The sequence below is a fragment of the Motacilla alba genome, chromosome 9 (genome assembly GCF_015832195.1).
Source record: "Motacilla alba alba isolate MOTALB_02 chromosome 9, Motacilla_alba_V1.0_pri, whole genome shotgun sequence".
Taxonomy (NCBI): domain Eukaryota; kingdom Metazoa; phylum Chordata; class Aves; order Passeriformes; family Motacillidae; genus Motacilla; species Motacilla alba.
The window spans coordinates 7865108-8009286 of NC_052024.1; the positions used below are offsets into that span (position 1 = coordinate 7865108).

A 144179-nucleotide genomic window follows, 5' to 3' on the forward strand; every position below is an offset into this window, starting at 1 on the left:
ATTTTTGCATTTTAAAAAACTTGCCACAACAGGTAGGCTCACAGAAGAACATTTCCTGCCAGTGAAGTCAAGCAAGTAAAGAAATATTTTTCAGTAATTTCAGAGAAGACAAGCCAGTCCTAAGACCCTGATGTTACAAAAGTTTAAGCCTCTAACTCCATGAAGGGTTGAAATTTGAGTGAGGATCCTAAAAAACATAGAGGCACCCAATGGAAAGGGTTCACAGATCTAAAGAGAGATGGTTCTGATGAGAGAAACCAGTCAGGTTCTTTTACTACCAATATTGTCTTGTCATGTGTAAATAGCATTTATTGATCTTGGTGCAAACCTGGTTGGAAGTCCCTTGGAGGAGCTGGAAAGAAGTTCATCGACTTGATTTCTTTGTATCCTGATTGAAAGAATACAACTCCTGCAAACTGCATATTTTTAAAAAGTTATAAAACCTGATTACAAGTGTTTGTCCCGTTCTGTTAAAATGAGCAGCAGCATAAAATGCTCAATCTAACAACCAAAAATAAAATTAAAAAAAAAAACAAAACCCACAAAACCTCTTTAGTTCCTGAAGGCCATTTTGCAAAGTAGCACACAAAAATATAAAGATTTATTTGGAGTAGAGAAAATGAACTTTTAAATTACAATTGGAACAGTGTTGTCTGGGCCAATGGCATGAGCCTGGCCACCTACCTACAGATCAAGGAAGGAAAAGGTGTTTTAAAGGCCCCCATGACAGGGAATTTCTATTACATCAAGATTAAGATCAATCTCTTTCATATTGTATCCATTAGTCTGTTCAAATTGTCCATAGCAGCAAAAAGATTAGCTTCAAGAAAGCATTACTTGTTTGAAAGTGTTAACACAATTAGTCAAACGCTTTCATTTCAAGCCCCGTAAGTGTTTATCTGAATCTAAACACATCCCTGAGACGAGGCAGCTCCAATGGCGTGCAGTGCCATGTGAAAGCCAGGTGAAGCAGGGAGGACACCAAGCTCCTTTATCTCACTATCAGTGTGTGCTTCAGCTGTATCCCGCCACAGCCTTGCCCACCTGTACCAACACTTCTGTGAGTGATTCCTAAAAGTCCTCCTGGGCTGTGGCTTCCTCTTCCTTTTAAATGCAGATGTGATCTAATGGAAGGGCTGCCCATTTCTGAACCAAACTCAGGGAACATATTACTTGCCTGTTCAGTGATTTGAATGCTTTTATTCTTTTCCTTAACAACCTTTATTTTGTTGTGTGTATTTATTTTTTTTTAATTTAAACAACATGGGCTTTTTCCACACTCTTTTGAAAGAGGAAGGGGGAAAAGAGCTAATTATATCTGAACTGAAGTGTAACCATGGCCCTATTAAATAGGTAGCAGTTATGGGCTATTGATTGTAGTTCACAGGAAAAGCTTGTCATGTAGTGTCAAGAGGTTAATGTAATTACAAGAGTGGGCAGCAGGATCAGCTGTGTCCTCCAATAGGCGAATAACTAAAAGCTGCTTTAGAGACACATAATATTGTCAAAGCATAAATAATTCATCCCAGCATTCGAGAAGAAATTACTGCTCTGTTCCAGCATATTATTCAGCCATTAAAATCCTGCCCTTGTAAAGTCTTTTGATGTAGTCATATTTTCAGTTCTAAGAGCAGTTTTGGAGCATTCAGCTTTTATTAAGCTTTATATTGTGCAGTTTTCAAAGTAGTAAAAAGGATATGAAATAGACTTACAATTTGTTTAATAACTGCATTGCGATTCAGATAAGAGGGAGAGAGCTGTGTGGATTTATGGAGTGCCTGTGCAGCACGAAGAGGAAGCTGTGGTGTGGTGTGATGGAATTTTTAACTCCCCTAAGCTGTACAGAATTAAAGGGCTTCAGCTATTTACCAACACTGATAGCTGCAGCAGTGTCCAGAGCTTGGTGACCCATTTCTCCAGAGCCAGCTCAGTAGCAGCCACGAGAAGGATCCGTGAGCCACGTTATTCTTGACTCCAGCTCTTTGCTTGTCCTTGGCAAAGTCATGGCCATTTGATGGTGAGTGGCTTCCAGTTTACATCTGCATTCTGAACTTTTTGCTGGATTGAAGCTGCCCAGGTTGAAGCTCCCACTGTCAGGGCTGTGGTGCTGATCCATGCTGAATTACTATCCTAAGTAATGGCTTCTCCACCAGGCTCCAGGCAGTGCCCCAGCACAGGGGTAGCTGGTGGAACAACAGAACACACAGAGGAAGGGCAGGGTGTCACAAGGGCCTCTGCTCTCCTCTCCTGTCCTCATACAAAAGTTCATCTGATGCCTAGACAGTTCTGGTATGCAGGCAAACCCCACAAAGTGCCCTTCACTAATAACTCCCAAATGAAATTCCTAGATGCAATTTGCAAGTAAAACACCTTTGGGGTATCAGCCCATCTATTCACAAACCCAGGCTTGCTGTGACCATGCGTGCAAAGGCGAAAAACAAAAACAAAAACAAACAAAAAAAAAAGTAGAATCTGACTATATAATTCTGATCTCTCTGATTATTTTTTATTTTCTCTTCCTATTCTTCCCCTGCCCACAAAGGTGTCTAGAGCTGGAAAGCTCCAGCTGGAGACAGGAGCCTTACCCTCGCCTCTGCTAACAGCACTCCTGCAGGTGCTGCCAAATGCTGCCCACATCAGGAACTCTACAGTGAGCTCTCAGGTAATGATGGCTGTGCACCACTGCTCACTCCTCATCAAGCACAACAGCAGCCTGTATTTGGTACACAATTACAGAAAACAATCATGGGATGAAATATTGCAGCTCTCAGACACTACAGGCATCGGCAGCAACCTGACCAAGAAAGGAATTGAAAATCTAGCTACAAAGTCACTACAGGAACAAAAGGGAAATAAAACAGAAACTAAAGGTAATGCTGAGAAGATCACAACTGTGTGGAGTAAAAGCTGAGAAACAATTTCAGGGGAATGGTTCACCAGAAAAGGGGGAAGTTCAAAGAAAACACCAAGAGGACAAAAAACAATCTCTTATCTTTTGCTGTAAGAAAGCCCTTAAAACACTACTATTCTGGCATAGCAGTTACTACTCTGGCTTCTTTTCAACACATATAAACCAAGTGAATTCCTGCCAAAAACTTGTATCGTAATTTTAAATCTACTTTTGACCAGAACATCCCCAAACAGTAGATATTTTGTCAATGCCACCTTAAGGGACCACATTTCTACGACAAAGGGGAGTTTGCTTTTTATCCAGTCATTTCTTTTCAACAACACAAAAAGAAACAAATTTCCAGGAAAAAAGACTCAGAGCAAGCAAGTCAGTCCTCCCCAGGAATATCGCCATCTGTGAGCCATGTATAAAGTGCTTTTCTGTGCCTGTTTCCCATGCAGTCGTGTGCGGATGTGTGCCGGGCTCTGAGGGGAGTTTGTCTTGGCTTTGTGTGGATCTCTATGGTGTTGACAGTGGGATTTTGATGTTCCTTGCACAGTTTCAGCCAGAGCCTGAGGAACAGAGCCAAGTTTAATCCTAGGGGAAGTTGAATTTAGTATCTTAAATTCCTCGTACATGAGTAAGATAATTAGGAATGTGTCAATATTCTGCATACGCAGGTTGCAACTCCTCGTAGTTAATGAGGAGGCTAAGCTTGAAACTGCCAAACCAAGTCTAAATAACAACCTAAAAGCAGCTTTCTGATGGTTCAATAGTCACAAGGCATGGGAAAAAAAACCCACAAAATATGCAAAATAGGAGCTTTATGCTGTTTTTCTGTCTCTTAGGGTTTGTGTGGCCTCTGGCACCTCTGACATCTCAGCAGTGATGCTTAGGGACAGCCAAAGGCCAATCCCACCTTGACTCCATTTTGTCCAGCCAAGGACTGTACTTTTTGTTATTAAATCTCATCATTCCCCATCACCTGGCCTGGTTTACACTTTACAGCAGCGTTCATATTCCTTGAATTTACCCTCTGATAAGCCAGGATAACAACTGCTTCCCATGCACACCACGTAGTGCAAATGAGATCTGTGCTGCTGTGTCTGTGAGCAGCAGCTCAGCTGTCTGCCATGGCCCTGTGCAAACACAGCATTCATTGCTGGAGGTTGGACACAGACCCAAACTCTTCTTAGGAAACCAGCCAAGAGCTGAAGTTTTCACCTGGCTTGGATTTGAACATTTTGCAGTTCAGCAGTTTTGAATAGTAGCTGTGAAAAAGCATCAACTACTAAGATGAGACAAAGGCTTGTTTGGAAGGTTTTTTGCAGTTTTTGCAGAGAGCTAGTTCCACATTTCCAGTTCCTGAAGCACTCTGACCCCCACTCCTCCCCCAGGGAAGAGCTGGCTGAGCCCAGTTCTTTTGCTGTGAAGAGATTCACTGGGTAACTGAATAAAATAACACACAGGTTACAATCTTTCTTCTTTTGAAGACAATGATAAAACTCCCAGTGGGGCTGGGATTTAACTTGAGGATTACAACTGCTGTGAATCAATCCTCTACCAACTTTAGAGGAGTTGGACCAATTAACACCAGCCAAGGGCTCAGTCCTTTCATTCTACTCATATCCATTATTGTTTTCCCCAGCCAGACTCTGTCGTTCTTTTTCATCACAATTTCCCCTCTATCTCCCACCTTTTCTCGTTTCCCAGTTGTGACATTTGACTTGCAGAGCCCTCTCAACCCTTAAAAATATTTGTTCTCTAAAAAGCAACAGAAAGAAAAATGTTTGGATTTTTGCTTTGTCAGGAATCTGCTTTACTTGTGTCCAATTAAAACAAATATAAAAAAAGAATCTCCTCATCTTCAGTGAGGAAGGAGCTGGGGCTTTTAAAATATACAAATCAAGTGAAATAACAGCACAGGCTGCCAGCCCCAGATCAGATGTGCATGGAGAGACATATGCAATGCATTACAAACATGCACTCCTCAGGCCATATCCAGAGATGTCTTGGGTCCATTGTCTGTGTTCTGAACTCCTGAACACACAACAGACTTTATGTTCTTAGATTATCTTTTCTCTTGGCACTTGGTAAACATAGTTATATGATTTTAATTCGTCAAAGAAAAGTGAATACTGTTCATTTGTGCCTCCATTTTTCATTGTGACAGCTCTAAAAATGAGCAAATTCTCCACTTTGAAAAAGTTTGTAATATGTTTTTTTTTTCCATGTTTTTGGGTTAGAAGTTTTTCTTCTGCCTTTTTTCTCCTCCTCTTTCTTGGCCTCCCTTTTGTTTCTCAGCCTGGCTGCAGCTCTGTCCCAGCTGCCTCCTCATTTCAGACCAGCTTTTCACAGCCTGGAGACCAGACTGAAGCAGAGACAACCTCCTCACTCATCAGGGCTGCTCAGATTTATACCTGCTTACAATGCTGGGACCGAACTAAAGTGCTGTAAGACAAACTGCACTAACTCTGTGCTATTTCATGCCAGGAAAACTCCAGCTGACTTCTTAAGTCTTCTTTAATGCTGCTTTGCACTCCTAAAAATCCAGGCCTTAGAATATAAATAGGGTTTTTCAGTTTTGCTTGTTTTTCTTTTAAATTACAGTTTCTCACTGAGAAAGTTTGATTGATTCAGGCAACATGAAGAAAAAAATTCTACACAAGCCAGTTGATCAGTCACACTCTGAATTTCAAATAGCAATGAATCAAAGAGGACAGTTCATGAGCTGAATGCTTGGCTGTGCTCTTCAGCAAATCCATTAAAACAATACCATTTAGTTCACAAAATGATACATAAACAGCAAGAGCACACCATCGATATCAGATATCATCTGCAAAGGAGCACACAGCTGAAAGGCAGCTGCTTTAGCTGCACTGCACTTGAACCAAAGCCCCAGGACACAGCACTGGGTCCAAAGAGGAGGGAAAAAGCTGGAAAATGAAACAAATGAAGCAAGGCAGCTCCAATCCCACCAGTCTGACATTGGCCTTGGTAAACACTGCACTGCAAGTCATTGCATCTACAGCATGAATGCAGCTCCTGCAGTTACCTATGGGAGAGGTGCGGGGGATTTTCTGCACAGATTCAGACTTTACAATGAGCACAATTTGTTCACAACCAAGACCTTCAGTTGCTCAATTTAAGATTCCATATGCTGTTCTGCTGGTAATGAGATATTAAAGATTATGAGATAAACCAACATGGCATTGTGATTCGAAAAGGCAAGCTTATAAGCCCATGGAAATCCCTTTTTTAATACAAGCAGAGAGGGCTTAGCATTAGTACAAGTTTGTTCAACAATCAATAAAATTAGACCCAATAAGGAAAAAGATGAATGAACAAAAAGATTTCCATTCCAGCAAGAAAATAAGAGTTAGAATTACAAAAATCATCTGGCGGCTTTTCTTGTGCTGGGGAGCTGTTTGGTTATGTGAGCACTTGGAAGTGCCTGGGCAGCCCTCCGTGTGTTGACAATACCACATAATGCTCCTGAGCCACACATGGGGGGCACATTCCTCCTCAGGACATGAACCACACACAGCAGAACGTGCCAGGGTTTGACAAATGCTTTGTTAGAGAGCAAAGGGAGGAAGCATTCCGGTGCCCAGCAGCACGTTGTCCTTATTTCCTCAGCAATTTAAGGAGAGCTGCTTTCCTTTTTTCCCTGAAAGGTGTCTGTATCTGCAGTAGGTGCTGCAGTGATGCCCTCTGCACATGCCATTGTGACAAGCACAAACCTCTCCAGTCCTGAGACTGCTGTGGTGGGGCCAGCCAGGAACTCACAGTGAAAAGGGAAACTCCTCACCAGCAGAGATTCAGGAGTGAGGGATGAAGGAGGTTTAATGATGGAAAAGAAAAACAAAGAAAGAAACAGACATAAATGGGAGCTGAAGAACAGGAGGTATGATTAATTTGGGATGAAGGAAGTAAGGAAGCAATCAGCAAACCAATGAACCGGGACTTGATCAGACAAAGCTTGCCTTGAGCTTGTCTGCATGGAGGGGCTGGAGACCCAAGCACTGGAGCAGAAACTCAGCATTGGCACTGCTGGTAACAGTGTGGGGAGTAATTAACAGTTAATGCAATGAAAACATGCAGGTTTCTGGAGAGAGGAGAATGTCAGGTAAAACCTGCCAAGTGCATCTCCTGACTCTGCTGCCAGCCCAGCCCAGGCCCTGGCTTTGTCTGTTGCTCTATCTGGTGTCTTTGATCAAGGCAACACAAACCAGAGCTCAGGCCCAGAACTGGCTGCGTGTGCTTTCAGAACATAAACAGATCCTGCTCGGCTTTTCTTCCTCCACTGTGAGAAACAAAAGCTTATTTCAGCTGGCGCAGGGTTTGACAACAATTAACTTTGCAAGGAGGGAATGGAGACCGTGTAATTTTTCAACAAACTGCAAAACTCTAAGCCAAGAAAAAATTTGCCCCCACTTTCATTTAAAACACACTCACAAACTCTGCATAATTTCACAGGTGTTTCTGATTGAAGCCACACTTGTTTGTTGCTTGCTGCTTTCCTCAAGCAAATGCCAAACTAAAGGTTTGCTGTGATACAAAACATACCTACCACAAAAGCACCAGGAACTGCTGCTCCCCAACATCTGAGCCCAGGAACATCATCCCTTGGGATGTCCCAGGACACACAGGGCTCAGGTGCATCCCTGGCTGAGCCTGGGAGCACAGGGAGGCCAGCAGGGACTTGAGTCAGTTCAGCTATTTAATTCACATGGAAACCACATTTGCATGCCCTGATACCATAACAACTCCCAGACCTGCCACCCGGCCCAAAGAGGGGAAAATAACCTTTTATCCTCAGTCAACTGCTCCTTGTGAGTTCTTTCTCCCCTTCCAAGCAGCTGCTGGCTGGGGAACCAAGAGCAGGGGAGCAGTGTAATTGTGGCTTGCAATTAAAAGATACCCAGCAGCTGTGATACACCTTGGATGATTTCCACAGCTGGCAAAGGCTAGATAGATTGACCACTGCAGATTTTATACACCTTGAAAAGGGCATGTTGAAGAAAACCTGTTGTATTATCCACAGATGGAAGCAAAAATGATGCAGCTGAAAGTCAGGGTAGCAAAAAGATGCAATGTCAGGAGTGTATTTGTCTTTTTCCTTAGCCAAACTACCCCTATCACAAGTAAAAAGTGGCCCCAGAGAAAGAATTTTGCCAGCTGAATTTCTTTCATTTTAATACATCAACAGTCCCACCCCAACTCTCAAGCCAAGCTCAGGAACATATTGATGTGACTTGATTGTTTTATGACAACAAGATATTATTTTTATTAAAATAAAAAATAAAAATTGAAAATATTATTAAAAATTTCATTATTAAAATTTTTATTATAATAATGTTTATTAAAATAAAAAATTTCTTCCTGCTATGAGTAAAATGAGGCTGACCCAGGAATAAGTCTGTGCTTTCCAGGGAAGGTGATTGCTCCCAGGGACCCATTGTTAGACTCTAGGCTAGAATTCCCAGGTTCAGAAGCATTTTTTAAAAAGATCTCAATCAACCCACAAGAGCCTTGGTCCCAACCCAACAGCAGACAGGTCTGAGAGCTGAGGGTGATGACTGAGCCCTGTTCAATGAGGGCTGGTACCTTTATTTGGGTCTGAGTCACCTTCTGACAGGCTGCTCTGTATCATACCAAAGGCATCACTGTGTGTTAGGCACATTCATTGCCAGCTGGAGTTGTCTTACCGTGTTGAAAATAAAAGAATAATGACATTCATGATTTGCCCTAAACACATTGCAGGGAAAGTCATACTTCAGGACTTGACAGGCTCCTTTTCAGCTGTGTGAGTAAAAGTAGCTGACAGTAAGGTAAAACACCAGGAAAAATCTGACGCTGATGTTACAAAGCCTGCCTGAATTGTGTCCTAAGGGCAGCCCTGGGACAGATAAGCCCATGCACAGTGAGTTCAGGCCACAGCCTCCAGAGCTTTGTGCCCACCTGGCATATCAGTGCAGAGTCCAGCGTGTCCTCAGCAGGGCAGTTCTGCCACAGGGACACAGAGGAGCTGAGGAACAGTGCTCAGAGCTGCACCTCCACAGCCAGCACAAAGCTCTTCTCGTGCACATGTGTGTGTAAAAGGCAATTTCACTTACACACAGACAGATGCAGGTAGATTTTGTGCTATGTTGGGGTGAAAGGAGCCTCTGCTTGAAAACTCCATTGCTAGATGCTACAAGGCATCTACTAGGAGCTTTTAATTGAGAAAAACTCCTCAAACCTTTTTCAAAGGATCCATAAACCTATGTCTTCCACCATTTAACTTGTTACTAAGCAAGAGGAAAAACCCACCCATTATTCCAGCAGAGCTCTTGCACACCCATCTGCATATTTGGCTTATAACACACAGTACTGTTGAAGACAAACACAGGTTTAACACATCACCTACAAGTTATTCCAAGAACTGAAACACTTGTGTGGATTTCCTTGGGTTTCAGAATAGCTCCTTCATAGAACTACCACAGTCAATCAATTAAGAAAGCTAAAAGTAATCAGTCACCCACCGTTGATTGGATTTAGTACTTGGTGAATGCTTTTTTGTTCTTGGATCAACTACCCCCACTTTCAAAGCTGATTAAAAGTTGTTCATGATCTCTTCCACCTGTTCAGGGTGATAAACTGGCTCCAAAACTAATAATTTCCAAAACTCTGCCTAAGTCAAAAGTGGCTCCTAGCAGGGTGCAGCCTGGTCTGAAGACAAAAACAGGTGAAATGTGAAGCAGCAGTGGAAGAAAAGCTTACAGACATCACTTTTTGAACCCACACTAAAGGGAGCAGTGTCTCTGGGCACAGGAAAGGTGGAGTTGCTGCCTGCAAATGCTCAGCAGCTGCCACTGCTTGGGCTCTCCTGCCTGCCTTCCCCAGAACCACCCTGCAGGTACACGGTGTGGGACAGTGTCAGTGTGGGTGAATCTCCAGCACTTGAACCAGCCCTGCCCTGCTGGCGCTGCTGAGAACACAACAGGCAGCTCATTCAGGGCTGCCAGTCCTGGCTCTGCCATTCCCAGGGCACATGGATGCCCTGCCTCTTGAGCAGCCACAGTGGAACACTGGGAGAGCCTGCAAAAATGACAAAAATGGTCTCTGAGGATGTCGTGCTGCAATCTGAACCACTTGGGCAAATAAAACCCCTCTGCCACCAAACCTGGAAACAGAAGCTGACAAAGCCAGGAGTTGCAGGACTCCACGGAAACCCTCCTGCCTGTTGTTGGATACCATTATTTTGTATTGTTCAACAAGTACTTCAAATATTTGTATGAGTAATGGCCACATAAAAAAATCAACAGACAAAAAGACCTGCCTAAATGTGCTATCACTGCTTGAGTCACTGCCAAACCACACTTGAAAATATATTTTCTGGTGAAATATACAAACAGAATTACCCAAGCTTCATGTAGCATGTAGATAAGGACTAGATCTTTAAGATGATGCAAGTCAGGGCACTCCCAGTGAAATCAGTTCATACCACCTGCAGGCTCAGATCAACTCATTTATCCCTATTTCCTTAATTGCCAGTGTCACCTTTCCTAGGCCATTCATTTATGCTGCCTCAATCAACCCAGCAGCCTCTTTCATTGTGGAAGAATATCAACATTCAATTGGAACCCTTTTTTAATGAAGCATTTTTTTTTCAAACAGAGTTTTAATAATTTTCCAAAAAAAGGTAGAAGTAAATGATATTTTATACTTGTCACCCATTGTGAATCTGCTGGCTGGGTAAGGTCTCAGACACAGCCTAGTGTGCTCAGCAGATGAACCAGGCACTCCCTGCTGTGCTCAATTCTTACACGTTGAGTTTGCAGGTGACTCCACTGGCACATGGCATTGAGAGGGCACAGCCTCCACAGCATTCTGAAAACTTGAGGCCACAATCCTGAAAGGGCTTTTGGATTTAAACCTGCTGAAAACTGGCACCTCCAATGCCCACTCTCCTCCTGCTCTCTGCATTTCCAGAGCATGAAAGATTAGTCCAGCCTCAGCAACTCTGATGATGCTCCTGAGTGCATGGTCTCATCCCAGCCCCCCAGTGAGCTCAGAGCCATCTCCTGGGGTCCCTGTGGCACCGGGGACCTGCTCAGGCCCCATCAGACTTCAGTGCCTGGGGGAGGAGGCAGGACACTGTTTCACCATCCCAGTGACATTGTCACGGTGAGGAAGGGCTGACACAGAGCAGGGAGGCAGGAAGGAAGAGGCAGCTCTCTCCAAGGCTGGCTCAGGGCACGGATTGCAGCAGGTTCCAGGGCATGAGAGGCACCAGGGCAGCACAGCAGGTCCCCAAACAGCTCTCCAGCCCCTCTAAATGCACTGGCTTCTTGCTGCGATGGTTGGCTTCTGAAAAGTCCCTCCCCAAGGTGATTAGAGTGGAGTTTAGGTAATTTCATCAGCAGGATGCTTCGTGCAAGGCTGAAAACTGAAGTGAGAGATCATTACCTGAGCTGCTGCACCCCTTTGCCAAGCAGCATCATTAAAAATTGGCAGTAGGCACCCACGGCACCTATAAATGCTTATTGACCCTGGGGGAGGCTGGTTACTTCGTCAGAAACGGGAGGGGAGCTGGGTTCCTCATGGTGGCTTTGTTCTGCTGACCAGAGGGGCTTTTTAATTTTAAAAATGGTCTTGAAAAAATGAATCTCTCAAAATGCCTCAGCCCATTTAATTAATTATAAGATTTTATAGAAGATAGTAATGAGTAAGTTCAAGAGAACTATAAAAACAAGGATTTATATCATCTTTTCTTGGTCTGGTTCAAGGCTAGTAATCCACAGCAGATTACTGGGATACAATTGACCCAAACATATATAAATACATGTATATGTATGAAAGTAAGTTAACGTAACATATTCCTGTGGCTACTCTCTCCATCCACCCATGGAGAATACATTTTACTAAACTGATTGGAATGAAAAGCTTTAGGTTTTAGTTTTACTTTCTAAAGTCTACATATTCATATAACTTTCTCAGAGGCTCCTATAAACAAAGAATTATGTTCAGGGCCACAGCCAGAAATAAGTTATGTCAGGGGTCTGTAACCCATTCAATAGAGGATCAGTCAATGGCCCAAGGGTACTTCCCTGCAAGGGAAAGGGTAAAATAACTGAGGTCAAGGCCTCAAAACCAGCTCCAGTTTTAATCATGTTGCTGATTTAGAGCATAACAAGCCTTTTTTTTTTTTGCTTTGCAATTGTCAAAAAACATTTTGTTTTTCCTGACATGTCTACAGGGGCCCCCACATCTGTTTTTTGCACTACTCCATGCTCAGCTCAAGGACAGGGATATTCGCCATGAATGAAATGCAAATATATAGGCTTTATGTGGAAATAGACTCACTTGCCTCATGATGCTGTATAAATATGAGGAAAAAATGAGTGGCAGGGAGAGAAAAAATGTCTTTTTGGCAAGGAAATCTTTCAGTAAAATCCATATACTTGGAAGTAAATTAAAGCATTGGGGTAAAAAGTTTCTAGAGGATGATTTCTTGGATTTGGGAGCTAAAAGGGGAAAAGAGCAGAGAATCAGCAGAAGGAGGGGAAGGACCCAAGTGTTCAGCCCTCAATGGACATTTTGAAACAATTGTTTCTTAAAAAAGATGTAAAGGTTCTTCCATTTCACAACGAAACTAAACAATTTGTACAATATCTTTGTGTGTGTGAAATGGAATCTGTTTCTCCAGCCATGACACACTTCCCTTAGTACCCAGCTGCTGAATCCAGGCACCTCAGAGACACCCAGCTGGCTGCCTTCCTCACCCAGCTACTGAGGGTGAACTTGCCTTTAAATCACAACCACCCAGTGCTAGCAGCAGGGCTTTTGGGCACCAGCACTGCACAATACTGTTCTGCTGATGTCACTGGTTCATTTGGTTCAGAATCTTCTTCAAATAGCTCAAAATCTTAAGGAAAATTCTACAAGAGCCACTGTTGTTTCTTTGCCTCCCATGAATGGTGTACATGTGTAATTTGGGTAGTTAAAGGCCTGTGCATCCCAAACTGAGCAGCAGCCCTGCTGTGGAGGTGGTGGCTGAGGCCACTGTACCCACAGCCCACGTGCCATCACGCAGCAGCATCCTTCACACAACATCCATGCTCTCAGTTCCTGGCTTGGAGCCTCCTCAGGGAAACTGCCCCTCTCCATTTTCTGCTGCTGCTGACACCCTTCCATGAGTGTCCAACACGAGCCCACTGCGCAGGCAAAGGCAGCCCCTGAGCACAGCAATGTGGCAGAAGCTCAGCAGCAGGGCCGTGGCTGCACAGGAGAGGTGACAGCCTGGCCCAAAGGACTCAGGGATAACTGCAGGGGCTCTGCCAAGGACATCTGACCTAAGGCAAGGTCCAGCTGGGCAGCAGGGGAGGCACACCATCCCTAGCCAGTCCCAGTCATGGATAGGAAAAATTATGGCCCTGTAGGTTTTTCTCAGGCACAGTGGCCATGGATAGCAGCTGGTCCCCAAGGAAGGATCACTGATATCTTTACCAAGCAGCCTGGCTGCAGTGCCCGTCCCACATCACAAACACCACAGCTCAGGACAGCAGCAAGGAAATCTGAAATCTCCTGAACAGAATAAATCCCTCTGGGGCAAACACCAGGATTGCTACTCTGAATTCTCCATCTGTATCTGTTGTGCATAAACTCTAAATTCAAAGCAACATGCAATAATTAGAAATGCTCCATTTCAGGTTTGTACAGCAACTACTTTATTATTTTCAAATGCAAATGTTTGCATTGTTTGCTATTTTACAATTTTACAAACTAGGTATAAAAGACCATAAATAAATGACATAAGTTATGTGTACCTAAAATTCACAGAGGGAGAAAAAAATTACAAATTAAAACAAAATAGAAAAATCTATATATCTAACCCAGAGATCGTTCAAATGCACGAACCAAGAAATGCTGTTAGATTTTTTCAGTATGAACTAAATTATAATATGCCTCATACATTCTAATTTACACAGTCCTTGCATATTCCAACATACTTGCAGTGATACAAAAAAATAAATGCACTCTCTTTTTATTTGTCTGATTAGTATTTCAGATTTTTCTTTTCTGGTTATGAAAATGTCACATAAAAGAAAAATACTGCTTTTTAAGTCCTGTTTACTGGTTACTTACCAGCTTTTTTTTCTTTTTTTGTATTTTATACATATATATTTTTAATACATAAGATCCATCACAAAATTAGCACAGCAAGAAACCCGGACAAACATCAACCATTGGTGTGTGAGCAGGACAATTGAGCACACTCGTCGTGGGGGACAAGCCAAGGGGTGGCCCGTCCCCGAGGGCAGCAGTGTCTGGAGCAGCCTGTGGTGGCCCAGCCCGTGGCCACCTCTGGCAGGCACAGCTGGCACGTCCTGGTGCCCTGCCATGCCCAGCTGCCCTCGCTTCCCTGCCAGCCCTGCTGCTCCTCCTCCTTCAGAGCAGGTGGAAGTACCACAGAGGGTCAGCGAGGAGGGGAAAGAGGGAACGGGAGCAGCCTCGGGACCCCAGGTCACAGCTCTGGGCGGGGCTGTGTGTCCACACTGCCCCACATGTGCCTGAGAGCCCCTGGCCCACCTGCCTGTCCCCTGCCCGGTGCTCGTGGCCCTGTGTCCCCCGGGTGCAGGCACTCAGCTCCACTGCAGCTGCCCCACGCCACACCAGGGTGAATTCTCCAAGCGCAGCAAGCTCTCCTAGGTACTGTCAGCAAGCTGCAGCACTGCTCCCTGGGCCACGGAGTGTCTTCTGCTCTTCAACTGCCCTTCAGCTGCACAAGGAACGGGACACACTGCACAACTCTTGCTAACTGTTAACTTTACAGGTCTTGTTGCATTTTTGTTCCTTATCTGTGCTGGGAACCAGGGAAGTGTTCTGATTATTACGTTGCACACAGAGCAAGGTGCTTCTGTGAATGGAAGAACTGCATATATTTGTTAGCATTCAACAAGTCTTTAAAATCCTATTTTTGCAGATAAAAAAGGCTATGTAAGAATTCAGTTCAGGATTACCAGTGGATGGAGATGCAGGTGCTGCCTCCACCACCTTGCCACTGAGAAACTGGTCGTTCTTGGTCATGAGCAGGGCACTAGTACGAATAAACAACACTTAACAAGAACCTTTAGCACCCTTTAGATCCTGCATCCATTACTCCAAAACTAACTTGAAATTGCCCCTGTTTCAGGCTGCTGAACTACTCAACAACGTTAGTGTGGCAGCTAAAAAATACACTTACAGATACGGAAATTTCATCACTTTCTTAATGTGTGTGTTCTTGCTATCATTTCTGACATGAGCTATCAGCTTGGTCTCACAGGACAGAGGTGTTTGGGGCACATTCACAGGCAGTTCTACACACGAGGTGACTTGCACGCCGACACACGCACACAAGCACACGTACGCACCTTTCGGAGGAGATAATAATCCATTATCCATTCAAGGAAAAAAAAATATATTTATATCACTGCAATGGCACCTTTAGTGTAAAATGTCACTTCAGCAATGTACACAGGCAGCTCACAGGAACTGGGTTCTTTGCTGTGGCACCTGGCCTGGTGTCCATGGTGAGATGTGTAGTGCTCTGTCACCTTCATTTGTCCGGGATGCAACGGTGACAGCCAGGGGGATGAGGAGAGACAACAACAAAATATATAAATAAAACCAAAGGTAAGCAGAGAAAGCAGAAGAGGAGGAAAAACAAAATCCAGAAGTCTGCAGGGCTTTGACACAGTACATTCCTCAAGTGACAACTGGGTGCTGAGTCTTAACGAGTTAGTTATCGCTCAGTGGAGAAAAACAACGGAGTGGGTGGCCCAGGAAAAAAAAAAAAGAGAAAGTAAAAGTCACACTCTCTTCAGGGACTGATGACTGTTCAGCATGTGTTTTCCAGAATCAGTGCTACGGAAGACGCAACTGTGGGTCCAGAAGGCTTCATGTCTGGTCTGTGTTCCTCCATGGTCAATGTGATCAACAGGACGGGCTACGAGGCTGTGGAAGCAAAATCCATTTCCCTGCACGAAAAGAGAACCCAAATTAAATGTATTAAACCACACGCTCCAAGATAGACACCCAGACCTGCCCAAATGGCAATGCTCAAAGGCTGGGAACCCTTTGTCTTCCCTGTCCTTCTTCCTTCCCTCACACTATTCCAAAGTCTTGCTTCCATGGCATCCCTTACATACAGATAGGTAATCAACCAATCTATCTTTCTATCTATACTTACATGGGCCACTATTTTTTTTTCCCTCCATCTGCTCTGTTCAAGCTAAAATCACATTCCAGTGGATGCCCCTCCTTGGCCATATTTTATCTCACAGGAAACACAACCACCAGTGGCAGTGCTGAAAACCCAGCATCTGAGCTGCCTTCACAGTTTTCATTCTATAGGGACACAGTTTTCCATTTTGTGTGGAAAATATTGCACTGTTTTGAATTACCACTACTAGACTCCAAGATAGCAATTTAACAAACTGGCCAGAAAATTGGGTGTATTTTGGTTTTAGATAAAGATGATCTCAACAGAACGCAACAGATTTACAGCAAGGAAACTTCAAGAATCTCTGCACTCGAGAGGGAGAAGAATTTTTCCTGCTGAAAGTACAAATGTCAGGTCTTTAAGATGAGTAACTTCTTCTTATGTTGCCTGGCAAAGTGACATTAAAACATGCTGGTTTAAATATATTTTTTAAAGAAAACTTAAATTTCTTGAAATGGAAAAGCTTTTATAAGTAATACTGCAGAACAGTTTACACTGAGCTGTCATGACTTGACAGGATCCAAATTTAGCATCTCATATTCAGAACAAGTTGTTCTCTGAGAGAGTTGGGAGTGAGGGAGAGTTAGTGATTAAAATCAGCAAGTTATTGTTAAAAGTGACAAAAAAAGTGATGTGAGTGACAATACAGTATGTGTGATTTGTCCAACTGAGTGAACTGTTTTGGACTTAGGATAAACTCAATTATTAAGAAAGTTTGACCTATAAAGCCACTAAATCATTTCTGAATTTGCTGTCAGGTGTGGAACAGGACCAAAATATTATAGACTAAAGAACCAGTCTTAGTGCCATTAAACGATAAATCTCACCTTTCTGACATTGTGCCTGGCACAGCTGAAATGCAATGTCAGTTCTAAAGGACATGTCATGAAAATCCTGCTCCTGCTCAGCACAGAATAAGTGGCCCGTCTTTTTTCTAAGGTCATCTCATCACTTTGGTCCTCAGAAGGACTTTAAAAGAATCTAACTTACATACTCTGTTCAAAAAGAGTAATAAAAGCTTCATGACAAATAAATTCAAGCTTCAGTGTGTTCAGAGCTTTGCTGGATAAAGCTTTATCCTGTGTGACCTGCTGAGGACAACCACATTGCCACGGCAGTCTCCTCCACCTAGCAAGCCAGGGCATGCTTTCAGTCACTCAACTCCCACTATTCCCTGGAGCAGGCAGAGGGCAGCTTTTCCATGCTCCCTCTTGTTGGCCATACCTGCAGAGGGTGTCAGGCCCCAGCTGTGCAGTCTGCAGCTGGCACTCACACACCCACAGCTGCCCTGAAAATCCCAGATACCCACCCTACAGGGCTGGCTTTCAAAGAGGATTTTGCTTCCCACAACTGATCCAACAGGATCACGGCGCACGAGCTGTTACCCTGCCTGACACCCAAACTGCACAAAACCTGCCAGGCTGCATGCTCTATCCCATTTTTTTCTGCTCCCTTTCCCATAAAACCACTGACGCCACAACTGAAACACATCTTCCTAAAACCCAAATACTGCTTTTACTGCTGTTCATGAGAATGCAGGAAAAGTCTTTGGTTCTTGTCAGTGCATTTATGAGTATTTGTACTCTACACTGCGGCATCCATTCATGTTGAGTTTTTCCAACCACAGCATAAGGGCATCCCGACTGCTCTCAGTGTGAATTGAGGTCAAGCTTTCAGCACTGAGCTGAGCCCCAAGACACTCCTACACCTTGTCTGCACACCCTACCAGGCAACAGCTTGAGAGCAATTTGCGATAGTGCAATTTTCACTGCCATCAAATAGAGCAAACAATGGGAAAGGCTCAGCAATTAGTCTGGGAAACCAGCACAGATTCTAGCACAGATTCTTACAAACCAGTTAGAAACCCCAAATAACACGTACCACATCAGTTTTTATTTTCCCCCAACAGTGATGAAAACCTAGCACAGCTTACAAAATAAAGCACCATGAATATGTTGGACACAGTACTTCCACTGACCTTCCATGAGGCAAAGGGAGTAAGTTTCTTGAAAGAGAAAAGAAGTCTGAAAGCTCCACAGCCACGATTGTCACAGCTGACTACTGGCAAGATGGTCACAAAAGTCTTTCAATGGCAGGCTTCAGCATGGCACAACAGCCAAGAACCTCCCCAGAAGTCCAGTTTGGCCCAGTAATCCACAAGGCGGGTCACTTCACGTCTCAAGCCCATAAATGGGTAGATCACTAATTGGCAGGCACTGATTAGCCACATGATATTCTCACTGAGGTTTCTGCACGGTGTTAGTGATGCATCAAGTCTGCAAAGAATATCCTAGGGCAGATTCTTCATTCCAGTGAAAGATACACAACGGTGGTTTCACCCACAAATAAAACACTATGGTTGTAATCCTACAGGTCACAGGGAGAAGGAAAGTAATGCTGTTGTTTTTTAAGCACAGTACCTGGCAGCAAACACAGCATCAAAAGTTGAATGTGACTTTATATTTATATAGATACATGTATTTTACATATCATTGATCAACAGAGAAGTATGTTCCAAGAAACCATTTGTTCCAGGTCTGGTTTCAAACGACGGCTTGTCATTTCTGGAGGCCTCCCTCCCAACACACACGCTCGGCTTCCGCAATCTGTACATCAAGCAATGCTGCAGATCTTGATTTCGACGGGCGAGGAGACGAAGTAAAAAAAGTGCAGTTCTTCAATTAAAGTGCATGGATGAGGTAAACTAATTTCAAGAGTTTTGAGTTTATTCAGTGCTGGCTCAGACGGGAACCATCCTGCCGTGCATCTGTTGCATTTGGGTGCGCATCGCTTGGACGCTGCTCAGGATCTTGTTCTGGTGCGCCAGGGCCGTGATCCCGATCCTGGCCAGGTCCCTGTGGAAGGCAAGAAAACAACGAGGGGCTGAGAATGGTGGATCAGATACTGGTGCAAAGAAAAATATTAAGAGTCAACCGCAAGCAGCATTAGCAAAAGCAGATGTACAGAAATGTTTAATTAAATAAGTGGAGGCATTGTGGAGGCATTTTAAAGTTATCCTCCATCCAAATGAAAGGCATTCCATTCCTTTAATGAGTGTAATGATATGCAGCACAAAGCAAGAGAGGCTGATTAAATCCAGATTTACCAGTTTTTTTGTTATATCGCTGAGTACTTACTCCTGGTTCATATGCACCACAGCCTCTAGGGTGGTATAGCCAGCAGCTGTGAAGTTATCCTTGTATCGCTCCATTTTCATGGCTTGGAGCCAGTCACTGACAGAAACAACCGCCGAGAACTCAGGGGAGCTGGGATCCAGCAGGGCTGTGCTGGGTCTGGATGCCAAACAGTGAAAGGACAGAGAAATGGTGTCAGCTGGATCACGAACCACAAACCCAAGTTTGGTCTCTGCAACAATTAACCTCAATGAAGAGGGCAAGAGGCAAGAGGCTGTGCCCAAAGAAACTGGTGGCTCTGCACATCAGCTAAGATCAAAACTGAACAAGATGCAAAGGAATGGGCCAATTTTTGCTAAGAATGAGTTTCACCTGAGGTTTCTATTTTTGGTTTGAGATCTAATTTGAACCACAACACAGCTAATGATTTCCATCTCAGATATAACCAAGTTCACAGAAAAGGCTTTTACTCCCCAAAACAAAGAAGATGGCAGTGCTGGAAGGCATTTGGCCTGCTGGGTCTGTATCTCATGGGCAGCAATGGCAGACGTTGCCAACCCTGCATGTGTCAGACTCCAGCTCAGCGGCTATAGAAACACTGCTGAAGTATGTGCAAAGAACTGGGAGCTCACACCCTGCCAGACTGGTTTGGAGGGTAAAGCTCTGGGCAGGTTCAGATAACTCCTGTTTCTAGCCAGGTCTGCTCAGTGCATTGAATCAAACTCAGGACAGCAGGGAGTTAATCCCCTCTTTAATCAATCCATTCCTGACCGAGTGTGTGCCAGGAGTGGTGGGAATCACACCAGCTTTGATCTTCGTTTGCACTGTGGAATGTGCTTCTCATTTTGCCTTGCACAGTTTTGCCAATAATTATTTTTACAACATTTTCTTCTCTTATACATAAAATAGTAAATGCAATATTAATATCATACGTCACAGTTTCATTAACACACTATAAATTACTGTTATCTATCTAATCAAAACAATTATCATTTGGCAATTTATTTGAAAATGCACATCATCAAAGACTAGGTGTGCAACAGGATGGTTTGGTCTTGCCTGAGGCATTGAGTACAGGCTGGCAATACTTGGTTCAACTCTTTTACTGCATTATCTAACACAAGACCAATGATGATAACCTATTTATATATAATTATGCTTTATGTATAAAGTCATATATTAATAATGTTATGTGCATATTTGAAATTCCTGTTCTAAAGATAAAAAAAAATTTACAAACAGCCATGAATGTGAAATGACCTTCAATAGGTTGTTAACTTACACACACAGAGAATGACCTTGAACAGGTTATTAACTATTGGAAAACCTATCTATTTTCAAAGAGCACCTGTAAATTGAAAAGAAAGCAAAATGGAGGAGTTCATACTGTGATTCTTCAACCAAATTATCACAGCAGATCATACTGTGATTCTCACCACGTAAATTATTTAAGCCTCGAGGGAGGATACATTTTTGCCAGGCTCCCAGTGCAATTAGGGCAATCAGGAAGAGGTGGTGATAGTGGCCTCACAGGGTTAATGATCCCTCTTCTGGTGGCATACATTGTAAGCAAGATTCACAAAGGGACATACAAGCTTTAAAAAGGATGTTGTTCTGTTGGAGGCTGAGACAGACTCTCTCTTACTCCCCCCCTGATTCAAGAAACTTAATTTTGCCTTGTCTAATGCATTTTTTGACCTTTTCTCCTACTAAAAAAACATTTTCCTATTACCTTCCTTGTTTCTTTTAAACTTTTCCCATATTTGCTGTAAGCAAATCTACCTGACAAAGCAGAGACATTTGGAAAAAATGGACCAAAGCTGGGAGAGATCAGTAAAGCTCCTACTGCCTCAGCAGTGTTTCACCAGCTTACACAAACTGCTGATCCGTCCCAGCAAAGCTATTTTGGTTTTACCCTACAACTCTGGGAGTTTTCCTTCCTGCTGCACTTCTCTTGCACGTACTAGGTACACCGTGCTTAGCAAACAAAACAAATGTAAGGCGGGATCGGTGGAGACATGAAACTGGCTTTCCACAAAATTAAATTCAAATTCACATAAAAATTAATCCACACCTTCCCAATGCCCGCGAGGCGTTGGCTGTAATGCTGTAACGCTCATTTGCAAATCCTACACAAATCTTAGGGTTTATAAAACTTGATGATGTGCTTTTCCTGCAGAAAACCACATCACTCCTGTTAGCTGCACTGATTGAGGTGACCCTACCCACTCGAGCCCTTTCACCGGGGGGAGAAGGGGAAAGAAGCAGCAAACTTTGCTTTCCAACAGAGCTTGCCTGCGTCAGGACGTGCTTAAGGCTGTGCTGGAAACTCGCTCAGCGTTGGTGTGATCCAGCAGCAGCTCTGCTCACTCCCCTTTCCTGCTGGCAGGGCTGGAGTGCCTGGGTGCCCCGGGGGCCACACGGAGCCAGCAGAGCCCTGCGCTCACCCACGCAGAGCAGTGGCTGCTGTGCAGGCTGGCCCTGGGAGCTGTGTGCCACCTGCACTCCGTGCCACCTGCACTCCGTGCCACCTACACTCTGCCTGTCTCCTCCCCTGCGCTCCCTGGTCCGTCACAGAGAAGGGCTGACCTGGAGCTCTCACTGCCTGTCCTCTTCAGGCTGTTGGGGTTGCGGATGAGCTTGTCCAGCATGTTGACGATCTGCCCAAACTTGGGCCGGTCGCTGCGCTCCTTCTGCCAGCAGTCCAGCATCAGCTGGTGCAGGGCGATGGGGCAGTCCATGGGCGGGGGCAGCCGGTACCCTTCCTCGATGGCTTTGATCACCTGCAAACGGCACAATTGGAGAACATCACACCGTGCTCGGCCCACCAGCTGAGTACCGTTTATCCTAGGGCCATCCGGACTACGGTGACAAACCCCCAGTTAAGTGATACAACATGGAAAATTGCGCTCGGACTCAGACAGCTGGTGGTCTCAGAACTGTCATTTCTCCTCAGCAACTCAAAACTGAAAGTGTACCCAGAGCAGACATCAGATACAGCAGGGCAATTTGTCACAAAAAAGCACATGGGATACAGGGATGACAGAAGAGCCCTGGTTAGAAATAAGCAACTAGCCTCGTTGGACAGAGGGCTGGAGAAGCAACAGCTCTACAGCAAGTCTTTATTATCAGTCAGTTTTGGATGCAGTATGTTGAGACAGTATTTTTCCCATCATTTTTAAGGTACAGCAGATCACTCTCTCCCCCTGTCCTCCCAGGCTAGCTCATCTCTGTCAGTAAGAGAGGCCTTGCAGAGAACCTGTTCCCTCACTGCTGTATCCTCTGAGCCAAGAAATGCAGAAATGGGAACCCTTTTGTGCAGCTTTACAGAAGTCCAACACATCTTAAGTATGTATTTCATATTTAACAGAACAGATTTCAGAAGACTGAAATCACTTCAAACCCTCTAAAAAGCACTCCAGAGCCTCTAATGGCTTCTTAGCTCTCTCAGGAGAATGAAACACAACCAGAACTCAATTCTGACATGGCAGGGACATGACCCAGGAGCCTTCAGATCTGAATTAATCAATATGACACTGCTGGCAGGACTCACCATGAGACTAGAGACCAGGAGTGCTCAGAGTTGCACTAAATTCTCTCCTTCTGGACTTGTCCAATTAGTGGCTAAAATCCACCGGGAGGACAAGGTGGGGGATATGCTTGCATTATTAGCAGCTATTCAGTGACCACAAATAAAGTGGCTCTCACTCCTCCAGAAACTATGAAGATCCTTTTGAATTCTCTTGATTCAACAGATACTGAGTATAATTTGAAATCCACTCCTGCTTTGTTGCAAGAGGACCTGCACTTGCCATCATTAAGGAAGAAAAAAGGCATGTCTATGCTATGGGCTGTAAAGAGTCTGCACAGACAGTAATATTGGCTTTCCCTGTCTTGTTCAAGCCAGATTTTTGACATGGTCTAGCAGTGCACAGTCGCAGTGAACACCAGCCTAACATAAACAGCTCTAATAAAAGCAGCTGTTTGTTGCAGTGAGCTCCACTGTGCTGTGCAGACAAGCCTGATATAACCGAGACGCATCTGGTGTTTTATTTTCTTGCTAAGTCTTGATGACTTCCTGTTAGCAAAAGGAAGGCAAGATTGGGTGCCAGAAGAGACATTTCACATCAGAAGGAAATTAAAATTATATCCCCCATTTAGGTTAAATGCCATCCACATCTAGACACTCTTTGAAAACGTTCAGCTCTACAGAGAAAGCAGATGACTTGTAAAATGCCTTAACCACTCCCATGGCTGTATATTCAGATTACCATTTTCTTCTTCCCTTACTTGCTTGTAAATCCCCTGGGAAAAGAATTACGGATAATCTAGGCCTCATTTTCAGTGGGATTTTTTTTTTCATTTAATAAAAATTCTATTAGCAAAAGCTCTTATTAGCATTATTATTAAATACTCTTCTGGAACAGCAGCCATTGTGCACAGTCCCTCTTGGAACACTCTGAAGTAGTCCAGATGGTACAGTTAAACAGGACATGCATAATTTAAGAATGGTCATTTACAAAAGCTGCTTTTTAATGCCCTCAGGGGGCAGCTATGCCATTGTCACAAGGATGCTCTGACTGATAATCAGAATTAGATTTCCTATGTGTTGATTTAGATATCCTACAAGAAATAAAATCACCTGGAAGAGTTATAAGCATAGTGGAGCTTCAAGAATTAACTACCAGTAGGAAGCCAAATCAAATTCAAGTGTTTTTCTCTTAAAGACATTCAGTAAACTCAAGATATAATATGAAAATTCAAATCTTTCTTCTCTTGACAGTTTTATGATTTGACAGTTTAAATACATTAGCTGCCCTTTCCTCCATTTTTCTTTAATTGCCTTTTTTTTTTTACATTTAAAAGACCAAACCAAATAAACCCCATGCACAAGGTATAGACCCTAACTTGAGAATCCCCTACCCTATTCCATGGGCTTAGACAAAGCTTGAAATACTCAAGGAACTTTAGTTCCAGAGAGGTTCCCTTAGAAAACAGGAGTCTGCCACCCATGACATCCTTTTAAAAGCCTGGAATAAACATCTTATAGCTACACAGCAATTGCCACAGAAACACATCAGCAGACATCTAAGGATAAAGATGAGAGCATGGGGAGGGGAAAGGCAGGGGAAGCTCAGAAGGACACTCACATCTTGGTTGGACATGTCCCAGTAGGGTCTTTCCCCGTAGGACATCACCTCCCACATGACGATGCCGTAGCTCCAGACGTCGCTGGCCGAGGTGAACTTGCGGTAGGCGATGGCCTCGGGAGCCGTCCACCTGATGGGGATCTTGCCCCCCTGCCACCAGGGAAAGGAACCACAGGCTGGTGAGTCAATGCAGTGGTGTGTGTGGCTGACACTGCTCTATGTATTCAAAGTACAAAATGGTTTTTTGTGTACAGCTCCAGAACTCTTCTGAGAAACACAGCCACTTTCTCTCCCGCTCGCCATAAAGCTGTCAGATCCAACCAGGAGGCAATGCTGCCCATCTGCTTGCTTCAGGCACGAGGAGGGGAACCAGTAAATTGTTAAATGTATTTTTATCAGCCCTCCAAGAGATCTCTGCTTAGGGCTATGCTGAAGCCTGAGAACAAGCCAGGGGTTTTACAAAGTATACATTAGAGATTTAGTTGACAAAACAAATAAGTACATGCTGTTAATTACTATTTCCTTGCTTGCCTGTCTGACCTGTTTGGCCTGTTTCAGAAAAATGGGATTATAAACATTTTGCTTTTCAAAAAGGTAAAATAAAGAGAGGATAAACTGGGAAGATTTACGAATACAGTGGTGTTTCCCATGGGCAATATCCCAACTCCTACCAGAGATATGAGAAGGCAAGCAAGCCTCTGGGCTCTCCCAGACCCTGGAGGACGATTTCAACACCAAACCAGGGTACAAGGCTGCTTTTGATACCTGTTGGAGAAATCTGCCTCTTCTTACAATACTTTTTTTTAAACAAATAAAAACACTTGGCCATCTGATTTGGGCCACTGAGGTCCTACACTGTTTAAAAAGGAATTCACTCCATCCTGTTTATCTGATTTTGCCTTAGCTGAGTGATCCCAGGCCAGAGATTTCTCCTTTTGTTTATGCTAATATGCAAGGTGTTTTTAATTGAGCTTTTGGTTTCCTGCAGTTCCATCTGGGGAATGACTTAAGCTGAACAAAGGTTTTCAGATTTTTTTTTCATTTGCTTTTATGCTTCTTTGATTAAGTTTATTTTGGTAGTTTTTTTCCAAGCCATCTCCTAGATAGCTTTTATCCATAACTGAGTGCAGTGTGTGCATACTTAACAGTATATTGTTCTACTATATCTCTCAAGTGTTTAATATGGACTGGTTCCAAAGCCAAGGGAAATCAAAAGGGGTCCTTCCCCCGGCTGCTTCAGCCTTTGCATCAGGCCCTTTGTGAATCAGGTTGTGGCAATATGTGCCTTGGTGACTACAAGATGCTCTCACTTTAATGAGTTACTAACAGGAGCAGAACACATCATTTCTTTAAAAAATGCTGCTTTAAAAAATTGCATTCTATTGCAGCCTCTCTGGTTATGCAAAAGCTTTATTCCTCCTTTCAGACACAGATGCACTGAGATTGTTTATACATGGTTGTCACTCTAAAAATTGTCAATAAGCTCTTTATATTTAGCTGCTTGAGCACAGTGGAATTAATCCAAATATCCCTGATCCTTCATTACTGATAGCAAATGAAGACAATGACTGTTAAGCAAATGTCATTGACTCTCTCTAGTTTACTCCTGAGAGCCAACAATACCGTATCTTCACTTGCTAAATTCAAAGAGAAGCTTTTCAATCATTTCTGTCTTGCCCTTGTGTGCTTATCTAAAGTGTGATTTCCCTGAATACAGCTTTTCAGACCTCTGCTTCTGCTTCTTCCACTTGCCACCCTTATGAGTGAGAGATACCAAGGCTGGCCAGCATTTAATACTATAGGAGTCTATCCTTCCCTGTAATGAGCTGTGAATCCATTAAAAGATGAGTGTTGGGATTAAACAGCAAGATCTGAGTGCTGCAACAAACTCAGCACTAGGGAGAACAGATGGAGAATGGCAGATATTTAAAAACGAAGAAAAGAAGCAATTAAAAAAAGAGACTTTATAAACCGACATTTTTCTCTTTAGGTGCATGTTGATATCAGAGGTATTGGTAAAAAGGCTGGTAATGGCTGGGATGTTGTTTTGTGGCCAGAATACTGGCCCTACTCCTTGTGCAGCATATTAAAATGGCTATAGCAAAATTACTTAAAATTACCATCCCATCAGTGGGATGCTGAAATATAGATAAAATGGGAAAGAAACAAAAAATGGGAACGCAGGCCAAACATTTTTCCCAGCACAAAAAATTTAGGTCAAATTTATGGCTGGCTTTGTGATGGGCAAAAGTGGATGCATCTTTCTAATTTTTCTTGTGGTGTGTCTTGTGTCTACACCTTCTGTATCAAACATGAGTATGAGCAGCCATGTGGAAACCCTGTTTGTAGGTATCAGAAGGAGCAGGAGTCCAGACTTTAATTTCTGGCATCAGATTCCTGTCACGTGCTCTATCATGATGAGGGAACGAGGAATACATGGGTCACATCCTCAGAAAAGAAATATTGCTGTGGCCACTGCTGTAGCAGCAACAGCACATCAATTTATAGGAGCTGTGGAGCCTGGGCCAATGTTTACTTTTAGGTTGTGATTTAGGTTTCCACTTGTGACTGAGACTATTTTAAAACAAACCACTGACACCTCCCACACAGTCAGACAAAACCAACATGCAGGCACGACAACGTGGCCATTTTCCCTCCCTCCTTACCCGTGTGGTGTAAGCTGCCTCAGGGTCATCCTCCAGGACCCGGGACATGCCGAAGTCAGACACTTTGCAGACCAGGTTGCTGTTGACCAGAATGTTGCGAGCAGCGAGATCCCGGTGCACGTAGCTCATGTCAGACAGGTACTTCATCCCTGAGCCAATGCCACGGAGCATCCCCACCAACTGGATCACTGTGAATCTGCCATCATTCTTCTGCATATGGGGAAAGGAGCAAAATCACGGAGCATTAAGCTAAAAGCTACATTATAGCCACTGCTGAAATTGGCAAAGAGCAGGGCTGCGGATTCCCATCTTCTCTCCAATAAAATGCAATGTTATTTCCTTGCTCTCCTCACCAGTGTCTATAATTCACCAGTAAAGCAAAAACCCAGAGGTTCTGTCACAGCTCTCAGTGATGCAGTATCCTGTTTGCAATGAATCTGATTTTAATGAGTCTACAGCACTGCAATGCTTTCAAAAAAGGAGCAAGCCAGAAATGTTCACATTGAACATGGATTATTTAAGATCCTGCTATTTGAAAAATTAATTTATTTTATATTCTTCCACTTTATATTTATTCTGGTTTTCAATAGAAGCAACACCAGAAAATAGAATTTCCCAAGTACAAACATAATTTCTTTAAAACTGTGCAAGTTTCAGTATCTTCCAAAGAGAAAAAAGAAAAAAAAAAGAAAAAATAAAAGGAAAAGGAAAAAATGAAAAGGAAAAGGAAAAATGAAAAGGAAAAGGAAAAAATGAAAATGAAAAGGAAAAGTTTCCCAGTATAAAATCTCCTTAGCTTTTGAAGAAATCACCTACCCTGAGGAAGGCATCCAAGGAGCCATTCTCCATGTACTCAGTTATGATCATTACTGGTTTACCTAGAGTGTGCAGAAAGAAAAACACAATTCCTTGATGAACACCAATGTTAATGGGATAAAAATGGCTTGCACATGATTTTACTGCCAAGACACCTGGCTTACACAATCTAATTTAATTTGAAACGCACCAAGCTTATGCCTCAGCTGTGGGGAGCAAGAGATGAAATATTACAGGACAGAAACATTTAATGGGCCCATTTGGAAGGTTAACCCCTTGGTTGACTCATTGACAAGGTCTTTAACTAAAGTGGCTCCTGTTCTCTAAGGAATATGTGAATTGATAATTGAGAACTAAGAAACAAAGATCTGTCCAAACCTGACAAAAATCTTTAGTATTATATATTGTTCACAGAGCAGAAAATGGAATTTGTGAATGCTTTGGTCTGTCTGTCTTTTTTGAAAAATCAATGTTTTAGGCAAGCTGGAAGCTGCCAGGAGCTACAAGGTATTCCAAGACAACTGGATTCAAGAATGAAAAATGCAGGCTGCTCCTTTCAACCTTCTCTGTTCCAAATTTGTATTCTGTGTTTCTCTTGTTATTTATAAATGAGCCAAAGCCATTTGCCTCCAGAAGTCAGCCAGGGGCAAAAAGATTCAGAGCCCTGTGTCACACAGGGGGAACAGAGTTCAGCAGCACCCAGCTCCTCATGCTGCAACGGGGGCCAAGCTGGGCAACTGGAGGAGAAATGCAATGTTACTGACAGGGGGATGCTCTCTAGGCACTCCCCTGCCTAAAACAACAGCAAATACACAAATAATGCCTGATGCCTTCAAGAGTTTTATAAAGATCATACAGTGCTGAAACTGAGAACACTTAGGTGCATGCAAGGAACACTATTTCATGGAGTTAAATCTCATAGCATATTTGACATTCAGGTATTTGTAGAAATAGGTCTGATAAGTTCTCAAAAGAGCAGTGGCAGAAGTCCAGAAGTAACTCATCAAAGGTTGAATGGCAAAAGCCCAGTCCCAAGATGAGCACGTTAAGATGAGCACCTGACAGTCAGTGCTGTCTGGCATGGCAAACCTTCCTCTCTCTTACGCTTTACCTACAGGAACTATAGTTTTCTTCCTAATAAAAGATGGTGTCCCAGACAAACTCAGCTTTTACTTCTTGGAGCAGGTCTGAATAAGGGACATATAAGGGAAAGAAGGCTTCAAAGACCAGGTCACCCAGACTGTAGATAGCCCAGCTGCATCTTGGCATGAGAGGTATCAGAACTAAATTTTTCCTTACTTCTGTCACCAGCAAGGATTTGCTCCAGAACAGCCATCTCTAAAAATCACCCTACCATGAAATGTTGCAGCATTTAACGTTCCCCTAATAGTTTCTACCTCAGTGCATCTTTCACCAAGATTCTTTTCTCTTCATTTGTCAGGGATTTCTGGTTCTGAAGTAACCTTTTTTTTAATTAGAAAACCATATGCTATAGGGACTGACTGTAGGAACATTTTACCACATTTCACTTAGGCCAACATCTATGTGCGATACATAACTTGTCTCACTCATCATTACTTATTTCACCTTTCTGGTCCCAGCCTATCCTTTACAGGCCTTTTACTACTCCTGCTTTTACTTCCCTTCCCTGCTGGTATCCAAATTATTACTGGTTTGGTCCCAAGCAAGCTAACATGCCTGGGAAATGCCACTACTGAATGTTGCAGAGAAGCAATGGTATTGCACAAAGCAAACTGCTCTGGATGAAGGGCTGAGTGACCTTGGCTGAGCACATCCTTAAGTAAAAGGATGTGATTAAACATCATCCTCCCTCTAATTCACCTTTGAAAGCATTCTTTGGTAGAAAGAGGAAAAACTTCAACCAAATCTGCATATGGCACAGTTTCATTTATGCTTTGCAACTGCAACAGCCACCCTTCCACTGAACAAATACAGCTAAATGAGTATTAATTAACCTTCTCCAATCAAAAGATACTATGTCAACGTAGAAGGGAAAAAAGGAAGACTCTTTCAGTGCATTAACATGTAATTTCATTACTCAAACACTTCTTTAGCAGGGGAGGGGGGATTGAGAGAGGAGGGAGAAGTTACCATCAGCGAGTCAATTATTAAAGTACTTGACTAGCAGCCAATAATTTATTCATGGTTTTTTGCTGCCTCTCTCAACCCCCATCTATACCACTATTTATCTCACATTTTAATTTTCAGTTTATTAAATGCATCCATTTATCACAGCATTCAGAAAACCTATGGAGAAATGGAGATAAATGTGTTCTTAAGTGGCCCTGTTTCCCCAGGAGTGCAGCTGGCAGTAACAGAGCCGTGTTGCTGCTGGAGCATCACTTACTGGGAGCCAGGAATGGGGCACTGCCAGGTCACACTGCCACCTCCTCGGTGAAAATTCCCAATCATTTTAATTCACTGACAACTGCATTATGCAAATGCCTACGGCCATTTATAAGTGCTGGAGCTGTAGCAGCTCAGGGGCTTCCAGCCTCAGTGGGATTGCAACACAAAGATTCCTCTGTTGTCTTTCTTTTACTGAGGTGCTAAAAGAATCACTGTCTGAGACAAACACCATGGCCTGATCACAGCCCTCCTCCCCTTTGTTATAACAATCACAGAGAGACACTCAGACCTTCCATATTTAAACAGAGTACTGTATTTCAATTTTAGTTTTGAGGGAGGCTCTCCCATTAAAGCATGGCCAAAATTAGTCCAAACTGCTCTTTGCCTTTAAAAGCAAACTGCCACACACTGCATGAGCCATTTTCAACTGTTGAGAGCAGGCAGACCAGGAGACAGCAACACAAATGAGCAGGGCTAAGATTTCCAGAAACAAAAGTGGCAGAGTAAGTATCAGCTCTCACTGACATTCAAGAGGAACAGAGTTTTACAGTGGAACTGATGGTGTTGATAACCTTTCATGAGAGGTACTTTGTTCTTCTAGTGATATTTTACTTTTTAACTTTTCATCCATCTCAAATTTTAACTGCTCCCACTATTAATACTCTGCATTCATGTTCCTCATGCTGCAGAATGTGAGCTTCACAAAGTCCACTCTGACAGCAGGTCACAAGATCACTGCCTGCTTTCCATGCTACCCTGAGCATGAGCCCCAACACCCAAATAGTCTTTTAGGATTAGCAATCAGAGCCAGGCTTTGCCACCATGCTACCCAGGGCAGCTGGGCAGAGACAACACCTACACCATGGCAATGGCACCTTGTCAGCTCAGATCCAAGCACTGGTGTCCCACAGGTGCATTTTCAGCTCTAGCCTAGACAGCACCCAGCAAACACTGTCACTCTCTAAAGCACAGTCAGACTTAAAAAACCCCGAACAAAGCAAACAAAAATATCATCCAGGTAAATTCTGCAGAGTGAAATTAGCACACCTGTAAATCAGAGAAAACAAATAAGCAAGTTTCACACTAAAATAGCCTGCTCCATTTCAAAGGCTTGCTCCTTACATCTGTGCTTTGTACTTCAAACATATGACTGTGTAGTTTTGTTTTGGTATTTTTCCCCCATCATTTTGAATTCTTCGCTCACCATCTGCTTTTGCCTATCCTGTAACAATCATCTCAGTCTAGCAAAGATGTGAAAGATGCCTGCTTGGCATAGCAAGAAGGGATAAAAAAAAAGCCAACCCCTGCAGTATTAATTCCCTCTACAAAATCTTGTACGAGCTGCCTACAGATAGAATATCAGTTGAAACCGTAAACCCATTTATAGCTGACAACAAGATTAATGACTTGTCCTGCACTGATTTCCTCCTATTAGCTATCAGTGGATCTGTTCCATCTGTCATTTTACAGGAAAGAGGGTAAGAAGGAGAAGAAAAAAGAAAAAAAAAGCCAGCACACACCACACAGACTTAATTTCTCAGTGACTTCTAAATTGGACTTGTCATGAAAATGACCTACTTACATTTAGTAACTACACCTTCCAAGTGGATGATATTGGGGTGGTCAAATTGTCCCATGATACTGGCCTCACTCAGGAAGTCTCTCCTTTGTTTATCAGTGTAACCAGCTTTTAGAGTCTTGATAGCAACACAGATCTCTCTTTTTCCTGGCACTTTGAGACGTCCACTGCACACTTCACCAAACTCCCCTTAAAGAAAAAGGCACAAGAATCCATGGTCACGAGCCTGAAGCATGCACTTGTGTTGTCAAACTGTTATGTCAGTACATTTGGGAGAACTGTCATACAAAAATCATAGGATCACACATTCCCTAAAAGCAAATTTAAAAGTGTATTTACGGGGAAAAAAAAAAGCAAAAGTTCTGGCACTTACCCACACCAATAACTTTTTCAATCTTTATGCAGGAGGCATCAATTTCTTTGGCAAATTCCCTCACAGCTTGGTTTGGATCCTCATATGTAAAAGGATCCACATATGTTCTAACACCTGCAAGGCAGAAATGTTTTATTTGAAGTCACTGATCTACATGCTGCTGAACACAGAACATATGAGACTGAAGCCTTAATGATATACAACAGCAAAGAGAGTGTACAATAAAAATGTACTGTAAGCCAGGAATGACTGATAAGGAAGGAAGGACTCGAGTATTTTTCCCCCCCAGTACAATATTTTTAAGTGTAAACATTTCGTATTTCCCATTATTGATGTAAAGAATCAGGCTTTTGCAATTAATGAGCTTTACAAATCTCTGCCATCACTAGCATAACCTGTCAGGGACCTGTGAGACTAAAACACATCCCTTTTTCCTACAGGAGCCAGGAAATTCTGAGCTCAGGCCCTGGGTTTGGTACATGGAAGTAACAATAGGATTCAGTGCTGGAAAAAAGGCAGCAAGGTTCACATTCCCTTTCCTGCAGGATTGCCTCTGGCCCATTCAGAAACTGCTTTAGCAGAGTGCTGTGGGAAAAAACCTTGCCTAGAAATCAAGTGGCTAAGAACAGGTATCTTTCAATGGCAAGGAACAATGCAAAAATTTGATGAACCCTTCTCCTCTCTGTACCCTCAAAACTTTTTTCCCAGACACTTCTGCTTTCCCTGATACTGGAGTAAATAAATTTCAAAGCAGGATATTTGCAAGAGGGGAAAACAGAAACCCATTCTCCTCAAGAGGAATGCAATCCCTTATTTCCTGACCACCAGAACATGAGCCATGTTTTACAGCCCAAACAAAAACCCCCAAACCCCAGGGCCTTTTACCTTGGTTCAAGTGTTTCTCCTCATCTGCCTCTTGCTTTGCCTTGCTGTACTTACTGCGCCTGTCAGAACAAAACACAGCAAGTGAGTGCAAAAGAAGGATCTCACTCTCCAACAAGCTCAGTTGTCCTGACCTGCAGAGACTTGAGCTGCTGGCACCTGCCAGAGCCATGACACAGCACACAACCAGGGCAGGAGGATCCTCACACTCCCCTGCGTGTTACTGGCATCAACAGAACATCAAAGGAAGCACAAATCTGTTTGTATCTCAGCATTTAAAGAAAGAAAAAGAAGTTTGTGCTTCAGCTACTTTTTCTTCAGACTTACTTTTGCAATTGAGGGCCCAAATTGCTTTTTATCCCTATCACACAGGGATTGAAATGCTACAACGGAGGTGTTTTGGTAGATTGACTTTCAAACATCATTAGGCAAATGCCAACATCAATACACTTATTTAACTGCAAATTTTAAACTGGAAACAAGTCTCTTAACACAGAAATCAGGATCTCAGCAGAAAAAAAGGAAGAACCACCAACCCTGACCATCAAATATTAAGATCCCAAGGATTTTGCTTATTCTTTTAATCACTGCTTAATTGAAGGGGCTGAAGAACTCCTGATGGCAGAACTCCTCTACTAACTCTCTGAGCTGGAGGCAGTAACACAGCAGAGTATATTAATTCTACAGATTACCACTTCTATACCTACACCTGTGGTACTGTAATCTAGTTATGTATTTAATTAGTTCAGCTTTCAGCTCCAATGGACAAGGAGCACTACAAGAAGCTAATACAAGAAGTTAGTCCATTAGGGAGGATATTTAGGAGTCTGCTCAGCCAAATGTGTAGGAATTTGAAGTTGCCCAGCATCCAGTGGTATGCAGACGCAGAGAAATGATTTGGGCTTTTACCCACCCATCCTTGAGTGTTCAGAACCAAGCACAAAGCAAACAGTGCTGAAGAGAAGAGTTTACTGTTGCTTACTCTCAGTTTGCCAGCTCCCAGGAAATCCAAACTTCCCAGTCAGACCCAGGAGAGCTGACTGGCAAGAGGCTGGGGTGGAGAGAAGAGGGAAGGAAGAAGGAGAAACCAAGCCTGGAGAACAGGAGGGGAGAATGGCACTGTCAGCAACATCCAGCTGCTGCCTGGAGTGGGGCAGGGGACAACCAGGCCTGCCAGGGACACCAGGGTGACACTGGGTTAATTAATAGGCTGAAAATGGTGAATAAGAGAAGAGGAAAATGGGACCAGGTTCAACAAAGACCTATAAGATATGAGTCAAAAGGGGTCAAAAAACTCACAGGTAACAGAAGAAAAGACACAACTGAGAGCCTCACTTGCAGCAAATCTGCCTGAGTCTTACCATACCTCTCCTGTCAGCAAAACCCCTCTGCCCCTTAGCAAAAAGCATCTCACTTCCCACTCTGCACCTGCCCTGTGGGGAATGGCAGCTTCCCACTGCTGTCAGCTGGGAGCCCATTCCCAGCCTTTCCCTGTGCTGGGTCATACAACACACTATGCCAAGGATAAAAAAATACAAATTAACCAGTAAACAGAAGGAAAAAAGGCCTGTCTGACATGTGAAGACAACCTGATCTTCGAACCAAGCATCACAGGTCCCAGCATTGACAGGACTTGTGTTCAGACAGAAAAAGCAGATTCACATCCAACCACAAACCAGTGGGAGCTGCTTCTCTTGAAACACAAATGGCTCCAATCATAAGAGCATTATTAAAACCCACACTGGATCCAAACATCTACTTAAACAGTTCATTTGCCCCAGAACTTACAGCACTGGTATAACAGAGCTGAGTGAAATAATGGGATTATGTTCTGCTCCCAGCTACTGAACTGAGTAAGAAGGAAGAGGCAGCACAAATCTCACCCAAGGCCACAAAAGACCAGGCCAGCTAAGGGGACCACAGAGATGGTTTCAGGTATTGTACAACTTCTCTCAGAAGAAAGGAAAAAAAGGGAAAAAGAAGATTCTGCATTTTAATCAGGATGCTTCAAATTAATTTTATTAATGTTCAGGCACAGATGGGAAATACAAAATGCAAACAGACTTTGCATGAAAGCATTTTAAGTATGAAAAAAATTCTCTTTATCTTATTTTTAAAAAGTACAAGCACCCTCACAACAGATTAAAAAATAACCTTCCCCCACCAAAACTCAAAGACTGCAAAAAGCAAAGGGAAACAAAGGGATTACTGTTCTAGCAATGTAATTGTAGCTTATTAAGTTTAAATAATACCTTCTAAACTAACTACCTACTTCCACCTCTCACAGTGTCACCTGTTGACCTCTCCTGCCTGGCTTTGGGCAGGACACTGCAGTGTGCCATTGTCCTGGAGAGCAGCCCAGGAGCCCCACGCCTCTGGGGCAGCTCACCTGAGTGGCAGAAGGGAGCCTTTGTCACAGATCTGAATGCCCTAATTACGGGGATTTGGGCAGCGGTGATTAAGTAGCCGGCATTCAGGAAAAGAACACAGGAGCTTTTTCGGGAACTGCAGGGGTCAGAGACAGGCAGAGCTACAGGTGGGGCTGGTGATGAAGAGGAGTTAACAGCGGGGGGAATTAGCAGGCACTGAGGTGAAACAGCAGGACCTGGTTGCCACGACCCTGCTCCCACCTCCTCCTTCCCACACAAAGAGGGGATGGAGGGGCTCAGGCACCAGGCTGGCAGAGCACCTGCTCCAACACCACCGGGAAAAGGTGGGCAAATGTGTCAGCAGAGCAAAGATAAATCAATCTATCAGCTGGAAGAATTTCAGAGAGAAACTTTCAGATGACCAGAGGATTGGTCAGACCATCTTACTACAAGAAGGTGTCTCTCTCTCTGTTTTACACTTCCCCAAGTCCTTTACAACTCATTTTGAGATGCTGCAATTTCCCTCAGCATTCCTTCAGAGCAGGGTTGAGGACCACCCATGCCATGTCCTGCCCACTGCTCCATGGCTGTCCCCATCCAAACCTCGGGAAGTTTAAAGGAACATTAGGCAGATTGGTTCTCGCATAGCAGGACAGAGCCAAACAGCTTGAGCTGCCTGAAGGCAAAGTCCTTGGACTAATTCTGCTGTAAAGATGAATTTTGGGATTTGAATAATGTCTTGAAAAAAGCATGAGGCTAAATCATCAGTAATAACCCAGGGCTCAAAAGTGGGCAGCCACAGCATATGCCCTGTTCCCACATTGGCTCGTGGATGCAGAGAGGCCGTGTCTGCAGGCCAAAGCACAGGCTTGATTGTACAAATATGACTTTTAGGTCATGGTTAGATTACAAAACCTTCTCATGGGGACTCCCTGGACAGAAAAGCTTTTTCTCATCTGAAGTAATTTTGGAACAAAGTATAATTATTTTGCTATTAACTTCTGCTGGCGTAGGAGCATGGTGAAATATCCCCAAAGTCCACACCTCTAAATGACATTGTGATAGTGGTTAAAATCGTCAGAGTGACAGTGAATGTTAAAGTAGATTCTGTTTATTGAGAGCTACTTCCAGCTATGGAGAGCTGTGTATTAAGGGCTATTAATTAGCAAGGCACCGTGCATTAGTATGCACAGAGTAGTTTCACTGTCCTAGTATTTCACTCATCTTGCTCTGTCTTTCCCCTTCCATGGCACTTCTGAGAGAGACCAGGGCAGAGCCACGGGACATCCCCGAGCCCGTGGCCACCAGGATGTTTCATCTCCATTGCCACCAGTGCCTGGAGCAGGCTGCTGTCCCTGCTGCCCAGCTGCTCTGCAGTGCCTGTGTGTGACTGCACGCTCTGGGCAGAGATAAGTGAGCAGACAGCCCTGGGCAGACCTGTCTGAGCCCAGCAGGTCTGTCAGTACCTGGCTCCAGGCAGCCTCTCCTCTGACAGCTTTATGGCCGATCCTAACGAGAATCAATGCAAGGGCAAGGGGTTGACAGTTCATTTTCTAAAGAGTGATCCATTGAGGGCCAATCACCAAGCAGTGTTTATCAGCCTTGGGAAGAGACATTTTTTTATAGGGGGAGAAGGGGAAGGAATCATCTCAAAGCAGCTCGACAGGCTCAATTCTCCAAGGTGGCGACTCATAATTAGAAATCCAATGTATCCTGCTATCAATCCTACCTTAAATAATAAAGTGATCAATAAAAGCGAGAGGAGATTAAGTCATCAAGCTCAGTGATGCTATTTTCTGTTGCAATGGCTTTTAATAAACCTGTCTCTCCACACCACATTTTCATATGTTCTGCTCTTCTTTCCTCTTGCCAGCATGGATGCTTTGAGTTGAACACCCACAGAAAACGATCACAATGCATGTCTGCTTTCCAGATATTACAATCACAGTCACTTAACTGCTCCCCAGGCCAATTTAAAGAGAGCAAATGAAGAGGAGTTTGAGTGCATTTACAGCTGATGCCATTAAACTGACCAACAGAGATTGACAAAATGTGCATCACTCAGATCCCAGGCTCCAGATGCAGCAATGATACAAGCAGTTTTATCTCAAAATTACACTGAAGCAAGATCATGCTGATCTTTTTAAATGAGACTGAACACAAAGATGAAGACAGAAACACTCACACTGTGTTTCTGCTACACTGTCCTCCCACTCACAGGATTGTTCCTGATGCCTGGGTTGAATTTGGGAGAAGATTATGGTGCTGCATTGATGAAATACACATCGATCCAGTTCTGCTGTGTTACTGCATCTGACGCTGAATGACTGTGGCTTCCATTTTACAGCCATATCCCCTCACACAGGAAGAACTAGTACAGACTCACAGACTAACACAAAAATCACCAGCATAGCAGTCTGATGGCTTAGTTAACAAAACTGCCGTTGTTTATTCCCTGTCTGTCAGGAGTCAGTCCAAGAAAATCTACTGTACCCATACCCATTAAACTTAATTTCAAATTACACTAACCACAAATCTCTAGCTGGCTTGCTTCTCAATGCCAGTTATTGGAATCAGCTTTGCATTTGAAGGGCAAATAGAGCTGGAACTATTGCCATTACATCACATGCTGCTTGGTACTAATGTCGAGAAGATCAAAGCTACACGGGAGAAGGCTTGTAATGCAAATGTACTGTTTATGATGCTAATCAAAGAATTTAGCTTTGTTTGGAGGAGACAAAAAGCTCCCTGATGAAAGAGAGAGAGGGAGAGAGAAGCTTAAGTTCTTACCTCCTGCTGATGACAAAGGCTGCAACGAGAATGACCACAAGAACAACACTGCCAGCCACTGAAACAAGAAGCACTGTGGGATTGGTACCATCGCCAATGATGGGAGAAGGAACTGAAAACAGAAAAGGGAGCATTTGTGTCAGACAACCTCAAAAAATCAACCTAGGTAGCACTCAGTGAGCTTTCTGGCTTATGAAGGCAGTTTAGAGTAGCACTCCCATCTACTTTTAGGTCTTTATTATATAGTCATTTGACACAATTTTTGCAACTGCTAATGAGCTGAAGACATGAAGTTTGATAATGATTTGGGGAACTTCAGTTCACCAGGAACAAGGACTCCCTCTCTTTCTCCCCTCCAGTGCTGCTCAGAGGGTATAATGACTAATTTTTTTTGCTTTCTAATTGTTTTCCACACTTCTTTCCTCCTTTTTCTTCTTTCAGGGGGCCTGATGATCACTCCACAACTAACAGTAGGAAAGTAAGTAATTTTAAAATGTCTACTCTCCTCCTGATGGATTGTTTTCAGTTGTTAACATCCTGAATGATATTGCCACTAACTGGCATGACCTTAACTTGATTTAAGGAGACCTCTATGTCCAAAATAAAATAGGTTTGGTCACAGTGCCTTTCTGCCACTGAAAACCAAACATTTTGGGGGCTAAATCTTCATGTTTCCTTGAGCAAAGTGAAAAGCCTTACTGACAACACAGTTTGAACATTCTTGTCTTTATATAACTGTCTAAAGAAAAGTGCAAGTATGGGAGCTGATGTCGGACACCTAACTGATCTGTGTCAATGGCTTGTAAAGGGGAGTAACAGGGTTCTATTCTCTTTGAAATAAGATATTCCAGATACATGCAAATGTCTACTTTTCAGAAAACAATATCTCTGAAGCATCAATGGCTTCCAAGTGTTTATGAGGTGCCTGTTTCCTTATGCCACAGTGAAGTACTGTCATTGCTAGAATCTACAATATAGTGTGGTATTCACATCCTCTGGAAAAATCCTTTTGCCCAGGATTTTTCTCCTAGGAAGCTGAGAAGCCTCAGAGGAAAAGGAAAACAACTATTATTTCATTTGATTTTCCTCTGTTTTGCTCTGTCTGGAATGTGTTTGGAGATTGTTTATCCACAGGTGATTGTTTCATTGGATTCTGGTGTGAGTTGTTTTCACTCTTTGGCCAATCAGGGCCAAGCCATGTCGGGACTCTGGAAAGAGTCACAAGTTTTCATTATTAGATTTTTAGCATTCTGTAAGTATCCTTTCTGTATTCTTTAGTATAGTTTAGTTTAGTATTGTTTAATATAATATAGTATCATAAAATAATAAATTAGCCTTCTGAGAACACGGAGTCAAATTCATCATTCCTCCCTGCCACGAGGATCCCTGCAAATACAATAATTCAGCATATCCAAAGAGATGTCTCGGGCCAGCTTCATGCCATCACCAACAGCCATGTGACTATGCAGGAACATCTTCTCAGAGCACACACACCACAGTCCAAGTGTGAGAAATAGCTACTCACTTTTCAGAGTTTAGGAAGGTTTATTAAACTTTATCAAAAAATACAGCAGAAGATTGAATAAAGAAAATTGAATAAAGAAAAAATGTTATGGTGCTGGGAGCAAAAGATTCTCCCCACCACCTGCTCAGCCTCACAAAACCTCCCTCACAATGGAGGTCTTCCATTTTTAACCCTTTAACCCCTCCCAAAATTCTGTCCATCAACCCCTTCTTTGCTGTCCAGTGGTGGAGATCTCTTCCCCAAATCCTGATTGGAGGTCAGATGTCACCATAGTGACAAGCCAGCCCTGCCAAATGTCCCAACTCCAGCTGTCCCTTGATAACCATGCAAGGGGGTGCAACGTAACTATAAATCTATAAAACTTTTCTTAACCTGTATACATGATATTTGTCTATTAATTGTGAGAGTCAATCATCGCATTACTCATCTACCACACAAGCATCCAACGGGAAACTCCCCGCACACAGCCCGGCGGTATCTGCACTCTCTGCTGGAGGAGAAGCAGAAGGACGGGGTGGCAATGCCATTACCTGTGTTAGTGGTGAACTCGAAGGGCCCGCTGAAGTCCCCGTAGCCTGCTGCTGTCCGGGCCCGCACGTGGAACACGTAGGAGGTCAGGGGGTTGAGGCCTTTGATGTCGGTGTTCCTGGAGGCCGTTTTCACGATGCGATAGCTGCGCTCGTTCTGGTCCTGCCAGGGCAGAACACAGGGTGATGGAGTGAGACTGTGAACCTGGAACCCCACTGCCTTGCCAAAACTGGCTGATCAAAGATGAGTAACAGCAATGGAATTCTCAAAATACATCCTGAGGGCTCCTGCTGCTGGCCTTGCTCAATCCCTAGCACCGTGTGCTGCACGGGGCTCTGAGCAAGCCAAAAAAGGAGGATGAGGCAGTACGTATGTTGCTCATATATCACTGATTATTTAAGAAGTCACACAATGAAAACTTTTGGATGACAGCCAAGCGTTCAAATAGGATCCTCTTGATGAACAAGCACGTTTTACTCACACATACTGGCACTTTCCTTTTCTTCCTACCAGCCAGAAGCCATATAAAAAATGATAAAAATATTTTTAAAAAGAAAAGACTTATAAAACATCTTCCAGAAAGTCCATTATTAAAAAGAATTCTATTTTTGGCTGGAAAATCTATCAGAAAATGTAACAATGTAGCTTCCCTGCAAATCAGATGCCTTTTAATGTATGTGAAAAGCAAGAAAGTGATTTTTTTTTAATAAAAAAATTAGAAGTATTCGTGTGCATGTGAGAGACAGCGCGCACGAGCAAGAGCAGGTAATTGTTCATTTCTGCAGAGACCCTTCAAAGAAAATAGCTCTTTTCATAATTCCCTACTTGAGAAGTTATTTGAAGGAATAACATCTCCCTCTAACTTGGAAAGTATGAAGAATCTAATTTTCTCTCCTTATTCTCTATTAAAAGCCAGCCAGTCCACGCTATCACTCTTAGCAGAAGCTGTCGGCAAACAGATCTTATTATTATGACTCTCTTATATACTTCATTATTATACTTCTGTCTATGAAGTAAAGCTAATGTCTCACTTCTACCCAACACTATTGACTCTCATTATAAATGTGATTGCTATAAAAGCTCAGTTTCTAGGTAGGAAAGAAATAACAAAATAAACTCATACTGTACAGCGGGAACAGCCTTTGAGCCTTACTCTTTCAAGCAACCATTCAAGTGCATGAAATCCTTAATTGGATTTTGTTAAACTGAATCTATTTCATTTCAAATGATGGAATCCTATCTTGAAATAAACCACAGTGGAGTGGAGTAAAAAAGCTGTGCCCGAGCCCAAAGGGAACTCCCGGCTTGTCCATTTTTGAGTAATACCTTTTCATAGTATTTGACCTCATACTCCAGAATGACTCCATTTGGCCTGTCAGGTTCCAGCCAAGCCAAGGCAACACTGTGCCTTGTTATCTCCTTAGCCTGGATCAATGCAATCGGGGACGGAGCTGCCAGGAGAAAAAAAACAAAGAAACATTATAAGCAATCATTTAAGGAGGAATATTTTTAGTATTTTTAGTTGTAACTTTCACAACATGAGCACTTTCAGAATCTTGGGGAGTGGAGGTGAGGGGAAATTAGAAACACCAAAGATTTTTCCTGTTTTCTTTACCAAAATGACATTTAATCATTTCTAAGAAAGACTGGGTTTGGATGCTGGACAGTACTAGATAGGTGGGTTTTGAAGTAACAACACAGTTGTCTAAGCATGTCTAACTGCAATATTCATGCCGCCCAGGTAAAAACCTTCATAAGAGATTGTGGTACAAAAAGGATCTCTTATTTTTGTCCTGTGTCATTTTGGTCCACAGTCACTCTCTTCTTCCATCTCCTAAAATAACTGATGTTATTCCATTAGCTATTTACTTTAAAGAAACTACGACGTTCCTGAGGTTTCAATCTTGTTTTCTCCAAAGCTGAGAAAATATTGCCACTGAATTTAGTAAAGCCAGAGTAAAGCTGAATACATATGAATTTAGGCCCTCCCATTAAAACCAGGAAACTTGTATTTCAACAGTCTGAGCCAATTTGTGCCCCATAACTTGCCCTGCTTACACACAAATCTGTGAGCAGTCCCTGGAAAATGGCCAAGGGCCAGATTCTAGCTTTGGTAGCTCCTTCCCAGCCAAAAGATATCAGAGACAAGACCAGTGTGTGCCAAAATGGCATCTCCTGACCCTGTCCCGTGTGGTGCTGCATTGATGCCATGAATACAAAGAGCAGGATTGCACCACCACGGGTAAGGGCTGGAACATTTTTGGAAAAACTCTACCTAGCAACAAGCTAAACTCCAAGACCCTTTAAACTGTATCTGTGTCAATAATAAAGGCTGCAATGAAGAAGATAATGGAAAACATCTCTTTGTGCACTGTGCACTGTCTAAAGAGCCCCTGCTAACGCTGAAGTTCAGGTTTCTGACTGGCTGGAGGACAATGCCTTCTCCCTTTGCCTGTGATAGCAACAGATTCATGGCTGTGCTAGGGAACGGGTTTTCTGAAGATTTATGAACCCGGCTGCCCCTTTCTTGCTGTTGTGTTGCTGTGTGGTCACATCTCTAGCCAGCTGTTATCAAGCTCTTTTGATGCTGACAATAGCTGGTATAAATGGTGGAGTCTCCAGGGATAAAAAGGGACATTCATGAAATTTTTAATCTTATCTAACAAAGCTGTCCTGTATAACCAGAGATTAGAGGTCTTCCTAAATTGAATATATTTCTTCTTTTGTCCCCTGATGCTGTAGCTGCTCTTTTTCCCCCACTTCCCTTTCTTTTTGTTTCTTTTTCTACCTTTAACTTTGGAATGACGATCCATGAAAATGTTATAAAGTTTAAAGTATCCTTGAAACAGATATCCTTGAAAACTACCAAGAAAGGCAAATAAATAAAACAGTCACTATAAATGAAAGGAAAATTGAATGTTGAAAGCCTCAAACCTACTTGACCATATCAGACAGTTCTGATGGAAGTGAAAATAACCGGTAGATGCTGCAGTCACAAAAGGGTGTCTCCTCTTGATGTGAAACCATCAGGGAGCTGCTTCCCGATTTACTATTTGACAGTTTGGCATCTCTGTTAGAAATGCCTCCAAAACCTTTATCTCTTTTTTCCTTGTCTGTCTCTCACAGGCAAAGGCAAATACTGAATGACAGAGGAGACTATAAACACACAGCCAACAGGGAGGATCCAGGTGTCCTCCATCAAATTATATCTGTGGCACGACTGCAAACCTGCTTAATAACCTCACACTTCCTCAAGAGAGAATCAAACCTTTTTTTAATTCCCCTCTGCAATAAGAATACTGCTCAGGTAATAAATTAGAAATCAGATTTGTTACCCTAAAACGCACACGCACACGCCATTACTGATAAACCAAGCGGAGAGAAATCTGCTTAGTTAATCGCTGCCTCATGCAGGGCAGACAAGCAATTCTTTTTACTGAAAATCCATCACTTATGCTGGTCTGACCTCAGGAACTGTAGAGAGAAAGTTCCCTTTCTTTCCTTTATCCTCTCTTTAACCTCCTTGGTTTGCCATTTCATTTCAGCAAGCATCTATACTGGAATTTAGTGAGTCCTTTGATAAGTGCTGTATGAAAACACATTTCTTCTCTGTAAAATGGCTATTTGCAGCAGAAGAATTTATATTAACTAAGCCTTCTAGTGAAAGGCTCTCAGCTTTATATAGCTTAACAAGTGCTTTCTCACTTCTGACAAAAAATGGACAGCTGATCTTAGGCACTACCCCATACTGGAAAAAGCAACATGCTCCTGGCTTCCAGGACACAAAAAGGACTTGTACATCAATTCCTTCATTACTCCTTGCACTTTTAAGAATGGCCCTTTTTTTTTCCTTCCTGCCCTTTGTATGCAAATTCATCCTCATTAACTTTTAGTACCTTCTTTTGTCCTGGATTCTGCAGATGAGCCATTTGTTGCTGACTTTGTTTTGACTGCACATCCTGCCTCTCCATACTCTATACAGAAATCCTAAGAATGCCAAAGTTCAACTACAGAACTGCAAGAAGCTCTTCAGGAGTGACATCCCTGCAGCACAGACCTACAGTGGTCTATGCAATAGGATGGTGAGCTGAAACTCTGAGGACCTTGAGGAGCTGGACCCAGTACAGTTATCCCACTGCATGGATACAATCCTCAGTTACCAATTCTCTTTTATTTCTGCAAGTAGCCCTACAAATCAGGTTTATTTTTCCCCTTGTTTTTCAGGATCCACCGTCTGACCTGAAAGACTGGACTCCTGGAAGAACACCAGTTTCTCCTTGCACATGTACTACCAAAGGGCATAAGGGTCTGGTCAATATTGTCCAGGGCAAAGAGGACATCAGCACTGCCAGCTCAACACGGCACTGCAGGCAGCAGACACAGCCTTCTGAGTGAGCTCGTACAAAATATTTACATTCTTTGTTCTTCTGCCTTTTGCCTTTAAATTGCCTCTTAGGGATGATGTGAAGATAAACATGTAACAGGTTGTAAAATGATGCTTTGATCACAAACAGAATAGAAGACAGTATCCTCTTCTATCTGCGTGGGCTAACTGTTCATTAGATGCACACATTCCTACATAAAACACACTGAGGACAGCTTGGCCAAAAAGAATAACATTCACAATTAAGGTGTTCACAGTAAGATCCCATGAAACTTATGGAAGGGAGTGGGAGATCACTTTTTCTTTCACCTTTTGCACTTTCCTCCACCCTGCTCCTTTATGTTTGGAAAGGAGCAGTAAGCAATGACTAGTTTCTCAATCATCACTGCTTACAGCAGCCAGCTTTCTGCCACACGTGCACAGACTGCACATACCGAGCACCAATTCTACCAGAACAGCCCATTTCACAAAATGAGGTATTCTGGTGTCTAAAAAGGGGTCTCCCCTTGAACAAAAGCACCAAGTGTAACTTTCCTGAGTTCAAAGCTCAGCAGTTCCTCTCCCTTAAAAACCCCACTCCCTACTGATGTGAATGTTGCAATTTTCTTTCATCTACTTCCTCAATAACCTGCCATTAAACACCTACTAGTAGTTTTATTACCTCAGTTCTGAGCTTGCGGCCTACAGAGAGAGAAAGAGCACAGATGTACTACAAAAACTTCACCCAAATGCCATAAAGCCATGTCCCAAGGCTAGCCAGTGCTGAATTGTAGCAGTTTTGAGGCACTTTAAAGGATGGCAGAAGCAGAGTGTCAGTTTTTCATTACTGGTTCAAATTAGGAGAGGTGGGGGGGAATGGAAAGAGGAAAAAACCAGGAAATAAATAGATGCAATAAAGTCTCTGGCATGTAAGCATCCATGAATGAAAACAGCCCTTTATAAAACTACAGCACATGAGTACTCAGATATCAAAGATACACAATGCCCAGTGTTTTATTGAAGATGCCTTCTTACCCACAGCAGGGTTTACTTTCCACTCCCCATGATTTGAATTTAAATGGATCATGTTTACTCAAGGGGTCTTTCACTGACTGAAAAATATACCCACAGTTTGTACATTATCTCAGCTAAATTCAAATAACATATTTAAATTTAATTACTTGAAGCTTAGGGGTTTTCATGCTTTTCTTTATTCCCTCAATTGCACACAACACTTATTTGTTCTTATCAATGGCTATGCGCTTTGTCAAGCATCAAAATTAAATGCTTGAAAGCACTAATGATGTTACTGTGATTAAGGGTTTTTACCTTCCAGGGTAGATAGTAAAAGCCTGCTCCATTATTAATTACTTAAAAAAAAAGAGAGGAAAAAAAAAACAAAATATTGCTGAGAATCTAACATTGAAGAAAAGTCCTCTTAGAAATCAAAGCAAGAAAATAAAAGGTCTTTCATTAAAAAAATCTACCCTTGATTAGGACACAACATATTTAAGGGAACCTGGCACATTTCAGGTTTTCTCTTTGACTATTTACCTTGTCACACTGTGGGCGTTTACATGAGATTTTGTAAATTATATTAGTAAATAATCTCACAGCAGGAAAACAATATACAGCACAAAGAATCAAACACAGTTTTAATAATTTCTAAAGGCCCACGCTCTGGGCCAGATTCTGACCATTTTATTTATGTAAGAGGGCATCTTAGTTGACTAGCTGTCACACTGACTTCAAACCAAGGGAAGACAGAAATGTCCAACCCTCTTTAGTTACATAAAGCTATTTACATAGTTTTACATAAAACTAAAACATGTCTACCAGAATAAATTTAAAAGAAGGCAGCTCTCTTTCACAGAATCACAGCATTGTTACAGTTGGAAGGGACCTCTGGAGATGATCCAATCCAATCCCCTGCCAAGGCAGGGTCACCTGGGCAGGTTACAAAGAAATTAATCCAAATGGGTTTGGAATGTCTCCAGAAGGGGAGACTCCATGACCTGCCTGGGTGGCTGTTCCAGTGCTGTTCTTCCTCATGCTGAGGAACTGCTTATGTTTTAGTTTATGGCCTTTCCTCCTTGTTCCATCACTGGGCACCACTGAAAAGAGCCTGGCACCATCCTCTTGGCACCCCTTTGAGATCTCATTATTGCATTAATGAGATCTCCTCAGTCTCCTCCAGACTAACCAGGCTGGAGATGACTAACCAGATGATCCCGCAGTCTCTCCTCATCAGAGAGATGCTCCAGACCCCTCACCATCTTTGTGGCATCCACTGCACTGTCTCCAGTCACTCTTTTTCATTTTTGTACTGAGGCTCCTAGAACTGGACACAGCACTCCAGATGTGGCCTCACTGGGACCCTTTTAGCATGACCACAGTTCCAAACATATGCAAAGCATATGCACGAGGCATGTATGTTCATCAGGATAAGCACAGGAAAGGCTCCTGCACATGTGTGAGGCGATGTGCACTCCCAGATTAGATGTCTGTGCACGTCTGAAGAGCCAAGCTGGAGTCTGGCATTCCCATTCCTCACTGTCAGCATGACAGCTACGCCTTCTCCCAGGGACCTGCCAGAGTCTGTGGGCTGCCTCTGCACTTTAAAAACTAACCACATGCATATTTGGGGCTTTTTTCATTATTCCCTCTGTAAAAGTGGAGCAAACATTTGTACTAGTGATGATTGGGCCAGGTTAGGACTTGGACAAGGATCTAGAGGCCTGATTGCTCAACCAAGCCACTGGAAGCTTCCCAAGACATTCCCGGGTGCTCTGTCTTCCCACCGTCTGCCTCTCCTTCCCCCAGGAATGACGGCTGGCGAGGAACTCCTCCCAGCCTGGAGAGTGAGACACGCCAAGATCCAGAGCAGCATTTTCACGCTTTTAGAGTTTCAAGCAAAGACTTTAAATCTCCTCCTGTGGAGTAAAGTGCCCCAGGTTATCCACCCACACACCGAAATCCCGGCCGGCCAGGGAGAAGCAGTGCGACAGCTGAGCTTGGCCTCGTGCTCCCAATCCCTTTAACCAGCCCTAATGCTGCTGAGCTGAACTTTCCCTCCTTCTCGCTAGAAATTACACTGCTGAGGGAAAGCACCAGCTTGGCCACAGGATACTCTCACAGGACACTTTCATCCCAAAATAACAGGCACAAGGGATCTTCCCGTGCTTTCCAGGCTCTGCAACCCAGTAACAGACCTCTGAGAAAAACAAGTGACAGGCTCTCAAACCTAGGGACCAGCTCACGTCAGTTGTTTGCAATGACATGTTCATAAAGAAAGGGGCTAGAAAATGAGATTTTAAAGACTGTTAACACAGTATTATTATGTTTTAAACATTTCCTCTGTTTTAAAGTTTTCATTTCTTGCCTCTCCCAAAAGAACCTGTGCTGCAAATCTTGCCAAACCACAAAAGCTGGCTCTGACTTGCATCAAATCAAAAGCTTGAAGGAAAACCCAGGCTCTCAGCAGCAACAAATAGTAGTAGTTGAGGATTATTAGAGTGCTGTACTTTTACTACCTAAGTCCAGCTTCATTTCTTGGCGACTAGCAGTGGCTGCTGAGGATCCACAAAGAGTCTGTGTATTTTCTGCGCTGCACATCCAGTTCACTTTTAGCACAGACTACTTCAACATACCAGAACTGCTCTAATTTAGATCAAAACTATTACAGGAATTGAGATGTGACCAGAGTTCCCTGTGATTTACATCAGAAATGAGGGGAGGATGAAGAAGATTTTTGCAAGTCCAGGTGATGGCTTGTTCTGGGGATCAAAGAGGGCCAGCTCTTGACAGCAACACATTATTTTCAGGTACTGGCTCTTCCAATTTTGAAGGCCAAATAATGATGTCAGCTTATGCAATGCAAGTCTGGAATTACTCCAAAGATCTGAATCTGCAACCTACAATCTCAAAGATTGCCTTAAACCAAAAGATTATAGAATCTACATAGCATTTAGCAAGAGATTTGTATTACAACTCAAGCATGGGGTCTGTTTCATCTGAAAACTGCTTGTTTTCTTTCTGCTAGCTTGCTAAGAAATCTTGTTGGCGTGTTCTGACAAGGATAACTTAATAGTTGCCAACAGAAACATGGCAGAATACTGTGTATTTCCTGTATGTACCAATGCCAGTTTAAAACAAACAGGAAAACAAGCTTTCAGTTGGAAGGCAATTTATAAAAATCTATCTGAACATCACAACCACTTAAAAACCCCAGCACCAAAACATTTCTAAATGCTAGAATGATTAACATGGAAGGGTGAACATACTTTGAGCTGTGAGTTGCTCTAGAAACTCTAGAGCTATAAGTAATTTGTTAAGATGGATAATTAGTCAGCAGCTGTCTGACCTGAGCAGGTTTGGAGCCGCTGGTCACAAAGCAAGTCACGTTACTCTTCCCTCTAGCTGAGCTTGGAATCTGACCCAGTATAAACAGCAATAAATTTTGTAGCCTAAAGAAGCCAACACTGATGCTCCACTGCACTATATTGGCTTGAGAGAAGCAGAAAAAATGGGCCAGGCAGTCCAGACAAAATGAGACTGCTGTGGCCCAGAGCTGTCACACTTAGAGGTGGGACCCCAGGACCTGAATTTGTGTGGGACACTTGTGGGAAGGACGTGCTGTAATCATCCTCTTACTTCTCAGATGCTGGTCCAAGCAAGCACAGACTACCAGAAACCCCTGATGGTGTGACACAATGTACAGCAGCCCTGAGGACAGTGGCTCTGGGGGAGCTGAAAGGAGGAATTAGAGACCATAACCCCTAGCTATTAAAGCAGATAATAATGTTGGAAATGGAGCGTTCCCCAACAGTTCAAAATAAGTCCTCTGGAGCAAAATGCTCCACTTAGCATCTTTCCCTCAGGGCAGCTCTGCCTCACCCACATGCCCTGCTGTTCCTCCCAGGAAGCAAGAAGTAGCCACCAGAGTTAATTCCTGCCCAGAAATACCCTGTCTTTCACCCTTGCACTGCTGCACAGGAGGTGAATCTGCTGAGCTGCCTTTTCTAAACGAACTCCACTCCCCCTCAGCCCCTTCCACCAGGAAATCAAAGCTACCCTTAAAGAAACACCAGCTACCCTCAAATGAGACCCCTGTCCCATTCTCTAAGTCCTTCTTCAAGCCAAACAACCACCCAGCTACTCCTCCTTCATTTTGCCATCCTCCTGCCCACAGTTAAGACACGTTTGCACACACATCATGAGTCAACACACAAGAGGGGAAGAGCTGTTCCTAAACTGCACAGAACCAATGAAATAACTGACTGTATCTGTGCCCTGAAAACCACTTTTTGTGCACAGCTTTCAGACCTCTTACAACAGTGTTCCGATAATCCATAAAACAACATAAAGAATATTGACCCTGCTGCTGTAATAGCCCAAAGGGGCAACCCTTTGTCTCACAGGGCATAGGACAGCTCTCACCTGATGCCCCATGTCTGTATCTGTTAACAGAAAGCCTTATTTCTGCTCCCTGGTCCTTTTTGATATTTACCATCAAGTCACTTGAGCATGTGGTTACCCCAACAGTTATGGCACAAAGCTTAATGCATTAAGGGGCAAATGTGTGATTTGGCACCCAAGGCAACACATCTCCTAACACTGCTCTCCCTGGTTCTCACACAGTTACTTCTTATTTACTTGAAACATGGATGTCTAGATGATGTATATACATGCGCTAAATAACGTCCTTTGTCACTTATCTTCAGCATTAAGAATATTAGATTTTGTAAAAAGTGCTGCTTAAAAGCCTTTTTAAAATCCAGACAAACAGAAGCCTCTGCCCTATTTGCCACTTAGATGCCTTGGAAATACTGAAGTATCTTCTAAACAAAATAAATAAATAAATAAATTGCATGAGTCATTCTGCTAAAGCAGCATTCGTTATTTTAATAAATAGATTTGGCCACATTGCCTCATCCTGGCTTCTGAAGTGCTTCAGTAATAGCAGAGACTTAGACTTTGCCATTTGGGTTTCTCAGATCAATCATCTAAAGTCAGAAATGGCAAGATTCTTGGGGGGAGAAAAAGTAATAAAATTATAAACATTTTACTTCCATTGTGATCCACAGCTCCAACAGCCACTGCAGGCTGGGTCTGAGCCATGCCCTCCTGAGCCTGCACCCAACACAATCCAAACCCAGGATTCACTCAACAATAAAAATCACAATTCTCACCTTAACACTTGAGAGCATAAATTGTTTCAAAGCCACCAAAGATAAGGAACTTCAGCCATATTTAGTTTCAGCTCCATCACACAGAAGAGGCTGGTGCAGAAGGTTTGCATTTATGTATTTATATTTCAGCTGAACAAGCTATAAATTTTAATTATAGTTGATATTCAGAGCATTCAGTTGGAACTCCAGTGAAGTACCTCCTGTACAAAGGTTAGATGGATTTGACATGATACCATCTCTACGCTGTTGAGAAATGCTTGGGATTGAATCAAGGTCTGGGTTTTCTGGGCTCAGGTTAGTAGCACTTTATGAAGAACACTGCTCTGACAGCACTTGGAGATCCTCATTCCTGCAGGATGCTGCAAAACACTCTGCCATACTCTCCCATCAAAGTGTCTCTTCTCCAGGGAACAAAGATACTCTGTGCTTTTGGAAAGTACCACAGAGAGTCAGACTACAGCACACTTGACTCACACTTGGAGCTCTCCCACCAGGTCCTTTCACTGGAACTGAATCAAACCCCCTTTCCTTCACCCACAACGGGCAGATTTGTTCAGGAAATTAAAAATCATTAATAGACCCAATGAGAGAGAAAAAACTCTGCACACAGTGTTGCTACAAAAAGCAAAATTACCTATGTTTGCCATTCATTAAAAATAAAAAGTGATGAGGTACAAACTGGGGAAGAGTCCTAAGCTTCCTGAAACACATAAACCTTGAAATTAAAATCTTAGTTCATGATGTCAGTAGCCAATTACATCATAGGTGGCACATAATTAAACTTATAAAGGGGTTTCATTATTTTGGTTTTATGCTGGATACTGAAAACCAGTGCATTATTTGTTTTAAAATCGTGTCAATTGGAAAAACCCCAAGTGGAATTAGCAATTAAATATTAAAGGTGATTGCCTCAGTGTAAAACACTCCAAAGAATAATTGGTTTCCTGTGCAATGCAAGTGCCATTACAACGTCTGAAAAATTTCAATACTAAAAATAAATAAATAATTTAAAAAAAACCCAACCGTTGTGAGGTTATGAGGATGTTGACCTGTACAAAGACCAGCCAGATTTATGTCCTGGAAGAGTACTGAGCAAATAAAAAGTCTGGGCAAATAAAAGCCCATGAAAACAATAAGTTGTGCAGCAGTCAAACAGACTGGTCTGTATTCTGAGTTTGGGCCTTTGTTTCCAGTCCCATATTCCAGCAGACAGCATAACACTGACTGACCTCTTGCAAAGGCACCACTGGGCCTGCACCCCCTGTCTGGAGAGCCCACAAGCCCCTGCAGCTCCTCCAGGACTCCCTTGGCTGCTCCATCTCTGAGTGCCCAGGGAGCTTGAAAAACATGGGATTTAACACCCAGCCACTTACATATTCCAGTCACTTTCTGCCTTATTTATGTGCATGCACAATATCCTGATAAACTATAAGGGAGGCTGTGGCTACTCCATCTGCATTCCCTTTTATGCTGGGAAGATAAATTGGGGCTGATTCAGAGGACAGATTTAAAGAACGCAGTCTGTTACCGAGACAAGCACAATCTTCCCAGGGAGCCCTTGTAGCGGGTTGTCTCCAGATCATGCCTTGATTTGTTTGCTAAAATAAATGGGACAGCACACAAAACTCAATTCATATACCAGACACCTCTTCCAGCCCACTATACTTTCCTATTTTGCTCAGTCAAAACTGTCTTGTTCTATTATCTCTCAATAAGACCACTTAACGGCAACATAGAAAATCAAAAATAATAAAAAGCTAATTAAAAATTTCAGTGCTTTCCTTTTAGCCTTTGGTAATCTGTGGAATTGGAAGACTTTTATATCCACAGCACATTACAGTTTCAGGGCTTTTCTGACTGTTATAATCCATGGATACTTTCAACAGATTTTAATACAGACAAAACCAAAGATATTTTATGGAGCAGTAGAAGAATTTAATAAAAAAATCGGAATCAGTCAATTGTCTTTTTAAGACTAGGTGATAGAATTCAATAGCAGGTATAAAAGTCCTAATAAACTCTGCAGGGACAGTTCAGAAGGCTGAGACAAAAGCTATCATTTCCTTTTAAATTAACAGTAGGATTTTTCCACAAGGGATGGTTTGAAATACAAATGACCACAGGAATAAAATACAAATGCTTGAGCTTCCTACACCTCTTTTGACTGCATTAAAAAAAGTAAATACAAAACCAGGGTCAACTTTTGTTATCACCAGTTTCCAAATTCCACAATTTTCAGAGACCCTGAATCCATTCTCAGAGTGCACTCGAAGTTCTGGGGCTCTGGTTCTTGAATTTAGTAATGAAGACAGATTACCTTAATCTAAGGAGATGCCATGAAATCCTTCAAGTGGATGCAGAGAGAGGCTCCCACTTTGTTTGGGAGGGGAAGCCCACAGGAGCCCTGCCACGATAATAAAGCGCTGCCTGCACACCAGTTCACACGTGGGGCTAAATCTGAAGTGACATTTCTCAATGAAAGAAGCAGCATTCACTCGTGTGCTCAGCATTTTGATGTCCACCAGAAGCTGGCAAACATGATTATAGGGAGCCAGCAGGCATGCCACAGCTCTATTTAGCCCTCACGGTTTAGCACAGTGCTATGCAACATATAAATAAAATATAACGGGCTGCCTTGGGATGGCATTCTGGGAGTGGGATTTCATGCATATGGATGGACTTGACACACATTTCACAAGGATGGAATATCTGAACCAGAATGGGCTGCTTCACCCACCCTTTGGGGTCAGTTCAGCTTCCTGCCCTCCAAACCATGAGCCAATGCAGAAACTTTTGGGCTTCAGGGACTAGTGATGTTTATTTGTGCTACTCTGCGTGGCATTTTAATTAGTAACTGTGTGGATTTAAAGACTGTGAATGGACACACAGGGGCAGTTGTGCAGCCTAGCTTTTGTGTTTCTACTCTCAAAAAAATGCTGTTTGAGGACATCAGCAGGGGGTTAATGGAAGCTTTGATAAAGTTCTCCGAAGCCTTTTATTGTTGCTGAACTACCGACTGGACTCTGCTGTCTCTCTGGCCTCTTTCCAATTTATTTAGTCAGCTGCAAAAACAACTAGAGAATTTAGAAGCCCATCTAAACATTCAGTAGCCACAAACATTCTTGGGCAAATTCTCCTTCCACATGAAAATATTTCTGTGCCAGTTGTTTAAGGGAAGTGCTCACACCAATTGTCTAGCTCTATGAATGGGAAATGTCAGTTTGCTGCCAGGGAAAGTGAGCACACAGTTAAATAGTCCAGGGCAAATACAAGCTGCAGGACCGCATCTCCATCTCTGTCAGTTTGGTAACTATTCATCTGTACCAACATCACTGAGACCAGAATTTTATGCCTCCTTGAAGTAAATTTATATGACTTAAATACGATCAACTCTACCCAATGCTGAAATTAAGCATCTCTTTCCCTAGGAGGGTGTGTAACTAACTTCCATTTTCCATTGCAAACCATGAGATCTTTTAAAAAATGTGACCAAACTTTTATTTAAATGCTGCAATTACATCTTGGCTCTATCTGACATGCAGCTTGTCTAAGCTGTTCACTGAACCCTGAAGCCGGTTATTTACTAAGGATCTTTAGAAAGCACTTTTTTTTTTCCTTCCGACCACGACTTGTATCCCCCACCTTGAATACAAATTCATGGAAATGGGTGGTGCAGACAGCTTTGCCAGAAAGCAGGCAGTTGTTATTTTAATTATTATTTCTTTGTGGAACGCTGCAGTTACCTTAAAATAATAATTTAATCCTTCTCAACAATAGTTTTCCCAGTTTTGTTTTTAAGACGGGAGCACGTATGCCTATAACTACACATTTATTACAGACCATCAGTTAAAGCCTCTGCAAGAACACGGAGTTGTTAAGAAGAAACTCCCACTTGCATCTGCCAGCTTGGAGAAGCTCCTTACTCAGACACTTAAACTTACACACGTAATTAAACGTGCAGCAGAAGAAACCTGAAGCAGTCAACACATGACATCTTCAAGTCTCTGAGAAATCTCAGGCTCAATGCTGAAATTTGCCTATTCAAAAGTATTCCCCCCACTTTTCAGTTCCACGCAATTCCCAAATTTCTTGTGCTGGGATCACTTTTCTTTCTGGATCTCCCACTTCATTAATATTTGAAAGATCTGTGGTTTCCCAAAATACACCATTTGGTTTGCTGCAGAAGTCTTCACAGTAACTCATTCAATGTAAATCTTCAGATGTCCAAAGCCAAAACACAAGTCCCTTTGAAAGCCAAAGCAGGGGAAGAAAAGGCAGGTGAAGAAAAGGCTGACCTGCACGTCTGGCAGGTCACCTCACTGATCAGGGCAGATAAAACCCAACCACAGCAGGCAGCTTGTCCCAACCCTCCTGCTTGCACAATGTGCAGGGGGGATCGCTGCACACGTCTAGCAGAAAAACGTGAAGCCTTAGAAACCCCACTGATTCAGATCCAAAATGAGAAAGTTGCATATAATTACCCTGGAATTCTGCAAGATGCTGTAAGAAATCACTCAGAGTGTTATATTCATGGATCATCCTTTTTCCAAGTCCTTGCTTACTAGTTTTGATTTTTTTTCCGACTGAATTCAGGCTTGACACAGCTCCATTTGGGGAATAATTTGCTGGTCTATCATCCCTAATACAAACACCTTAAAGCAAAGCAAGAACACCCCTTTGCAGCTCCCTTTTCCCATTACCCTGACATGGTACAGAAAAAAGAATGCAGCCAGTAGTATCACACACACTTCCCATGCTCCGGACAGCTGGCACACATCCAGATGTTTGCCGAGAGATTATTTTAAATCAGGTTTGTTGGGAACTGGGTGGCCAGGGTGCTGTGACTGTTTATACACACCCAGATACGTGCATGAGTTTCCTCACGGGTTTGTGTGCCTGAAAAAGGACTGCTGGAACAGGCTATTTGTATCCTTTGGCTGTGGGGAACAAGTAACTGGAAAGGGTGGGACTGTGCTGGTAGCAAGTACTTAGAATAAAAATACAGAACAAAATTGACTCTTGGATGCCTGTGAAGGCTACAGGAAGACCAGCTGTGCTCAGCATCTGGAGTGCCACTCGCTCCTCTGCTTGGGCAGTGACACGAACTCAGTCACCCTCCTGCACCTCTCCCAGGTGGGCCATCGAGCTGGATGTCACCTCAACACCCTCCAAAGGTGCAGAGATTCCTGAGGAACAGCCTGGCCCAGCACCTTAATCCTGCCCTCCACAAAACCCCACAGCACAGCCCCATCCCCACATCCCCTCAAAGAACAAGGCAGGGGCTGGGCTGGAGAGTTGATGTGCACGAGCATCCCCACAGCCTCACCAGGCACTAGGGAAGGGGGATGCCTGCACAGAAAATGACTTATTTTGCCAGCTTACACTATTTCATAGGGTCTGTGAAACTGTGACACGAGTGCATGATGAATTCTGTCTTCACATTCACAGAGCTCCTTTGCCAGCTATTTGGAGATGAAGTCTTCCTTGGGGTTATACAGCCCTTCAAAAATTATGTTTCAACACAACAATAAACAGCTCTTCACCAGGATTGCATTAGAAAAAGGAACATTTTTTTTGCAAGGGCTGAGCACAAAACTAGCAGTCTGAATGACTACAGACCTTGCAATTTTTAAAATCAAAATTAACTTCCTTCAGCCCCTCCCTATCGATAAGATTCTTAATATGCACATAAATATCACCACACACAAAATCAAAAAATGTGAAGTTCACTCTCAGCAAACAGAAATGATTTACTGTTACTTTTATTGAAACCAGGATTATACTCAAAGAACATAAGAGAGCTTTGAGAATCAGATGGATTGATCAACCTTCAGAGTAACAGTTAATTTTATTTTCCAGTGGAAGTTTAAGGGTGTTCAGGCAGTCACCTAAAGAAAGTTCTGTGACTGAAATCTACTTAACAATGTCTTTTGATGTTTCACTACAGAGTAATTCTTTATAGGTAAGTTATAAATATCCAGGAAAATAGTACATGAAAAAGAAAATACTAAAATCCTTAGCTTTCCTGGCCTTGGCATACATTGCTTTTGATCTGCCTGAGCAACTATTATTTTTTTGACACGAGGAGTGCATACTGACCAAGGGCAATGTATGTCCATGAATTTTTACTGACTGCAAAAGTAGCTCAGCACAGGCTAAACCACACTGGCATAATGTAAGACCTTATATGCATTTTCTGTGCTGCTCTGTACAACACGTGAGGAATCCTAATCAGCATTTGAAAGGAAATGTGGGCTTTCAAAGAAGACCCACCAAAATGCAAAATGGGAATATATATTCCCCAACCAAAAAGTCCAGTAGAACTTATTAGTCATAACTCCCAATTCTTTCCCCCTACCTCTGCCATTTCTGACTTAAAATACCATCATCCTCAAAGGATTGGGATCTTTTAGGTTTGGGGTTTCTTTTTCCTTTTAGTAAAGGAATTAAGAATATAAACAACAAACAAATAGAAGTGCTAAATGAAACTGAGTAACAGCTGGCATTTCCCTTCCCTGCACTAGCAGTATTTTGGGCTCAGCACAACTGCAGCCTGTCCCAGAATACTCAATTCCCATGAATCCTCTCCGGGGTGCTGAAATCCTGGCACCATGACCCATTTTAGCTCCTGCCTGGAAAAGGCAGTGAAGCACAGCAGGGCTCTGAGCACCAGTGCAGGATTTGGGGAGCACACAGGAGAGGGGCAAGGACTGCAGCACTGCCAGCCCCCTGCTCTGCCAGGGATGGAGCAGCTCTGGGGCAGTGAACACACAGCTGCACAGGCCAGGAGAGGGGCATTGCACACACAGAGGGGCTGGGCAGAGTAGTGACAACAGGAGCAGGAATAGCTGGGACAGACAGCCCAAGATATTCTCCAGAAAGATCATTTCTTGATCCTGAGCACAGGCAGCTTGAAAACATCCAGGGTGATGCAACGGGAGAAGTTTATTTATACACACTGTATTTTCATCCTAATTGGCACATCCTGCATCCATCCAGCTCTGCTGATCCACTTAAGGAAACACAGAGCCCAAGGTAACCTAACAAGGTAACAAATCACCAGGCAGTTTGTTTGTTCAGAAATATCAACTTCTTCAACTCCTACAAGCAAAGGAGCAGGCAGGACACCCATCCATCATAGAATGCAAACAGAACAAAGGGAGCCAAGCAAGCAGGAAAATAAGTTTGGATTTTAGATCTCTTTTAAGCCTGTGTAGGCTCTGCCCCCCATACCACTCCCCTGCCCTATGCATGCCTTCAACATCCAGGCAAAAACCTTGCCCCAGTGGCACTGCCCCCTTGGACGGGCACACAGGGGGACTGAGCAGGGAACCTGCCTCTCAGGCTGGAGACACAAACAGATCAGCTCTTTAATCCTTAATAAATATATAAACTGGTCAGCACATCTTCAAAAGAAAACCACACAAGCTTCCTGCATGCTGAAAACAAGATCTCTTTATTGAGAGCTTTTCTTTTAATTTTGAGCAGCTTCGCAGCATTAACCTTAGCAGAAAAAAAACCCCAAAAACCTATCAAGAAGCCCGGAGATTTCTCAGCTACTCAGTCAACAGCCTGACAGAGTTCCTCATTGAAATTAGCTTCTCCTAGCACCATCACATGAGAATTGCTGGCCTGCATCTCTTCCACAAATAATTTCACAAATTTTTAAAGATGGACAAAGTGCTGATTTCATTTCATTGAAAACTGAAAGGCCAAAAGCCACCACTGCCAGTGGTGAGACCCTCAATAACAGCATTTGCAGTACTCATTGTGCTAAGGATATTGGCTCCAAGTTTCACCAGCTCAGTGTTCCATCCTTGCTTTTTCTATTTTTTTTAATCTCCTATGGGAAAAATAGTAATAGTTCCCAGTCAAAAAAAAAAAAAAATTAAAAATGAAAAATTATACTAAACATGCAGAACAATGAGCTGAATTAATTCAAAATTCTTAAAATGTCACAACACTGAAGTATTTCACTAGGAAATAGAAATTTTTACTTGCTTCAATGCCTGAAAATTAGCTTTTTTTTTTTTTTTAAGGCAAGTTTTAAAAGCAATACCTTTTCCAAAGAAGCAGAAAAAATACTTTTTCAAACAATTTTTGATCCTACTTTGAATGGCAAATCTTATTCTCATTTAACACTTTTCTATAGTATCGGAAACTGAAAAGAGTTTCTAAACGAAGAGTGGAAAGGAAACTGCCTCATTTCATTACCTCAGGAGTAAAATGACAAAAGCAAACAAAAACCCACCTGTGCTTTTCAACTGCACCTTTTATGTCACTGCAATGCATTCCATCAATTTTGTGCTGAATACACCACAAGTGGTTTCTCAGTACTTTCTGCCTGTCTCCAAATGCACACCTTCCACAGGGGCTGGCACCACGGCAAGCAAACACACAGACACCCAGATTCCTGATCCTCACGTCAAAAACTGCCCGGAAATTTCCTGCCTATTTTCTTCAGATCATCCAGTTGCATATTTGGAAGGTGAAGTTGTTATGAGGAAGAATTCCCTGGTCTCTTGCATACTCATCATTTTTACTGAATTTAACTCAGAGATGCACCTCTTGCAAAGAACTCTAGCAAATTCTCCAGAAGACAACCCAAAAGCACTGCTCATATGTAAAGAATTATTAAAAACTCCCCATATTGACATTTTTTTCCTATCAAGCACAAGCACAGAGAGCACAACCAATGAAGTAATTTACAAATTCTCAGTGTTGGTGGCTTCATTTTTATTAGTAAAACAGGGAAGGAGCGCTATTAAGGGAGGAGCTTGTCTCTAATCTGAATTTAGAATTGCCTTAAAGAAACCAAGGCAGCTTTACATTAATGTAAGAAAGGTGCAAGATGAAAACCAAGCCTGTGGCAGTGCACCATCATGACATGATTTCTTTATAATGAAATATAGTGAAAGAAAATTAGTGGCACAAGGATTTTAATGCACCCCAGACACACATTTACAATGATTAAACAGATGAATACTTGTAAAACCCAAGGGTCTAACTTTACAAACCTTTACTCAAGCAAGCAGTTTCACCAAAATCAATGGGACAATTTGCATATGTAAGGCTATTTATCTCAGCTGGGATCTGTAGGTTTAGGCCACACATTTCTATTTAGATCTTCTATGCAGCAGAAACCACAAAGTTGTATGAAGAGCAGGAGAACAGTGCACCTTGGAGTTAATTTTCATTTATACCAGTATAATTTTCTCTGTCCCTCTGACGCATTTGATAAACTGGGCATGTTTCAAGACTGGAAATGTTGGCAAAAATACAAATTTCCTGATGGGAAGAATACTACTCATGGATAATAAACAAAATCAATTCTTATTTGCATATTCAATCAGATTTTGGTTTGCATATAAAAGCATAAGATGGTAGAATTTTCACACGGTAGATGGATCCCGCTCACTTATTCATGCATATATGCATCCACTAATCCTTACACATGCCAAAATCAGTCAGAAATACTCTCTTTGCTAGGCATTCACAGCACAAAAACACTGTCCCTGCTGCTGTTCTCAACCTTCTCTTTTCGTATAGCGTATGACAGCACTCTCCCACGGCTTTCTCCCAAGACTCCCTAATAGCCCCTGCTCTCTATTAGTCTTCTTTTCACTAGGCAAAGTGGTGGTTTGAATTTTTGAATCATAATTTAAAAGGGATGCTGTCAACTTTATATGAAGAGCAAAAAACACTGGACCAGATTTTCAAAGGCGCTTCAGCACAGACCTGACAATTTCGCTTGTAACTGTCACCGCAAAATTGAATGTATCTCTCACCGGTAACACTGACATGTCCTGGACTACAGCTAAAATCTGCAGATTTAGACTATGCCTACCTATTTTCCACACACACCTACTAGGAAACAGAATTCAAAATATTTATATGGTCTGGTCCTATCAAAATATGCAATATTAATATTGTCTCATACACCGTAAGCCTGGTAATAAATGGTACCCTGTGAGCTACGCTCTGAGGCGCTGAATGCCTGCAACATCTGTGGGACCTGAAGGCAATCAGCACTCTGAGCCATCAGATAACAGGTTTGACGGTCCTCTAGCCAGTCTGACAGTCTGGAGATCTCATTTGCATTTAGAAGAGTGTCATATTCAAATGTATATAATTTTGTGCATTAAATTAAAAATTCAACTGGAACCCTGTGCGTTAAACCCAAGCTGGCTGCAGACTAAGAAATGTTTTCATGGAATTAAAGAAAAAGATCAAACAAATTAGCATCAAAACGAAATGGCAATCTGCTGCTGCAGCCTTTGCCCTTACTAGGTCAAGCATGGGGTACTAAAAAAGCAGAGCTGCCCAGGGTATCTGAAATAATCTCGTATACACAGAAGTGTTTCGTTCTCCCAGATGAATGAAACGCAAAAATCAGTCAGCATGAAGTTGAAAGCTCATATAGGATTTCTACAGCAATGCCAGCTCTGATCAATCGAAACATTGTCAGCAGCACGTTAAGGAGGTATTTATTTAACAAGGGGACAGAATCTAATTGACTTTCCAGGAGAGGAGAGCGAGCAGGCAGGCGAGCTGGTGCCCACTCGGGCGCCCACTCGTTCCGCTTGTTGAATCTTACACAGCCCTTTTTCAAGGGGAGCAGGAGCGTAACCCTGTGCTCCCCAGGCATGTATTTTGCCCTCTGCAGACATCAAGGACATCCTTGTGTCCCCATACAGGGTGTCCCCTGCAATGAGCAGAGCTGCTGGCGGGCCAGGGGGGATCAGGGCAGCCGTGCTGTTGTGCAGAATGCCTCCCAGCGTCCTGCCCGCATGCTGCAGCACAGCCTGCTCCCAGACACAGCACCCAAACCCTCCTCTCTCCCTGCCTCTGAAGCATTTAAAGTATCCATATAAATCACCAGAAAATAAGGGTTTGACCCAGTTACACATCTTAGGCCTCCTCACATTCATTCGCTAATGCTAAATATAATGGAAATCACAGCTTTCCTAAAAAACAGGCAGCAGAGAGGGGAAGGGAATTGCTGTTTATGTTCCTACCCGCTTGGTTAGTTGTCACAGTGACCGACACAGCCTGGTCCTGGCTGGGGTTTTGCTTGGACACTCCATTCACCGCCCAGACTTCAAAGGTGTAGTTGGTGTGTGCCAGGAGGTCGGTGATGGAGACTTTGGTGGTTTTTAGGCCGTTCTGCTGGGGGCTGAAGTGCACCCCGCTGCCACAGGAGCGGCAGCGGCTGAGCTCGCCCGCCCCGCACCTCTTGCACACCACGTTGTAGGAGATGTCCTCACGGCCACCTTTGTTCTGGGGGGGGCTCCACTCCAGGTTCACTGAGGTCTCGTTGACATTGGAAATCAGGTGCTGGGGAGCAGATGGAGGGCCTAAAATGACAAAGTTCACACATTTTTAGTTAAGGGGGAAAAAAAAAGCTTGCGTACATCAGAGTTAAGGGTCCCAGATGCTGTGCAACTCCCATTTAAGTTAAGGACAGCAGAAACCAAGCAGAATTTTACTTCTCTATGTTCCTAATGAAAGTAAAAAAATTAACTGGTAAGTCAAACTCTGATCTCTTTATCTGATGAACTAACAGTATTTTCCAGCTCTAAATGAGCCTGAAAGCTCAGTATTGCAATTAAACAGGAGTGGGACGTTTTCCCTTTCACTGTTTATACTTGTTACCAAAAATGTTAAATTTACATATCTTACACTCGTTTTTTTTTCCATGATCTCCTAAGCACAGCATCAAATGCACAAACTTCTGCTTCACTTGAGATTTTCAAAGTCCCCCATTACCTACAGGCAGACTCTCAATGAAATTATTATAAAAATATCTCATAGTATCTTTTTCTGAAAAATATAAGTGCAATATTTTCCAGACCAGTTGGTGTCAAATCCCATTCAGTGAACACCGAAGCCCATCAAGCAGGGACCTGAACATGACACTTCAGCATGCAGGATGGAGATTTGAGTAGGAAGCCAGACACAGAACTAAGGCTTTGAAGAATGGAAAATAAAGTTTACAACAGGGGACTGCTGGAGAAAGTCAAAGAACTGAAGAGGAAAATATGGCGAGCATCTGAAGGAAGGGCTGATAAAAGAAACCTGGTCAGAAACAAGAGACCAGACAGAAAGCTTGGCAATAAGGCTGGATTTGAGACACAAGGTCAGCTTTTCCACCACAGGGATGGAGACTTCATAAACATGCTGCCAGAGAGCTCCCAGCAGGTTCCAACACAGGGACTATGGGATCAGAGCACAGAGCCCAAGGCAGGCTGGGCAGGACCTCCCTGGGCAGGCTGGGCAGAGCCCAGAGGCAGAGCCCCTCCTGCCCCTGCAGCACCTCTCCCTGCCCTGCCTCGTGCCCACCAACGCACAGGCACAAATCCTATTTATGTGCTTAAATCCCCACAGGCCTCAAACCCACAGGCAAATTGAAAATGCAGAAGAGCTAATCCTGCAACTCTTAATCTAATTTCAATACAGTTGAGACACACTTTTTGTACCCTTAAATTTAAGGCAGATGATTCAGAGGGAAGCCATGAAAGAGATGGGTATTTCATCCATCCCAAAAAGCTTCCCTGACCATCCCCTGGCAGCCTGCTCTGGGGCAGAGCACACAGGGACTCTGACACACACAGTGCTTTGGGATAGGGCTGCAGGTAAGCACTGCATCAAACAGAAATGAGACAGAATGAGAATGAAGATTGCAAAATGCATCAATCCAAACTGGAACACAGTAAAAATAGCTGTGTCCACTAACTACTGATAGTCAGGCTTTACATACAAATATTATTAGTAGAAAAATACTAGAAATAATCTTGTGAAGTCACAAATTCAAGACACAGGAAAGCTCATGAAAGCTTCTTAGATTTAATCAAAATACATTTGATGATTGCAATTCAAAAGAAGTTCAACTAGATCTCCTTGAAGAACAGGAAGGAAAGGAGGAAGTTCTGGCAAATTTGTCAAATATTATGAAACTATGAATCTGGCAAAAAAGAATCAGCCAGCACCAACAGCTCCATTAAGTGTATAAATAAATAAGTCACAATCTCTCATATGCCAAAGGTACAAAAAACAGTCATCGTGGTAAGACAGGAACCAAATACATTGAAAATGTGAAATTCTACTGAAATTACAAAGTGACTCATCAAGTGTAACAGCAAAAAGGTTAAGCTGTTAAGGGATGACTATGGGGAAGATTAATTGTGGCTCCCTCCTCAGTTTATCAGGTTCATTTCAAAGGGAGCCTGAAGCCTGAACAGTCTGCACAGGGCAAGGTTTTGAGGGCTGCATCACCTCCTCAGGTCTGTGCTTGAAGCCACCAGGACGTAACACATGCTCAACAGGAGACAGGACTTTTATTTTGAGAGAGGTAGCTAGATTAAGAAAAGTCTTAAATGACATAGAGCTCAAATGGGTCTTCAGTACCCAAATGAAAGGTCTCTGTTGCAGGAGTAACTAAACAGGGATTGTTTGTCTGTGTTTACTTCAAAAATACAAAATTAATATATTTCTTTTGAAAGGAGGGAAATCCTCCCTTCTTGCCAAACCTTTGAAACAGTCTCTGAGTTAATCGGGGTTGACAGGTAGAATTACTGCAAGAAGAGAGAGCTGAGTCCAGCCCCTGAGCCAGGGAGCCCTCCTGCCTGCTGCTCAGCCAGGCTGCCATTCATGCCTTTTATTTATGCACTGGCAGCATTTTGGATTCCTAAGGACAAAACCCTTTTACTCAAAGATCAGTTACTGAACACAGCAAGAGAGGTTTCCTGATCCAAAAACCAGGCGGGACAGAAAAAGGAAAGAAACTGGTTTTAATCTCTATTCATCATGTGGAAATGGAGGCAGAGAGAGATGTGGTGAGACAAGGGCACACAAGACACGCTTTGCACATCAGGGCAGTGGTCAAAACAGTCCCAAGTCCAGCCCAATGCCTCTGTACCATAAACTGCTCTGCTTCCCCCGAAAGCTGCCTTTGCCAGCTCCCCTGGGTACAAGAAAGTGGTGTCTGCTTAGCCTGCAAATACACGAGCTTTCTTTTCAAAAATAAACTCTGGGTGCAATGAGGTGGAAGACACTCCTGAAATCGTGAACTCAAGCGGCAGCACGGGAACTGCTGAGCAGGAACTGAAACAAACTCTCTCCCCCCTGGACTTCCCCAGCCTGCCTCACACCTGGGCTCTCTTCAGGGCAGGCAGGTGCACAAGGTAACAACACCTGTCCCTCTGCACTGTCAAGGGAACGGGAAAACCAACACAAGCCTCTGGGGGAAGAGCAGCCTCAGCAGGCTGCAAGCCCAGCTGCACATTGCGCAGTGAAGATCTGCCCTGCACAGAGCAGCAGCCAGAGACTCTGGGAGCTGAGGCTGTGTGTCCTCCCAGAGACTGGTCAGGACCTGGCAGCAGCAAGCCCTGAAGAGAAACTCTTCCTGTGGGAAACATCAAGAGCTTGATAGCGAGGAACAGCAAAAGGTGTTTTCTTACAGAGCGTTCACTCGCTGCAGCCACACACACAAGAGCATCCACTCGGAGTGCAGCCAGGAGAGCTGAGATGAGGTGGTGCCAGCACAAACACCTCCTTCCCCAGGCAGCACCAGCTCTGCCAGGGCCAAGAATATCCCTGTTTCACAGGAGCATTCTTGAAGCAAAGACCCCCATGGGGGAGGGTTCATACTGCCACAGCTGCAGTCTGAAAGATGTCCCTCTTAGCTCAGATACAGCAGCCAGTTTGGGGTTAAACTCAGACTTAGTCTGGTGTCCATTAAGATATTTTCCAAGGCTCTAAGTCCAGTTTCACATGGGAAAATGTGCCAGAATGAATCAAGCTCCTCAGAAGCAAAAAGTCAGTAATTAGTATGTGGGACAGGGCACCGCAGTGTCTAAACAGAGATGCGGCGAAGCGGAAAACCAGGGAAGCAGATGCTCGCAGGTCACAGGCATGAGTGCACCACCTCCAGCATGAAAAGGAAGATGCGGGGGAGTCTCCAAATGGTGGGCTGACGTTACAGTGAGGGGAAAAGCAATTTCTTTTCTTCCTGGAGGATAGTCATCAATGGAGCTGTTGGCACAGGGAGTGGGGAATAGCTTCAGATTGATGGGCCTGGTTTCAGATGTTGAAACACAGGGCGGATCCGCTCCTTCAATGGTGATCAGGAGTTGCTTTGTTTCTGACAACAGAGCCGCTGCCCATGGATGAGACAAACCCTTTCAGGGCCAGGGCAGGCTGCAAGGGCCAGGATAGTACCTGGATGAACCCAGCTAGCAGGATCCAGGGAGCAGCATCCTGACAGCCAGACCATCATTCTCACACAAACCCGTGTCCTCTGGCAGAAAAGTCTAACTACAGGGCAGATGAGAGAGGAGACAAGGACCCGTGCTTCTGAATCACCACCACCATCTGTAATTTTGTCACAAGTCCCACGATATACAGCATTTTTCATCGATTGCCTGCCAATGGAAGCTTGCTATTGCATGGGCTATTTGGCACTGTGGAAGAATGGAGCCAATACTGCCACACTGCCTGAAACAGTTTGAAAATGCGACAGTTCCTACAGGAAATCAAAATAAAATCTAAACATGTTAATTCTGAAAACCGAATAATTTTAAAACTCATTTTATGATGTTAGGAAGGCAGGTGCTGTTGTTTTCCCTGCGCAGGACAGCAGAATCTGAGGGTGGATCTGCAGAGCCACTCAGTCCTCTCGTGTCAGTGACTGCAAAGGGGACCCAGTTTGATCATGGGGCCTGAAAGCCGGATCCCTCTCCAGCCCCTTTAACCAGCACCCTGAACGGACGGGGGGCTTCTCTGTGGGAACGCAGGGAACGGAAGTTTTCAATTTTATTCCTTCCTGGGGCTCCATAAATCTTGTTTCACAATAAAACCATCAAAATCAAGTGAGCCATGAAGCAAATGGGAAGGCCCTGGGTGGAGCAGTTCATTGTGTGTGTCAGGGCTGAGGGAAACACTGCAGAGTCTGTTTAGCAACAAATAATCTTCATCAAGCTAATCTTGCCATCTTCCTCAACCCTCCTATTCGATTTCCTTAAATATATTGGGCAATGCAGATTGTTTGGCTTTCTCTTGCTGCAATAGGCTATAGCCATTACAGCTATCTGTCTTTCATCCACAGATAGAGAGATCTGTCTGTCTTAGGACAATTCACCCTATGGCAAAAAAACATCCAGCAAAACAAGAGTTTTTACGGCGTTAATAGCATAAGCACTACTTGTATTAAAAGGACTGATGTATTTTAGCACTCTTTCTACAACTTCAGGCAGTATTTTAACTTTTCATTTATCAACATTTGCCTCCCTCCCTTCCTACACTCAAGTCTCTCTCCAGTCAGAAGCCTCCCACACACGCCTGTACAACTGACAAGGACCTGGTGAAAACTGTGACAAGGGCACATACCAACACCTGACTGTCTCCTTCCTTCCTTCCAGACCACAGGAGATCCCTGTGTGCCAGCTGTCTGTGGATTACAGGTCTCTGTGGGCACATTTAAGGAGCTTTGGTGATGCATAGCAGGGATCAAGCCTGGTCCAAGGGCTGCAGTGATTCACAGAGAGCTTCTGCGGTGAAGACCCGGTAATGAACTTGCTCTCCAGGATTGAAGCAGCACCAGTGGGGTGCACATGGTAAGGGGACACAGCTGGGAAGCAAACCAGGCTGCAGACTAACACTGGGCATAATAACACCTCAGTAAACTGTTTATTTGCAAGGAGTACAGTATTTTCCATTTAAATCAGCTGCCCTAAAGACTAAGGAGCATCAGAGATAGCTGAGTCAAACATCAACAGGTTGTTTGACTCTTGTTTGGATGCCATCCAGCTGAGAACGGTATCCCAAAGCCCCTTTCTTCCTGTCCCCAAAGGATAGCAGCACAAATGTAGGAGGCTCAGCCTCACAAATCTGGCAAAGTCATTCTGCCAAGGAGAAAGAATGTCTACCCCAATGCAATGAATGATTTCAAAGAAAGATAGCACAAAGGGGATTAGCTACAACTGAGTGAATACTCCTGCTGTCCTGAGGGATCAGCGTGCCCAGCCCTTCATGCACACCACAGAGAAACACAGACCCCAGGACTGCAGCGTGCCCAAGGACACGGCCAGGACTGCAAGTGCAGCACCACCACAAAGGCACAAGTGGGGAGGAGAGAGCCCCTCCCCTGACAAACGCCATACACCACAAACCCATCCGAAGGCATGGCAGAGGACAAGCTGTAGATGGGCTCCTGAAGCTGGAGGGGCTCCAGGGAGACAGGCAGGAAGGCACAGTTGGTTGGTTGTGAAGGGAGACTCCAACCAAGTCTGTCCTCCCTTCCTCCCTACAGCTGCAAACCCGACAGATCCACGCAACCAAAAAATATCCCTGAAAACTAACCCTGGGATTTGGAGGTAGACTTGTAAGGGCACTGTGCTGGGGAACTGTATTTAAATGGTTATGACAGAGGTTTTAATATCCCTGGTTTTACATCTTCCTTTTTTATTACTGATCTGCCCAGCAAGGTGTTTCTCTAAAAGTCTCTGTGGGTGTATGTGGTAAATTCAATTACAGTTTTCTACAAGGAGACCAGACAGACTTGTTTGACATCAAGAATACTGTCTTTACTAAACCAGTTAATTTAGTTCAGCAACAGTGTATGGTTAGGAGGCGTGGATTAAAGCACAGAGAGCGGAGATGAGAAAGAAATGATTCCCAGCAAAAGAGCTCCTGAGTGACCTTGTTGTCCCATAAAATGAGAAGAAATAAGAAAGACCTTGCAGCTTGGTTCTCTGCACCAAGGTAACAGGACTCCAGAATCCCACTTCTAGACAACTAGCAGCTCCGAATTTTGGGCTAACAACTTTCATTCACCAAAGGTAGAACATGAGTAAAAAAATTCCTCTTCCCTTTGTCAGAGATCCCACGGCCACAGGACTGAAAATAAAGTTGAGGGCTTTGGTTTGGCCAATTTTATCATATACAAGTAGCCTTTATATACTATTTTCTTGTGTTGAGAAACAAAAATACCACAAAACAAACCAAAAAGCACTTCAGCACAGGTTTCTGACAAATAATTCTTTTAAAGTGAATTTAGCACTTCCAAGAAAGCCACTCTGGTGGCACCCAAAATAAAGCTCTCTTAGCCACAAATAGCTGCCTGTCTGCATGTTTCTGTCACAGCCTGACAGAGGGCTCCTTCAGGAGCTCCTTTTTTTTATGCCAGCTTAGTCTTCAGCCATCAACAGTGGTAGTGAATTATTCTGGCAGCAACATTACCCATTAAGGACTGAACTGATATTATCAGTATTAGGACTACAACCACATCTATTTACTACTAGCCTCTGTTATAGTTAAGAGTTATTACCTTGAAAGATCTTGCTGTGGGAGGAGATCTATTAAAAATGCAAACTGAAACCCACACTCTCCATGGAAGTGCTAATGGAGATATTTCAAACCTATACCCTCAAGAAGGCAAGCCTTTGTTAGGAGCATCCTGTCAGTCACCGGATCAGTGCATATAAAATGCATCTCCTTTAAAAGAAAACTGCTTTCTAAAGGTATGTATGTGACTAAGTAACTAGCATGATGAAACTTTTGAGCCCTGGAAGTAGAAAATGATTAAAAAAATAATTTACTCCATCTGCTTGGGCACGTGTGTAAAAGCACATTTCTCCAGCAGGTAACGGATGTCTCTGCAGCCAGGGCAGTGGATAATTATTTTCAAGTGGGTTGTCACACTGCATTCAGCCTGCGTTCGCCTGACAGTGTGAAATCAGAAGGAAGCTTCATTGGCAATTCCCACCAGACATCAGAAAACCTCAAGCATGTAGAAAAGACTTTAATCTTCTTTAACCATTCCCGCACTCTCCTTGAAGAAAATATCACTTCTTTTTTGAGGCAGAAAAAGCAGACCTTAGCTCGATAAAGATTCAAAATAATTTTAACAAACAAAAAAATATTAAAATACTGTATTAAAAATAATACGATAACCTGCTACAGTTTGAAGCTTTCTAGCTTCACCCTAAAACTGTGAAAGCCTTGCAAAAACATTGTTAAATGCAGCTGTGTGCCAGCTATGGGTGTTTGCTAATCAAAGTCAATCAGGCAGAGCAGGCGGCCTCAGTGGGCTTTGGACCAGGACTGACAAAAGGATCCTCTTTATGAGCCTGCTCCAGAGACGCTGACCCTCTTCATCTGCCCTGATTTCAAAGGCAACTCGGGGCATTCAGAAATCTTGAGCTAATTTGCTACATAATAAACAAGATTCATACAACAGGGAAGGTTGCTATGGCACACCGTGGTTTAAAAGGAGCCCAGGATGAACTGGCCTGTTTTGAATCGGCAGCTTGGCCTTGGCTGCACTACAGAGGAGCAGCAAAGTCTTTGATAAGTTAAAGGAGCAGCAGGCACCTGGGAGCAAGCATCCGAGTGTCTAATAGCAAGAAAACCTGACTAGAAATGCTCTATCAGAAGCAGGGAAAAGTTTAGCACATCTGCTATACAAGATCTGAGAGCCAGCTTTTGAGTGTAACACAGCAAGGATAAAGAGACCAAATAAAGAGGTGTACAAAAAAAAAATAAAAAAGGATCCGTACAATGAACACTTCCATAGATCTTTGGAGCATATCTGGAAGTACATCAGGTGCCTTTGAAGGGCTGGCTCAGGCACAGAGAGGCAGCACTAGGGCTCTGCTAGGCTGATGGTCGTGTTGCCAGCCTCACCCACGGGGTCACACTGCTGCTCTCTCAGCAAGAGCTCATCCCACTGGTACCGTATGGATGGCCTTTAACAACTCTAGTCAATGCTCTTCAATTTGATCGTGATCCTAGAATCATCTCACTGGGGGCAGGGCTGAGCGTGAAAGAGACTATTTCAGAGAGCATGAAAGAGAGAGTATTTCTCTACTATTTGCAGAGAGGATGCAAAGAAAATAATTATTAAATAATCAATGTCACTTAAACACCTTAAGTTCACTGACTAAAACGTCTGGCAAAGCCCTGCCAGGCACAGTGTTCAAGAAGAAGCACTTTGGCCTTTTCTTTCCATGTCATAAGGCTTTATTGAACCTGTACAGCAGTGGAGCTGCCAATGATGTTTCAGCATGTGAGCCGTGATGCCCTTCAGACATGCCTTTGTTGTTGATCTCTAACCATCTGAAAGAAAAGTTCTAACACAGAGTAAATACCTGGGTCCTGTATGTTTAAGCTTGCAAATAAAGCCCACACTTTCCCGAGACAGTTGTGTATGTTGCTGCCACTAATTGCTTCTTTCAGCAGTTGTGGACAGGTCCCCTGTTGTTGTGGGCTAATTCACACAAGCAAAGGCAGCTCAGACAGCCCTCACTTCTTGCCTGCCTGGCTATTCCTGACCATTTATCATCATAGATTATGTGTTTTACAACTGGCGAGACCAAAGACAACAAGCCACAAGATGCAGCAGTCACTTAAAATACCAGGAATCTGCTCCATTTCCACCCTCTCTCTGTACATAGTCAGCTTCACAACTGGGTTATAATAAGGCAAATGATTTGGTAAACAATTCTTCATTTATTTACTTGGGCAAGATTCCTTTGACTTCAGCAGGAGTTCTGCCAAGCCAGGGATGCTGGACCAGCGCCAGTGACAAAATGCCCATTTCACTGGAATGTACAATTTCCTATTTACTTGCCAGAAGTAACCCAGTTACAGCTTCACAATAGGCTTTGTTCCTTTCACCTAGAGAACAATCCAATTAATAGCTCCTCTCCTAAAAAGGCTAAAGAAGTTAAGCAAAGAGGTCCAGTTACCACTGGCAGAGGTGTGGGGAAACTGATGCTTACAGGTACCACTCCTTTGGGCTCTAAACTTCTCTTCCAAGAGCTGCCATATAAGAACATTTTGCATTGTCACGTATGCTAAGCCATGTTATCACATCTACTCTAATGCACTGTGCTGCAGACAATACCACCTGTGTTCACTCACTCTTTCGAGATAAAAAGAATTCCACTGCGGAAACCAGAAAGTTATCTGACAGTCTGACAGGAAAGAAATCCAACCAGAAAAATAAGCTGTTCTGTAATTGGCCCAACTGCTGAATTTCTTATGCTGTTTGCCCTCTAATTTACTTCAACAACTCTACAGAACTAGGTCCTGACTAACCAAATCAAAGCCCCCATTTAATTGAGTAAATGTCTCTGTTAATTTAAGGCTCTGGCCAGAAAATCAGAAGACAGCTAATAAACAGTTGCTGTATTTAAAGGAGTGATGATTTCAAGTCTACTGATTATAAACACACACTGTCAAATTACTCCTGTCTCTGCTCAAGCCATAACCACTCCTCTTCTTATTCAATTCCTTCAGCCCATCACCACACACAAGGGGAGACAGCTTTCTCCTTTGAGATTCCCATCACTCACAATCCCTTTCTCTCAGTCTGGCAGCGATGCAGCGATGGATGGTCCATTTTCCCAGCCTATATGGAGAATAAAAATCATTCTCTCCTTACAGCCTACCCACTGTTCCCTCTGCTCCTGTAGCTGCTGTACTACAGCTTAAAAGGCATTCTGATGTACTATTTACATAATGAGCAATATCATAGGATGTTTTAAGAACAAAATCATTTACTGAAGGTGCAGACATATATATAAAGATGTGGAAGAGTTAATATGTCATAAATTTAAATTCTGAAGAGCAGAGGCTCTACTGGCATATAGCTGATACTACAGAGAACAGGCTCCAAGAGCAGAGGACTGCAGTAGTGCCAGCACAAGTGTGGAAGTGTGGCAAAGCCAGTGCAAAGCCACCTACAATGCAGTAGCCAGCATGACTGTGTGGTGTATCCTGCTTTCCCTTTTTCCTAGCAGCCACAGTGGTGATAATCCATATCTGACTGGAAACTTAGAAAAGGAACAAGTTCAGTTGAAGGAAAAAGAGCACATTTGCTTATTTATATTGTTTATGGTTTAAGCAATCATTATAAACATGTGCTCAAATAATCAGCTCCTACGTAATTACTCATTTGCAGCCATAGTTATTAGGTAGGTAAATTCACTCTTTTTTGAAAATGCAGGTCAAATATTTATCTCTGAGATACGTTAAATGTAACACAAGATTGAGTTAAGGGTATATATTACACTGCAACATTAACAAAATTGAAGTGTTTAGACCTTTGAAACCTTTTTTAAAGCCTTGACCTTGGAAACAAATAAGGACAGTGTCATTTTAATGTGCATTCAAATTTTAACAACACAGTCACACAGCTCTAGTGGAATTCACATTGAGTTTCCACTGTAGATTGCTCATCATTTCATTATGGTTCATTATGCTGATAACTGTCAGAAAGCATTAGAAGCAGGAGCCTTGAGTAATAGCACTGAAATGGTAATTTAAAAACAATATACTTTCTGAAGGAAATACAGCAGTGCACTAAATTCAATTAGAAGAGGGGAATGTAAAGACAAGTAAGTGATGTTTGCTGTTTGAAGTCAGGCTATTCAGTTTCTTGATAACCTAGACTAGAGAAGGTCCTTTTAAAGCAGGCACTCTTCTCTTGCATCTCACTACATCTGCTCTTATTATCTCCAAGCTTCTCCAGAATAAACTGTCTTAAATGCAACCGTTTTTGAAATATTTCAGGCCATGACAAAATATCAATCCATCCATCAGCTCCTGTTTGGGTGACACAACTGACTAAATTATTCAGGGTCATTTACTGAGGCAGATTTCAAGCTGGACAGTCCATGATGGTAATCTCTCTTTTGTAAAGGGCTCCCAATTAAAAATCATTAATAATTTGAATTGAACAGACAACATAAACAATACAAAAACCATCCTGTTCTCGCTCATAATGTGAGCATTGTTTGTTAAGAGTCAGAGAACCCAAGTCATTAATGGTGGGGATGCAGGAGCATGCCCATTAATTTGGGTGGGAACTGCACCTGCCTGCAGCAGGCTGCAATTCACAGGATATCTCCTTACAGAGAAGGGAATTCAGGGACAAGGGCCATGATTGAGACTGATTTGTTTTCCTGCCTCATGGATTCATGTGTGGGTAAGGCAATTTATTCTCCATTACATTGCTAACCTTATGAAAGACCCTTCCTCTCTGTACTGAAATATAATGAAGGCCCGTAGAGTTGCCTTGACATTAATTTTGCAATGCTTCCAAAAGGGAAAGGTGTTTCCCATGGTTTGGGCTCAGGTGTATTACAAGTCAATCATCCCATCTCCATGCCCAAAGCACACAGCTGACAAGCCCACTGCGCTTCAGAGCTCAAAGTCTGAATTCCCAAGTTTGGCCAAAGCAGCAGATCCAGGCTGGCTCTGCCCCTCAGTGCTGACGGACACATTGATGATTATCCCCAGGAGGCAAGTTTGAGGGGAAAGATGCACCAGTAAATACATGTGTGTCAGGGCTCTGCCTGGCCTTTGACACAGCCCACTCTGCCCTCTCTGCACCCACACTGCCACATTCTGCTCTGACTTGCACAAACTTTACACCAGACATAATCACTCACTCTAGCAGAGCTGAAATAGAGCGGAATACTAAAACCAGAGTTTCAGTAACTTGTTTAGGAGCCTGATGCCTGGCTTACCTGAGGTCAGACACAGTTTTTACAGCTTAGCAAGGGATGGCAATGTCAGAGAGCAGTGTCATGGGGTAAAGGGTAAAACTCTGGAGCACCTCTCCTGGCCAGCACACCAGGAAGTAGCTACTGCTTTTGTTACTTATCATGGGAATTGCAAGAAAGGAAAAGGAAGGGGAATTCTCTAATTCCCTTTCATCCACTAGCACAATCAGGCTGATGGAAAGTCCTAACAGTCTTCCTCCCCCAACCTAGAAGGCGAGATAAATGACAAGGCCAGCCAGTTTACTACTAAAGGAAATCAATAGCTAAGGGTCAAAGCTTTACAAAAACACATCTTAAGAAGGCTGAAGTTCTTCATCTTAAAAAGTGTTTAGGAATAATAAAGAAGGGATCAATCCACAGTCCATTCCAGGTGTTCTTTCCAAATTATCCAATGTTACTTTTATTCACCTGGTCTAATAGTTCTCCAAGTGAACAGAAACCTGATTTTACAAGCCAGTGGAGCAGAGTCTATCTTTTTGCTAGAAGAATGGATCTCAGATACTGTTTTATTTCTTCATTAGTGTGCCGTCACACTGAGCGATTACTAAATGCAGGCCTGAATGAGAATACCAGAGTTAAAGAGAGCATAATGAACAAAGAAGGTGCCTGATTATTATGGCTGTCAGCACAAGGGAATTGGGTTTGTCACCTGGTTTAACCAACTGGTAAGAACTGATTACTGTCTGAATCCACCTGAAAGCACCTTTGATGTTTATGCTCCCTTCTGCCTACACGTCTTGTCAGGAAAGTCAGACAAATGGGGACCTTCTTCTGAAGGGTCTTCCTTCAGCAGAAGCCCTCTGAGTGTTGTCCCTTGCCTTGGATACGTGGGCAGAGGCCCCTCAGAGGGGCAGCATGGCAAAGGAAGAGCCCCCAGAGCCCTGCACAGCTCGGTGGGCAGGGCTGAGTCTCAGCCCTGAGCGGGCACCTCCCTTCCAGCACAGCTAAGGCAGGGCTCAGAGAGGGGCATGGCAGGGCTGGGGGGCACAGCTGCCCACAGGCCAGCTCAGAAACAAGTCCTGTGTCATCCTTCACCTTGGATCACAGAAAAACAAGCCCTTCAGCTACAGGAAAAATGCAAAGCTATGAAACAGGACCTCCAGAGACAGGCCAGTTTTCCAAGAGCAGGTGTCCATAGGATGGTGGTGTTGTCTTGCCTTTGCATGCAGAACCCTCCTAGGCTGCTGCAGAGATGAATATTGAGGCCAGCACCACAGCCCTTGCCTTTTTTCCTTTCCTCTCTGTATTTTTGGGGTAAAAGACCAAGATCAGGAACTTCAGCTTTGTCTGACCTGCCAAGACAGGAATGGGGAAGAGTGCCTGCAGCAGGCCCAAGAGTTGACAAAAAAGGGCTAAGCTTGCAGGGGTACATTTTGCAATAATACCAGCAAACATACATCTCATTTGCTAACAGTTTCCCCATCTGGAAATGTTTTGCTCTCTCCTCATACTTCCCTAACTGCACATGCCTATTGAAATTCAACCAGTTGATTACTAATTTGATTTCAATTTGGTCAAGATACCATTCACAGGGACCAGGGCTTTGAAAAACTTTCGTTGGTATAATGTTATTCAGGGTGCACATTCCAAACAACAGTTTTGTTGTTGCAGAAGGACATTTTTCCTATCAAACTGGTCACGTTTTAGATCCAGTAGTGTAAATTATATTATAGAAAGTATGTTCTTGCCCATTTAGACAAGGTTTCACAATACAGTTAGACTCCATTCCCAGTCAATACTTGGCAAGGGATATATGCACCACTCTGCTTCCTACTAAGCAAAAGCAGCTGCTCTTGGCTATGCCCTGGCCTCCTCAACCACCACCCAGCAAAACTCTCTGCTGAAAAGAAGGAAATCACTGGAGAACAGCTGGAATCAAGGGGGTGTGGGGAAGGGATGAGTGCTAACTTAGTTATGGACATGCTCTGTTTCTGCCTTGTAAGGGAGAAATTAAGGTTTAAATAAATGTGAGTCATCTCTCACAAAATTAATTCTCAATATATTAAAACGTTACAAAAGAAATATCTCGGCCTTTCCTCACTCAGACACACACACTCTCTACATAAATATACAGCTGAACTCCAAAAATCTGGAAACACTTCCAATAGCTTTCAGGGAATGCCACACATGGATATCCCCCTGGTAAATTACAGTCCTTTCACTTATTGTTTCTAACTGCTCCGCTCCTAAGAAAGTGAAATCCAGAACTAGATGATCACAATTTAACACCAGGACATGCCTGGAATCCCAGGTCTTCAACTGCATGAGCCATTAACCAACACACAGGACAAGGAGTTTATCTAGCAGCCTTGTGGCTGTGCTCAATGCACCTCTCCTTCTCCCTGATGAAGGCATTTTGGTGGAGCTAAAGCAAATTCCATTTGCTGCACGTGATGTATTTACTACACAAGATAAAACAAACCATGCATTGGGGGGTTGTTTCATAAAAGTTTAAGATTTATTATTAGCACCCCTTTCAGATGAATACTCGGATTCCTAAGGGTCACCAGCTATATTTCAAGCAAATTAGAAATATAATGAGATTACAAATATTACCTGTTTACCTGAGGTCATACAATTGCAAGGAAAGCTTTCAGAATTTCTACAAATACTCATATTTAATGATATGAAAGGCGATGTGCTCTACTGGCCAGCTGCTCAGACTGAAACTGAGGCCTGTATTTTACTTCTAGCTGTGTTGCTAAGGTGTGCAAGTCCCTCTTTTGTAACCATGTCTCCTGATTTATTTATACTGCAAGCTCACAAGGGTCAGCACAACCATGCCACCATTAGGAATTGAGGGCTGAGAACTAACACTGTCACTCAGAAGTGTGACCCAAAATGCAAACTACATCTGCAAAGGGCCATAAGAGCTACTGAATGCTGCTGTCAGAAGCATTTTTAGAGACACAGAGAAGAAATGGGTGATAAAAGGGGCAAGAGATTGCTCAATGACCAACTTACGAGTGCAGGGCATGGAGGCAGCATCGTTTTCGGCTCGGAAAAAGCCCCGATCGCAGGTGCAGGACGTGGAGCCTTCCCAGATGGAGTAGCTGTGGGGCGGGCATTTGGCACAGGCAGCGTCTGTCGAGAGAGCCTTGTAGTATCCGATTTTGCAAGCTAGATAGAGGAACAGGAAGGGAGAGTGTTACTGGCCCGGGCTGTGATCATAAATTGCTAGCTTACTCATTCAAAATCAAGGCAGGAGACATTTCAAAGAGATCTAATGATGTCCTCTTAGCCCCAGGTGAAGAATTAACAATCATCACACTCTTAACGAGTAGTCCTACGTCAGGGGATACTGATTTCTAATTCCAACAAGGAGCCATTTTAAAAGCTGGCTTAGAGATGGCAAAAAAAATTATACTCTTCTGTTGAGACTGCCAGAAAATCAGCTGCCTCTTTGTGCTTACTGTGGAGTTGCATGTGGCTTAACCCATGTCCACCTGCACCCCCCACACACAGAGCGTGACAAAAGAGGTGCAATTGGTCTATTCTATGACCACTTAAGGAATGGCAGCTGACAGTCAGACACTGCCAATTTTTAAGAGGGAGTGGGACAGGAACCCAACATGCCCGGAAATGGCACATCTCCCTCCTGGCAAGGCAGAATTCATTTGGCTCTTTCTCCCCAAGGGAGGAGATCAGCAATGCTCTCCCCTGCTGAAAGCTGGGCCGCAGCAGTGACTGCACCACTGCCACCCGGGCCCACGTGCAGCTGGCAAGCTCTCGGTGACATCAGCTCCATAAAAGCAGGACTTTCACAAAAGGCTACTTTTACATCACTTGGAAAAAACTCATTAGCATCATTAATAACACATTTTCATGGTGGCTAACAGGTATGTCATCCTAGAAATTTCTCCCTTGGCTAGAGAAAAAAGCCCACCATCACCACCACTGGCTTTTAGCACTGCAGGGAAGAGAGAAAATTCCCAGGCATGCAAACCAGTAAAAAGAAAGGCTGTTCCCAGTATTTACTGTGTGACTCACTCCCACATCTTGTCATTTATCACCTACACTACCTTTAGGGTTCCCCTGCTACACACAGGCTCCTGTTGGGAGGGCAGAAGCCCCCGCACAGCCAGGGCTCACTCTTGCTGTTTCAACCTTCCCTTAGTCCCCCCTCATTCTCTCCCTGCTTCTCTTATGAAGCCCTCCAGTGGGAAATGGAGAGGGATATTAGTAACACGTTTATAAAAGAGCAACTTACTTCATTCTTATTAGCCAAAGCCATTTATGAAATGTCCTTAACAAGTCCTGACTTTACGATGTGCCACACGCCATGTGTGAGAGCGCTGGGAGATCAGCCCCGTGTCACTCGCTGGGGCTGCCACAGGACTAGAGGAGCTTGGGAAAACACACTGCTCAAGTGACTGAGATTTACACAGTTCACATGCATCCTGGTATTAGATAAGGTTCGACTTGCAAGGTGTGTTTTGGCCATGCTTCAAATAGCCTTAGGGTTTCCATTAAAATCAGCAGCTACGGCTGTGGCAGGGAGAACTGCAGGGGTTAAACCCAGCCTGCCCCATGTCAGGAACGATTTTGGTCCCTGAACACAAATTCAAAACCCCCACGTCTGGCCCATCAGCCAGGCACTGGCAGAATGCAAAGGCAACACCTGAAAAACAGTTAATTCTGCCTGGGATAGGACTTGCCCAGCAAAACAAACAAACAAACAAAATAATCCTTCTTTTTTTATATATATGATTTGCACTATCTGGTGAGCAAGTTGCTACATCACTACGTGTCTTGGGTTTAACAACAGCAGCAGTCAAGTGGCAGATGCTGGTCTTAGATATTACTCCTGGTTTTCACTGTCACAGCTCAGATGAGAAATATGCCTCAGTCTGTGACTCCTATGACCAGGAGAGACACTCGCAGGAAGGATCTTGCTGCTACATACAAAGACAAGGCATTGAAAAAACAGAACACCAGAGGAAACCAAGCTGACTGCTTTTATCAACAAAATTCTGTTATTCATGGTTTTAACACTAAACATGTAAACTCTAATGTTACCCTTAATATGAACATCACAAACCACATAAATCATTAAACAGTGAGCTATCTTTAGCATATTTTGGGTATTAAAATACTTCTAGCTCAAGGCTGAAAATCCTATTTGGGCTATAACATGCTTCTAGAAAGACAGGAAAATGTTGCAGGTAAAGATTTTTGTGACCATTCCTCCCTGTCTTTTCATACTCCATGGTCCAAAAGGGAATAGATGCATTCAGTGGGTACTGCAAGGTCATCACTCTGTAACTCAAGGATTTTTTTCCTCCTTGTTTCATGCACTGTATTTTGTTTTCTACTATATTAAGCCAAGATCATTAATATTTCAAGACCTGAAGAAAGCTCTCCAAACACACTGGCTGCTCCTAAAGCACACACAGCCATTTTGCTTCAAAATTCCACTACTCCTGAAGACAGTTTTCTTCATTTTAGTGTGCTCAGAGATTCACCACATTTCACAACAGACATAAAAGGGCATTAGAGAATGTGCTGCATTAAACCAGGAGTTCTTTGCCCCCAAGAGCTCCATGGTAGCGCCACTTAAAAACTCGAACCTAATCCTGTAAAAGCTGTTCTTAGCATGAAGTGCTGCTGACACACCTATTACAACTACAGATGGACTTTTTTTTTGAAGGGCAATGATTTAGTAGGCAAACAAGAAGCCTGTACAGAACTCATTCCCTGGAAGTCTTTATTGCTTGCTCATGACAAATCTTCACGCAGCTGCTTTTCTAGGGAGGATTTGCTGGGTGAGACCCAGCATGAATGGGGTTCTTACACAGTTTTCGAAAGATGCCTTTGTAAAAAGATTAGTTCACATGTGCAATGCAAACTTTGAGTTCAATTTCTTAGCTTTGCCTTAATTAGTTCTTTCTGTGAGGTTTCTTTTTGTTTTTTGAAGGAGAAAAAAAATTTTCTCACATTCAGGTCACCCCCAAGTGTAACATGGTTACAATCAGCTGCACCACATTCAAGGGAAATTCTCAAAAAAAAAAAATTTCATTTCACAGTTTTCCTCAGAACAAATCACATTAATTTAAATGGACATCAGCTTGAAATAATCATGCTGATATCTTTGAGTTATAATATTAAAATCCATTTGATTTCTATTTCTCTTAAAGCAAGACAAGATCTGGCAAACATTGCTGGTCATTATTACATGGGGTTTTTTTCCTTCTTTTTTCCAAATATTTCAGAGTGATGCCTGTCAAAACTGCAAAAATTGCTCTGAAGAATTATGGAACTTCAGTCACATCTAGCTGTACATTTTCTCAAGCTGTTTTTCTAACTCTGTTTTCACATTAAAACCTGATTTTCAGACTTAAAGATTCCTCAAAAAAAGAGAAAGAACATGTATGTGGGCTGCAAAGTCTGCTTGCTTGGTTTCTCCAAATGCTGAATTTTTGACTAGAAAATTTCAGGGAGCAATTTCAGGATTTAAAAACTCATCTCAGAGTGGATGGGGTCTAATCACATTCTTTTTAAACACTGCTACAACAAAATACTTGTATTAAATTTGTTTTAACTATTTTTAAATAAGCTATGTTGTTGGGGTTTTTTTTATTGGAGGCAAGGGAAATATTTAAGAAAATTATTATTTCAAATTTAGAGTTGTTTAAAAAAAATCCCCCAGTACTTGCTCTTAAATTGTTCTTTTATCCTTGTGGAAATGGCAATAATTCCTTCTGAGTTAGGAAAAGGCTTGGCACACCTAAAAGTCCTTTAAAAAAATTTAAAATTGTGTAATGTTCACAAAGGGTTGGATAAAGAAATAATCCCAACCTCTTTGCTGACAAGTTCCTAAACCATTAAAAATGCAGCGCACATGTTAAAAACATCTCAGGGAGCTCCAGGCAGAGGCTCTGGCAGTGCCTGGAGGCTGAGCAGGACTGAGGCAGGGATGGGAGACACCCCTGAGCCTGGCTGGGATCTGAGCAGCGATGGGATGGGGAAGCCCCCATAGGGCAGCCCTGAGCTGAAACCTGCTGGGCAGGAGCTCTGGCAGCAGCCCTGGACACCAGGGACCAAGGGCAGCAGAAATCCTGCTGGAAGCCTCAGCCTCTGCTGAAGAGGATTGCAACTAAGAAAATACTGATTTCTGATTAGGACCTAATAAAGTCACTAGAGAGAAAAACAAGCACCGAAATGTGGTTTTATTCAAGGAAATCTAGTTAAGGCAATAAACTGATATTAGAAGCAAACGCGACAGAGTTGTGAAGTGCTCACGGAAGCCCCGTGGGATGCAGTCCTGCACGGGCCAGCAGCACTGGCTGCAGAGCCATGGCCATGGGGTCCCTGTGCCAAATGCTGAGCCTTCCACACCAGGAAAAGGCCCCCAAACAAGACAGGACCACAACCAAACTGTGCTCCTGCTGCATCCTCCTGCCCAGAAGGAACCCTCTGCACCCCCAAGGGCATTTATTATCACAGGCAAGTGAGCAATGCTGCTAAAACCTGTGCTATCAGCTCAGTTGTCAGAAGTTATGCACTCCAGTTTCCATTTCTTGACGCAGAAAAATATGTTAGCTACATACTCAAGAAAACTTCAAAATTCCTTGAGAAGCAATTTTGAATCAAATCTCTCTCTGCACACAACAGAAGAGGGAAAACTACTTTTAAGTCAATGATTATAGCCAACTTTAAAGAAACACTCCAAAATAGTGCTCTTGGTGAAATGAAGGACAAGGCATATAATTTAATAAGAGATATTTCAATGTCACGTTTGCACATTTCAGTGAGAAAAGAAATTTGTGTTTAAAGACTTGAAAAAATACTTTGATGGCACATTTGATGTGTTTCATCACTGGTTACTTTTTCTACAGCTCTTCTCCCTGGAAATATTTTGAGCTCAGGTTTTAACTGCACCCTCAGGAACAAAAAGTTACTTTTACTTTTCCCCTTGAAAGTTGTTCTTAGTCTTTAAGAGGATGGATTTTCTCTCTCTCATTGTAACAAAACTACATCTGCCACATAAGAAGGCAGCATCTTCTTAGCTTACTTTTACTGTTATTACCATTTCTGAACAGATTTTTGCGTGTTAATTATAGAACTCAATTGTTTGGATAGTCTCTTTTGATGAGCTTTCTGCCCCGCACCATGAACCCCTCCGTTATTGTACAGCTGTTTTACTCCCAAATGCTCATCAGGGTTTTCTAATTGTCAAGCTGTCCCAGCAACCAGGTCTTTTGACCTAAAAGTCAAAGAAAGGGAGTCACCCTTGTCTCCCCGACATGAATACCCCAGCAGTCCCAGTGGCCCCCCTGATACCTACGAGACAATGCCTTTCCAGATCATTGCCACTACAAGCATAATTGGGTTTGGGGCAAAATGAGAAGATTTAAAATAGGATGAATTAATGAGTTTCTTGTAAAATTAAGTCATTCTCCTGGTCCAATCTAATTACTCACTGTAATGCCCCTGAGGGTGATAAATAAAGATCCTTAGAAGCCAAGCAGGAGGGAAAAAAAAAAAAGCTTTCTCTTGAGCATTTCTTAAAAGTCAAGTTGTAGAATGTGATGTGATATACCAAATGCTCTTTCCAAATAACGTCAGATTCCTTTGATGTTCACATTGTAAGATCTTTGCCTCCTGTTAATAATGACTGTACTATTGCTACACATTAAAAAGAGCTCCCCATCTCTAGCTCATATCTCTGATGAGAAAACCAGTATGTCTACACACTAGGCATGTATTTTTGATGCATAAGTGGCACAAGGAAACGCAAAAATCCCACTGGGGAAGAGTCTAGACTGTTTGACTGCAGAGCACTTTTACTCCATGATTGGGTAAAAACTCAGGAAGTTCAAAACAGAAATAAAGGGACCTTGGAACATTAATGTAGAATGATTTGAAATCCAAACTCTGAGTATCCAAGCCACTGGACCTGTATGCAGATACCCCAGCAGGTTAAGCACTCAGACCTCCTTTGCAAAGCTGCAGCATAAACCAAGCAAAGGAGCTTTTCACACACCCAATCTGAACAAATATTTTTAAAAAAATTAAACCTCTTTGGTTATTTTTTCCCCAGTATAGCTTCCTCAGCTACAGGTCTGTTGCTAGTGCTGTGGTTTGCTGATTTAAGGCTGGGGACTGAGCCCATGATGCCAGTCACAGCAAGACTCAGACATCTTTGGTAAATCTAAGAGTACCGTGCCTGATTGTGCATCCATGGAGACACAATGATCACCTCACTGACACTTGGCCAGATTTTCATTTGGCTCATGGGAGACCAGAAAGTCAATTGCCTACTTCAGTTCAAGAAGTGAGGAGTTCGAGTGATCTTTGGTCTGGAAACAAAGCACCATCACCAAAGGTCCCTCATTGAATCCTCAGGAGGGAAAGGGATGAGGCACTGACTGCAAGGTGCCCATTGCCACAGCCTGTCAAAGACAGCAGGGAATGGCAGTGCACTGACATCAGCCAAATCCTGCTGCACCATCAGGCACATCCCATCAGGTTCACCTCACCTGAGTTCCTCTGCACTCAGTCCTCTCCTGTAACACTTCACTTTGACAGACCCTGAGGGACCTGCAGGGCCAGCAGCCAACACTGCCAGTGAAAGCCAAGGCAAAAGGACATTCAGTACCCCTGCCATGTCCTTGGTCACTAGGTCTGCTCCCTCACTGAGCTCTGGGACCGTGTTTTCCTCAGCCTTCCTTATTGTGCCTGCAGGAGAGGGTGTCCTTGTTGTCCTTCATATCCCACACCAGACAAACTCCAGCCAAGCTTTGGCTTTCCCAACACCTCCTGTGCATCCTGAGGCAATGGCTAGACTCCAGAATCCTCCTGGGTGCTTCTCTTGTGTGTCTGAGCTGTGCCAAAGGCTCCCTTGCCCATCCACCTTGGCCTTATGCAACACCCCCTTTACCTTCTGCAGCTGCTGTGCATGTGCTTGCAGCAGCTTGTCCTTTAAAACCCACCAGCCCATGTGGGCTTCTTCACTGCCCTCCTGATAAAATTCCTGAACAAGCCAAAATCTTCTGACCTGAATTCCAGACCTTTAATTTTTTTTTATTTATTTATTTAATTTTTTTTAAATTTTTGTTTAATATACATGAAATCCAGGGAAACAAACCACGAAAAATGAAGTCTCCAGCTCAGCAAAGGGCGCAAGCACAACAGGACTGGACATCTGACACGGCAATCTGTTCAAGAGAGAGCTGCAGGCACTAACAAAACTCCCAGGTGTATGACACAGGAACCAGAAGGGCCTATTAATCCCAGCCAAGGAGGTCCTGTTCACCTGGGTATAATTTTCTTTGCACAGCCTTCAGAGCCAATTGCCAGATGTTTTTGCCATGCACCTGGGCACTGCACACTGTGGGCACAGAGCCACGGCGCCGCTGGCACGGCCACACTGCCAAATCCTCTGCAGGGACAGGGGTTGTGGGTTTGGAGTGCCACTCCTATGCAGCATCTCTTCTCCTGTGTTTCAAACATTTTGCTTGTCTTCTACAGAAATATTACAAATCAACTTGTACCTCATGCAAAAGAAATATAATTATGCTGATAATTCAATAATTTGAAAATCTTAAATCTGCTTCATCGGTCCTCTTTTCCTGAAGAAACTAGATAGTCAAAACCATTAGCCAAAAAATTAAATACATATGTAATTCATATATTAAGTTTAATAGGCACATACACAGAAAAGTTAAAAATGAAAAATTAGCTTTAATTCTTAAAAATTATTAAGAATTATTCTGAACTTTGCTACATAGCTGATAGATCACAACTGCTTAAAAACATCTCTTCTTAAAAATATACAAATTTGAAAATCACACATTTCTATGTATTAATAATAACAGCTTATCGATGCAACCCTTTGCTACAGTGGTGTTTGGGGGAGTAGATGGGGATAAGCTTGACATTCCTCACATCATGCTCACTCCTGGTCTTTGACAGTGCCCTGATATCATGTCAGCTCTGTCAACCCCACCAGCACACAAAGCTTCCAGCCCCGCACCAGAGGGAACAGCTGGAAAATCTCACCAAGGAAAATCAGCCCCTGGACTGAACACTTGCTGCATTGGGCTTTTGCCTGGAAATAAAATTAAAATAGAAAGGTAAAAATTCAAGGACTAGGTGAAAAAAAAATGTGACTGAAAATAACCACACCAAAAAAAAAAAAAAAAAAAATTAAAAAAAGCCTTTCTCAGTGAGAAGTCAGCACTTTCCACGAGAAGTGAAAATCCCAACCTGCTCTGCTCTCTACAGGAAGATATTTGCTAGCACTGGCAGTGGCAAGCGAAGCCGCCGACGGCCACCAGCTGGAAGCACTGGGGACACTGTGCCTGCACAGTGGCACAGGGACGTGTCCCCTGCTTCCAGGCAGCAGAGCGCTGAAAGCACACACAGCTTCACATTTAAGTGCTTTAAGGAAGAGGAATGTGCTGCTGAACTGGGCACTTGGCAGGTCACTGTTTGCATTTTTACTTTTAGAAGTATTTGAACAATGAACAGATGCCCCGGTATGATAAAGCGCCTCTGCTCAGAAACAGCGCTGGAGCAGCCCAGCCGTGTCCCTTTTGGGAGCAGAGAGCAGCCACACTGCCAGCACACCCGAGTGCTAAGGGCATCTCACACACTGCTCTGAGCCAAGCGTTCTGATGTTCTGCTCTTCAGAGTGCTCAGCCTGTCACTCTGCTCTATCACAGACTTCATCTAACTTGGAAAGTTTAATCACCTTTCTACGAGCTGTGAGATTTAAGGGATGAGTCAACTAATCAGTTTCAAATAATTACTCAATTAGAAAAACAAGTTGATGGATTCCCTTGAACAGAAGCAGCACTAGGAGAATCACGAATCTGACAGATTTTCAAGCAAACCTAAGATAATATGGTGGGGTTTTGTTATATTAAAAAAAACCAAACCAGAAAATCGCGATTTTTGTTCTTTAGCAACTACATTTTACAGGGGAAAAAAAAATCCCTACTGAAGTTTTATGATATACTCCAGTGAAAGCTGATTAATTGGCCTGAATCTCCACATTAACAAGCCCTAATCCTCTTGTCAGGAGACCTGCTTACAAGCTTCTCTCCCCAGTGGTGTAAAAGCACTGATGAGAACAGAGATCTGTATCTCAAAAGCACTGTCCAGCCAGCCTGGGATTATCTCTCATCTCCTAAATCTTAACAGCTCTGTGGAAAGGCAATTAAACCTCCAAAGTTAGATAAGCCTGTGATAGAGCACAGCATCAGCTTGAGCACTTTAAGACAGAAAGGCCCACCACAGAGCTCTGAAATGACTGTTTAAAATGTCTGATTGCTCCTAACACAAGCATCAGCTCAAGGTCCTGGACTTGGCAAAGATTGTACTCGTAACGTATTTTAGAGCACCTAACACGTTATTCCCCGTTATTTTAAAAGTGCTTGTATTTTATTCAGGCTATTGAGACATTGCAAGTTGGCTGAAATAATTATTACAGTAATACCCCTTAACAAATTGTCTATTGTGAAGAATTTGAGGATTTATCCTACCCTTCAATCCCTTAATGCTGTCTCTTTTGTGCAAGCGGAATTTCACTCCGCAGCAGAACCCAGCATAGCTGCAATGTTTTCTGCTACTGTTTGAACTTGTATCATGAGTGTGATGGAGCCATGTCATGGCAGCAAACTAAAAACTGCAGTGTTTTTCTGAGCTTTTTTTATTCTGGCTTTAACTGTGAGCAGCCTGGAACACAATTAAACTTCCTATCTCCAGAGCTATAGCAAGATGTCTTAATATGGTTTAATCATCACATCCTCTCTAGATGGCTGTACATTATATATAAACAAAAAAAAAAAAGCTATTTTGGTCTCCCCAGAGAATTGCTTGACACAAAGGTTTTGGAAGATGCCTAAATATAGACAGTTCTGGTGAGATCCGGGTCTATGCAAGATAACAAATCTGCACTATTTTTGACTGTTTAACAAAGACGCTGGGAACACAATGACTTCAAAAAACCACTGCTTTGGCTCTCCCCAGCACTAAAGAAAACAGACAAGGTGCTTACAGAGTCATTTAGCTAGGGAAAAAACCAAATCCAACTGCTAACTCTGCACTGCCAAGTCCACCACCAAGCCATGTCCCTGGGTGCCACATCTACACATTTTTTAAATACCTTTGCTTCTGAGAGACTCCCATCACCACCACTGTAAAAAACTATCAAACCTCTACTAAGTAGTACATCAATCAAAATAGTGGCATGCAAATCATGATCCATTAAGTACTTCACACTTGATTACCCACGACACTTTAGAGAGGGTCATACATTGATGAGTTGCTTCTCTCTTCTTTGCCCTTTGCTGTTTGGAGCACATGAGCACTTTTAGTTCATTACCAATGCAAAATTTAGCACGAAGCTCAACTTCAGCAAGAGCAAAGCAGCAGCTCAATTGCTGGTCCTTTTCTCCCTAAATCTGCTCAAGCTGCACGTTTCTCTGTTCTACACAGATCCCACTTTTTCAGAAGTGTTGGACTTGAGGCACATGGAGCCACACCCTTGTTTAAACGTGGCACTTGCTACCAAAGAGGTTCTGAAAGAGGAAGACTCAAACCACCCAGGATTTCCCTAGATGCCTTTTTCCCCCCCAGCTCTCTCCTAGATGTGAAAATCAAGCTAAGGTTGGGTAAAGTTGGAAGGGACCACTGGAGGCTCTCCACTCCAACCTCTCTGCTCAAGCAGGGTTCTGCAGAGCACGTTACTCAGGATTGTGTCCAGACCACTTCTGAGTGTCTCCAGGGAAGGAGATCTGCCCCTCACTGGGCTAACCTACAAACCCCCAAACATGCCAGGAGCCATCTGGAAGCTCTTCACCCGGACTTGTTCTCCCTCACAGCCTGAAGCTTCTCCACGAGGTGCAATCTCACAGCTACATGGCAGACCAAGACCGGTCTAACTCCTGGCTCTGCCGCAGAGGCTGAGAACAGTTTGCCTGACCTGCCTCTGGCGTTCATGGACACAACAGTGTGTATCACTGTCTTAGAGAGGAAAAATCATTCCTTTCCCTCCCAGGAGGTCTGGCCTCACCTTCTGCTCACTAACTTCCAGCTCACCTCTCTGCAGGTCATGGGAGATTTCTGTGTTATGGATAACCCTCTCAGAGGAGTTAATGGCATGAAAGAAGCAGGGAGCAGAGGAAGAGAAAGCAGGGCTGCTCCTTTGGACCCCCTAAATTGAAAAGGGTAACTACACAGACACCCAGAATGTATGCTTCAATATCCCTGCCTCGGTTTATCCACTTAGGAAGTGGCAATAAGATTCACAATACATACACCTAAAAGCTGCTGTGAGGTTTAATTAAGCAATAGAGCACTCGGAGATCTCCAGATAACAAGATGCCCATAAAACAAGAGGAGGTGATTATTTCTGATGAAACAAATCATGGCAACAGCCTTGCTCAGCAGGGAATATCCAGGGCTGTCTCAACTCTCCTTTTACAGCCTTGATGGAGGAAGCTTGTAGAGATTATTTAGCCGCTCTTTTGCATCTCTTTTGCAGACTTTGGTAGGACATTCAAGAGGATGCAGCAAAATGCCTGCATGGGCTGCAGTCTCATAGATGTGAAAAACAGCCCCGATTTAAAAATCAAAGAGCTGGGAATCTTCTCCTGTCAACAAGCCTTCCAATAGAGAAGAATAATTTAGCAAGAATAGCTGAAATCTCCCACCTTAGGGTGATTGGGTGGCTGTGAGGAGAAACGCGTTTTGGCAGTTCCCACATTCTTTTGTCAAACTTCTGTTGTCTGGGAAAGAGCAGAGTGCCAGAAGCCCTTGCAGGTGAATACCTTGGCTGTTTCATGCTCATTTGATTCAGAGCAATAGCGTGTTTATCTAGATGTTTGGAAAGTTATTAATGAGATCAGCAAATCCTTTCCATGTATAAATTGTAAATCACCTTCAGCAATGCCTTGTAAGTTATCGAGTCAAGTGAGAACATGCCTATTTATCTGTGATAGTCTTTTATCACCAATAAATAAAAGCAAGACAGGGAATTACCTCAGGAGAAAATAGCTCTGAAGCAGAGTGTGTTAGGTCACCAACAGAAACACCAGCACAGCAGAGGCCCTGTGAAGCTGTGTATCGTGACATTCTGAAGGACATGTCCAGGAGTGGCACTGCACCAATCCAGAAGGAGAAGGAAAGCAGCTCTCGCTGCTGACCCCACTCAGGCACATTCAGAATGCTTCCCACCACTCTGGTTCACCAGCACTCGCTCTGCAGAGAGCAGATGTCTCCCCCAGGCCTGCACAGAGTGACTCTTTTCATCCTCACACATCCCTGCAGAGTGAGGGAAAGGCACTTGATGTACAGAGGCTGGTTTGGAGGACCTGCTGTCACAGGCCCAGCAAGCAAGAGGCTCAAAAAAAGAACAGCCAAAGAGAGACCAGTTTTATGAGTGGCTGCTGGGGGTTCTGGACAAGAAGAATCACAACTTGAGTGGACTCAGCTTTTAAATCCTCTACTATCCTGAGTTCATAAGATGTATGGTATCTTTATATCAGAGCTCTGCCCATCCATCTTTCAGGTCCAGGCAACCCAGAGATTCACAGCACAGCTGCTGCCCCAGGAGTAGGGATTTGGACATATCACCTGGTAAAACTTTAAAGTAGGGGTTTTTATGGAGGCAGACATTTAACGAATGCTTTAAGAGATCTTCAAGGGTCCTGCAGAAAGTCTGCCTTTTGATGAGAAGGTAAATTAAATAAAGTCCTGGGGGAAAGAAGCCAATGTCAGGAATGACCAAAAATAGCTGTGATAGGTCTCTTCTGTCCCAGCTTAGCATTTGCCAGGCAGCTCCAGGGAGGCTCTCAGCAGACACACCAGTGAGCAGCAGAAATGATGAATTACAAGAGGATGTCAAGGCACTCTGACTTGCTCCAGGGGAAGCATCTGGAGTGTGAATGCACCTGTACCAGAGCAAAGCCACCGTGGCTGAAAGCCTGCATGGTAGAGGTGCCTGTTGCTCCCGTGGGAGATGGAGCTCACACTCTGGGCACTGCAGAAGGCACAAACCATGGCATGATAACAGTTTCAAGACCAGCTCCAGCATGAGGAATGAGCCCGCAGCTGAGCCAGCTGCTAAAGCAAATGAAGACTTCTCAGGTGACTGGGTTAATGTCAGCTAGTGCTCGTGAGGGGTTTTCTTCCCTCTCTCCATACAGATCCCAGGATGCCAACCCCATCCCCAGTGGGGCTTTGTCAGGTTGTCCTGAGCCTCCTGCAGCCCTGGTCACCAGGTACCCAGAGGGCACACACAGTCCCCAGGCTGGGATCCAGGTCAGGACACAGCCCAGCCCACAGAGCCTTCACTCCAGCAACAGTGACACACGGGAAGGAAAGCTTCCCTTCGAATTCCTGCTGGATGTTGTACAGCTGCTAATTAGGAGAAAGTGACAAAACCAACACAGTTTTGATTCTTAATCTGAAAAAGCATCTGTCTCCAACAAAACTACTGACAAATAAACTCAACAATAACGTTTCATTTTGGCTCGGAGGCCCCCATGGTTGACACGATACAGTTATTTATTCAAATATCTACACAATACATAAATTAGTGCAAGATAATAAAGAAATTAATTGTGGTAATCATGGAGCTATTTAGAAATGGCCAAAAGCACCACTGACTTCAGTCCAGGCCACAAAAATTTACTCCAGCACAGAGAAGTGGTGGCAGGGCTGGAGCTGGCGTGTGACTCACATCCGCCCTGATCACCACGCGCTCTTCCTGATATGATAAGCTATCAGCTCAGAGCTCTTATGAGCACCACTTTATCTACTCTCACTAAACCATATCAAGAATTAATTTTGCCTCAACAATTAACAAAATGCTATCACCAACACCCCAATTGTATCTAAGATAGCTTAGGAGAGCGAGGTTTTAAAATGCTCTTGACATGGTGATCTTACAGAAGTTAAAGGAATCTGCTTGGGTATGCAGGACAATCTGTTTTCAGCATGTATTTCTCACTTTTCAAGAGATCCCAAAGTCACATAGAGTAACCTCCACTCCCACCTTCAGCCAAGACAGAAGACCTGAAGCAGAAATGGATTTTTTTTCCCCCCTTTTTCTCTCTGTCAATGACCAGTAGGGTCTTCCCAAAATAGAAATACCTTGCAAAATTTCATTGTCTTCCTGGTGTTCCTCTGACTGTCGAGTTTCATACAGAGAAGCAGCTTTCAACTACAGATAGATAATCCTCTAGAGCAGCCCCAGCATCCGCCTATGGCCACCAGAGCCTTTTCCCCTGTGTCCACCCCACAAAAAGGTTACTTGCACTCTGCCTTTAACCACCAAAACTGAGTTCCCAGAGGATTTGTTAGGCTGTTCCAGCAAGGAGTCCTCCAGTGACCACCATCTGCTTGAATTTGCAAGCACTTCATCAATCATTGACCAAAAATTTTATTAGACTATTAAAAATCATAGGAGAGCCTGTACTTTCAAAAACTAATGCTCAGCTCAGCGTAGTAGTTTTCCATGTTCCTCACTTGTAATTACTTAGCGCTTTCTCTTGCATGCATTCATTAAGAAATATAAATTTAAATAAACAAACCCCAGATTTTCTAGCAGAACCAAACCATTAAATTTGTACATAATCAAAACTCGAGGCAGTTAAGCAGAACAGGAGGAAATGTGCTGGCTGCAATGATTTAGTTATGGTGTGTCTGATGTGCCAAGTTTATTTTCTAGACATAATTTTCCTACGTGGAGGTGCAGCCAAACAGCAGCCACTAATGGATCAGTAAATCTGCACTGTGCCAGGCAGAGCCCCAAATACATGAGATCAGCAACCAGCTGGGGGAAGAGAGGAGAAGGGGATTTTTTGCTATATTTTATTCTTATGCGTTTGCTTAGGTTTTGTGAATGAGACACTTATAGCTATTTTTGCTGTTATACCCAACCCATCATGGGAGATAGGCAATCTTTTATAAGACCCATATGAATCACTTTTTCCAACATTAAGTGGATTTTGGTATTGCAAACACTTGTGACATTTTTCAGGCATGCACCAAAGAAGGCAAGGCCAAAAGACAGAGCAGCTGCTCTGGGATATTAAAAGGTTTCCCAGAAATGCTGTCAAGGAGCAGCCTCAGCATCCAGACACCTCAGTGGTTACCTGAACACTCAGAGAGAGCTGCTGCTGACTCATAACCCAATTGCACTGGAAATTCTGCAACTGGGGAGCACAGGGCTGCCTCAGAGCTCCTCCGCCTTGTTACACACACAGAGCCCATGACAAAGAGCATTGGCAATTCAGAGCACTCACAGATTCAAGGTCAAAGTTTCCAAGTTTCAGGAATTCACCCTAAGTGCAAAGTCTAAAGCACGGGTACCAACAGATTGATTTTTAGCGTCTACCTGAAGAAAGCAAAGATGAAGGCTATCATTAGTTCAGCTTCTTGAGGGGGACTTCCCTGTCAGTGTGTGTTAGAGACTCGTTAAACAAACTGTTCTGCAGTAAATCACATGGAAATGTGAACTCAGCAAATGCCAGAGGCAATGGCAGGCGGATATGAATGACAACCAGAAAGGCGTGTCCGGATGCTTGAGCTATGAGCCATGATGAAGTGCTCCTGAAATTTCACCTGCCCACGTTGGGACAAGAGGTTGTGGCCTTCAAAAAGAGAAAAAAAACAAGGAGAAAAAAAGTACTTGATGTGCTAATTGGAAAGTAAACTCTGTGTCTGAACAGACATCCAAATATTCCAGCCTCAGCAGGGAATAAAACCTAGAGATTGCGGGAATTAGTCCGAATCAGTAAATGGTCATGGCAAGGTTGGAGGAAGGCAGTGCAAGCCAACAGTTACTGCAAGCACCTCTTTAGTCACAGGGAAGACTGAATTCTTTTCACATAATCATTCATTTGTACTCATGGGCTTCTAAAATAGATTTAGCAGACCTCTGTTCATCTTCTCTGAGCTGCTTTTGACTTCTTAGAAAACACATGGAGCTGATAACAATCCTTGCAAATTTCGAGAAAGAAAAGCAGACAGAGACATACCTTAGCTGATTAAATGTTGAACATTAACATCCATTACCATCACCAGCAGCTAGAGATAGCTAACAAAGAGGAACATGAAATCACATTACTGCATTCAGCAAACCTTCAGAAAATGCTACTTTTCACAGACAAAAATAGCATACCTTACCAGCCCAGATTTCATCAGCCCATTCTGTCAGCAGGAAAAGCTGTTTTCTAGGCCAGGCATTTTCCACTAATGCAATCTGATTTGCCATTGCATTTTGAGAAAGCTAAGGTGAATGTACGATACTGAGAGAGGACAGTTGGTAATCCAGAAATGAAAGCCTGAAACTCCTCATGTAGGGCAAGGTCAAAGAACAGCTGCCCACGGAAACCCCTGCACAGAGAGACTTGCATACCACATGCTAACTGGTACTCCCAGGAGCCTTGTACTAAGGGTATTTTGAATAAACAGCAACATACATCTCAACAAATGATTTTAAAAATGTGGAGATAATGACTTCTCGTTTGGCTTTACTACTGCTTGCACGTACAAATATGTCACCTGGGTAGTTTTATCTCCCACATTAGTTGATATTTAAGAAGTTCTGATTATTACTCACACTGTTCTGAGTGTTATATCTGTTCCTAGCAACTGAGAGAGGAAAACAAGCCAAAATAAAACACAATGGTATTTTTGAAGCCACAACGTAATAGCCACGTGGGATAAAATCCTGCCTGCATGTTTCTAAGAACTGTGGTACCATGGAGAATTAGTGATGAAAGAGCTGGTGGAAGTTTTTGATGAAGACAGCTACCTCTCGTAACTTACAAGCAAACTAAACAAAAATTAACAAGCTCCATAAAGCAATTAAAATCCAAAGTGTAAAGTAGATGTAATGACTCAACAGCCTGATCACTGCTCTCATAAAACCGCCCTCATAATGCATGGTCTGAGTCTCCTCACCCTGATATCACCATAAAATTAAGCAGCAAATTGAAATTCTCATCCTCTATCAGTGGGGTTTCACTGATAGAAAAGTTGTAAGGCAGGAGAAGCAGAGCCAAGGGCTATGCACTGGGAAGCCTCACAAGAAACCAGATCTGTGCACCTCAGGATGCCTGAGTTTGGCTCGCCAGAGGCCAGCTATCAGCACTGCACTGTCTGCACACTGTGTGCTGCTTTATCAACCCCACCCTCTAAAGACAATTAAGTGGGCACTGTCACTCACATCCTAGAGGCAAAGCACATCCCCCCCCCCGGCAGTGAGAAAAAGCCTGGAATGATTCTCCAGTGCGCTTAAAAAAAAATAAATTTAATTAACCAAACAATCCCCACCCCAAAGTGCAGAAGGGAACAAACACCATGTAAAACCCTAATTTCTGCATTTCAAACCTGTCTCATTACTGGGTGGACAACCCTCTTCTTTCCATCCTGCCCTCTGCACTGCCAATAGAACGCTGCTTGAAGCTTGATGTGATTCAGCCTTAAAAGAACATTCTCATTCTAGCCTTGCACCCAGCTGAAAAGTTTCAAAGATGTTGTAAGACTCAATACAATAAAACAACTGTCCTTGGTCTCCCAGATAACAAGGCTTTTTTAGTGTTTCAAATAACCAATACACATTCCATGCATATTTAAGCACATCTTTGTATTATTTCTTTCTAAAGACAACTTTGGTCCTCACAAAAGAGGCTGTTCATGGTCTTAGGTAATGCAGAGTATATTAATTGGGCAATACCCACTTATTTTGGAATGCTAATTTGTACAGAGCCCAGCTCTCACTGCACCCACTGTCACTTGCTGACCCTTTAGAGGGGTGGCAGTGAATCAGGAACACAACAGCACATTTGTAAGGTGAATTTCAAGCATGCTTGGGCATCACAGTATGGCTTGAGAAGTGCCCCTGAACCACCAAAGCTGATGAGTTGAGATTTAACCACCTAGTTTTAGATAGTAGATGTCATCAGCAGTTTGGGATCAGCTTTTAACTTTGGATGGAGTAAGAGAGTTCAAAAATTAACTGGATAGCCTCTGCCAGGAATGAAGCAACTCTTAGTCTCCGCTTATGCGGCTCGTATCAAAGTTAACCCTCAAATTCATGATATTAAAGAGTCCCTACTACATAATAATTTGGGGCACCACCTGCCTGCAGAAAATACAAGCAGCATGTTTAAACAAATGGAACAGCCCAGGAAGCACAAACCTGGGTTGGAGCAGAGGAGCTCAAAGCAGCAAGGATTTGCATAGATGCCACTGCACCCCTTCCTCCTGCTCTCCCAAAGCCATTCCTGAGGCTGTGCCCTGAGGAAGGCTGAGGAGGAAAGTGGAGCCTGGCTGAGGCACCACCCTACAGTGCAGGGAGCTGGAGGCATCAGAGCGGTGCCCTCTGAAGCTGGAGATTGCTCAAGGAGCTCCAGGATTGAATGGGGCAGCCTCGGGCTGCTTCTGCAGTGTGCTGGCTGGCACTGGCTGCCCAGGGCCACAGAGCCTGCTGAGCCCTCTGTGCTTGCCCTTGGGACTGCAGGGGCTGACTCAGCAAGGCTTGCCTGCTTCAGGCTGAGAGCAGCCCCGTGGGAAAGGGCTTGGCTTTTCAGCTCCTCCAGATCTACTTTTTAGCAAAGCCTGGTCCATGGCCCCACTCCTTTCCTTCCCTTCCCTTCAGTATTACCTGGAACAGAACTAGTGCTAGTCAAACCCTTGCTGTCCTTAGCACTTTCAGTACATCCGTTTGCCACTGTTACTTTACTTTGTCCCAGCAGAGCCACCAGTGACAGTGTGACTTGCAACGCTGCTTCCCTTTATGCTTCCTAAAGGCACCCTTACATTGCCTTCCCACTTTCTCAAAATGAAACTTGGTTAAATCCACACAAAATTGAACAGAGAGGATCAGAAAGACCCTTCTTTCCTTTAAAGACTTTCCACTGACAAGTATTTTTGGCAACTGGTGTTTTTGGGTTTTTTTATGAGCTGGGTAATCACCTACAATTCTACAAAAGACCCCGCTCAGGTTTTGATTATTTATGTGCTTCTTTCTTACACAAAACTGCACTGAAACAGACAGAAGCTCCCACAGCCAAGCCCTGCTGTGAGCACCATCCCTGCAGCTCAGGTGAGGACTCTGGGCACTGCCACCTCTGCTCAGCTGACACATCCTTTCTCTCTGCTAGGCAAACATCACTGTTGACCCCAGCCCTTAATTTCCTGCTACTCCCTCCCTGTTGCAATGGCATTCCCAGCAAGAGCTTTAAATAACAGCCCGGGGTACAAGAAGAGTGACTAACTCTTCACATTTCCAGTCACACACGGTAATCTCCCCACAGCAACAGCACTGACAAGCCCTTCCTGAAATGATCTATTTAGCAGACATTTTTTTTCTGTGGAAAGATGCTCGTAATCATATCTTAGAGCAATTAGAAACACAAATTGTTTCCCCCCTTTCTCCTGGCAGCACCGGCTGGCGGTGCCCTTGAAGTGCAGCCAGGACAGGTAGGGCCAGCTGCCGCAGGGAGCAGGAAGGGCTGAGCCGCAGGGGAACAGACCTCAGCTCAGCCTGCTGGGCTTCAGCAGCACTGCTCTGCAAACGAGGGCTCAGGCACAAAGGGCTGGCTCGGGACCAGATGAAACCAAGCAGATGAGCCAGCAAGGATGACTTAAATGGGGAACAGCATCCCAATGGCCAGGGCAGGTGACAACCCACGGTGAGAAGATGCTGCCCTCATTAGGGCTCAGTGTTTTTCAGACAAGGTTCACTGGACAGGTACTGGGGAGCAAAGCACCCACCTCACATAAGAAAGTGAGCTCCTAACAGAAGGTAAACAGGGGCACTATAAACTTATCATATTTTATTGCATTGCTATTGCAGTCACCCGTGAGAACACTACAGTGGTCTTTATGACTCTAAGAAACTTCAGAATGTTTACACTAAAATCAGCATGAGCCCTCAGCTAAAAAATACACTTCCAATGTTATTGAAAACTAGAAACGCAGTGATTTGCTCACATTCACATAACTCAGAGGAACATGCCTTCTCTGGCACTTCCCTAAGCTCAGGAGTTTATACTAGCAAACAAAATTAGTGTTGTAGGTTGAAGCTACTCTTTGATCTGCTAAATAAATCCATAGTAAATTCAGGTTCAATTACAGTATTCAAATTTATGACATCCACAGTGCTTTGTGAAGTTAGTGACAAATGCCAGTTTCATATAGAAAGCATGTATTAACCTGCACAAGCCACAAAAAAAAGAGGCAAAATCAATTGGCTCTATACAGATGTAACAAAATGTACTTTGACAGTTTTATACAGTCTTTTACATGCATTTGTCAATACATTTGATTGCAGCTATAGATACGGTGAACAACTCACTGTTACAAAGAAATTTTTAGTTTGATACACAGAAAAGTAACATTTGCTTTACTGATACACCTACATGCATATTCACCAATGCAGTCATTGTTACTGCCAAAATTTCATTTGCATGCAAAATACCTCTGGTGCAAATTACCAATAACATAAGGGAGCCCATGAAATGTTAAAGACTTCAAAGGATGAGAGAAAAACTATTTGCATTTTGGGCCTGATCCAAAGCACATTAAAGTCAAGAGGAATCTTTCCATTGGCCACAACAGATGTTCTGACTTGAGGAAGTTTTGATGCAAGTCATTGACATAACAGCAGACCAGCAAGACCACAAAATCCACTTTCTAAAGAAACTGAAAGTTAACTTTGCTAAATACTGGTTTACTGCGTGGCAGCTGTCCCTCAGTTTCTCCCAGGACAATCTCTGCTGTCTCTCCTGCTGGCCACAGCCAATCTTTCTGTTTGATAGCCCATATTCATTCAGCTTTTACACCTACACTTTCTTCTCTCTTGTTCATGACTTTTAATTTCTTTCTTGCTCCACAGATACATAACTTCATAATAGTATTGTTTAATTCCACAAAAGTGACTTATGAGACAAGTATCTAGGCAGGACAATACAAAAACTGTCAAAGTATGTTTTGATAGATCACTACCTATGGAGCATCAACTGCTTTCAGACCTTGAAAAACAGCCAGTGGGTCTCATAAAAGAGGTAAGCTGCTAGCTGCTCTCATCTCTTTGGGGATAATCAGCTTAATCAATGTTGCTTCAGCAACCTCTGTTCTATTCCACCAATGTTTTAGGTGCAACTTTTCACATGGCATCAATGTCATAATGGCTCCTACTCCAGGGCAGGAAAAAACCTCTTCACAGAAAGGACAGGAAACACAGCGTGGAAAATGAAAACAAGTGACTGGACTTGCAACAGTGCAGGTACCAGGTAGATAAATAATAGCATGTTTATTTACATAAACTTGAATAATTTATTCCTTTTAGGAAGAAACATTTTTCCTAGCGTGACCCAAAAAAAAAAAATTAACTAGTAAAAAGAGCATTTCTCCACCACAAACATTAGCAAAAGCTGTATCTATTCTATGTGTGTCACCAGTAAGCAAAAACAAACCCCTACAATAAAGCAAAACAAACAAAAAACCAAAACAAAACCAACAAAACCAAAACAACCACCAAAAAACCAAAACAAACAAAGAAAAGTACTAGGAAAAAATGCATGTTTTTCTGCCTCTCTATACTTCAAAATCATAAGCACTGCTCACATTTCACTGTAAAAGGTTTTATTTCTTGGTTCCTGCAGCTCAGGTAATGATATCATAACTCAAAGGTAGTGCAAGGCTCACTATAGCTCTGACCTCGTAAACAATTTTAACATCCCTTCTCCACATCCTAACAGATACAGGACTGCACCTGAGCAGACAATAGCTCCTCAGGAGTTACTTGTTTATTCAGCTTGTAAGTGAATACATGTGCTCCACATTAAAACCAACCTGGATGCAAAGAGAAGGCTTTCTTTGGCATAAGGGGAGCATCTTTCAACAGGCTGAGATGCATCTGCCAAGTATCCCACAGGAGGGAATGCAAAATTAAGCCAAAATCCAGCACAGTGCCACAAAGCAAGGGGTGCGGCAGCACTTCTGCTGCACACATCTACTCTGGGCTGTTCTGAGTGCTCAGGAGGCTCCAGAGCAAGAAGAGCAGGGGCAGGGCAAGGAGCCAGGCAGCAGCAGCACTTCTGCTCCTCTTCTCAGGTGAGCCAGGCAGAGCTCTTCATGGCTACTCCACAGCATCCCTGACATTCTCTACCATGACCACGGCTCAGATGCTCAGAGGGGATGCTAAGGCCAGGAAAATGAAGCAATGAATCTCTTATGTAGGACCATGATTCACTAGAAAAGCCAGGGCCTGTCCAGGATCCCTCTGGCTCCATGAAGGACTGGAACAAACTGAGAGGGTTATCCAAGACACCTCAAGAAGGTTCTGTTTAGCTGGAAGGAGCTGGTTAAACTGGAAAGCTGAACAGCACAGCAAGAGCTCTAGTAGCCAAGAGACCTCTTCAGACTGAAAAAGGATTCTCTTGAGGGAAAGAAGCCAGGAGACAGCATGATCAAATCTCTCTTTCTAGGTCAGACCTCAAGAGCTGCTTTTCACCTGTAAGACAATGGTGATCCCATAACAACTGTACAAGAGCACTTTCCCCAAGAGACACTGGTAGAGATGATCCCAGTCAGCCTATTCCCAGCCCCACAGAAGATAACATGTAATTAAACCATGCTACTGGATGTCTAACTTATTCTGAAAATTCTCTGATACTGAGATTCCTCCATATTCCTAGGCAATCTACACTGGCACTACAGATCTCAGTATTTTTTTTCCCCTTGGGTCTAGCCTAATCTTTTGGTTTTGCAATTTAAACTCATTTTTTCTTGTCCTGTTTATCAGCTCCATCTTTACAGCCAAATTCTGTGCACCTCTGGTTAAAGAATAAAGGTGAGAGACATTTCAAGGTTTCTTCAATTTTAAGCAATTCCAACCTTTGAACTACTAAAAGTGAACTGGACAGTAAGCCCTACCATAGGCAGAAGGGATGCCTTAGTCTCTTAAGCCTGCTTAAGGGCTACAAATCCATCAATCAAGCTCTGGACTACTTAGAAAGCCAATGCGTAGTGTTTCAATTATTTCCTTCTGGAGTAAGGCCAAAATAAGCTTGTTGATGTGAATAGGTAAAACAGAATCTATTACTTTCTGCAAAATCTCTCTGAGAAGTGCTCTCAAAAATTTATCTCCCCTTACCTTACCAGAAGGACTTATTTGTTATTGAAAGCCTGCCTGCAAGCCTCATGATGCTAAACTTAGGGCAACAAACAATTTACTGTGAGAAATCACAGACAGACTGATTGAAGATATAGAAATTAGAACCTAATACAAAAAGAAGACACAGGTCAAATCAGCACTGGGCCATCTCGATAGTACCTCTATAAAGCATCAGTAATAATTAATAACTTGAATTTATGCCATGCTTCTGGCTCTTCTGAAGGTTTTTAACTGAAAAACAGCAAGAAGAAAATACCTGGCAGAGGACAGGGGCTATTTTCCAAAAACAGTAATGAGGTCTAATTTTCTATTTCATTGGCACAACTCATCCATAGCCTCACTATCTGCCTGACAACTTCCTTGGACAAAATCAATCAGAGCAGTGGCACCAAGCAGGGCCAAGTCTCCAGACTGTAGAAATACTCCTTGGAAACATTAGGAGCCTTTTTCCAATTCCTGCCAACACTCTGGCAGGGGAAAAGAGGAGCTTTCATCCTTTTAATCATAAAGAGTTGTAGGTAAATTGTGAGAGTATCACACCTCCATATACACTTCATATTTTTTTATAATGGGCAAATTCTGCCCTCTTCAGAGTATACTCTGACAACCCCTACTAGCTCTGAGTGACATAGATATAGTATTTGACCTAATTGCATGTTAAAGCCCAACTAAGGTTCTTGCACTCTAAGCTGAGACAGACAACTTTTTTCCTACCCACAAGTCCCTGTGACACAATACTTCTGACACATTGCAAATTTCTGAAGCATTATCCCTTGCAAACAAGTATCTTCCTTGTTATTTAGCCAGGCTGAAGGGCAGTTCACTGTCATTTATGGCACAGGCACGGAAAGGAGTGAATAGCAATTACTCAGCATTTGTTAAAGGGAAGGCCTCACCTTTAATAATTGCACAGTCACATTTCTTTCCACAGGGTCAACCAGAACTCCGGAAAGGAGACTTGCTGATTGACACAAATATGTTTGTATTTCAAAGGGCAAACTACAAAGTCAAATAAAAGGCAATGTTTGCACAAGAGTTAACTTTGTCATTCAGCATTCTCAAAGAGCTCAACAATCCCACGGAAAAACGTCTCTCCTTTGCTACGCTACATTTTTGACTCAAACTTTAATACAGGTGTATAGAGAGGTCAAATTAGCATTACTGCAGAAGGCCAGCTAAACACACAGCCACAAGAAAGAGGAGTTAGTGGCAACCTTTAAAGAAGCAGAGGAATACGGTAGGCAGAACTCTTGACCCCCATATCCCCACAGTGATCTGGGAGCTGCTAAAAACTCAGCATAAGTTAGAGCAGCAGGGTCCCCTGATTGCACAGACAGACAAACCAATGTCCAACCAAACAGGAAAGAGGGTGGAGATCTCCTTTTGCACGCTCTCATACCCCAATTACAGTTCATCTTGAACAAAAACACTGCACAGTCACCGCCTCAGCGCAGCCTAATGGGAAGGAGATGAGATAATAAGGCCACATACTGCTCTCAGGACTGCTCCACTCCTGCTAAGGAAAGGATAGGTCCCTGCAGTGCTAGACCAACCCACAGTGTACTTCCACCAGCCTCTGTCACAGCCAGGGCTGCTCCTCCAAGGTGGACAAGGGCTCCTGCCCCTTTCTGGAGCTGGCCAGCCGCCCTCCTTGGCAGAGCTGTGGCCATGCTCCTTTCCCTTCTGCTGCTGTGACTGTAGGTGGATTTTGCTCTCTTTTCTCTCCCAAATTAAAGAATCCTAAAGCTATAAATGGTGCTTTCACAGTGCCCACAACCCTTTGAGCTCACTTTCCCAAGCTATTGGGTGTGTTGAATTCAAGGTTACCAAGTGCATTAATTCTGGGCACATTAAAACTGGGCACCAAGAGCACGTCTTCAAAGGGCCACTGAGAACTTTAAGGTGAATCAACTAAATGGATAAAGGATCTGCACTGGGGTAGATTCAGATGAAAAGGATGGAAACAGTCTTGCAGGTAATTAGTGATGCACCTTCAGTTATATACGCTGACTTCACCCCTTTAGCTGATTGCTTTCAACTTTCTTCCCCACGTAGAGCGGCCTTTGAACCTCAGAGCATGACAAAACTCTACTTGATCATCCACGTCTGTAGGCATGTGTGTTGCACTCAGCACCCACTGAAATGCCACGTCCAGCCTAAATACTTGGATCCAGTATTTTCACCTTGTATGGATTTTTGGAAGTAGTCCAAATTTGGGCCAGCCTGACAGAACTGCACCTGGGAGTAGCAGAGGGAATGGGAACGTGCCATGGGAATGACTTCAGCAACAAACCACAAAAAAAGTTCTTTCACATTAAGTGTAACTATTGCTACTCTAAGATTAAATATTACCTGGAAATTACACTCATTAACTGCAGAGTCCTTGATTAATGAGCAGGTGGAGTGCACACAGGGACCTGGTCCTGATTTCAGCTGTCTTATTAGCTCTACCCTGGACACTACTGATCACCACAAAAGTAAATGAGGACATCCAAGAACTAATTACAAGTGGACAAAATGTGTCAACTAATAACTGTGTTAGGGTACTTCAGAGATTTAAGGGAAGGCTGGCAGATGTGCAAAATGCAAATACTGAGGCCACTAAAAAGAAACAGCAAGAGAACTCTTCTATCTTCTTTATCTCTGGTGAGTGAGACCGCAGGATGCCTCTCAAGAAATAGTCTCCATTTCAGAACAGCTCCAGAACCATTTTGATTACTGCAATCACCATTGATTTAGCATTGTTTTAACAGTGGTGGACAGAGCAGGACCCCCTAGTGCTCCCCCCACTCCCAAGGCAGGGGCTGTGTCTCCTCAGGGAGGGATGTGTGTATGGGTGAGCAGGAGTGTGGCCGAGAGAGCCAAGGGCAGGAGAGAGCAGCCCACGGCAGCTGCCGGAGGGTGCACTGCAGGTGTGCGGGCACACGGGCAAGCCAGAAGCACCTCCTGCAGTTTGCTGGCAAACACAGCTGCATCTGAGCATCTCCTGCTACACCTCTCCAGCAGCCGCTGCCTCCGAGCATTTCTGTGAAACAGTGGGGACTGCCCACACTCCCTCTTTTTAATTGGTGTTTACTTGTCTCTTCAAAAAGCCCAAAGAAATCTTCTACGCGCACCAGCTAAGTACAACAAAACTCAAGCATCAGAAGAGGAGTTCAGCCAACTTGTGCCCTACGATTGATCTCCTATTTCTCCCTGCACTTTCCTTCTAATCCTGTTTATAATTACACAAGCTGTCTGATCTTCCCAAAGCTATCAATTCCCTCAAATCCATTTTCAAATCACCATCCCTGAAAGAGCCTGGGCACCAGATCAAGCAGTCTCAGCTTGACACAAGCCACGCCGCTATTGATGGCACCCCTGAAATGCCGGGGTGCAGCTGGCCAGACCCCGAGCAAGGGCTGCCAAGACCCAGCCCCAGCAGAGATCAGGGGAAGAGAAAGTATTGATCCGCTCCTTTTAACATGCTAATTTGCCCAGGGGCTGCTTAGTCATTGCCAGGCTGGACACTTCAAAAGGAAACTGTTTTCAAAGCAGCGATGTCTTTTTCAGCAGCAGAAAAATTGAAACTGAAAACAAATGAATTCAAGCCCCAAATTCACAGAAGCACTCGCAGGTATTCTTCAGCTCCCCAGACAGAGATGTCTGATGTATGGAAAGACAGACTTGTTAATTAGGGTTATTAAAATGTGGCCTGGCAAAAACCCGCTGGGATTTAAAATAAGAAAATCCACACCCTCTAAGTGCAACTTTAATATAAAGATAGCCTGTATTTGTATCAAAAATATTCAGCCATAACCTCTGGAAGTGTTCCATTGATTTCCCCACACACGCACTTCTTAGGAGAAGAATAAAATGTATTTAAAATTAAATTTCTGTAATTCAATTTCTGTAATTCAGCATCAACAGTGGAGAACATTTTGGCCTTTCTTAGCATTGATAATGGGGAAAATAAAGGCAATTGTTCAATCCCTTCAGGCCGCCGAGAACACACAGGGAAGGCCAGACAAAACCCTCGGTGTGACAGGGACATTATTGAAGTATTTCGGGAAAGCAGCAGCGTTATTGACTGAGCCATTGCTACCAACACTCGCCTTTCAATCACGGGCTAAATACAAAGTGAGGAGTGGATAAAATAGCAGGGTTTAATTAACGATCTGGGCAAGTACTGAAATATGTTACATTGCACAAGTTTTGCAGGCAGAACAGAAATCAATTCAGTGTTTTGCATCGTGCTCCTAGGAAAACCTGATATGAGCTATGAAAACCAGGAGTGCTCTCCAAGCTAAGGGAGATAACAAGCTGTAATTCTGACCCACAGTGTATTACCCCATTTGCAAAGATTGAAGAGCCAAAAACTTCAATTTCCCTTGAAATACACCTTAATTTCCAAATGCAGGAAGAGCTCGAGTCACCAAGCTCAGCCTGCTCCCTTCTCCTCTGGACCCTGGTCCAGGACAGCCCCAAAGCACTGAGCCCAGTGCCAGCTACACCAGCTGTGCCCCTCCACACTCACATGCAAAGGAGGGAATTCGGGATGCTGCTGACCCCTAACCCCCGGCTGCAGGAGACAAAAAGCTGCAGAGAGAACAGGCAAACGGAGAGAACTGACTATCAGCCTGACCTTTGCTCTGGAGCAGGCAGCAGCATCACAGCAAACTCATTCACAGAAACAAGGCATGAGGAGATAACACCAGAAAATACAAGCAAAATGGAACTTGCTTCCTTGCCACTAAATTGTCAGCTTTATGGGACTTCATGCTGAACAGTATGAAAAAAAAATCCAATTTGCTTTGAAGCACATTAGTCTAACATCCTAATTATTGTTTACATTGCCATTTGCCTTCTATTAAGAATTGAATAATTACCCAGCGCTCCATAGTTTAAAAATACAAGCAAACAGGATTATCTGGGTAATTAAGACACTGTACTGCAGCTTTGTAGTGTGGCTGTACAAAGCTTTCACATATACAAGCAGAAGCAATAGATATTGATTGCCTTAGCTCAAATGATGTTTTAAGGATGGGTAAGATGGGTTCCTCATTAGGAAAAGGTGAGCAAGAACTTCTGACAAGTGAGGAGGGGCAGAAGCTATCAGGACATTCACCTACATTCAGCCTTCACTGTGGTCTGATCTCAGTCACAGACATCCTGTGTGCCTCTGGGAAAGCTACCCAGGCTTTATCCCTCCATCCTCTGGCTGCTGCAGCTCGGGAGCATCCTTCCTCCTCCTCCTCTTCCTCCTGCTCAGGACCCTGCCTTTGCCCAGGCTGCTGAAACTGCTGCCTGTCCCAGCCTGAGCTGTGCAGCACCAGGCCCCCAGTGAATACAAAGCCTGTTTCCCAGCACACCTCTTTCAGTGGGTTTGCACAGATCAACTCAGTGTTAGCGAGATTTAAACATACCCATCTAAGGGAAGTATAAAAAGCAGACCAGCAAATGGGTTTTTTTCTAGGCATCCATGACTAAATGAGCCAAAGCAAATACCAACTGTATAGTATAGCTTTTTTTTTTTTCTTTTTTTTCCTCCAAACCTTAATAGCCCATCCATATTGTACTTTGAACAGCATGACCTCCCCTTCTGGGTGACTGTTAGGACAAAAGCAAAGTTTTTGCACGTTTCTTTGTTGTTTTAAAGAGGCTTTCCTCCATTTAATTATGCCACCAGGTTTCACACTGCGCAGTTTACTACCCCTGTGAAATTACCTTCAAGTTAAACACTAATTGGACATCCAACAAAAATGAAAACCCCCCACAACCATGTTTTTCCTTCTGGTTTCTTATAGGATGTAGCTCCAACACGATCGGGGTCCCAATTTCATACCACTGATTTATAAAGACACAAAATGAAAACCAGTCCTTTAAAGAAATACAGTACATTCATGCAGCATGTGTTCTAACTTATATCAATAAACCTTTCAACAAATCCATTCTGAACAAGCCTGTGTTTTGGGAGCATTTAATGAGCCTCAGCTTTATTTCAAGCCAAAGGCAATTTTAAGTAAAGTTGAAATAAAGAAAAGTTAAAAAGAAAAGAAAGCCACTAAAACCAAAAATAAAATAAAATAAGAGTCCTCGTATAATCATGAGGCTTAAGAAAGCAGAACTTTTCTCACAGATTATTTTCATTCAATAAATAAAGACAGCAGAGCATTTCTGCATGTTTACTTACCCGAGTGCTGGGAGCCCCTTTTCACCATGCTACAACCATGGGCCAAGGCCAGCCCAGCAAAGGGAAGAGCACTAGCCCAGGCCTGAGCAGGTACTTGGCCCAAAGCACAGGAAATGTCAAAATGTAATGCTGCTTTTTTATGCCCTAAGTGCACACTTAGAGCCCAGAGGAGATCCCACCTCCAGAACCCCATCACCCCCCCAGCTGAGGCTGCAGCCACAGGAGAGCTTGGTGATCACTGGTGAACATCTGGAGGAGAGAACACCCAAGGGCCTGCAGCCCCTCCAGGCACGAGGAGTGGCTCTTCCACACCCAGCCATGGCTTTAGAGGTGGTCAGGTATTGCTACGTCTGGGGTCACCATCACCATTTATTACTACGTCTGGGGTTACTATCTATTACTGCAGGTCTTCTGGGCAGTCAGGACTTGGTGAAGGGAAGGAGAGATCTTGACTCTATTTCAGAAAGGTGGTTTATTATATTATGATATATATTACATTAAAAAAGATCACACTATAACTACACTACAAAGAATAGAGAGAAAGGAATCATCAGAAGGTGAGACAGGAATAGAAAGGAATGAATAACAAAGTTCTGTGACTCCCAGAGAGTCCGAGAGCTGCTGCCTCCTCGATTGGCCACCAAGTAGAAACATCCCACACTGACCAATCGAGGAAGCACCTGCTGCATCCCACAGCAGCAGATAACAAATTGTTCACACTTGAAGCTGAGGCCTTCTCAGCTTCTCAGGAGAAGAAAATCCTAGCAAAGGGATTTTCACAAAATATCACAACCACCAGGCTGGCTGTGAGCACAGCACTGTCCCACACACAGCTGGAAGGGAGCTGCACACAGGGCTGAGAGCCACAACCAGCCATGGTCAAGACATGAGGAGCACACTGGGCAAATATCACACTGTCTCTTAAACAAAGGGATCAAAAAAAAAATCAAACCAGAATTCATTTGCATAAAATCCAAATCTTTTGAGCTCTGCATAAACAGAAGAAGATTCTGGCTGGCAAAGGAAGCTCTTATCTGCTTTGTGAAATGGGGAAATGGGTGTGCTGCTTTGCATGAGGGTGTATACAAACGATGTAAATGAGGAATTTGCTGCATGCAAAAGGAAAGTGGCCGGCAGCTGCCAATCCCCATTCACAGAGAGAGCTTCCCCAGTCTCTAGCAGGAGGAAGGAGAAGGGAACCAACGTGTTTGCTTCCCAGGGAGGTGAAGCAGGCTCTGAATATTCATAAAATGGCCGTTTAGTCATGGGAGTGTTAATTGTCTCTGATTCACAAAACTCTGTGACCTCACCTGCTCCCTGCAACATATGAAAAGGATGTCACATAATGGGAGGAAACCAGATAAGATATTTATCTCACAAGTTTGGGGGGCTTTTTGATGCAGTTTCAAAAGACCTTAGAGTACTGCTGAGCATTTCTTTAATCACTACTCACAAGCATAATAAAGACCAAGCTCAGTGGAGCATATTATTAGACAGATAATAACCCTTACCCAGCCAAGATCTAAATACTGAACTCATCACACACTGGATGAGTTGTCTGGAAAGTTTTGGGTTGCCTTTTTTTTTTTTTTTTATCCTAAAAGAACACACAAACCAGAAGACGGGCTGGAAGTCCCTCAAAAGACTACCCAGACCTACCATTAAATTCATTACCACCACAAAGCTCATCTGGCTTTGATTGTGAGGATTGTGCTTTTCACCAGTAACACACAGAATAAGGACCAGATATTGCTCCCGTGTGCAATACTAGCAGAAATCTTGTCAGAAATTCAAAAGGAAGCAATCACAGCCTTTCTCCAAGCAATACATGAAGGGACAATTGTTTGACAACTGTAACTTGACTTCTGAGGAGCCCAGGCAGGAGAAAAGCAGTAGAGCTCCTGCAATAACATTTAAATGCAGATTTTGAAATGCACCAGGTGGTACAAGAAAATCACAGAGGGACTAACCCTTGGAAGATCTATTGAGCTACATGAGAACATAAGATAACCGAATCAGCAGAGGAGAGAACCAACTAAATTTGGTTCAGACAGACTGTGTTTCAGTATCACTCCCAGGCCCCGCCTGTAGCTTCCGTCTTCTCAGCTCCTTTTAAAACGTAACATGTTGAGTCTGTGCATTTTTTCCCCTGCCAAAAATAATCAACCTGAAAAAAAAATCCTCCTGAAATCTCAGATCTGCACAGTCTTAGTCACCCTCCTGATCACCCTTTTGTGCAGACAGACTGTACATCAGCGCTATTTTGACAAAAAAAGTTATCTGACTAAAATGGGAACGTACACACAAATTACATTGCTTCCCCACCCTTAAAAAACCCACCATCTAAGAATCTTATCACAGAAAAACATATAATTAGACTGTACACTTCTGATGCAAACTGAACTGCTGCTTTCAGTGATCACAGCCACTCTTCAAAGCCTCCAAGATTAAAAGAATCTTATCATTCAAATTATTACTTCTTAGGGATGCTCTTATCAAAGTTCGAAGGAAAATTCTAAAAACAGCAGTGATAGGAAACCAGGACTGAGCCATATTTTAAATGACACTGGATTTTCTGCCAATTGGCCAATTCACAACTCAGAAAAAGCAAGTGTAGATGAAGACAAAGCTGTTGGCTCTCATAACCTTTACAATATCACAGTAAAAATCTCAACTGTCTCACATATTTATACTAAATGGCAGGTCTAAAATTGAGATTTGTAATTTCACAGCATCAAAATCATCACAGATGGCTACAGTCTATTGCTTCTTTAATCTGTCTTTTCTCCCTTCCTGCTTGTTTTCCCCCCTCCTCCTTTGAGTTAGAAAGATATGTGCTTTATCATAAGGAAATCATAACTAAATCCAAACCACATTTTATTAATGTGTAACAAAACAATTTACATAACAATGATGTCTACAAGTGAAGTTTAAAATTACTTTATGTCTCAGCTTTGCCCTAAAGCACTAATTGCCTTAGCCTTGAGATGTGCCACTATTTGGGACAGTCATCTTCCATCAACAATATTCCACATGCATATTCTCCTAAATGGAGAGCCACGAACACAGAACATTTGAGGGAGAATAAACAGTAGTAGAAATAGCAAATTGGATTTTTTTGGCATCTAATTCACAGCTACAAGTTTATTTGCAAGCAAAAAATCAGAGCTCACCTAAAACTTGTACACATGAGGAGCCATTTTGCAGAACTACTGCTATGACACACCTGTGAAGCTTCCCAAATAAATATGGATTTAGTACTTGGCTCCTTTTCCTTCCTGTCCCAGGTTTTTGCATATATTCACACACACACACTCATGGATGTTCAGTAAGACAATCATCATCAATAAAGTCAACTGGGGAAGAAAAAAGCAGTCAGAGGCTGAATATGATGACAAAAAGCTGTTCTAACACCTCCATACCACCGACACAAATTTTTAAAAATCCCATTTGAGGTCAGAAAGTCATTAACTCCCACTACAAGAACTTTAAATGTGAAAAGGCTTTCCATTATGCTTCCCACACACACATCAGAAATTAGGCAAAAGAATCTCAACAAAAATGTATTATTTAAAAATTGGGAGGGCGAGTGAACTTGAAGCAGCTTGCAAGACAACCCAAGGGCCAGCTGGTCTGTCCCAGCACTGTGTGGCAGGGAGCAGGTCCCAGGAGAGGACAAGGAGCTCCAACACAGACTGGGGATCTCCCAACAAGTGCAAAGCCCCAGTCCACTGGCCCAAACTATTCCTGCCCACTGAGCTTTTGTTAAACATTTAAGATCTTAATCAATCCTCACTCTGACCCTAGGATCACAGGGGAAGATGGATGAGGAAACGGACAACCTCTGACCTTTTGTTGTATTTGTCCTGCCACAGTCAACCTATTGAAAAACAATTGAGGTGGAACCTGCTCACCAGCTCCCGTCCCAGACCAGCCCCTTTCACAGCCTTTCCCAAACTCAAAGTCTCTTCCCCTGCCCCCAGTCCTCTATATCAAAACCACAGGAATCCTCCTCACTTCATCCTCCTCCTCCCCTCCAAAAACCTGTCAGAGCAGAACATTAGCTAGACGATTAAGTTAAGAATGGAAAGAAAAGGGGAAACCTCATTCAGTAGTGTCAAAGGCCAAACTGCTTTAACAGCCTCACTGGAAACTGGAGAGAAGCTGCACAGTTCTGGTGAGCTTCATGAATTCATCAGGAGGAGCTTCCCAGTTAACTGTTCTGGCTGGAGAACGGCAAGTGTGAGAAAAGGAAACCACAAGTAACAGCTGATGAAATGGGTTTAGCACTTGCAATTATGTGCTGGCTCAAATGCTCTCAAAATGACTAGCACAGGCCAACTTCACTCCAGAGAGCCCAAGAGACAGAACATTTCTAACACCTTTGTCAATATGGCATCACCTGATCTCCCTTTTAATTGGGAAATGGAGAATTGGGTTTCCTGAGCCCAAATGTCCCCAGATGCTGCTGAGAGCCTTTAGGTAAGCTGACAGTCATCCCCAAGGTCTAGTCCAGCACTACAAAAATGAACTCAAAAAGCATGCCACTATAACCGCTGCCCATCAGCAAAACCTCAAGAGATTCCCCTGAACAACACAAGATTTGTTGGACAATTAGCTCACCACATCTGGGCCACTGACACTAAAAAATGGATGATCTGTGTCAGAGTGACCCAGTACTGACCTAACAGGCTTTGGGAGAAGGTGGAATCATCTCTGTGCAATAAAGCAATAAATGCTTCCCCACTTCACTTCTTCCTCTCACAACCCAGGCTGGTAAGGTGTCAGGAAGCTTTGCTCAGAAGCTATTGAGCTGTGAGAGAGTAACAGCATCTCCCCAGCCACCAATGGCTCCCCCAGCAGCACCCAGGCAGTGCCACAGGTTCACACACTTGGTGACAAACAGGCTTTTGAGTTTCCATATCACAGGATGGAAAAACCAACAAGAAAAAACAGCGTTTTACCCCAGACAGGATGTCCTGTCATTGTGCAGCTCATCTTTCAGTCCTCTGTAATTTCAGCCCATGGCATTTTTGTTGCCACTATGCCACATTAGGCTTCTGTCATAGAGCAAAACCTCAGGAAATTAAGGCTGAAGTTCACACACAGCAGATCTTTCCTACCAAAATATAATTTTAATGTGTAATAAGGAACTTCATATTGACTGTAAGTTAGCATTTAAAAGAAATCAAGTAGGACATTCAAAAGACACCATCTTCTCAGGACATCCATCACAAAAGCAGCCAGTTACTTGCTTTGTTAACTTGTTCTCAGTCTCAAGATGATAAAAATGCTCTAGGAAAAAATACACCAAGAAGATGAGGCAACTGACTCCGAAGAATCTTTTCTAAAAACATGGCTCCAAATCCCCGAAGGAGCTAAGCACCTTCAATTCAGCACCCAGCAAAATTAAGCTCACTGACCTGTGCAAGAAACCATTTAAGTTTGATCTTAATTTATGCTTACATGAGCAAGACTCTCAAAGCAGAGGCTAAAGATATTTTATTTATAAGGTGTCTTCTCTCCTTCCCTAACCTTCTACAGCTTCTTTATCCAGAAAAGGAAGGCAAAGAGAATATAGGTATTGAGGTTTTTTCTTTTAGGCAAATCTGTCTTTTATACAAACTTTAATCCCTAATTCTGCAGCACACAGGATAGTGTGTGTGTGGGAGGGTGGGGTGGAGACTTTTAGCATTTCTAAGAGTATCCTAGCACCTCTATTATTTAACTGACAATAGAGACTCTCTGAGAAATGAAAATATTTAACAAAGGCAGCAGTGTCAAATATCAAAGGGTATTTAGTGCTAAAAATTTGCGACAAGTAAAACACCAAAGATTTCCAGTTCCTAAAGTGAGAAAGTAATCCAGCTAAAACTCCTGTCCTGCCTCCCAGACTGGTTCTTAACTTACTGCATTGCCCAAAGTCAACTTTGCCAGAATTTCCTATGTTTAACAAAGTTCCCTTGAAAGATTTGTCTCTTCAAACAATGGTAGCTCAACTGCACTGCTTTGCAGTCATCCACATTTTGGTGACTATCACGAGCCAAATCAAATTTAGGCGTCTGCTAGAAAACGTGTTTCACCTTCTGCCTATTACAGCAATATCATTTGTTTTGCATTATATATTTCTTAGCCTTGCCACCTGGAGCTGTTGGACTTCTTCATTAAACCCCTGTCCCACCACATCCCACAGGGCTGCTAATCACTGGCTTTAGTCCATTTACTCTCATCTCTGATTCAATTATGCATTCCACTAAGCCCTAATGAACAGTACAATATGGCTCGTCCTACCTTGGCATTCTCCGTTGCGCTCCTCATAGCCAGCATTGCACAAGCAGTTGCCAATGGGCACCAGCCATTCGCCATCTGCCCCACAGTACATTTTTGGCACATCCTTCTCTTCCGAATTGTTGACACAGGAGCCACGAACCTCCACCAGAGAGGAGGTGTCAGCCCCAGTAATGGTGTCTGGAAACTGCGCCAGGTTCCGAACCGTCAGCGGGCACTTCTTGTAGAACACACGCACAGAGACCAAAGCAATGCAGGCACCGACGTCCTGGAAAGCCAAATAAAACCCCTTCTTGCTGAGTGGTCCCACGTCCCGGATTTCTGTATTCAGCTTCATGATCCTGTCACCAATGTCCACCTGGGTGAAGCTCTCATCAGCAGCAATGGTGTCGATCTTGGCAAACTGGCTCTCGCGAATAAAACGCTCTTTATCGTTGTTTGATTCGTAGTAATAAAGGTTGAAAGTCTCTTTGCAAGTTCCCATGACACCTGGCAGACTGTTACAGTCTCTTAGCGTGAACTTGATTTCAATATAAACCCTCTGAGCCCCCTCTCGGGGAATCCAATCAGTTCGTAACCAATTATTCTGACTGGGCTCCATCACGTTGCAGACTTGATAGGTACGGATAGGAGTGTTCTTCTCATCCATGATGCTCACTTCCTCCCACTGCAGGGAGGAAAAGGGGAGAAAAATACATCAGCACTAAAAGGAACAACAGAGCTTCACAACAAACAATATGCACTTGTTCCATGATGGAGAAACAAACAAACAGACCAAAAAACAGCCCAGCAGAACAAGCCACAGCCAGGACTTCAATTACTTGGACATTAAAGGAAGCATCTGTTCAGGAGAAACAAATTCCAAATCCCCCATGCCTCGAGGAACAGGCATGTGTTTTAAGGGCCCTCTGAACCAATCCAAGAACGCTCCCTTGACTGACTAGGTTTATTTGCAGTACAGTTCAGTCTGCAGACCACTGCCTGGAGCAGGGCTACACACAGAACTTCACAGACCCACAGAGCAGCACTGCCCTGCAGTGTTTTCTCTGCAGCAGCTATCTTATGGACCCTGCCTCACACCTGGGAATATCCAACAGGTGACACTGCATGACTTAGTCACACAGAGAGGCTGACATCCACATTTCAGGCATCACTCCCACTTATTTTCAAAATTCTTAAGCCATCTTATTATTTCTCTAAGCTGCCAACCACTTTCCTGAGCTACCAATGTCCCAGACAGACTCAATAAATTCTGCTTTGGAGCTGGGCAGAAATAGCTGTCTACAAAGAACTGGGTCCTTAGCTTGGGTAGCTCTTAGAGAAGGAAAAACAGGTAAAGAGACAACATCAGTCTACCAGCAACATCACCATAAATTTGTTATCCAAACAGTTTCTTACTAGCGGGAAGGTAAAAAAAGAAGAAATACTAAATGTATTTTTTCTGGAGGAAAATGTCAGGGAACAGCTAAATTCATATTATCAAAATCCCAAAAGGGTTAGCAGAGAGGGAAAGTGCTGAAAGATCAGGATAGCAGCATTCTTCAGAATTGTTACACCCCTCAGATCAAGTTCAGGCATCTTCAGAAGTGCCAACCAGGCAACATGATTATGAAACAACAACAACATGTGTAATCCAAGGTGGGTACGGAAGGAGGAGATGCAGGAGTTTAGCATAATGAATTCAGAAAAGGAAAGCACACATACCCAACAGTTCTGAAAAAAAAACAAAAACTGGTCAAAGCATTATCATAGACAGAAGAAAGTTCACCACAGTGCTCTACTGGCAGGGAGAGAAGGGAAAGTAAGGACATTCGGAAAAGAAATCTCTCCAGGAAATAAAACCAGCAGAACCATAGCACTTCAATTCATATTATTCAATTTATCCTTCCCTATAACAATATTAGATAATGATATGCTGACTAGGTTTGCAAGCAATACAATGAAGCATATAAAATTATCCTTTGAAAACAGTAATAACTTTAAAGAGACTTCTCAGAAGTGCTTTTCAAAACTACTGAAGCCATGGCTTTGATAAACACAAGCCTTCTTAAGATGAAGGGGCTTCTTGTATAATATCCTGCATTCTTCTCACAAGGATTGCTCTTATGCAAGTGATTTTTACTTAAAAAGCTTCCAGCTTAGCTGAATCCGTTTATAGAATGACAGCAGTTCGCACCATGAGTCACTAGGAGCAGAAAGAATAATATTTTATTTGCTGCCTAGAGATAACTGCAAATTAAAATGAAGGAGGGGGGAAATCAATACTCAGCATGTCACTCCTTTCCAGAGAAAAGGAAGAAATAAATCTTAAAAAGTCATCTATCAATGTAAAGTGTAACATGTTGTTAGTAAGAAGACAGACTTGTTTAATTTAGAGCACCACAGAGCTAGTGTACTGTTACAATGTTGTCTTTATGATCCATCACTCTCCATTCTGCCTATCTTCAGATTGCCTATGCTACCAATATTGTGTGTGGTGCAAGAGAAAGGAAGAAGCAGAGGGAAATAATACTTGTTGATGGGATTTCCTTTAGTGCATTTACACAATAGAGGATGCTGCTAGAGGACTCAATAGCGAGACCGCTGAGGTCAACAGACACACAGCAACTGAATTCAGCAAGTTTTGGATCGTGCTCTCAACACACCCATCTGCTGACCAGCACACAAATGTACAGAGCTGGGCTTCTTATTCCGTTAACACGCAAATACAAAACAAACCCAAGTGCATCTTTCGGACAGAGCTGAAAATAACTACAGCCCAAAATGTCCAGCCACTGTAAATGACTTGTGACTCTAAGTATGTGGTCAAAGATGTAACTTTTTGCTTTCAAGCTGAAATTAAATTTTATAATTCAGCTCTTCCCACAGTTTAATGATGCACATTAAAACATTCTGGGCACAAAACCTGCTTTTCAACTGTGAAATGCAAGAGCAAATCATTAATTACATTTATAATGCAATTCATTAATTCCTCTGGGTCTATTATATAGCTAGTCACTGCTAAATGACTAAATCTTTATCTCCAGCCCCTCTTGTCCACACAACTCTCACAGTCCAGGAACAGTGTGGTTCCAATCTAGAAAAATACCTTTTTTTAATAGACAATAAAGTATACACAGTTAAAGAAAAACACTGAAGGACAAATATTTCCCAGGAAGAAAAAGGAGTTTGTTTCTGCTGCTTGAAATAAATCAGCAGCACATGAAGCAAAGTAAATGCTTTCCAAGCACTGTATCTCAGAAACAGACCATGTACTCTTAAATTTTTCACTACAGGCTTAAAAATAGAACACACATATGTAGGTTTAGTGAAACGAGTCACGTCCACAATAAGAGCACACATTTTTCCTTCTCAAGCTTGCACGGCGCTTTCAGAAACAGCATGTGGAGAAAGGGGGAATCCAACAGCCATCAATAATACACGGCTGTCCTCTGATCATTGATTCCACTGCCGACTTATTAAAACTTGTGGTTTAGGTTCTGTTTGAATAGACAGCGTAGATATCCCTTGGAGAGGCGTCCGAAAGACCCCGTCTCATGGACCGACATTTCCAGGGTGTGGGATTAACGGGGAAGCCCGGCTCTCCCCGAGATAGAGCTGTACCTTTCCACGCTGTCAAAGGATGAGGGCAATTGCCTGCAACCAGCACTGAATGTGCGCCGTGGGCGCTGCCAGAGGCCTGCCAATCACATCCCCACTCTCTGAAAAAGCGAGTTTCGGGGACAGCACGGCGTGCTCAGGCGGAGCACAAGCCAGGACTGTAGTCAAGTTCACCCAGAACAACAATGGGGGAGCAAAACAATCCCCCATTCTCCCGTGTTATGGTTACTCAGAGCTTATGCATAATGCATCACCAGCCAACGCAGCCTCGGATTCCTTCCGCTCACTGCTGTTTCCTTAGCTCTGCTCCTTCTAATTACGAGCGGGAACGCACACACAAAAAAAAGAAAATTTGTAGGGTCCTGAAGAATCCAGTGCTCTGTTGTGCACAGGTCCTGATCTTTCAGCATTTTCCTTTTCCAAACACTTTGACTTAGTTACTTCTGCTTAAGGATTCCAAGCTGCTTTTACTCCTTTAATATTAAAAGGATTTGGGATTTTTTTTGTTTTTACGCTCGCATTTAGTGCGCATTGCTGGCATTTTTGCTTAAATTCTTCATACGAAGAAAGAAAAAGCCTTTCTAATTGCTTATTAAAAGAAAGTCCCATGAAGTACAGTCTCCTCCAGATCCGAGCAATTCCAGAGTCCAGCATTCAAAGGAGTTTCCCAGAGAGGCACTGGGCACCCTGTAGGTCGGGGCACAGATGAGGGAGCAGCAAGGAGCATCCAATAATATAAAGCTAAACCAAAAACTAAAGCTACCTTGTGTGCAGCTCTCTAAGCAAAGGGACCCTAAGCCCAGCAATGAACCTCTTAACGTCATCACATCAGCACTGGGCAGAGCATTCGAGCAGCCTTCTGTTCAGTAAGATAATTGTAAAAGTACGTTAAAAGGAACTCCAAGGAATCACAGTCAAGCACTGGGTGCTGCAGTTTATCTGTTCAGAAACCAAAGCACACGATGTTTACACCCTGAAACAGGACAACTGTCCCATCACAACAAAAGGTCCATCGTGTATATTGATCCCTACTCCTTCATCCAGAAATAGAACAGCAATTGCCCTGAACATCTCCCAGCCGAGACAGTCCACAGATAAATAATAGCAGTCAAGAATGCCAATTCAGTCGGCAGATCACATTTCTTGTTGGTATTTCAGCTTTAAATAGGCATCTAAGCCCATGCCTCAACCAATCTCTTAATTCTGAAACCTCTTTTCTGCCCTTTTGGTTTCCACTTATTCCATGACAGAACTATCCAAAGGGAGTATAGAGTTTCTCCAACAAAGAGTAATTCACTTGGTAAGCCAGGGAAGAAATCTGACCTCCTCACCACAATCAACAATAATCGAGCCATTAGGACTCTCTGAAAGTAACTAATCACCCCCTTTACCCTTTTGATCAGATAGCGGTTCAAAACTTACCCCTCCTTCCAGGGGACTTGCTATCCACCCCAGTTCTCCCTGAACTGATCTGGAATCCAGCAAGGTAACTGCAGAAAGGTACAAATAAAAGAGATTAAATTCCAGCTGCCAAAAGGCAATACTAAAATAAATGGTTTACCTGAACGTTTCCATATGTGCGGAGCACATCGCATCCACCTTCCACTCGAAACGAAATGTTATTCCCGAACGCGGCAATATCTTAGAAACCTTTCGAAACTCTCACTGAGGAATCGCGTGTGCGTTTCCCGGCGCACTGGAGCCGCTCAGGGGCGCGGAGGGGAGCGGCGGAGTCCCGGCACACCTGCGAGAGGCACCGGAGCGCCTCTCGGAGCGCTCCCCGGCACCGGGCACCGCGCCACCCGCCGCCCGGGACAGCGCGCCCGCACGCCAGCGATGGGCTCGAAGCGGGTACTTTCCGAGACCCCGGGAGCACGGCTGGGCACCGAGAGATGGGTAGGGGCTCCCGAGGGGACCGGCGCCGCACGCCCACGGCGCGGGACGGCCGCGGGCTTCTCCCGCGGAGCCGCCGCCGGACCGTCCCGCGGAACGGGCTGAACCGGGGCCCCGGGGAACGGCGCGGAGCCGCCGAGCGCTCCCGGGAGAACCGGTTTCATGAGCCGCCCTCCGATCCGGGGCCGCCCCGGCGGCGCTGGCGGGAGCGCCGCACCTCGGCGGCCCGGCCGGGCAGCGGCGGCGCGGGGGACGCGCGGGGCAGGCGGCGGCCGCTCCGCCCCGCGACACCTGTGCCGGCACCGCGGGCGGCCCCGGCAGCGCCGCTCGGACAGGTCCGCGGCCGCCGGACGCGCAGCGAGCGGCCGGGGCAGCGCGGGGCGAGAGCCGTCCCGACGGCGAGCGGAGCGGCGGGGCGGGGACGGGACAGCACCGCTGCCCGCCCGGGGACAGCGAACTTCGCCTCCGGCGCCCCGAGGAGACCGCGCAGCCCGGCCGCCGGCAAGCCTCACCTTCGTTGGCGGGATAGACCCGAGAGCCGGTGACGGCGCCGCAAACGCCGACGAGGAGCGGGAGGAGGGCGCAGATCGGGAGCCCGGCCATGCCCATGCCGCCGCCGCGCTCCGGCCGCGCTATCCCAGCGGAATAACTGCCTACATGGGGCGCGCGGCGCGCGCTAGACATTGCCAAGGGGGCGGGGCCAGCCCGTCCGTCAGGCGCCGCCGCCAATCGCCGCCCGCTCCGCGCCGCGCGCCCCGCCCCGCCCCGCCCCGAGGGCGCGCGGCGCGGGGAGCCGGGCCGGGCGCAGCGGGGCGCTCCGGCCGGGCTGTGTGGGGAGCGCTGCCCCGAGCGGGCGGCGGCAGCGAGCGGCCGCGGCCGGTGAGCGCTCCGCGGGGCTCTGCCACCTTCACAGTGTCCGAACTCCGAAAGATGACGGAAAAGGCGAAAAGACAAAGTTAGGAGAGGCAGAGAGGCGAGGAAGCTGCGGCAGCGGCACGCACACGGACCTGCCCCGCGCCGAGCCCGCGGCGGCCCCGCGTCCCGGGAGCGTCCCGGGAGCGTCCCGGGAGCTGCCGCCGCCCCGCCCGGCCCGGCCCGGCCCGGTGCCACCGTTGGGCAACAGCGCCACCTGGCGGGAGCAGCGGCTGCTGCGGCAACGGCTCCTTTGGGCCGGGCAGGGACAGGCAGGGACGCACAGGGATGGACGGAGATGGGCAGGGACGGTCCGGGATGGACGGGGATGGGCAGGGATGGGCAGTGCGGGCGGCCGCTCTCAGCGGCGCTTCCCTTGCGAGCGGCAGGGGCCGGCCCCGGCGCTCACCGCGAAGGTGCCAATCGTTCACTCTTTTATGCGCCGGGGCAGCGGCTGGGCGGGGCGGGCTGGAGGGAAAGCCGGGCTCGGAGCGCTTCCCTCTGAGCGCTAAGATCCATCGGGACGCACAAGCTCCCGATGTGCACGCTCCCTCATCCACAGCCATCCACGGGACTCGTCCCCCGGGCCGTGCGCGGGGACACCTGTGGTGGCTGATGCCCCTAGGCTGTCCCCGGGATCCTGCGCTGTGCAGCCACAGCCGCGCTTTGCCTTGGACGCTCCGAACACCTGACTTCTTCAATTATGCTCTCTAAACAAAAGCGTAGTTTTTAGAAGCCCGCTAAGCCTTGGGTGGGTGAGGCAGCGTCAGTGGGCTGAGCACCGTCCTTGAACAGTCCGTACTCACAGAGCAGCCCCCGGACCTGTCTGTCTGTCTGTCCGGCCGCCCCAGCCGCCTGCCGGGACAGCGCTGCGGGACCGCGGGAAGCCGAGCAGCTCCCCCGCTGCCCGCCCCGCGATGCTCCGTCCGTCGGCCGCTATCGGCTCCGCTCCCTGAGCCTCGGGAAGCTCCAGAGCCGGTGGTTCCCGCAGCGCGTCCCTCTTCGGCCGCCGAGTCGCCCGCGCTCCCGCCCGCGGCGCTGCCTCAGTTTCCCGCAGCTCCGGAGGCCGCGGCAGCCCCCTTGTCCCCTGGGGCAGCTCCCTCGCTCCCGCGGCGCCCTCTCGGCACCCTCGGCGCTCCCCTCGCTCCGGGCGGGACCCAGCTGCTTCCCCCGGCTGCGCCCCAGCACCCCGCACTCGGGGAATCGCGCCCAGACGCTCCGAGGATTGTTCCTCCGTCTGGGCTAAAACGAATCCTTGCCAGAGTTAGCTGTAGCTTCCGCACAGAAGCTCTTTACAGGCCCGATTAGCTAAAAAAATATTTTGAATGCGGCTTAAAGTTTGACTAACAATTCTGTGCATCGAGAAACACGCCTGCTCAGAGTCTGCTGTTTTCTCTTTAAATCATTCTACTTTTCCCTAAATCCAAATATCTCTGAAACATAATACTTACAATCACGGCCTTACTGATACTTTTTGCTTAAAACATACAATGTCTTTTGCCTGGTTTAATTTCAGGTCAAGATCTTGGGAGGATGCATTTTTTTGGCTCTTAAAACTGCAGTTAAGAAGGCTTGGTAACACAGTATTTACAATGAGGTTCCTATTTCTGAGGCTCAGATTGTTTTCCTTAGCCTTGAACATTTCTTTTGGAGCTCCCACTGGCAGAATCTTAAAGATAACCCGGCAAAGATAGCTGGTGTGTTTTTCTCTTTCCGTAGAAAATAAATCTTTTGAGCGGCTGCTTGGATAATGGGAGTTAGAAAACAGTGTAGCACAGTCAATGCAACTGTTAAAACTTGTACTTCCTGACTTTAATTATCTTCAAGAATTCTTGGCCTAATGAGAAGGAAGAAAAGGTTTAGTGCCTTTTTTATTACTTACACAGAAATATAGGCAGTCCTCAATTAAAACTATCTGAATGTTCTTTTCACATCTTTGATGCCTCTGACAGATCTACTACTAGTCAGGATAAACTTTATGGGATTGGTGAAGCATCAAAACGTCTTCTTTTTTTAATTAAAGTTATTTTTGTGGCAATGCCAGAAGAGTCAGTCGTCATTAAAAGTATATATAATGCTTTGAAACCTTAAAAATTTTTCTGTCATTTAATGCATCTTTAATTTGTTAAACAAGTCACATAAAATAAACACAGACAATGTAAAAAAGGCCTGCAAATGTCATAAAATAAAATGTTTGCAATCCTACCAAAACTACTATATTTTGCCTCCAGTATGTGGGGATTTTTTTAAGAAGTCTTGCCAAAATAATCACAATTTCCTTACTTTGTGTCATTTCAACGAATCCTAAAAATCCAGCTTGGTTTTAACAGATGGCATTGATACTTAGACTAAATCCTGTTCTCGGCTTCAGCCAATAACTCCACCCTTCAACAAAGTATCTGCCATCGAAATTTATTCTTTAAAATTTTGTTACAGCTGTTGGAGCTGTTGCATTTGTCTTAAACTCCTATTTCCTGAGCAGCCTGCTCTGCTGCCAACCTGACAACTTATGTTATTGTAACTCACTATCAGGAGTGATTTGGCTTTGATGGGAACTAATCATGTTTGCACCATCATCAAGTTTACACCATTTAAACGGTCAATTTAATGCAGCTCAATAAAGCACAGCCAGCGTCTCTGGTATTTGTCTCAGAGCTTGTATTTGTCTCAGATTCTCGGCGAAGTTGTATTCACTTGCAGCAGACATTGTAATAATTATGACAGTGTGTTAAATGTTTGATCCTGCCTGCTTCAGAGAGCTCAACCCCAGCCGAATTATTTAGAGATCAGGACTGGAGTGGCACAGAAAAACAAGCGCATGAACACACAAACACAGACCCTCTGAGAAACTGTAAATCATCTTGAAATGTAAGGACTGAAATACTGTTGCATTTCCTACTCACTCACAATTTGTTCTCCTCGTATTTTAAAGCACTGAGGGAATATATTAGCGTATAAATAATTGGGCACTGACACAAGGGCGTTGTCTTGGAAGTATCTCTGTAGTTAATATAATTTCTAGCAGAACACTGAATGGCTATCAAATGTCTCACATACATGTATGCTTATACATACAGAGTTGCTTTATATTTTTTTCCAATCACAAACACAACATTTGTAAGTTAGATTAAGCCCCTGAAAGGGCTGTGATTTTGGATGAACATTCGGTTCTATTTTTACTTTATCTTTTCATTCTCCATTTTTCTATGTCCACCTACTCATGCTCGTCCATCTCCCCAGAAGCTTTTTGCTGTCAGTCAAGTGACAACCTCAGTAGGAAGCTCTGTGTGTTCATGGGCCTCCTGAGGCCCAGCACTACATTTAGAAGGGGGAAAGAAAAAAAAAAATAAAAAAAAAAGAAAGCTGGGGGGGAGGAAGCACAAGCTCTTCCTTTAATATGCAATTCCACAGCCTGCAGGAAAAATTCATCCTTCTGCTCTGAAAAGCCTTTTCCTACAAAAATTCAATCCTATTTACTCCACTCCCACACGACTTCCACACTGCTTGGGTATTTGCAAAAGAGTGTAAAATAACCCCAGGAAGTGTAAGACACACACAGAGTCTCATTGTCAAAGGAAATAATGCCCCAAAGGTGCACCTTTATCAGGCTTGGCACCAGCCAGTCACTGCCGGCTCCTTCCCAGTACAAGTGCTCAGATGTGCCCAGCCTTTCCCTCCCTGGATTTACTGATTCTTTTGGATCTGTGAGTATTAAACATTTGCCAGTAGATTACTTGACAAAATTTATTGCTAGCTCTTTCAGAATAACAGCTTTTTTATTTGATATGTGTAAGATTTCATTCCTCAGGTCATGTTTGCTTTAGATGGAGTTGCAGGCTGCAATACAAAAAGCTGTAGCAGGAGAACATCTCCATGAAGGTAATATGCATTTCTATAAGCATCAAGCTGGCAGAATGATTTTGTTTCAGCTGGGATTAGCAGGAGTTTTGCTGCTGACCTCAATAAGAAAAGGATCAGGTTTATAGCTCACTTGCAAATCCACTCTGCAAAAAAAGTGAGCTGTAGGCACTGTAGATTATTTACATTTCCTTTTGTTAATCGTGATCATCATCACAAGATTTTCCTATTCATTACTGCCTTGATGCTGATTACAGGACCTGTGACAGTGTCTTTATTCAGAGCAGGCACACGGCGTGACTTGACAATATACAGACAGACAGATGCATAGATTTTTTGCCTTTTCTAAGCAGCAGTGCTAAGGGAAACTAGAGAGCGTAAGTGAAATGTGACAGGATTTTAATCGCAATTGAAGGAGTGTCTTTTGTTACACTGGTCCTGGCAACACAACTCAAATCTCATAGTTAGTCTAAAATTTGTAATATGCCATTACCAGGTCCATGAAAAGAAATCCTATCAGCAAAGCTATTTACAAATCCAGGAGTGTTTACAATACAGATTATGTTTCCTAAAATAAATAAACCTAAAAGGGCACTGGCAAAAGATAAAATCAGTATGGATGAAGCAGAGAAATAAATGCAGCAAAATGTCAGAACAGGTATTACTGCTTTTCACTGAATGAGCAGATCAAATGTAAGCAGTGTAAGCTCCCACTCTGCAGCAGAGGTGTCGGCTTAGCTCACCGCAGCTCTCACCCTCAGCAAGGCTGGGGGGCAAGCAGAGACCTGCAGGTTTTTCCTGTGGAAGTGTGACCAATAAACCAGAGCAAATAACTGTATCAGGCTGTTTGCAGTGCACAGATGCTTGGCAACCTGGAGGGGAATGTGCCTCCCACGTTCCACTGAAAGGTTATTTAAAGCTGTGGAGGTTAACAGACACCTTAATTATTACAAAGTGCTTTCGAATATCTCCCTTTTTGTGCTGCCTGTCCTCAGCAGCTGCACTTCTTACTCAGGAGCGTTCGGGAGTGGCGTCAGCTTCCAGAAATGAAAAGTTGGCGGGATGGTGATGTCAGCCTGGCGCAGGAGCGGTGCCGGTGGCAGGAGAGCTCTGGCAGGGCCAGGGCCACCAGCCAGAGGGGACATGCAGGGACAGCCTCCTCCCAAGGGCTCCGTGTGCCATTAATAACGAAACAAACGCCAGCCCAAGAGCCTGTGCCAGAACGCGCAGGGAATCGCCTGCAGCAGCTTCAAGGAGCCGTAGCTGACTTGGAAAGGTAAAGCTGAAACTACAAACTGCATCCAGGCTCCCTTAAAAGCACCCACACATTTTTCTGCACCAGCAAAAACAATCAGTCTGGCAGGCTTGGATTTTGTCTGTCATGAATAGAGTCGCAGTTTAAGATTCTGAAGCAGATTCTGGCCTGTTCTAAAGCTGAATTTTACCAGCAGCTTAGCTACTAAGCTTTAATATGTAGGCAGAATTGGGCCCTTCATGTGAAAACAGACTAAATCTAAAATTAATATAAATTAAAACAAAGTGTTTCCCAGATTTTTTTCATACTGGAATTTTAGGTTTCCGGCCATAATTTACTATAGGTATTATTAAAAAAAAATAAAGCGTTACTTTAGTTACACCAGTAAAAGTTCAGTATAAACAAAGATAATTTTTGTGCAAAAATCTTTGAATTGTCTTTTTTGTAAAACTGTCAGAAGAATAGAGTGTCAGAGCTCTAATCCATTTTTATTCTGGGTTCAGAGACAGCGATCTTTTCAGAGATTATTTATGCAATGATGGTACCAATCAAACTGCATCCCGAGACAGGTTCCCTACAGAGCACTGAAGGTTTCTGGCAGTTCTAATAGAGTGTAAATTCTAATTAACTCAGATTAAACCATCCTATCTGAGATGGTCCACCCATTATTATAAACAAAATATTGGCAACCATATAGGAGAAAATGGTGTCAAGAAAAAATACTAACTCCTACTTCTTTTTTAATGTGTGCTATTTTTAATAGGAGGGCAGACTCTTTGTCCTTCTTTACAATTAAATAAAAAATCATTGCTTTTTGTTCCACAAAGTGGAAAGTTTTTTCTATGCGTGCAAGCATGACTGAAGCATTCACAGGACAGGAGAAAGATGAATTTTGTGAGTTTACCTCTGGGAGAAGAGCTCTGCTCCAAGTTCTGCGCAGACCTCCTGAAACAGCCACTTTTGAAGCTGGATGTATGTGATTGCCCACGTTAAAACTGTGGTGCTAAATAAATGAAGTCAGAGAGATCTGTAGGGATCCAGTGCCATCCTTGTGCCATCCTTGCCAAGAATATGGAGATGTGCAGTTGCTTGCGGTAACATCTGTAAGGAAGTGTGGGACTCGTGGTCTAGAGGTTGGCCAGCCTTTAAGTAATGGTGAGCTTACTCAGGATCTAAAGCATTGCCTGTGTTTCTCTGTCCTGATTTCAGATTATGTGTAGATACAAAAGAATGGTTGTTTATTAGCTAAGAAACTACTTGTCCTATTTTAGGGAACCACTAACTGGAAGAAGTGAGTATATGTACACGTGTGTGCTCTAGTCCACTATTTGCACTGATTCTGTAGCACAATACTGCAAAATCTGGATTAACTTCATGTAAGCAAAATAGGCACAGAGATGAAAAACTGCAAAGACAATGGAAAAAAAAACCAAAACCCCAGCCCTCACTTTTATATTAGAAAAGTGGCAGCCATTATTTTCCTCAGGGCTGTCACTGATATTGGAATAGTTCAGAGAATAAGGTAGTTTCTTGTGCTGGGCAATGCTGCCAGAGTATTTCCTTGTTCTCTTTTTATTTATACCCATCTGCTGGCTCTTGTCATGCACTGAGATATTCTTGTACAGCTTTTAGCACAACCAGACCTGAAATCCACTCTCAAGGAGCTGAACATCACTGCTGCATTAGGACAAAAGATGTTCACAGGTCTTATACCTGCATCACATGGTGCACAGGCATGAAACTCATTTTAAGAATTTTTAGATTTCTGACATGTAAATCAGTTCCTCCTATTTCCTACACCAAAGGCACCACAAACAATTTTTATCCAGCTGTAAACACTTTTTGTGTGTCCCATTTCCCTCTGAGTTTTCCTTCAGCAGTAACCATCTCATTCCCTTAATGAAAGTCAGACCCAAACCCTGAGCATATTTTCTTGAGGGCAGATCAGTAACAACAATAAAGAGAAGAGACACATCCCCCTGAATTCCACCTTAAGGCCAGATTTCCATTAGAAATTACTCATTGGTGTTTTACTGAGACAGTCAATTGTAAGACTTTCCTGACATGTATGCAGTTAATATTTCCAGTGATTTTTTTTCCCTAATGAAGTCGTCTTGCAGTATTCTGAGGTAAACAGCAAAAATATAAAGGCTGGGGGGAAATGTGCAACCACTACAGCTTTTACAGGCACAAAAATGCCACCCCTTCAGCTACCTCCCGTGCCCACTCACCATTACTAATCCTTATTCACACAACCACACTGGCCACAGTTTCCAATGCAGACCAAAATTAGTAGTGGAAAACTTGCTTGCCTTGCTTCAACAATGGGTTCAATTCTAAGGGAGAGTGTGACTAACTATTTGCCTTGACCCATTGTGATCCCTTGTCCCCCATTTCCAGGGCTTGCACGGGACCAGGAAAACAGCAAACAGTCATTTTCAACAGTGTGTTGAAAACAGAAGGAAAGGATTCTTGGTCATTTTTTTGTCCTCTCCCTTCTGTACAAAAGGAACACCCATAGCAAAATTTATGGGTTTTCTTCCCTTGATTACTATTTGAAACTTTAATCAAAATATATATTTGGGAGAAATCAAGTAAAAGAAAATATAGATTTGTTTGAGTTTCACACACACCCACACCCCATTCCAAAATATCCAAAAATGCCAGCAAGATACTCAAACAAAGAGCTGCAAAAGTAAAACAAGTTTTCCAGTGGTGACATCTGTTAGTATAAGGATTATTCAAACATCTCTAGTTTTTCAAAGAAATGCCAGGATGGCTTCCTACCAAAAGACAACTCAGTCTAATATCCTCCTCAGCTGATCTACATGCAAACCATGTCTCTATATTTTGTTGGCACTAGAAAACCCACATGTTTGTCTTGACATGGAAATAAAAGCAATTCAAAGGGAATCGGAAAGTGTATATATAGGGGAATCAGCTTAAACTGACCTTGGGATTAGAGAATTATCTCTTTGTGAAGCTGAGCACAATTGTCAATGCATGGTTTTGTAAGAAACACGTTTCTTCTGAAAGCAACTTTATCATCTAGTGCAAGACAGTTTCAATTTAAGAGGACAGAAGCACGATAAGGTGGTCTGTAAAGAAATATTTTCAGTCTATTTTTGGCACTTTTTTTTACCAATGAACACAAACAGGCATGCAAATGTGCCAAACCTGAATAAACATGCTGCCAAGCACATGGATGGAAGGCAAAACCAAAAGGACCCACTAGAAACTGTGCTGTGAACAGAACCAGAGGCCATAAAGCTGCTCCAGAGCTGTCCCAGACACAGCATTCTTCATTCTCCTCAAACTTCTCAGGTGGCAGATGCAAACCTACACTGCTTCAGATTTGTGCCCACACATAGAGCCTCATGGAGAGAGCTCTGAGCAAGCTGGGGCACCACTCCCTTTGTGCCAGTGTCAGAAGTCTAGAGCAGGGGAATTGCACCAGGAGTGACGTGAAGTGTGACACCAGCAGCTCCACACCCCACGTGGAAATACCTGATGGCTTCATCACACGGGGAAGCTCCTAGAGCTCATAAACTGATGAATAAAATTTACCTGAGGATTGCAACAATATTTATAGCCTTGAGAATGAATACATTGGAGCTTGAAGTTTCCAAAGCTTGGGCATAGAAACTTAATTTGGGAGACATTTACTGATGTACCAATGAAATCAAATATAAGAAGACAGCGTTTAGCCTGATTTCAATGCATGGTGTTTGTAAGTGCTAATGATTTTTTTCTCCTTTAATTAAAATTCCCTTTAAAGTGTTGTCTAAATAAAACATTGCTTAAAATGCATCTGCTTCAGAGTCTATCACTCACACTAAGCTTTCAGAAAAAAATTGTCGCAACTTAAAAGGCACTATAGGATATTTAGACTAGAGTTATCTCACAACATGTTCTCTGGCTGCTCTGTTATTTGAGCTCTAAATGTTAAACACGTGAAAGCAACATAAAAGGATCTTCCCTTTAAAGCACATTTTCCAAATTCTCTCTATCTGTTATTTAGAGCCCCGTAAAGATCTGTGTGTGTCTACCCATCTGCAACCACATTTATTTTTGCATGTTTTTGAGTGCATGTTTTTGAGTGCATATCTCTCAGTGTCATAAGGTCTTCATAAATAAATCAACCTACTTAGATCTGCATGCTTTGAATAACAAGTCAGCCACCAGCAGATGGATACATTTTTAATTAGGTAAGCAGTCAATGCCTGTTGGTTTGAAAACTCTCTTGTTTCTCTTAAAAAGACGGAAACTAACCAAATTAAATCCAAAATTGCAGTGGGACAGCAGAGTGGTTTTAATCTGCATGTAGCTGCAAATCGGCTTAGGTCCCAGCCTGTGAGACAGCTTGAACAAATGCAATATTTTATATCAAGCAAACCTCAAAGTGAAATATTTAAGGATCTTGCAAGAATACGTTGTAAACAGTATGTATTTTTCAATAACACATGTGGTTACTTATGCAATCTTCTCACTTGAGCAAGACTCTGATCTTAATTCATTTACTGTGTTGCCTTTGCAATCTCTCAAGCAAAATATTTTTAAGCAGCAAATTTTAATTTACATAATCAGACATACTTTCCCAAATAACATGGAAGAAACTCAGCATTAACAACATCTTGTACCGCTTAAATAATCCATGAAAAGAAACTTCATCAGTTCCAGTCAACTTCTTCCCACAAAAAAAAGTTTTCAGTTTTGGACTGGGAACAAAATTTAGTATGACAGATACACATCTTACTCGTACCAAACTTTCCACTCTCCTCTGAACTTCTCCAGTTCCTGAAAGTCCAGGTAAATGCTCCAGAGAACACCAGGACAGGGCGAGGGCTGGCCCATGGCAGAGAGCCCCAAAGGAGACCTCCATGTACCATGTGCTCCCAGGGCACCCTCCTGCCTGCAGGCAATGGGTCAGCCCAGAGCCACTCTCCCACTGTCCCCACCTCACCTATCCCTGATGTGCTCTCCCCATTGGCCCCATTATCCAAAACAAGGCCTTTTGTGTCCCTTTAGTTCTTTCTCCTATAGGAGTTTGGAAGTTTTCCTGTAGTTTCCCAAGTGTCTTCTGTCACTCTTCCGGGCTAGTGAAGTGCATTAAAGGAAACAATTCTCAGCCCAGGAAGGCAGCAGAGCTGGCAACAGGCTGTGGCTTCTTGGGGTGTGAGGAGACAGCATGGCACCTCTGCCTGCCCAGACAGCACTGGCACTCCCACTTCTCCTCTCCAGACAGAGCAATGACCAAGAGACAGCGTTATCCCACACAAAATTACTGTCTCAGTGCGACCAGGTAGCGCAGATGGAACAAGTGTCCTTGGAACAAAAAGGCTGCTCTGGCAGTAGGAGAGCCAGGGCTCCCCATGGACACACAGCTGTCTCCTGCTTGGCTAAAACCACCCTGCACCACAACTGCTGTGCACACTGACCCCAGTGTGCAGCTGCTCTGTACCCAACACCCAAAACTGTCTGAGGAACTTCAGGGGCCAGCATGAGGGTCTGATGTTGGCATTGAGGCGACAAAATAAATTATTTTTGATCCTCATTCACTTTTATGCTTACAAAAAGGAGTAAAATTCACAGAGTAGAGAAAATCTCCAGACATAAAATCTGATCCTTAAACAAAACAGATTAAAAGTAAATGGGCCAGGTTTCATCTTTGATGTCACTTCCTTGGATTTCATGATACAACACCTGAGGCGAATTTTTCCATTTTACTGCAGTACACTCTTTTTCCTGCGTAAGCTTATGGTAAAATAGTAACCAAGTTTCCCATATGTTAAATAGTAAAATTTACTTCTGTCATTTCTTTCTATACCTTTAGAGTTCCCTTCAGTTGACTAAATGGAAAATACAATATCTATGGAGCAGGCTGGAAAAGAAATAAAGGTCTGACTCTCATCCTAGTTTTATGGGGATTGTGCTGATGTAATTGTACTGATTTCTAGGAAATTGCTTCAGATTTGTGCCATTAGTTAGATCAGAATCTAGATGTCAGTGCACCTTGAAAATACCCAGCTCTGCAACAGGGTTCTGGATTACTCTGAGTTTTACATCCTGAAGTCTAATTGCACTGTGTAAAATAACATTTATTAAAGATCAGATATGAAACATAAAGATGGCAATTATTTGAAACTTTAGGATGTAATATTTGCCCAGTGATCTACATGGGCCATTATGCTAAAAACTGCAGTAGTACAGGAAATAAAATTTCTCTTATATGTAGCATGATTTTATATTCTTAGTTGAAATGAAAATACTGCAAGATGGAAAATATTAGTAGGGCACTCTGAGGCCAACTTGTATTGTTTAGAAAATCTTTTTAGCTGATAGTTCCTGCCCTGTGCTACAATTTTCCTTGTGCCTAGTCTGAGATATGTGTTGTAGCTCACAATTGAGAGGAAGGACAATGCTTTAATTTAAGAGTTATTGCTGATGAGAACTCACTATATTTATTTGAAAAAGCAGAAAATTACAGTGGGCTGTGCAGAGCCCTACTGCTCCCATGTACAGCAGCAGTGCTGAACAACTCGAGCACGGGTCTGGCAGCTCTGCAGGCTGGAAGGCAGGTGAAGGAAAGGGGCAATGTACCCATTGGTGAGCTGGGGGGCTGAGGGATGACAAAAATGGGATGAAAACACCCTTGCTGTATTTCAGCTCCACTTTAGCAAATTAAAGATCAATATGACAAACTGAAGGATAATTTGAGTCCTACGCATTCGAGTATTTTTGTGCTGGGGCCTGGAGCCTTGTGCTCAGACTGCCCTGCAGACCATCCAAATAACACCACCCTAACTCAGAGGAATAGACCTCATTAGACAACCACCACAGTCTTTGTTTTACCACTTTGTACAGTTTCTTGGAAGGAGCTAGGCAGCCAAAATTAATGAGGTTTTTGTTTGTTTGTTTGTCTTGGTTTTTTGGTTTTTTTAATGGGCAACAGTAGAAAGATGGAGCCTTTCTATTGAAAATAAAGGGATTTATGATTTGCATTGATCTGATGATCAATATCAGAATAAGTTAAAGGAGGACTATGCTTGTTCCATTTAACAGGACTTTCAGACCAGTGTTTTAAACAATAAGAAGAGTTGGTGTAAATTTCAAAACAATATTTTTTGTGCTTATCCTTCAATCCTCTCCTGACCTCCTCCCCCAGAGTCTCTTAAGTAAAAGTATATAAAAGCCTAAAGAATACAATACTATTGCTCAATTTTGTCTGCCTTTCATTAACATTTATATGAGTTTATGCCATGCCTTTTGCCGTTTTCCAGCTGATAAATGTTTTTTTAATATTGCGCACAGATCATTTTGCTTATAATCAAGAAAGAGAAATTAAGTTTAACATCTGAGAGCTTTAGGCAAAAATGTCAAGCGTGGCCCAGATGACCACATGAGAGCTGCAGCCTCTCTTTGTGCCCCAGATTGGCTGGTATTGTTTTGATGCTGCTGCACTGGAGCAACAGAACTAACGTAATTATGAGATCAAGCAACATCTGGCGGCTTTGGCACCCAGCTCACAATCGATTGTTGGCTCAGGTCACGGCTTGAATGCGCCCCAAGTGCACGTTAGGGTGCGCAATCATAAAGCTGCATTAGCCAGCAAGGGCCAGCCCAGCATTCTTGGGTGTCATCGCCCCACAAAATGGATGGGCCACAAAAGAGCGGTGGCACAACACACAAAAGTGATGATGCCAGAGAGACTGATGCGCTGCAGGCGGTGTTTGACATCTCCTGGCTCTGGGCTCTTGTGTGTTGTGATTTATGTCACCCTAATGATTGATTACTTTCAGATCAGTCCCATTCTACCATATCTCTGAGAATTTCCCTCTTCTTCAAACATCTTTTTGTTCCACCAGCCCTAGGCTGCAGATGGCATCAGCCCACGCATCTCCATTGTTTGAAGCCCCCAAGAACTCCACCATTCTTTGGGGGAATGCTCATAGTCGAGTAGCTAGTGTCCAATTAAGTCCTGAAACTGTGGCTGGGGGCACTTTAACCTTTTTATTTCCTTGCTCTCTTAGGAATTTCATTTCCCATGACAGCTGCAACTCAACAATACCTAAAAAAGTCATCAAGAACGAAAATCAGAAGGAGACGCATTTTTAAGGTTATGGAAAAGAGCTTCAAGTGATGGCTGCAGCTGCATCTGTCACACCTCCATAAAGGTTCTTCTGATCATGTTTCACAAAGTGAATTATCATCTCTGGCAGGCAGCATTACAGCAGACTCTGTGTAAAGACAACAGGCTAAAGCTTCTGCATGCCGGGAAGCCAAAAATGCCTCTGGGATGCTTATGCAAATCATTCGCTTTCTCTGATATCTCAACCACTCTGTGTGACACACAAAATATCAATGACTCAATATTCATATGAGAAAAGCACAAGAATCCAGTGTATCAAGAAAACATTGAATTTTAAAAAATCTTTTTGATTTTGGCAAGTCTAATAGGGCACAGTGTAAGGGGAATTGGTATAGCATATAGTAAATATCTCAACTTCTTCAAATCACAGAAAGCAACTACAACAAGACTTTATTAATTTGTATTTTCTCCTTCATTAGAAAGCAACACCACCAAAAAGAAAATACTTGCAACTGCTTCAGTCACAGACAAGAAGATAGCCAAAAGAATTTCAGGTCCACAGAAGGCTTTTTCTGTCACTGTGTACATGCAGTACTGCTGCCCAGTGCTCTCTGGAGCTCTGTGTACTGTCTTTCACTTCTGGAAGCCCTGACACATAGAAAGGGATATACCACAACTCCCAAAAAATCCTTCCAGATTTGAGTTCCTCAAATAGCACCAAACACCATTCGTCAGCTGCAATACCAAGAAGTAGCAGAAAGAGCTTTGCTTTTTGTCCCTCAAAGCACAGACTAATTTGGAGTTTAGGTAGGATGTAACAAAGTCTAATGCACTTCATTTATCAACAATATCTGTAGAGGGATCGGTGCCTGTATACACCTGGTCAGGATTCAAGCCACAGGGTACACTGAGGCCCATCAGTTTCAGAAGGAATTGGGCTCCTGTCTGACTGTCACTGTATGTACAATGCAGAATTTCCTACATTCTGTCACAAGCCAGCGAAAACTTTCAGCTGGACTGGGGAGGTCTGGTCATACCAGACAAAATACTCGACGGACTCACATTGTGCCAAAAGAGGGAGGGGAAACGCCAGAGAAACGGGGTAAGAGCCATAGGTCAGCTTGTTCCGGCCAAAGTTACAACTGATTGCACTTTTTCTTAAAAACAAAATAAGCGTAAACTATGGCATTTAATAGTTCCATGGACACAGGTAATTTCTCATCTGGTGCTGCTCGTCTCTTGCTTTTTAATTTTTGTACAGGTAACAAGGGATGCAAGACAGCTGTCAATGGCTCCAAGCCTGGATGTGTCCTCAGAGTGAAGATCAGAAGCACTGATCTGTGTTTTCCTTTCTTTTTTTCTTTTTTTTTAAAATAAAAATCTGAGGAGTACCTGTGAAAGCATTTAATGTAACTGGGTCACAAAGAATGAAAGCTGTCCTTGGGCAGCCTTTGAACAGGCACAAATATGTTTTCCTCTTTATTTCTTTTTCAGCACAGTAGAAAACATAAGCCCCTTTCCATAAGTTTTATTTCATTTCTAACAGGCTCTGCAACTCCTGAGAACCCCTACACAGTGCTGAATGTAATTCAAATAGTCTTCAATACACATACTCCAGGTCTGAATCCCATTTAAAGTAAAGCATTATCTTAACACCCACTGAAAAACTGGTTTCATTGCTGGAACTACAAGGAAGGGTTTGATTTTAGGGAGAGGGTAGATCAAAATATTTTGACACTGCCAATTCAGACAGGAGGTCCTGTGCAGCAGAGACAGCAGTGCCACCAACAAGGGCCTGACCTGTATTGATCCTGTACTGAAACCCAGCCCTCATTGGTTTCATTTACCTAAATGCTGGGGATGTGTAGAACTTCTTAGATGCAAGAAAAGACAGAGAACATGTTTTTGAAAGAGGGTAGATGAGCCCATGTGCCCCGACAATGGTGAGTAATCCCCATCCTGATTCCCTTTGCAGGGTGGGACAAGCTCACAGTGTCCCATAACTTTTACTTTTTTCTGCTTTGGAACATATTAATCTTAATCTTACAATTTAGATATATTCAATACAACCTGAATGTAATGAGTAAAAAAAAATTTAAAAGGGATCTATATTTGGAGAGTTGAGAGCATATCTATGGCTTTCTTTTGCCATACTGCTTTAAGCTGCCTTGTGATCCCCTGATGGCTGCCCACAGCTGCCATGAGCTACAGCAGCTCCCAAGTAAGAATAAATTATTTGAACTGACAGAATACTTGCATAGCAGGGTGAGGTGATGGGGAGGAGAGCTTCTCTTCTGCCTATATTGGCCCAGAAAATAGGTTAGACAGCACAGTCAAAAAAAAAAAAAAGAAAAAAAAAAAAAAAAGAAAAAGAAAAAGAAAGAAATAACTATAAGATGGTGTTTATCCAAAATCCAGTTACTTCATTGCTAAGCAGTAAATTGTATTTTGAGATATAACTGTGCATCAATCAGTTAAGCATTAGGCTTTCAAAGGCTGTGTGAAAGGTAGAAACTCACATGCACCATCTGTCTGCTGCACAAACTGTCTGCTTTTCCAGTACTGTTTCAGTGAAAATCAGAGGATGGCTTTTATGCAGCCAAGCACTTAAGTTTAAGTATTGAGCATAAAAGCACCTCTTTTGACTTCAAGATTATTTGTGTGCCTGCCTTTGGCATTTAAGCACTAAGTTGAGCCAAAATCCATGGTATTATCTAAAGAAAATAACTAAATATACTGGACTAAAACACTTAAGGACTTTGTGAGCACCATTGCTGTGGGAAACCCATTTTGTAGAATGGATAGCATTTATAGAATAAAACAAGACAGAGGTTTCTATTGCTCTATCACCTGAATCCCAATGAAGAGACTGAGGAGTTACAAATAGAGAGCCACAGCCTGACTGAGGCTGGCAGGGATTTGTGGAGGTCATTTTATCCAACCCCTTTCTCAAGCAGAGCCATCTACCACAGGCTTCCCACAACCATGGCATAGTTGTTATTTTTGAAAGCATATGAGGGCTAGAAACACCTCCAAGAAAAAAAAATCATATTATGAGTAAGTTTACAGATTCCTGAGAGAACTGAAGTCAAAGCAAAGACTTGCAGGAGAACAGAAACAGTCATGAACATCACAAAATAAACTCTCCTCAGTCTCCAATCTGACAGTAACTGATGATCTTAAGATAATATATCATACATCATTTTGGCCTAAAGACAGAAAGAGCTCTTTTTGAGAAGTAACATCCCCTGCAAAAGGACACAACATTCTCTCGATTCAATCTATACACCTCTGTTTCATGAAGAATTTGGGCATAAAACTGAAGGCAGAATTGGGTCTATTCTTCCAAAGAAAACTGGAGAATCTGTACAATTTTTTTACTAAGAAAATGAATTTTTTGCCTGATGAAAAGTATACAGTTTTACATTTATTGTTTTTGTCATGGGAGGAGGAAATGTGCCTTTTGCAGAAATGACCCTTTGAAGGCATCAGCTGGCACAGCACCACACCTTAATGCTGATGGGGATTTTGCAGTGGAGACAGGAATTCCATTGCCATGGAAAAGCAGGATCTCCACCCCAGACTCACAGCTCACAGATCCACATGAGATCTGGCACAGACAACAGCTCTACTTCCACTGTTTGACTCGAAGTCACAGACAGCAGAACCTATGGACAGCAGTGGGCTCTTCCCAAAAACAAAGCAGTCAGAAGAATGGAGTGGAAATACTCATTTCTAGATACTGCACATGCTTTCCAGGTTTCCTACAGGAGGTATTTCTGTACAAAGATGGACTAGGCTACTGCTGAAATCCTCTACGTGCTAAACACAATTCTAATAGTTTCTGTGAAAATAAGCCTTGACAGTAGGCTCAGCATACAGGATTTGCTTTTTGACCTCTCTCCCCAGTGAAAATAAGCCTGATATGAAGACCTGCATCTGAATTTCTGTTTCATATCAACAGAAAGAGAGAGGTAAAAATAAAAGCAAACCAAAATTCACTCCTAAAACTTTCTGAGTTTCCATGCTCTCATCAGGTTTGAGATATTCATGGCAAAGACACATCTTATCTGGAAGAACAGGAATACACATCTGATCAGTGTCCAGATCTGCATTATCAGAAAAAGAAAGATTTATTTTTTATCTTCTATTTTTAGTGGCATTTATTTAGTAACTCCACTAAAAATCAAATAATGTTCTTGTACCTATGACCAGCATATAGCTCATAAAGAAGAATAAGCAGTTTACAATTTCAGCTCAGTCACTGTAACTTTCCTTACACTCTCTTCTAGACTTACTTATTTATAAAGGATTTTCTGTTAGGGCCTGTGGACACGTGTACATAACAGCCATAAAAATCAAAAATACAATCACAATCCCTGTCCAAACAGGGTTAGTGAAAAGAAATGATTTATGCTCTGCACAATTCCTCTATGTGTTAAGCTTAACTGAAGCAATTGTTTTTCTTCCAACTGCATTCGTAACACAATCACTACATTTGCCCTTGAAAATGTTTGCCCAAGAACAACACACCTCCCAGGGTTAAAGAGCTGGGGTTTGGAGGGTATTTTTGCCCCAGATCAGAATCTTTTAACATAAAAGGTTCAGAGATTTCTTTTGAGCTCCTTCGATGGCTGCAGCCCCACACAGGGTCAGGCAGCAATGAGCAACCCTGCTGTAATGGTGGGTTTTCTACTATTCCCCCTCCAGTGCAGAATAAATGTCCTTTTGTCACTCTGTGGAGTGCTCAATTTCCCACAGAATGGTTTATTTCTGCAGAATTCTCCAGGCACACAAACCATTCTGTTCTGGTGAGCTCTGCACGTCTTATTCATGGTAATTACGTTCACATCTTTGATCTCAGATGAGATCTCTTGTGCATATTTTGTTCTATTTATGTCTTTGATCTTGTTACTTGTTTTTCCCCCTTTTTTCCAGTTGCCTGTCTTTCCATTTGAAAGATGTTCATCCTACATCACTTTAAAGACAGAAGGTGAAGCAGTGCTGTGTGTATCCTAAGTAACCTTGCAGAATATACAGGAGCACTGAGCAATGCTGTGAGCGGAGCACATCAGGGTTTTGTCCCCCAGTTCAAACCAGCAGTATCACATCGTGCTGCTGACACCAAGAGTGTATCTGAGCAGCTGAAAACAAGATGTGGTACAGAGAAAAGTATATTAAAAAAAAGAAGAAAAGCTCAGTTATTGTGACGACCGCAGTGACAGCAGATTACCCTGGCAGAGAAGAGCCACACGGGAGTCATGAGTGTGCAGGACCAAATCTGCTCTCCATGGCAACAGGCAAGTGGCAGGGGACAGCCTGGCAGGAGCCCCTGAGGAGCAGGGATACACTGTCCCACAGCCCCCACTGCCCTGGCCAGGCTCCGCAGCTGTGTCAGTGCTGGAAGCTTTGGTCTGCAAAGCGCCTTTGCAGCAGACTTGCCTCACAACAGGCATTTACAAATAAATCAAAGGAAGCAATAAATACTTGTATCTTTTCAGGTGCTTCTACTGTTAATAGTGAAATAGTGAAAGCATAGCTGTCCTGCTAGCATCCTGCACAGTGGTGGCTCTGGGGCTGAGCAAGGAGCTCCTCAGTGGGCACACAAGCCTGTGACAGCTCCAGCACTAAAAGTCAGCAGGATCTCGACTTATGGCTCAGAGTAAAAATGCAATACTGTTGCACTAAATGTGGTTCTTCACTAGTTATCAAAGCAGAACAGAGGAGTAACATTTCCAGGGCTCTGAATTACCATAGTAAAATGACCTGAATTTACTGCAGCATTTCTGGGGATTAAGCTGAAAGAGTAGCTGAATCTCCAGTTATGAAAGGAAACACATGGATAGGTCAGAGCTACTTAAAACTGTCTCAACCCCCAAATTCAGCCCAAACTTAAGACCAACACTTTACTGTGAAACAGTTGCATTTATCATTCCCCTCCGCTGCGCAGGCTTGGCTGAAACTGCAGAGACCTGACAGCAGATCTGTGTTGTGACAGGGCCATGGAAGAATCCCCTGCTCTCCTTTATCTCCTCACAGACAACATTCCATATCAGTAATAAATACAGAGTCATCACAGAGGGCTGCTGGGCTGGTTAAGGGTGAATGACAGCTTCTATCTGAGAATTTATATAGATTAATCAACACTTTCATGCTAGAATTTCTCAAGCTACGGGAAGCATGTATATTGGGGGCAGAAGGCTCCATTGGGCAAGTTGCTTCTAAATGCCTACGTTTATCTGCCAGACCTCAGTGGAATTCTCAAGCAGCCAGTATGTTCAGCCTATGTTGTAGCCCTGAAGTAAATCCCTGTTTGCCTTCCTATGAAACACATGGAAGTTGTGCTAAAGCTACCATGTTATGGTAACATAGAGCTACCAGTGCCAGAGTCACTGCCTGCAATGTGTGTATCTAATTTCTCTGAGATCTCAATTGCCTCTCCACTCATCCTGTTGTGAAAGTGGAGTTGTTATCTCAGCAGGGAATATTAGTGTCACATTGCTTACTTTGCACAGGTTCCTCTCCACATGACTAATCCTTCTCCCATGGATATAAAGGTGCAGGGATTGGTTGCTCGAAGCTGTGTGAAAATAGCAGACAGAAGCTATAACTCCCAGGTCATCCCTAATCCAATGGATTAGGCGTCACAGAAAGTATGAGCAAAATATGTTCTTCAGTTTTTTAAACTATGTGTAAACATCAATTAAACAATTAAGATGGTGAACAATCTTTTCACTAGGGTAGAGCTAAAAGGACACAATATTATTAGGCTATTACTATTTTGAGAAAGAGAAGACAGAACCTTCAAATTATTTAGTCTCCATTTGCCTTAATTCCAACAAGACAGAGCAAGTGTTTCTTTGGAATCTCCTCAGAAACTATGCTCATATTTTCTCCTGCCTTCCAAAAACACAGCAGAAATCTCACTTCCTTATTGTGGATGAGCATTTCCCCAAGCTACTCTCATTTTAAAGCAGAACCAGTAAATACTCTGCAACCAAAACCTCTCTGCTGGCAGATCCCTCCCCCTGTAATTGAAGTGCCTTCTCAACCTGAGCCACAAATTGTGCAGCAATTATGGCACTTGCTGTCTTTGATGATGTGCAGACATCCCAGCCTTGTGCAACCCAACAATACTCCATGGGAAAGTCCTTTCTGTGTAAATTTAAGTTAAATTGAAAGAGACCTTCATGAGTGTAAATCTCATGAATTAAATTATTTTAAAAATAATTCTATGGCATGGGAGCCAGGAAATCCCCATTTGAGCTGAAATTAAAAAGCAAACAGAACCAAGATATTTTAAATCCTTCCATACATGTTCTTCCATGATCCCACTAATATGGGTAACACTATTGCATTTCGGAAACCTTCTTTTTCTCATCCATTGCTTGGTCAGACTGGTTTCCCTAAACCCAAACACCTTGTGCCATTTTAATCACTGAATTGTTAAAAATAAATAAGACAAATCAGGAGTTGTCTGCTGAGACCCCCTGCCCAAAGCGGGATGCTGTTCCCAGCAGGAATTTTGCTAACCTTTCCTCAGGCAGCTCTGCATCACCCCGTGAAGGGCTCTCCTAACACCTCTGCCTTTTCCTCTCCCTGCTCACCCCGTGTGCCCCCTGCTCTCCACCCAGCCTCTGGCCCACACCTCCTCTCCTGAGCAGCTGGCCAAAGCATCCCCCAGCTCCACACAAGCTTCCCTCACCTTTCTGCAGACCCTGCTGCTTTGCTGGGCTTTGGTGGCAACCAGAGGCACCACGGGCAGGTCCAGTTTGGGGTGTGGCTGCCCTGACCCCCCAGGCTGAGCAGAGCAGGGTCCCCACTTTAGGCTGAGCCTAAAATCTTCTTTAATCTGCCTTTGGCAGCTTCAACAAGCCAGGCTGGAGGGAGGGCTTGGACAAGGCAATCAGAGAACACTCGAGGTGAGAAAATGGGGCAGAGTGTCCAGCTGTAGGGGCAGCACCCACTGCAGCCGTGCCTGGGCCATGCCACTGGAATACCCAGCACGGGGACAGGGGATGGGGGTGGCTTGGCAGGGGACAGAGATCAGAGTGTGGCAACAGAGATAAGTATGGCCAGCAGCATGGAAAACTGCCAGGAAGCCTCTTGACTTCATAGCATTTCTGCTGTCTGGGGAAATTGCATAAAGCACGTTTTAATTTTAATTTATTGTTACTTTTTTTTGGATATGTAAGGAACAATGTGCTATTCCAGTTGAAGGTATTTTAATATTAACCATTTTTGCCTGTGTTCAAGGAATGTATAAATAATCTTAAAATATTGCATTAAAATATATATTCCTATATATATCTATATCTTAATATTACATTAAAATGTATATATCAAAACATTAAAATATATATTCCTGCTTAATATAGATGAAGCAATATTTTATATTCATATATATATTCTATATTTGCCTATAAAACAAAAGCTAAGACACAGCCATAACTACCAAGTATTTCAACATATTTTCAGACTTTTGCCATAATAGAATATTATCAAGAAACTGAACTCTCAGTCAGATGGGAGTCAAAATTCAAGTCAAGCAGAAATATTTGCTTCCTTCTCAGGAAGAATTGTGGTCATTTTAGACAAGATCAAAAAGTTCAGTCCTCCCAACACCAAATTTTGTGATTTTTTTTCCCCTCTTTTTGCAGAGATATTCAGTCAAAACATTTTGGCTGCAAGGAAAGGGGTTAACAACTGTTAATACCTTTCAACTGCAAAGATTTCCATCATGATCATTTCTTGACTATGTGAATTTCATGTCTCAGAAAAGTATCTTAATTTCAGATTGAATACAATGGTTCAGCACTATAATTACGCCCCCCCCCCCCCTTTTCCTTCTCTTATGGAAATAAAATTCATAATTCTTCCTGTCATTTTTACATATTATACTCATGTCACCAGGAGTTTTAAAGTTTCTTTTTTTTAAGGTAGTTACTGGTGGTGTAATAAAAGAGAGAAAATTAATTTCCTGCAGTTTGAATCAAAGTGCCCCAGTGTCTCAAGATGCGATGTTATAGTAAAACTGTAAAGTTAATGGAATATTAAAATCTGTCAGTTGAGCTTCACAGGGAAAAATAGTTCATCATCTGAAGATTGAGAGTGTGATAGTAGAAGGGGCTACGTATTTAACCAATTAGCTGCTCAAAATTAAAATGAGAGAGGACCTGTCCTTTCTGTTTACAGAAACAAGAGCTGTATTGCAACAATTAAAAGCTCCTTCTCGTTTTCAGGTAAATAATAATTACCAATTCTTTTTAAACATCATATGACGAGAACAATGCTCCAAACACAAACAGTTTTTCCGTGCCTTTGCTGGAGCGATTAAAATGTTGAAGGCATCCCAGCAAGTCCCTGAGCTCCTTGACAGCTGTCATTGCTATTGAACACAACTATAACAGCCAGAGAGAGCTTTATTGGTAAACTGCTCTGCTTTGCCACAAAGGCAATCTCCCAGGCATCTGCTGCCATATTTCAGAGCTTTTTTCCTTCGCTCTCAGACGGAGCCGGTGACTCGGTGCCATGTGCAATCTCTCCCTCTTTATCAATACCATTTGGTGGGCTTGTGCCACCAGAGCTCAGGAGGTTTTGTTTCCAGGAAAATGAGCAAGGAAAATACATTTTTGCTGAGTATAATGGCCCCTTTCTGGGCTAGTCATGTGCAACAATGGAGCCGAGGGCTTCTCAATAGGGAGTGGTGTGACTTCAGTGTTTAAATATAAATGCACAGAGTTTTTATGAGAAGTGCTGTACCCTTCCAATTTACATCTCTTTTTTATGGTAGGCAGAAGAGAAAGCTTCACCACAATGAGCTGCAGGCTCAATAAAGGCAGGTCAGACAGCCCCACGTCTGGCTGAGCGTTGTGCACAGCCACAGCCCAGCACTGCCAGAGCCCCCTGCCAAAGGCAGCCCGAGCTATCCTGCCCCTCACATCCCTGCACCCCAAAGCTTCCATCCCCACAAAGCCCCTCAGGCAGTGGAAAGCACATTTGCTCTATTTTCAGTATTTTACAGACAGCAAACTGAGGCACAGTGAAATAAGGTTACCTGCTCGATGTCCCCTATGACACAGCTGGAGCTGAACCTCTTGGAGCTTCCGAATCCCTTGGTTAGCTGGGCAGCTGTTCCCGGCCTCTCCCAGTGTGTCACCTGCACCCTGGGCAGACCAAACATCACAGGTCCCCCAGGGGTAGGTAAAGCTGTCCTCCAGCCTGTTCCCAGCTCAGCCATCCTCTGCAGAGCCCCACATCCCCCAGGTCCCTCAGCAGCACATCCCAGTGTGCAGCAGCACCTCCCCAGGCTCTTCCAGCACCTAGCCCAGTTACACTGAACACCTCTTCCTCCCTCCCTTCCCCACCCCTCTACATGTGGCTAGCCTGTAGCTGCAGGAAGGGACGTGCAGAAGGTGGCTTCAGGTATCAGGAAAGGCACAACATCCCCGGGAGCAGAGGGAGGGAGGCTGGGACAAGAGCTGGGATTGAGCTGCACAGAACGTTTCAGCCAGGAAAGAAGTGATGGAGCCCAGATGTGTCAAAAACTTTTGGATATGCACACTTTTGGTGTGTGCTCCTGGAATGACAACCAGATTGGTAGGGTACAGGTTTCATTTGCTAACTGCTTAAATACTTTTTGGCTTCCCCCCCTTAGTGGAAAATGGGAAATCAGGAAAGAATACTGTCAATCACAGAGCAAGGACTACTGCAATACCTAAAATATGTATATATCTCTGGGTGCTGAAAGCAGTTAAAATCAACCTGTATTTATAAAATTCTAATAACCCAAAAAGAAGTCTTAAGAACAGCATGATTCAAACAGACATAAAAGGTATTTTTTTCCTCTCAGTTCAGATTTTGCAATTCTTCAAATTAAAGCAGTAAGCAATTCTCTGTTATGAAGGAATCCTTGCCTGAACAACACTTTTAAGTTAGAGAATTATGACATTTTTCTTATGTTCTGCACCTTTAAATCTGTCAGACTACTACTATCCATTTTAGACTATTTGTGTTCATTCATGTGTGCAGACACATACATTGTGTCATGGAGACTGCAGGATATTCTTGTCTGTTTGGTATTTTTAAAAATAAAAATTATTCAGACTGCAATGACATATTTACTGTTCATTGAAATAGATAAAGCTTTATCCAGCACTGAAATCCATTTGTGATTGAGGTGCAGTGTGAGAGCTGCTCAGCAGCACAATGGAACACCAGAACTAGAGCTGGTTAGAAAATAAGTTTGATGTCCTCCAAAACAGTCCAAGATTTCTTCTTTGTTGTTGCTGTTTTAGTCAGGGCAAAAAGCTGTGTTTCTAAATGTTTTCACTTGATCCAGTTTTATAGGAGGAAAATTATTATTTGTTTGATATATCAATTCTCTTCACTTTTATGTAAAACTCATATTTTAAATAAGAAAGCATTTTATAGCTATATATTTGCACTTCAGAAATGACAAAACCTGGTTCTCACCAAGTTCCTGCTTCCCTTCGCTTTGTCCAGTCCCCATTTTGTG

At 43.4% G+C, this 144179-nt stretch overlaps 1 protein-coding gene across 1 annotated transcript; it reads right to left on the minus strand.

Moving 5' to 3' along the window:
* Nucleotides 1-13581: 13581 nt before the first annotated feature.
* EPHA4 (EPH receptor A4) lies at nt 13582-119235 on the minus strand. Its single transcript, XM_038145428.1, has 18 exons — nt 119060-119235; nt 118077-118144; nt 113058-113721; nt 77413-77568; nt 61897-62235; nt 41651-41775; nt 40327-40486; nt 38272-38383; nt 33116-33174; nt 32231-32344; nt 31861-32046; nt 27909-27970; nt 27093-27302; nt 24427-24576; nt 21866-22059; nt 19280-19435; nt 18121-18997; nt 13582-15897 (listed from the first exon to the last, which is right to left on the minus strand). The coding sequence occupies exons 1-17, from the start codon at nt 119229-119231 to the stop codon at nt 18883-18885; spliced, it is 3042 nt and encodes a 1013-aa protein (XP_038001356.1). The 5' UTR covers nt 119232-119235; the 3' UTR covers nt 13582-15897; nt 18121-18882.
* Nucleotides 119236-144179: the final 24944 nt, after the last annotated feature.

What these genes read in the sequence shown, in the direction of transcription:
- EPHA4 (XM_038145428.1), bottom strand. Translation starts at nt 119,231, where the DNA reads ATGTCTAGCGCGCGCCGCGCGCCCCATGTAGGCAGTTATTCCGCTGGG. An exon ending in AGGCAGCTTACACCACACGG is followed by an intron (nt 24,577 to 27,092) that starts GTAAGGAGGGAG and finishes CCCTGGTGGCAG; the next exon opens with GGGGGCAAGATCCCCATCAG. An exon ending in GGGACATGTCCAACCAAGAT is followed by an intron (nt 22,060 to 24,426) that starts GTGAGTGTCCTT and finishes TGCCGTTTGCAG; the next exon opens with GTGATCAAAGCCATCGAGGA.